The sequence below is a fragment of the Engystomops pustulosus genome, chromosome 1, assembly GCF_040894005.1.
Source record: "Engystomops pustulosus chromosome 1, aEngPut4.maternal, whole genome shotgun sequence".
Taxonomy (NCBI): domain Eukaryota; kingdom Metazoa; phylum Chordata; class Amphibia; order Anura; family Leptodactylidae; genus Engystomops; species Engystomops pustulosus.
This window is the reverse complement of record NC_092411.1, coordinates 30,503,019-30,647,197: the sequence shown is the minus strand read 5'-3', so window position 1 is coordinate 30,647,197 and position 144,179 is coordinate 30,503,019. Positions and strand designations below refer to the sequence as shown.

At 43.7% G+C, this 144,179-nt stretch overlaps 2 protein-coding genes and 1 long non-coding RNA gene across 5 annotated transcripts; 2 read left to right on the top strand and 1 right to left on the bottom strand.

Moving 5' to 3' along the window:
- Positions 1–36,475: 36,475 nt before the first annotated feature.
- SMIM15 (small integral membrane protein 15) lies at positions 36,476–47,231 on the top strand. Its single transcript, XM_072136939.1, has 2 exons — positions 36,476–36,630; positions 46,825–47,231. Exon 2 carries the CDS (start codon positions 46,843–46,845, stop codon positions 47,065–47,067), a length of 225 nt encoding a protein of 74 aa, XP_071993040.1. The 5' UTR covers positions 36,476–36,630; positions 46,825–46,842; the 3' UTR covers positions 47,068–47,231.
- A 14,977-nt stretch (positions 47,232–62,208) lies between these two features.
- NDUFAF2 (NADH:ubiquinone oxidoreductase complex assembly factor 2) lies at positions 62,209–118,817 on the bottom strand. Of its 2 annotated transcripts, XM_072136913.1 has the most exons (5): positions 118,648–118,817; positions 82,695–82,784; positions 75,324–75,364; positions 62,641–62,881; positions 62,209–62,487 (listed from the first exon to the last, which is right to left on the bottom strand). In XM_072136913.1, the coding sequence occupies exons 1-4, from the start codon at positions 118,760–118,762 to the stop codon at positions 62,657–62,659; spliced, it is 471 nt and encodes a 156-aa protein (XP_071993014.1). In that variant the 5' UTR covers positions 118,763–118,817; the 3' UTR covers positions 62,209–62,487; positions 62,641–62,656. The 2 variants fall into 2 exon arrangements, with proteins under 2 accessions (XP_071993014.1, XP_071993003.1); XM_072136902.1 differs by having other exon boundaries at positions 62,209–62,881.
- LOC140118700 (uncharacterized) lies at positions 84,695–87,033 on the top strand. 2 transcript variants are annotated; one of them, XR_011853243.1, is made up of 3 exons: positions 84,695–85,128; positions 85,905–86,064; positions 86,876–87,033. It is a non-coding gene; the product is annotated as an uncharacterized lncRNA (long non-coding RNA). The 2 variants fall into 2 exon arrangements; XR_011853242.1 differs by having other exon boundaries at positions 84,695–86,064.
- Positions 118,818–144,179: the final 25,362 nt, after the last annotated feature.

The window sequence follows — 144,179 nt, the reverse complement described above, 5'->3', positions numbered from 1 at the left end:
TTCATATTGGATTATTGTTTTATGCTGCAACCTTGTAAACATTTCACAAAGAGATTTAAGAAAAAAGAGGAGCCAAAGCAAGAATCAGCCAAAGGCAGGTCCATTCTATTCTTAGATTCTGACTGAAAAGTTTTGGTAGAGAGTATCAGAGGATGGGGGATGCACGAGAGAAGTCCAGGAGACAGTTGTGAGAAGAGCGGGCAGGTGAAGAGTAAAACTGAAGGTCTTGTTAAGATCGGAGATTACGTCTAGGATAGAATTTGTTGGAGAGGTCCAAGATATATAGTGGGGTGGAGGCAGCAGGATGTGATGAGTTCATGGATGTGGGGCTCAAAGGATAGGGCTAAGTCAAGATTACACCTAGCACCTGACTTCATCTAAAGTTCACACTCTTTGAGGGGTAAACTTCAACAGTTAGTTTTATACATAATGTCCAGAGCATAGAAGTGTGTGATCACAGGCAAATGGGGGGAGGCCCCTGCATGGAGAGGTTGGTTTGGGAGGAGTATGCTGGTTTTTTATTGAAAAATGAGGCTAACTTCAGCATGACTACCACAACATTCTACAATAACATGTCATCCTGTCTGGTTTGCTTTTTGATTCAGCTTCAACACATCTACGATTTACATAAGGGCTTCATACATCTACAATTTACATAAGGGCTTCATTTAAAAAAAAAAAAAAAAGATAACACTACCTCCACAATCACTTGATTTAACTCCAATTAATATTATTTGGGATGATTGTGGAAATAGAATGAAGATAACGTTGACAGGCCCTGCTCCGCACCTCTAGGAACTCCTTCCATGCTTCAAGACTTTTGGAAGGTCATTGACTACCACATGAAGCTTATTGAGACATTGTCAATTGCTGTCCAAAGCAAAAGCAGACTACTTTAATGAACCTCAAATATAAAACATATTCTGGACTGCCTAAAAATTATTTGTCTACTTCCTAAAAAAAGGATCTTTCTAGCAACACCATTCCCAACTCTTAGCGTCCTCTAACAGGTCTTGTTCCATTGATTCTGGTGTAACTGGAATTTTCTGTATTAAACCTCACAGTTCCCTAGTAAGCAATGTTAATTTTTTCAGCATAGGAACATCTATCTGCCAAAAGAAATAATTTATTGAAAGATGGGCGTTCCTGGGCTGGAACGGGCGACCTGACTCCACCCTTCAGATGGCCTAACTCCACCCATCAACAATGTAGGTCCGAAAATAATTACATCAATTACTTAGTATTGGTGGAGGCTAAAAGGAGAAGCTATACCACAATCCGCTAAATGGAACATATTAAGGGATGCAAAGAGTCAGAGTTGATGTAGGTGGGGAAAGGTCTTCTTTTGGACAATGGGATACAAACATGTGTCCAAATTTTTGACTACAACAAGAACGTGATATCCCAAATATCCCAAGTTTTGGATGATGTCTTTCACAATACATAGTCAGAGAATCGGGGTCCCTGTTCCTGATCAGGGGGGTCCCAGTGGTCAGATCCCGGGATAGGCAATACCTTTCAATCTTAGGACAATGCCGTCTATGTAATGAAGCTCTAAGTAGTAAAATGAAGAGGGTCCGAATGATGATTTTTTACACCCCCATAACGACCTATAACTATACCCTACCATATCATCCCAATAGTATCTCAATTTAAAACCAACCAAGAAAATTAACTTCAGGGGAAAAAAACATGGTTATTCATCTCATTTTGGCAGTGTGCACTATCCAAGTGCTGAATATTCTTCTTTCATTGAATTTAAAAGAAGAAAAGAAGCTAATTTCTCTCTTCTCTTCAAAGTCTTCTCTTGTTCATGAGATGCCCAGGAGATCAGAAAGTTTTCCCTTAATCTTTCCTGAGCAAGTCATTTTATTCCATGCTTATAATATGCCAATTTGCTGCATCAGTTATTTTTCTTAAATTATTAGATTTTATCTTTTGCCATGGAGATAAGGTAGCCCCTAATGGCTAACTCTCCGGCTTCTGACAGAGTATTTAATGAGACCACTGCATTATCATTTTTGTCACAAATTCCTGCAAATGCATAAGTGAGTTGGCTATAATTGTATTTTTTAATGAGTGTACAGAGAGAGGGAACATTGAACAAAGCAGCGAGGATGCATGTCACCGCTAATATAAAACAACAGCTCTTTACTTCTCAACTAATCATAAAGATAATGTAGTAAGCAAAATGTAGGATACAAAGGACGCAGCATGATCTGTATAACCAACACGCCTCTGCTCTGGAGGAACAACTGACTGTACTACTTGTCAGGGACATAGGTTTTTAATTTCTTTTTAATCCTATTATTTGGATGTTTTGGGCTTTGATGCCCAGAGTAGAATTTCTTTTCTTGAAATGCTGGTGTTCTGCAGATAATCTTTTCTTTTTTTTGTCATTTCATTTCCCTTTTTGTGGAATACAAATTGATTTCTTATTAAAATTCTGCTGTAAGGTAAGTAAGGTTTAAGGTTAATTAAATATTTGCCCCATAAATGACAAATTTTCTTTCTCAGAGAAATTCATTGGCCCATCAAAGATTTAGAGGTGGTTAGATGTATACCTTAAAACAATAACAGGGCCCCAGCAGAAGACAATCATCTACCAGGGTCTATTTCGAGATAGTTCATGGATAGTGGGCCCCTCTATTTATTCCAGGGTTTGGACTGGCCCACCGAAGAACCAGAAGATCCTCCAGTGGACTCAGGCTCAAGCCTGCCCCGGACTATCAGACTAATACCTAACCTCCAAAGTTTCAAACGTGCTCTTAAAACCCATTTCTTTAGGCAAGCCTATAACACTCATTAACTGCATGAAGTTTTAACTCTTCTACTAACCCATCCTGTGTCGTCCTCCCATCTGTTATCCAGCAACCAACAGGCACCAGACTTCTCTGCAGTCCCATTCACCCTGGACCTGGTATATATGATGACGGCTGATTGGTTCAAGCGACAGCAATTCCATTTATTATATTTTGTTCTATTCCCTAAGAAGAATGGCTTGACCATTAAATATTCTTTTACCTCGTGTTACCCCATCATCCTCATAAACCGTAAGCTCTGGCGAGCAGGGACCTCACTCCTGTTGTTCCATACAAATGTTGTGCTCTGTCATGTTATATTATATTTGTATTTGTTTCCTATGATTTGTAAAGCGCTACGTAATATGATGGCGCTATATAAATAAAGATTATTATTATTATTAAGCCTACAGGCTCAGTAGATAATAAACCAATTTAGAAACTACTAGGTGGGTTTTATCAGGCGTTGGCACTTGACTTTAACCTCACCCCGCGTCAGATAAACAAAGAAGCTCTGGCCTCTTAGTATATCTGGCGCATCACAAGAATTAGAGAGGGCTCCTCACTCACTCAGTGGCTTTACACTCCACAATTTACATCCTTCTTTACCCACTTGGCGTGGAGATGGTATAAAGGGGAAAAGTCATAATTCTTAGCCTTGCGCCAGGAAATGCAACTTTATCAAGGCTTGTCTTGGAGTACAAATCCCCCTTTTCCCCTAAAGGTTCCAAGAAATTAATGTAAGGTGGCTCTCAAAACCATTGCAATATATGAGAACATTAGGAGTAATTTATTATTTGATCTCAGACAGCTTTTTAGAGGGCCCAGGCTTTAACATAATGCTGGACAGAAGAAAACCTGTTTTAGAGACTAGTAGGGTTTATTTCCTGTGTGATGATGAAGAGGGTGTCCCCAGAATTGTATCTGGTGGTCTCAAGGAATCCCAGTGATACTATAATCATTGGACGCCCTGTCCAGTATCACTACAGTCCTTTAGGTCCCTTCACTCAGGAAAAACAAGTTGCAATCTCTGCCCCTTAAGTCGTATTGTATAGTTTTGTTTACCATATGAACCTCCATAAATAAAGCAACAGAAATTGTTAATGAGCCACTAGTTTGTGTGTTGACACCAGGACAGCATGGTGATATAAATCATCACTATAAGAAGCCCAATTCCATCCTACTACGGGCCACTTTCCTCTAGGTTCACCTGCTATGTGCTCCTATTACTATACCCGCAGGACAACATCAAAAAGTGGAGCTGAATTGCAATACCAGACACAACCTGTTGACCATAGTGGTGCTGTTACTGCACACACAAAAAAAGTTCCTTTAGTAACGTTATCTTTTATAGTTTTGAACCATTAGCTCTGACTATTGTAGCATCTAACATTATACTCCATATTGGAAGCTAAAAAATATTCTTCCCCACAGGTTTTCCTATTCCACTGCTGTGAGACCTGCCATATAGTTCAGCTGGAAAACTTGAGAAAAGCACATATATTCCTCCCAATGGTCCCAAATTTTCACACAGTTTGAAAAACCAAATTATACGCCATTCTGAAGTGTCATTAAAATGAAAGGCGGGTCCATTCCATAATATCTCGTGGACCGTAGTAACGAATGAGTTCATCCAATCTCATTGTCCCATGGTGTGACTGTTCCATTATTATAACAAATAAAGAAAACATGTGGCTTAAAGCGGGTCATAGTATCTGATACCTCTCATTGTTCTCTAGGTTAATTCTGAATAGTCGAGTGATAATTGATGTAATTATATGTTGTTTGTTTATTCCAACAATTCAATAAATTGCGTTGTGCATTCGATGAAATATTTCTGCCGCTGCGCTAATCATCTTTTTATGTTTGATCACTGTAACAAAGGTTAAAAAAACCTCTTTTAATGAGGATCGTTAATAGATGGTATCAAAATGAACAGATGGCGACGTTCACGACAAATCCAGTTTTATCATGTTTTGTACAGTAATTAATAGGTCTGTGTAAAAGTCTCAGGAGAGATGTTCAGCCAGGATGAAGATAGTGACACCCCTTCCGTGCCAGGATTTCATTTTATAGCTCTCTGTTGCACTGTAAGCATTTTTTATGATATCGATGTTGCTGTTTCTGTTAAGTGAAAATACCCAACATATACAGATGTCCCAACTTGCCCTAAAAATTCATGTGGTGACATCTATCTTGCACTGGTTGAAGGTGTTGTCTAATTAAAATGAAAAGGAGGGTAATGACAGGAAAGAAGTGTGAGTCCTGCACTTTCCACAGCCTCTTTCACAACCTACTTGTTGTACATCGGAGGAAACAACTGGGCAGCGATCCCTACCCTGGTTTCATGAGAAGAATAATAACACAAAATACAAGAGACAAAGATAGACAAAAGCGAGGTAAGAAAAAATAAGTAAAACCAAGATAGTGCCAAGGTACAAAATCATCAGGCAATAGAATAGTCAAATGGTAGAATCAAAGGTCAAGATCACAACAAAAGCACAGAAGAGTATAAAGATAACCAAGAGCCAGAAGGATAGGGCCTAACTTGCTGATTCGTGGGGGTCTCAGTGATGAGACCCCCACAGATCACGAAAACAAGGGGTTCAATGGGGTTCCATGTACCTCCGTTGGACCTCTTCGTCTGGTATCCCGAATATTTCCGTTTTGCGCCGAATTGCCCCGGGATTTTGGCGCACGGGATCAGATTGTGGCACATAGGCACCGGCTTTCACGTGACAAAAACTGGGGGGCGTGGCTGTGGGACAACCCGACGGATTCGGAAAAAAACGCATAATTTAAAAAAGGTTTTGTGTCACAAGATCAAGCACTTACATGCACCGAGACGAAGAAGGTGAACTCCGGCGGACCTCTGCGCAGCAGCGACACCTGCTGGATATGGGGCACACGGACCTTAGTGAATGCCGGCAGACCCAAATCGGCGTCAGACAACACAGCGCCATAAGCTGAAAAAAAATCATGAAAAAGTCATAAAACTTTTTTTAAAACTTATGCAAATTTAGTGTCCCCAGAGTTGATCTGAAGAATAAAGTTATGTTATTTATACCACATGGTAAATTCGTAAATTCATTATTAAATTCTATGTACCTGAAAATGGTGGCGATAAAAGTTCAGTTAAAAAAAAAAGTTCTCGCATTCAGAAGGTGAGGATGAACAAAATGAACAAAACATGCTGGTTCCAATGGGTTAAAATGATTTACTTTTAACAAGCCTATGCCTAGAGCTATGCATTACACAAGGTGGATGAGGATATGATGGCCTAACAATTTCATATGATACTAACATTTTGTGTTTTTTCATTTTTATACTTGAAATAGTTAGTGTTAGATTATTAGTCTGCAGCTCCCCAAATACAACAACAAAATTGGACACATATTCCCTTGTTGATGCCAAAAGATTATGATTACATTCCACCCATAATGAGAGGAACAGGTCAAATGAGGAGATGGGAAACTTCCATGCACTTGGTCTAGAGCAGTGGTTCTCAACCTTTCTAATGCTGTGACCCCGCAATTCCGTTCCCCATGTTGCAGTGACCCCAAACCATGTACAAGAATATTGTATTTGCACCCAAAACGCGATAAAATCGAGGCTCCGATGACCCGCAGGTTGAGAACCCCTGGTCTAGAGGGTCTTCCAGAGATCACTAGATAGTGTCCTGCAGCAGGGCCTGAAATTACACATCACACCAGAAGAAGAAAACTCCAGGAACTGATTTATAGAATACAGGCAGTCCCCGGGTTATGTACAAGATAGGTTCTGTAGGTTTGTTCTTAAGTTAAATTTGTATGTAAGTCGGAACTGTATAATTTATATATTTATTATTTGTAACCCCAGCCAAATTTTTTTTTGGTCTCTGTGACAACTGGATTTTAAAAATGTTGGGTTGTCATAAGAACCAGGATTAACAATAAAGCTTCATTACAGACACCTGTGATAACTGTTACAGCTGATTATTGTAGCCTAAGGCTAAAGTACAGAAAATTACCAGTTACCAGAGGTCTGTTTGTAACTAGGGGTCGTCTGTAAGTCTGGTGTTCTTAAGTAGGGGACCGCCTGTAATCAAATAGAAAGGTGACACATTGAAAACTTATAGGTACGTTTCATCCCAATTTTGACTTGGTAGCTCAACAATAATAGAAAAGTGTGGCACGTATCGATGAGACAAAGCTATTTTTTGCCCCTACTTTTTAACCATTGCCTTTATCTCCATTTACTTGGGCTCTTATGATCCTCCATCCTTATCTGGATTTAACTATGAAATTACTGCTGACTTCCTTCTTGCTAGCAGGACAGACAGAAGCTCACTGAGGTATCAGAAGGCTAAAAAAATTCTCAATCCCTTGATAAATGTGGCACAAGGACATTTTAGTAATAAGACAATGTTAACCGCTTCCCACTCCAGAGTCCGGGTAGTAGCCCTCCACGCCATAATAGTAAGTCTTGAAATCTGTACCGGAGCTGCTCCAGCATCTGAAATCTTGGGGGGATGTCAGCGGTAATCTACCAGTGACAACACCGTGTAACACCCACTCCAACCACAGGTGTTAACCCTTTAAATGCTGCAATCAGCGTGACTGAGGCATTTAAATGGCTGTAGGGAGATTCCCTGCTTGATCGGCACCCCCTGAAGTGTTTTCAGGGGGTGCCAATCATTGCTATGGCAACCCTGGGATCTGAGCTAAGATCCCAGGGCTGCTCATTGTAAATGCCTTTAAGGTCCTGTTACAAACGGGACCTTACAGGCTATGAGTCAGCCTATGCATCAGCTAATACCCTACAATACATCAGTATTTCAAGCAATCAAATGAAGTAAAAATGTGAAAAAAAGGTTTTAAATAAAAGTAAACTAATAAATTAATCAAAAAGCCCCCAAAACCGCATTACACATTACACTTACATATACAATGCAAAAAGTGAAAATCACCATTCAAAACCCACATTTTGTAGTATTGCCATGTTCGTAATGACTCTTAAAATTAAATAAAATCATTATTGTCATGGATGCTCTATTGACCTATATCCCGGGTCAGTGGCGCACTGAGGGACTCTGCCTCTATTGTGCTAGCCCAGAACACTTTCTTCAGACTTGTCCAGTCCGTCCTCAGCGTCTGGAAAACACATGCACCTAGGATTCTTGGGAGAAGTGTCCAAAGTGAGAGCAAAGCTGCTCTACGGCTAAATATACCTGTTTTAAGTTTCGGCCTTCCTGGATTCCAGTCTGTCAGTGGGCAGATCCTCTGTGATCCAGCTTCTATCTCTGCAAATTGGGGCATTGCACAAAGAGAAACGCATTTTATGTGCTTCCCCGGTCCACGTCTTCCATGCTTTTGGGCCTCTCTTGGTTTCAGCAACACCATCATGTGCTCGACTGGCAGCCTGGGGAAGTTCTGCGTTGGGGCCCGGAGTGACAATCTTGCTGTCTAATGGCTCTCCATCCAGTGTCCACCATGCTCTCCGCGGTGACCTCCAACTCTCTGGTGAACCTCCCCGCTTCTTATATGGACTATGCCGATGTCTTTTCAGAAGCAAGCGGAGATTCTGCTCCCAAACCATCCATATGACTGTCCCATTGAGCTGCTCCCGGGCACATCTCCTCCACAAGGTCTGGTGTATCCATTGTCTGTACCCAAAACAGTGGCAATGTTGGCCTACATCAAGAAGAAATTGCAGAAAGGGTTCATCTGCAAGTCTTCTTCTCCTGCCGGTGCTGGATTCTTTTTTGTGACCAAGAAAGACGGATCTCTCTACCCCAGCATTGACTATTGTTGACTTAATAGAGTTACTGTAAAGAACCGCTACCCACTACCCTTAATCACGGAACTCTTTGACCGCCTCTGTGGAGCCAAGGTCTTCACTAAATTGGACCGTCGAGGGGCATATAATCTCATCTGCGATGAATGGAAGACCGCCTTCAACACTCGGGATGGGCACTACGAGTATTCGGTCATGCCCTTTGGACTCTGCAATGTGCCTGCTGTGCTTTGTCTGGTGTTCACTACAGACATGAAGTCCCATCAGGTCAATGCATGACACATCCTCAGACGCCTAAGGGCCAATTGCAGATGGATCCCACTAAGTTGTTCTTCAGACTGCTTCAGCGTCTCAATCCACAAGAAGCCCACTGGTCCATATTCTTTTCTCAAATTCTTGATTCACTTTCGTCCAGCCGAGAAGAACATCAAAGCTGATGGCCTCTCTTGTTCCTCTGATTTTGTTGGGGAAGAATCGACCCCTCGACAAATAGTTCCTTCGGAATGTGGACTGCTCTCGTGTGGCTGGGCACCCTGAGGTCCAATGCTCTGTCGCTCAAATTTCTCGTTTCTACTGGTGGCTAGGTCTGGTCAAGGATGTATGAGACTGTGAGCTCCTGCACTTCCTGTGCCCAAAAAAAGTAATCACATCTCAAGCCTGCTGGTCTACTCATGCTGTTGTCAATACCCAGCTGCCCATGGTCTCACATGGTCATGGACTTTATTACAGATCTTCTGCCTTCTTCCAGTATTACCCTCATCTGGGTGGTTTTCCAAAATGTCCCACTTTTTTCCTCTGCCAGGTCTGCCGTCAGCTCCACGCCTTGCCAGCCTGTTTTTTCTCCACATCTTCCGACTTCATGGACTTCCTCAGCGCATTGTTTCTGATCATGTGGTCCAGTTTGTTTACAAGTTCTGGTGTTTGTTGTGTAACCAACAAGAGGAAAGCTAGATTTTTCTTCCGCATATCATCCACAATCTAATGGACAAGTGGAGAGAGTCAGACTCTGGGCTGCTAGTTACGGCACTTTGTCTCTGCTCGACATGACAACTGATCTACTCACCTATCCTGGGCAGCATTGTCATATAATTCCTTGGACCCTGAACCTGCTGGGTCTGCCTCCTTATTTATTGTCTAAGGACGAATTACACACCCACCTCTCCCTCTGTCTGTCCCTTCTGATGTTCCTTTGGTGGAAGATTTGATTCAAGATCTCAAACCTATCTGGGAGCAGACACATCAGTCTCTACTTCGTCTGTCCGCCCACACCGAGATCCAAGCTGATAAGAAATGCAGGCCTCCTCCGACCTTCTCTTCGGGTGATAAAGTGTGGCTGTCCTTCAAGTATGTCCAGCTGAAGATTCCCAGCTACAAATTTGGGCCATGTTTTTTGTGTCCTTTCGAGGTACTGAAGCACAACAATCCTGTGGCCTATAAACTTCGCCTTCCTCCCACCATGTCCATTCCGAACTCCTTCTATGTCTCCTTCTATGTAGCCAGGCATTCTGAACCGCTTCTTCTGACAGGTATGTCCTCCTGCTCCTGAGGCTGATTCTACCAACGTCTTTGAGGTCAAAGAGGTCCAGGATATGAAGATAGTAAGAGTAAAGCGGTTCTGCCTTGTCAACTGGAAGGGGTTCGGGCCTGAGGAGAGGTCTTTAAGAGCTCGAGGACAATATCTTGGACTGTGGTCTTCTGCAAAAGTTCCTCCAGACCAAGAAAAGGGGGAGGCCGAAGGGGGGGGGGGACTGTCACAGGTGTTCCTGCGCGCACCTGTGCCCCTCTCTTGGTTCACTGTGCTGGCTCACTTACTGGCTCCAGCAATGGCTCCGGCAGTCCGGCATGTGTGTCCCCACCTCCTAGGACACACCCGCTTTCGGAGATTTAACAGGCCAGCGTGCCACTAATTGGCACTGGCCACCTAGTACTTAATGAATAGCCAGCCTCTTCCCTCATGCCCCGCCGGGAATTGTGGCCTAGTTGAAGCCTAATTTGCTAAGCAGATTAAGAGGGATCTACACATGTAGGATGAAGCCAATTCTCCCAGAACATAATTGAGAAGAATTGGTTGGGCAACCCTCATTCTCCTTTGATGTCCCAGACGTAACTTTGCTTAAGGATCAATAAATACCAACCCTGACTAGACATTGGATATTGCCAACCACTCCTGATGATACAACTGAAGATTTGTCCTTCACAAGTATTGGAGGACATGTATTGAGGAGAATATTCTTTTAAGTAAAAATTGTAAAGAACCACCCACACCCTAGAAATCTCAAATATCTACTGGTAATGGCTCTGCCTCAGGGCTCGGCACCTTGGTATCAGGAAGAAAAATTTCACAGTCATTTGCCACCTTCTTTGACAATATTTGTAATCCATGATTAATGAGCTGATTCTTTGGACACAGTTGACGGTGAGGGTGTGGAAAGTAAGAGAATTTGGAATTGAGGTGATCATAGTAGCTTGTTTTGCCAATGACAATACCAGATACCATATCTTTCTTTGATTTTACCATGATATTACTTTTGGAATTTTACGATCAACCTCTAAGAATAGTTTTACATTGTATTTTCTATAGTTGAAAATTTTGTGCCTTTCAAATTAATCTCAGTGTATTTTTGTTATGTTGTTTGCCATTAAGGAGACTTAATTTTGTTATCTTTGTCTGTGTAAATGTATTACCTGCTCCCAGTTCATGTCCTCTTGATCCGTCTTGGCAGCACAAATAAAATGCGCTTTGAGAGGCCGTTACTGAGAATGGATGGAGTTCAATCTCTTTCCAGTGAACTATGTTTTTGTGGATAAATGACAGAAGCCACATGTAACTGTGAAGGTAATAATCTCAATGAACTTTCAGGTCAGAGTTTCAAATTACACGTTGACATTGTGGAATAGTTTTTCGGTTTCTGTTCGTTTGGTTATTTTTGGGCCAATTTATAGTGTCCAGGAGCAGTCGATACCATAATGGAGATTACATTGTATATGTGTATTATTTTAAGGTTGCCTGGGGCTACATGAGTCAATTTTCTATCAAGATGGATATGAATGTATATTATTGTACTTATTTATCACGTCTGTGAAAGCCATGATGTTATTTTACTGTCGATGTAAAAAAATCCCAAAAAGGAATTGTCCAGTATGTATAAAGAAATGGGGATATTCATATATGGCAGACTTGATGCAGAAATTTCTGCGTTTGAAAATCGGTTCTTTTCTTGTGAGAAGGTTTGTTTGTGGACAAAATTAGATTCATAAGGTGTACAATATTCTAGCACATGTCTGTAGGGGCCGACTGCTCGTTCTTCATTGATGGGCCATGTGATGATGCTCAAATATAAGAAAGGCTGTAGCTGATAGACCTAAGGAAAAGCTATGCCCCTGGGTAGAATCTGGGTCTGGTAAAGGAAATCTACCACCAGGATATAGAATTGTAAATCAAGTACACTTACATGCTGTTGTATGGCCCATATGCCACGATCCACTCTTCTCTTAGCTGCTTATGCTCTTGTTTTTGTGAATTTTGCAAATGAGCCTGAGAAGCTCCGGGCTCCATAGCTAGCTAAGAGAAGAGCAGATCATTTCAGATGGAGCACACACCAGCATGTAAGTGTGCTTGGTTTACAATCCCTGATCCTGGGGGTAGATGTCTTTTAAGGAATATTAGATAGATAGATGAGCGGATCCAATGGTCGCGTTCGGTGTTCGGGTACCTGACCCAGACATATTGTTGGCCAAACAGCCAATGCGGCAATATGTCCAGGTCAGCTGGCCAAATCTGAACACTGAATCCAACCATCGAGTCTGCTCATGTCTACTTATTAGAATGGTTTATTGAACTCTAAATTTAGAAATTGGTCCTAGGAGGGTGTTTTTAGCTTGGGCCCCTATTTTGAAGGCTATGCAGGGGGGGATTTCATGCTCATCCCAGATTAAAGGGGCTTTGATCCTGTACATGAGCAATTCCCAATAGAGACCTATAGGGGGGAAGCTTACAATTGCCATTGTACCAAAATACAGGTGGTCCCCGACTCAAGGACATCTGACTTACAGACTAACCTCTCAGACTACTGTGACCTCTGGTGAAGTTCTGTGGATCCTTTTCTAGTCCCAGGCTGTAATGATCAGCTGTAAGGTGTCTGTAATGAAGCTTTATTGATAATCCTTGTTCCCTTGACACAAAATTGTGAAAATCCAATTGCCACCGGACAAAAATGTGTCTGGAGCTACAATCATAAAGTATACAGTTCCGACTTACATACAATTTCGACTTAAGAACAAACCTAAAGAACCCGTCCTGTACGTAACCAGGGGACTGCTTGTACTAAATATAGGACTCCTCTAATTCCTATATGTATTATTGCAAGAAGCGAGTGTAATTTCAAGCTTTTTTTTTCATTGAAGCCGTCTCTGGCCTGGGACCAACACACCGACTCTAGTACATTGCAAACCCTAAGAAGCCCCAATGATATCCAAACAATGAAGGAACTTCTTACTGAGTCACTGGCACGCGCTACATATGAGCTCCTAGCTCCGTCCAGTGATATTATTTAATCAATGTGGGTAAAGAGACACCATGACACAGACAAGCCGAGGCCAATTCTCTATCCACAATGCTCCATGTATAATTAAGGAATAAACAAGGTGGATTGAATATAAATGTTATTACACTCAAAACCAGTTCACAGCAAGGAATGAATAGGGCATTCAAAGAGACAAAAAGTATTTATAAGCAAATAGGTTGAAATTCACTGGTGTGTTTTCCTGCACAGATGAATGCCGTTGTCCCGCTGTTTGCTGGAATAAACATTTGCCGGGATTAGCTACTCTAAATACCAGGAACACTAGCTCTTATGTTCAAAGATATGCTACATTAAAACAGAATCTTTGCAAATCAGGCTGTGCAAAATACATCCCGCACCTGTTCTTTTACAGGAAAAAAATCACACTGCTCGGTAAACAACATGACATATCACATTAAATGGAGAAATGTTACAGTGTAATGATTTCATAGAACTAAACAAATACTAATAAAAGTCATCCTGCTGGAGACCTTTCACACATTGAAACAAATAAATAAGGGCTTCTGGACTGAGCTGAAAGGAACACTGGACGACAATTAGTTCCAAAAACGTGGTTTTGGTTTTTGATGCTATGGAAATGCCAACAAGCTTTTGCTTGGAGAAGTCGAGCCGCTCCCATCTACTTTTCCCATGCCATATGCCTCCTCAACATTCAGCACTTCATGTTAGGTGACCAGGGTCCGTTTCCCAGTAGCATTTGCAACGTCTTCCCCATGTATGTATCTGATCACATGAAATCACTGCAGCCTCCATGGTCTTCTACTCCTCATCATGCCTCCATGCTGTGATTTCATGTGAACAGATACATACATGGAGTAGATTTTGCCAATTTTGAGTAAAGGACCTTAGATGAGATCACCCTGGCCTCATGACATGAAGTGCTCAATGATGTAACAGAACTCTCTCTAAACGTTCCAGCAAGGCACTGTGTAAGACATATGACACAGTATTTTCTACCCCTAATAATAAGTAAACAGAGCTGTATATGTCTGCAGTTGAATATTGGCAGATAATCCCTAAGTACTAGTCCCATACAGCAGCATGTCCTAGCAGTGAGACCTGTCAATCAGGAACAAGGAGGCGGGGCAGTGCAAGTAATATGCAGGACTCCATTAATATCATTGCACTCACCTCAGGTGAGTTGCATATTGGTTTACAAACCGATTTAACATTGCAGCCATATAAAGGAACCACTTAGGCATAAGAGCAATGCTTTTTATCATAGTTGTTTATGAAGTATTTATTTCGGGAGGGTTAATTTAAATGCTATGTTCACTTTAACTTTGTTGAATGAAGAGGTTTCATTCTTGTGTCAGAACCTGCTCCCTTCAAAGGAGACTATTTTTAAAGCAGCCCAAATATCTTGGAACAGTACAGAAAGTACAGTTGTGTTAGACCCCAAGAACCTTAAAATATTTAGCATTAGGGTCCAGCAGCTTTGGGTCAAGATACTTGAAAAAGCACTGAGGTCCTTAGGTTCTTATGATTGTAGGGTTGAGCTTATGATTACCGCTGAATATAAAGTTCTTAAGGTTCGAAAGTATACTTTAGAGAACAAGATCAAGTCCTTGTGTGGTCTAAGTGCCATTCCAGGTATATCTTTTTGGCTGACAGCACAAATGTATGGCTAGCCTGGGGAGAATTGTTAGGTAGAGACAGGCTGAAATAGTGGAAGAGGTCAGACGGAGGCTAAAGTAGCTAGCCAGAGGTCAGAGCAGGCAGCTATGGACCCAAATCAAATTAAATCGAAATACCTGAAAAATAAATACAGAGTCGCTGGTCAGAAACAGAGCCGAACAACTCAGGACTAGAATTACGCAGCAGAACAAAGACCTTTGCCAGGGACAATATTTGTAGAAAGTGGTCTAATCGAATGGCGCACTCTGGTGTGTTGGTTAAAAGGTTTTATTCATAATCAAATACAAGTTCTTCAAGTCACAATGCATTTCGGGGCATAGGAACCCGTTTCTCAAGTGAAAAAGACTGATGCCAAGGGTAACCGAGGACCTCTGACACCTGTTAAATACCTGTCCAAGATGTAATCCCCGAAAAAGGTGCAAAGTCCGATAAAAGTGCAGCACGCGGACCCTTAGTTAATGAGCCCCAATGAGTCCACTATGTGCACTGGGAAGAGACCATCCAATGGCACATCCAATGTCCATTATTAAAGTTGGTTTCTCCCAGTGAATCATGAAAGCTTTCATAGTCAAGATTTGGGCTACACTATGAAACTTGAAGCTACCGCCCCTGTAGCTCACCCATGTCTATTTCTATAAAGGTAGTTATATCAAATCATACATGACTGCAATGTGTTATTGGATGTTTATAATCCATTTAATAGTATAATATAATAGTAGCCCCTCATAGTTCTCAAGATGGGTGTAACATTTGTGTTGGCGTCATCCTCTGTCCGTGGAGTGCGGATGGGATGACGCTGATCGTGTCTTTGTGTTTTACTTGAACATTGAACTTGAACAATCACGGTTTGCCTGCCCTTGGTTTTTGAGCCAGCTTTATATCACCTTGTTATTGTCATCACTGTCTCCTGGTATCCTGACTTTTTGGGCCTGGAATTTTTTACTGTTTGTTCTTTTGATTCCAGCGCGGCTATGCTGACTCCTCCAATTTGTTTGTTTTGTCTTGTCTTTGTGTTTTGCACTTTGGTGCAAAAAGGGAATGTCCCCTAGTTGTCCCTTATCACAAGGTTCTATGAGCCAATCAGGTAGGGAAATGCTGGGGTGTGGGCCAAGCATTTGGGCCCACTGCCTTTGTTTTCCCATCTTGTCATTTCCCAATGACTTACAATGACTTATTGTGTACAGATTTACCGTATTCATTAAGGAGTCTGCATATAAAGTGTGTTTTCACTGTATAAATTGTTTTCAAATAGACAGGTGCTCAAATCCATATTTGTGCGACAGCTTGAGAGAAGTCTCATTGTTATGCTTTGTTGTTGGTAATGTCTACAAAAATAGTTTGGCTGTAGTTATACATAAGTCTGCGACTGTACTGTATCTAAAGGGAACTTTATTGTAACAATACATTTTTTCCATAGAACATGGCCCAATTTCATCTTCTCTGGTATCTTGCGGAATAGAGAAGAAATAAACTGCATGAAACCAACATCATCTAGACGAGCTACAATATGGACCAATAGGGGGAATTTATTACATTGTGATTTTCCCCTAACCTGTAGGTCCTGAAAGATATACTATGAGGTTCTACGCCAGGTTCTATCTGAAGAATTGTGCTATACATGTAGTCCCCGGGTTACGTACAAGATAGGGTCGGTAGGTTTGTTCTTAAGTTGAATTTGTATATAAGTCGGAACTGTATATTTTATAATTGTAGTCCCAGACAGAACTTTTTTGGTCTCTGTGACAATTGGATTTTAAAAATGTTGGGTTGTCATAAGAATCAGGATTAACAATAAAGCTTCATTACAGACGCCTGTGATAACTGGTATAACTGTTTATTGAAGCCTGGTGCTAAAGTACAATAAATTACCAATATCCAGAGGTCCGTTTGTAACTAGGGGTCGTCTGTAACTACGCTGTTGTTAAGTGGGGGACCGCCTGTAACTTGTGTCCTGTCGTTTCGAGATGGGACCACAATGGGAGTAATGCTAACAGTAGTAATGGCTCTGGTGGGGCAATCAGTGAGATGCATAATATATTTCAGGCATATATTTTTCTGCCCCTTTTGTTTCAAAATGTTAGCCTTCCAGAAAACCCATTTAAAGGGAACCAGCAATCCTCCCACAAATGCCACACACTGGGGCAGATTTACTTACCCGGTCCATTTGCGATCCAGCGGCGCGTTCTCTGCGCTGTATTCGGGTCCGGCCGGGATTCATTAAGGTAGTTCCTCCGCTGTCCACCAGGTGGCGCTGCTGCTCTGAAGTACACACTGGAGTACACCGAGCCGGGCTGAGTGAAGGTAAGTGCAAGCTCCACGACAGATTTTTTTTTTTAAATGCGGCTGTTTTTCCGAATCCGTCGGGTTTTCGTTTGCCAACACCCCCGATTTCCGTTGCGTGCATGCCAGCGCCGATGCACCACAATCCGATTGCGGGCGCCAAAATCCTGGGGCAATTCAGGGGAAATCGGCGCAAATCGGAAATATTCGGGTAAAACATCGGGAAAACACGAATCGGGCCCTTAGTAAATGACCTCCATTATCTTTTGGACGTCTTTATACATGTTTCACTGATGGCTCTCCTAGAGACACCATTCTTCTAAAAACGCTTTTATTTATACTCTCTGTTAGAGATAAAGATAGAGATATGGACACATTTTTTTTTAAGTCAAGCTACCCCACCTTCTAACTGACACAGACACTGCTAACCAGACCCCTATTATAAATGGGAATAAGGGAGTTGAGAGAGACGTTGGTTGTGTGTGACCCACTGAAGAGAATTCCTGATGGAGGGGAGAGTGAGTGAGTGATTTCTCTTTATCGTCACACACAGCAAGTGTCTCTATCAACCACTAAATGTCCCTAGCCCTAAAAATGGGGCAAGAGTGCAAATCGCCGCAATTCCTGACCTTGTGACTTTCTCAAGGCTTGTACACCAGTAGACACATGGGTCCCGATTAGCTATTGACAAAATGTATAGAGCTAGAAGCAGACAGCACCATACACTGAATGGTGGCTAACCCAGAGTACTGCAGATAACATCAGAGCCCACCTAATCTCCAATTAAGTTGTGGCATCCTTTGAGCCACCAGATGTACCAGACACCACAACACAATTACCTTTTACTTATATAGGGTTATAGCATGTGGGAAACTGCACATATGTGCATGAGAAAAAAAAGGGGTTGCCCATGAAAGAAAAGTCCTCAAATTATAACCCCCTAGTGATGTTTACACAATAAAGATTAGCTTCTGATCAGTCTACTAGTATCTGACACACATTAAAAGAGAGATGATGAGATCCATGGGATGGGTATAACACACAATGACACTCTGCAAACTCACCTATAATGCACACAATTAGCTCTGCTACATGCCTCCTTCCCCTGCTATAAACATCTTAGCTCATAAAGTATGTCTGTGCATGATGCTTGCCGACATGAAGTGTCTGTAAGTGTCTGTGTGTGAGCTCGCCTTCTAATGGAGGGGGAGGAGCAAAGCATACTACATCGAGCAGACAGGAGAAGCTATTCATGAGAAGAACCCATCCTGCCAGACCATAAAAATCAGAAGATTTATGGTCAGATCTCGGGGCAACCGAAATTGTATACACCAGGACTGATAGAGACAGGTTGGAATTATATCTGTGAAATGTTGTATTTTTGTTAATAATAGTGAATAAGAGAATGTGTTATTTTGTTATCCTGAGTACATATAAGAAACTTGTAAGTTAAGTTTAAATCAAGAGGTCGGAGTCCTACCAGTCATAATCATAGCTATTTGAATACCCTTGTAACAAAGGTATCACACATCTCCCGTGTAATATACCCTCCATTTTGCCACCAAATGATAGATATCATTTATTGTTACTGAAAAACAATGGCGGCTCTGGAGTGTTGATAATTTACAAATAGATTATCTGGTAATGGTTCTTTAACCTTTGCCTTTTGACACCCCCTACAGTCTCACCGTCTCCTCTCCCCCCTCCCACCTACTGCAGTAATACACTAATCTATACACTTGAGCGCTTGCTAATTGCCAGGCATTTTTTTTTTCTTTCTTGCAATGTAAACACACTGAGGTTAAATGTTATGTTTTTTACAAGCATATCCTGCTGTCAATATCAATTAGCGCTAAATACAATACATTCATTCCTGAAACGCAGCGTGAGGAATACACTTCACAAGGTTTTGTTAAGTCCTCAAAATAAGCCTTCACATTTGCAATTAACTTGAGGAAAGGCCTCGCTCTTTCCAGCATTGATTTTCTAGCCTAATAACACCAACTGCCTGAAAATAGCGTTAAATCAACAAGAAAGAGTAGACTGTTCTTTACTAAACTTGATTATCACCACAGGAACCATTACTGTAGCCCAAAACCCCACAAATGCAACATCATGTGTGCGCAGCTAAAATTACATTATTTCTACAGAAAAAGTAACACTGTAACGTCTATTAAATCACTTAGAATAGCTGGACTAATGAAAAAAACGCAGCCGGGCTGCTTAACAGGTCTCTGCACATTCACTAATGTGAGGAATTAGCTTAAAAACTTTCTTTTAGAAAATTTTAATTGTAACTTTGGAGTAAGAAAAGAAAATGAAGGTGTGGTCTAGATCAGACTACGACTACACCACCACCTTCTAACACTGAATATGGGTATTCTCAGCTTCTAGCAATTATAGAGATGCTTGTCCAAAATTGTTCATGCTTCGAAGCCCCTGGTGTAAAAATCAAAAGGCACTTTGAGGAATATTTAATAATACAATGGCGCAGATTTATAAAAAGTGTCCTAAGTTTAGACAGTGAAAAGTTAGACTGGACAGTCTTATTCTGCACCAGATTCATATAAGTGTCTGGTGCTGCATGATAATTCTGTCCTAGTATAAGACTGTCTGGTCGTACTCTGCACCTCATATTAGTTGGCCTACTTTATGCCAGAAAGTTAGGACAAAATTCTGTCTGATAGCAGTATTTTTGCCGCACAATACTTTTTTTGGAGCGAAGCCACGCCCCTTTTCACATGTCCCTTTGTCAAGCTAGTCGTAGGAGAGCCAGAAAACTGTCCAAAACCCTTTATAAATGTGGGCCAGAGAGTTTTTTAGAGCTCACAATGACAGAATTCTGTCGTAGACAGATTAATAAATCTCCCCCAATTAGTTTATATTTATTATTACATTTTTGTCAAAGTTAAGTAACTTCATGGATTCCCCAAGAAATGATTAGTTTTCTTAGAACTCTATGTTGTCCCATTCCTCATGTCAATGTATGATTTGTAAAGCACTACGGAATTTGATGGCACTACATATATATAAAAAAAGATTATTATTATTATTATGACTAAATTGACAACTGGGTGTTACTATTCCCCTTTGTCAAAGAAGTGTACCCTCCACCATCCAGGACTGTTTGCCATTACAAGATAGCGTCAGATTCCTTAAAGTTTCCTTAAAAACGAGTTGCCAATTGATTATTACTACATTTCTAGGATGAATAACTGATTAGCAGCACAATGTGGCTTGATAAGAAAAGATTCTCCAGCTATTTACAGAGGTGGTAAAAGGTCCTTATTAATCAGTCCTCCAAACTTTCAAGTATGGAAGTTTTTATATAATAAGACTTATAATTCAGGTAAAGAAATGGAAACTCAAAATGTGGGATGATGGAATCTACCATCATGTATGATAAACCAGGGACACTTCCTCATAGATCCAGACACCGGGACTTTCGCCTTCCTTCTAGAATAAACTGCATATTCACAGGCTGTTACATTGTCTCCCCCTCTGCATCATTAGCATAGGGGGAAGTTCTCATTGCACACTGTAACAGTCTGTGAAGCTGCAGCATAAAGGGGCTCTGACAACAACCCTCAGAGCTCTTCAGGCTCATTAGAATAATTTAAAAAGTTGATTTTGGAAAGAAGGAGGATAACAAATATAAGAAGATTACTACAGTTTCAGTGCCTGTATCTATGAGCATGTTCCCCCTGGTTTATCATGATGGATTTTGATGGTAGAGGTAATAGAGGTTACAAAAAAAAAAAAAAAAAAAAACAATTTCAGCATTCTGTGTAAAGAATACCTACATTGCGATCAGCAATTAATTCTAAAATGGTATTTTGGGGGTTGATCTGGGACCCATAGAGCCATGGCCAATGAAAGCATTGTATTGCAAAGATGGAAGGTCATGGTGAATTCCACACTGAAACTCATTGAGCAAAATAATATCCCATGTTATCACCCACATACACCCACAGTTGTCTGAGAGTGGATATAAGAATGGGCCTTTACAGCAGCAGGAGCCACACCAGAAGCAGAATGTTACAGGAGGAGGTTATATTGAGAAGAATGTCAGCTTTGCCACAAAGTGGCCACCTAGTGTTGTATTAGCCACGCCTGACTTTGTAGGCAATACCAGAGTGTGAGAATTGCCATGCCAGAGACGAGCTGGAGACTGAATGTGAGGGATTGTGTCAAGATACCCAACACTGCAAGAGAGAGTGCAGATTACAGGATTGTTGGTAATTGGCTTCTGGAAGCCAAATTTGATAGAGGCAGTGACTGTCTTAAAAAGAAGTAGAGAAAATACCATGTGCCTCAGGGCCGGATTAAGGGTGGTGGGGGCCCCTGGGCGCAAACTGGTGGGGGCCCTTCCAACAATGTTTTCGGAAGTATATAGCCTGCCAGCCCCCTGTAGTATATAGCCTTCCAGCCCCTTTAGTAGTATGTAGCCTGCAAGCCCCCTGTAGTATATAGGCTGCCAGACCCCTGTAGTATATAGCCTGCCAGACCCCTGTAATATATAGCCTGCCAGACCCCTGTAGTATATAGCCACCAGCCCCCTGTAGTATACAGCCACCAGCCCCCTGTAGTATACAGCCACCAGCCCCCTGTAGAATTTAGCCGCCAGTCCTCTGTAGAAAATGGCCACAAAATAATAAACTTCATACTTACCTCACTTTCCCTTCCAATGATCCCACGACACTGTAGGCTTTTTAGGCCAAAACAGTGCATCGGCGAACTCTCCCAGCAATGGCAGCTGTGTCTCACTGACACAGCTGACATCCTAGACCCCTATGTTTGATTCGGATGGTCACGGGCCGCTGCGCATCGCACACAGAGACAGTCAGTGACTCAGCTGAACTGAGTCACTGACTGCTGGAAGCTGGTGGGGTCCCTTAAAAAGTGAAAGTGGCGGGGGCCCCGGGGCTAGAGCCCCAGGAGCCCCTCCTTTAATCCGGCCCTGATGTGCCTTATCAGACTTGCATAGAGGTAGGGTTGGCGTTAGGGGGCGGAAAACTGGGCATTTGCCCAGGGCTTCCTTTCCTAAAGGGGGCTCCTGCATGTGGCCTTTTGTGGGCAGAGGATGTATTGCTCCTTTAATATCACTTGGTTGAATCCCTGGGTGAAGATGCTTCTCATCTATCTCCTGTCTATATATCTATCATCTTATTATCTATCTATAAATCTGTCTGTCTCACCATTTATCTATCCAGCTTTTTCTCTATTTATCTAGAAGTCTTCTATCTATTATATCTATCTGCAATGCATTTATGCATCTATAAATCTATTATCTATCTATAAATCTGCAGTATATGATCTTTCATATTTATCTTCTATTATCAATCTACCTATTATCTGTCTATCTCCTATAACATTCTCCTACAGTCCTCTATTATAGATTGTATTACCATCCTACTGCTTGTAAACTACAATGGGTGATAGGGTGGTTGTCGTTGCGGCGCACACTGGTAGTCGAAGGAATACGGAGAGATATTCACAACAAAACTATTTATTGGTGTCTCGGTTACACAACGCATTTCGGAATCTCAAAAGGGATTCCTTTTTCAAGTGAGGATAGACAGGCAGTGTCCTGGAAAACTCTAAGCGCACACCCAGGGGCGTAACTTTAGGGGGCGCAGAGGTTGCGGTCGCACCCGGGCCCAAGAGGTTTAGGGGGCCCTTATGGTGTCACTTTCTCATATGAGAAGACTATTACTGTAAACCATACATTATAGTCGGGGGCCTGGCACAGACTTTGCACTGGGGCCCATCAGCTTCTAGTTACGCTACTGCTTCCTGTGAGTGCCTCAGTCCACTGCACCAAATTGGTACTCCTTTCAAGCTTTCCACTAGTGTTGTGCCTGGCAATAGTACATCTCTCTCTTATTCTAACCATCCTACCTAAACCGGTTCCTTTTCGACAATATAGTACTCTATGAGCGCTCTCTGGTCTCTCCTTGTCCACCTTTTCTGTAAACTACAATGGGGGGGAGACCACTCCAACAGCCATGGGCCAAAGAGCCTATAAACGGTGGGAACATATGATACCCAATTTATTCGGGACCCTGTTTCTGACTCTAGCTCATATAAGTATACTGGCACAAAAAGACAATGGGGACGTTGTGTGGCAGTCATAACCATCAGGACACCTGGGGTGTGCCATGCCTACTAGGCAGAGATTTCAGCGATACACTGGCACAGGTAAACCTGACACCACCCCCACTTTTTTGTGGCACAATTTCAATGGCATGGGCCAGGACAAATGCCTTGTACACCAAAAAACTGTCCCATGGACACGATACCCTTATATAAGACTTCAGCCTAAAACTAGTTAGTATCATAGTATCATAGTATATAAGGCTGGAAAAAGACGCAAGTCCATCAAGTCCAACCTTTAAGAATTAAATAAATGTTTTATCCCCATAACCCGTGATATTTTTTCTCTCCAAAAAGTCATCCAGGCCTCTCTTGAACATGTACATAGAGTCCGCCATAACAACCTCCTGCGGCAGAGAGTTCGACAGTCTCACTGCTCGTACAGTAAAGAACCTTTGTCTATGGTGATGGTAGAATCACCTCTCCTGAAGGCGTAGAGGATGCCCCCTTGTCCTGGTCACAGGCCGAGGTATAAAAAGATCTTTGGAGAGATCCTTGTACTGTCCATTCAGGTATTTGTACATTGTAATGAGGTCTCCCCTCAGTCGTCTTTTTTCTAAACTGAATAATCCCAAATTTTTTAATCTGTCATTGTATTCTAATCCCTACCAGAGAAAACGGGGCAAATCATAAATACTAAAGGAAGTCAACACATCTATATAGGTCAATGAACAAATGAAAGAAAAAAGTAGATATACACATCTGCTTTTTTCTTTCATTTGTATTCTAATCCCCCCATTCCCCTAATAATCCTGGTTGCTCTCCTCTGCACCCGTTCCAGCTCTACTATATCCTTTTTATACACTGGTGCCCAAAACTGTACATGTGTGGTCTGACCAGGGATTTGTATAAGGGCAAAACTATGTCTTTATCATGAGAATCTATTCCTCCCATACATCCCATAATACATCCCATAATTTTATTTGCTTTGGCAGCATCCGCCTGGCTCTGGTCACTAAAATTAAGTTTACCATCCACCAATACCCCCAAGTCCTTTTCAGCTCCAGTTTTACCAAGTAATTGACCGTTTAGAACATAATTATACTTTTTGTTTCCATGGCCCAAGTGCATAACTTTACATTTATCTACATTAAACCTCATCAACCATTTCTCTGCCCACTCCTCAAGCTTCCACAAATCCCTCTGTAATGCTAAAGTATTTATTACTTTACACAGCTTAATATCATCTGCAAATATTGAAACTTGACTGTGTAAACCCACTACAAGGTCATTAATAAAAATATTAAAAAGAAGTGGCCCCAATACTGACCCCTGTGGCACTCCACTGGTAACATCAACCCAATCTGAGAATGTGCCATCAATGACCACCCTCTGTTTTCTATCACTAAGCCAATTACTTACCCAAATACACAGATTTTCTCCTATTCCCAGCAGTGTCATTTTATATACCAACCTTTTATGTGTCACGGTGTCAAATGCCTTTGAAAAGTCCAGATATACAACATCCACAGCGTCCCCCAGATCCAGTCTTGAACTTACCTCCTAGTAGAAACCAATCAGATTAGTCTGACAGGACCGATCTCTCATAGACCCATGCTGACGCTGGGTTATAAGGTTGTGCACAGTGAGATACTCGAGGATAGCATCTCTAACAAACCCCTCAAATATTTTCCCCACCACAGCAGTTAGACTCACGGGTCTGTAGTTTCCAGGATCGCTATTTGATCCTTTTTTGTATATTGGTACCACATTTGCTATGCGCCAGTCCTGTGGAACATAACCAGTCCTCAGTGAATCTTCAAATATTAAAAATAACGGTCTGTCTATCACGGTACATAGTTCATGCAGAACCCGGAGGTGTATGCCATCTGGCCCCGGTGATTTATCTATCTTAGTGGTAGCGAGGCGGCGCTGTACCTCTTCCTGGGTTAAACTGTTGACATTCCAAAAAGAATTTACATTATTCCTCATTGTGTCTTCCACCAGGGGATTTTCCTGGGTAAAGACAGTTGAGAAGGTGACATTCAGTAGATTGTCCCTTTCCTCTGTCACGGGTGCTCCCGCGATCCCTGTCACGGATCGCGGGCGCATCCGTGCTCCTTCATGTGCCCCCGCTGCTGCCCGGTGTCTCTTACCTCTCCCGGCTCCTGCACTTCCTCGGACTGCTGTGCACGCGTCCCCGCCTCCTAGGGCGCGCGCGCGGCTCCGGCCGAAAATTTAAAGTTCCCGTGTATTCCTGTGTATTCCTGTGTGTTCCCGCTCCTGAGTCCTGTGTTACCTGAGTTCCTCCGTGTTGCTGTGTTCCGTGTGCCTGTGTTCCCGATCCCACCTGCCTGGACCTCCTGTTGCTGACCCCGGACTTGGACCTGACATTGCATCTCTGCCGCCTGCCCTGACCCTGTGCCTGGACCTGACTACGAGATTGTCATCCGCTAAGGTACCTCGACCTCGGCTGCCACCGGGGAACGACCTAGTGGTATCCTGCCGCAGCAAGTCCAACCTGCTTTGCGGCGGGCTCTGGTGAATACCAGGTGCCGCTGGGCTCCGGTTCCGGGTGTTGGCTAGTTACATCTCCCGCGGTGGTCCAGAGGATCCACTGATCCTAACAGTAACATCCGGCCATGGATCCCGCCGAGGCTCCTTCTCCCAGTCAGCCTGATCTCGCCACCATCGTGATCCACCAGTCCCGGCAGATTGCAGCACAGCGGAATCAGCTAGAGCAAGTCACCGCCATGCTACAACAACTACTTGCTACCCAACATCAGCAACAGTCTCCTGAAGCGGCCGCTGCGACCCCTGCTACCCCGGCTTATCTTCCTGCTGCTGAACCCAGGCTACGCCTCTCTTTGCCCGGCAAGTATGATGGAGATCCCAAGATGTGCAGGGGCTTCATAACCCAGTGCTCCTTGCACATAGAACTCATGCCGTCGCAATTTGCCACAGAGCGGTCCAAGGTGGCATTTGTCCTCAACCTTCTTTCCAGGAAATCCCTGGCCTGGGCTACTCCGCTTTGGGACAGAGATGACCCGGTTGTGTCTAGCCTCACTGCGTTTCTGTCAGAGTTCCTGTCAGTCTTCGAGGAACCAGCACGAGCCTCCTCTGCGGAGTCTGCATTGTTGAACTTACGTCAGGGCAACTCATCGGTGGGAGAGTACGCAGTTCAATTCCGCACCCTGGCTTCTGAACTTGCTTGGAACGATGCAGCCCTCATCGCTACATTTAAGAAAGGGCTCTCTGCGCAGGTCAAGGACGCACTGGCAGCTCGGGATCTTCCATCTACTCTGAGTGACCTCATCACCTTGGCCACTCGAATTGATGTCCGGTTTAAGGAGCGAGCTGAGGAACTACGCTCCGAGTATCCCCAAGGCCATGTTAGACGCATTCCTCGCCTGGCGCCAGTCTTCCAAAGGCTGCTCCAGGTCCCGCCTGAATCTTCTGTTGAGGAACCCATGCAGGTTGACCGAACCCGGCTCACTCTACAAGAGCGTTCCAGACGACGTCAGGAGAACTTGTGCATGTATTGTGCCAGCCCACAGCACTTCGTCGGGACTTGCCCTGTACGTCCCCAACGCCCGGGAAACGCCAGCACCTAGGCTTCTCAGGAGAAGCGTCCCTAGGTGTGAATAAAGCTTCTCCACGCTTGATTCTCCCTGTACTCCTCAGCATTGGCACCGGTACTCCGGTCCAGGTTTCTGCTTTCCTGGATTCGGGCTCCACAGCGAACTTTGTAGATGCTGCACTGGTCGCCCTGCATCACTTCCTGGTGGTTCGTCTTGAGAAGCCCTTGTCCATTGCCTCAGTCAGTGGCCAGATTCTCTCCGTGCCTATCTGGTTTCGCACTGAACCCCTGCTCCTTCAAGTTGGTGCATTGCATAAAGAGAGGCTCTCCTTTTTTGTGCTGCCACAGTGCACTTCTACTCTCCTGCTGGGTCTCCCCTGGTTGCAGCATCATGCCCCAGTTCTGGACTGGTCTTCTGGGGAGATTCTCCGTTGGGGTCCGGATTGCCCCTCACGCTGCATGACGGTTCCACATCCGCTCCCTGTCAGGACTGCTATCTTGTCTCCCAAGCCTCTGGAGGGACTTCCAGCTCCGTACCGGGACTTTGCAGACGTGTTTTCTAAAAAACAAGCCGAGATCCTTCCACCACATCGTCCCTATGATTGCCCCATTGACCTGCTGCCTGGATCTTCTCCACCACGGGGTCGGGTGTATCCGCTTTCGGTTCCTGAGACTGCCGCTATGTCGGAATATGTTAAGGAAAATCTGCAAAGAGGTTTCATCCGCAAATCCTCCTCGCCAGCTGGCGCTGGTTTCTTTTTTGTCACAAAAAAGGATGGCTCTCTCCGCCCCTGTATAGACTATCGCGGTCTTAACAAGGTCACCGTTAAGAACCGCTATCCTCTGCCGCTTATCACGGAGCTATTTGATCGTCTGCGGGGTGCAAGAATTTTTTCCAAATTGGATCTTCGTGGGGCCTACAACCTCATCCGCATCAGGAAGGGTGACGAGTGGAAGACCGCCTTTAACACCCGTGATGGGCATTTTGAATATCTAGTTATGCCCTTCGGAGTTTGTAATGCGCCAGCCGTTTTCCAGGAATTTGTAAATGATATTTTCCCTGACTTATTGTACAGTTGTGTCGTGGTGTACCTGGACGACATCCTTGTGTATTCTGCCAATCTGGAGTCCCACCAGTCTCATGTACGGGAGGTTCTCAGCCGCCTCAGGACAAAGCACCTCTATGCCAAGCTGGAGAAGTTCCACTTTCATCAGAGGAGCCTTCCATTCCTCGGCTACATAATTTCTGATAGGGGTTTGCAGATGGATCCTGCCAAGTTATCTGCGGTTCTTCAGTGGCCACGCCCAGTGGGACTGCGAGCTATACAAAGATTTCTGGGCTTTGCTAATTATTATAGGCAATTTATCCCACACTTCTCATCTTTGGTCGCGCCGATGGTGGCGCTTACGAAAAAGGGTGCTAATCCCCGTGTCTGGCCACCAGCAGCAGAAGAAGCCTTCACGAAATTAAAAACTGCTTTTTCCTCCGCTTCAGTCCTTACCCGACCGGATACTGAAAAGCCGTTCCTGGTGGAGGTTGATGCCTCCTCCATGGGTGCTGGGGCAGTCCTTACCCAGAAGGGTCCCAGGGGGACGAACACTCACTTGTGGTTTCTTCTCCAAAACCTTCTCCTCCGCGAAGAGAAATTATTCCATTGGAGATCGGGAGCTTCTAGCCATCAAGCTGGCTTTGGAAGAGTGGCATCATCTGCTGGAGGGAGCCCGATTTCCAGTCAGCATTTTCACGGACCACAAAAACCTTCAGTACCTTCAGACGGCTCAGCGTTTGAATCCACGTCAAGCCCGGTGGTCCCTCTTCTTTTCTCGCTTTGACTTCCGAATCCATTTTCGCCCTGCAGAGAAAAACATCAAGGCTGACGCCTTGTCCCGTGCTTCTGATGTTATGGGGGAGGACTCTGCTCCAAGGCATATTGTTCCTCCAGAGAGACTTGTGCTTGCCGCGCCGGTGGACCTCCGGCAGCTGCCTCCCGGCAAGACTTATGTGCGACCTGGTCTCCGAAAGAGGATTTTGACCTGGGGACATTCTTCTCGTGTGGCTGGGCACCCTGGGGTGCAGCGCTCTGTGGCCTTAATTTCCCGATTCTACTGGTGGCCTGATTTGGTCAAAGACGTTCGGGATTTTGTGGGTTCCTGTGCCTCTTGTGCCCGCAACAAGCCTTCACGACTTAAACCTGCTAGTCTTCTGTTGCCGTTACCCGTGCCTACCAGCCCATGGTCTCATGTGGCTATGGACTTTGTTACGGATCTACCGCCATCTTCTGGCAACACCGTTATCTGGGTGGTGACTGACCGCTTTTCGAAGATGTCTCACTTTGTCCCTCTACCAGGTTTGCCTTCTGCTCCACGTCTCGCCAGCCTCTTCTTCCAGCATATTTTCCGGCTTCATGGTCTCCCTCAGCACATCGTCTCGGATCGAGGAGTTCAGTTTGTGTCCAAATTCTGGAGATCTTTGTGCAACCAGTTGCAGGTGAACTTGGACTTCTCTTCTGCCTATCACCCACAGACTAACGGCCAAGTGGAGAGGATGAATCAGACTTTAGGTTGCTATCTCCGCCACTTCGTCTCTGCCCGTCAGGACGACTGGGCATCTCTTCTACCATGGGCGGAGTTCTCTTACAATTCCCTGGACTCCACTTCTGCCGGTTCTGCTCCCTTTTTTATTAACTACGGACTGCATCCTCGGCCTCCTCTTCCGTTACCTACGTCTGCAGATGTTCCTGCTGTGGAGAACCTGGTACGTGATCTGAAAGCCATCTGGGAGCAAGTCCACACCTCATTGCTCCGAGCTACAGCCCAGACCAAGCGTCAAGCAAACAAAAGACGCCGACCATTCCCTGTTTTAGCTCCTGGTGACAAGGTCTGGCTGTCCGCCAAGTATGTTCGGCTGAAGATCCCGAGCTATAAATCGGGACCTCGGTACTTGGGTCCATTTGAAATTCTCGGCCGCATCAACCCGGTGGCTTACAAGTTGCGTCTGCCTCCCAGCATGCGCATTCCGAATTCTTTCCACGTTTCTCTCCTTAAGCCAGTCATCTTCAACCGCTTCAACCGACAAATTACTCCTCCTCCGGTACCACAAGCTGATTCCACCGATGTCTTCGAGGTGAAAGAGATCCTGGATACTAAGACTGTGAGAGGTAGGCGGTTGTTTCTGGTAGACTGGAAAGGATTTGGTCCTGAGGAGAGATCCTGGGAGCCAGAGGATAACATCCTAGACAAGAGCCTGCTCCAACGTTTTCTCAGGCCCAAGAAGAGAGGGAGGCCGAAGGGGGGGGGGGTACTGTCACAGGTGCTCCCGCAATCCCTGTCACGGATCGCGGGCGCATTCGTGCTCCTTCATGTGCCCCCGCTGCTGCCCGGTGTCTCTTACCTCTCCCGGCTCCTGCACTTCCTCGGACTGCTGTGCGCGCGTCCCCGCCTCCTAGGGCGCGCGCGCGGCTCCGGCCGAAAATTTAAAGGACCAGCGCACCGCTAATTGGTGCACTGGCTGAACACCTCACCTTTAAGAATCCTGCCTCTTCCTGCGTTCCTTGCCGGATCTTTGTACCTCATAGCCTTAGAGAAAGCTTCCAAGCGAGTATTCCTGCGTTCCCGTGTATTCCTGCGTTCCCGTGTATTCCTGTGTATTCCTGTGTGTTCCCGCTCCTGAGTCCTGTGTTACCTGAGTTCCTCCGTGTTGCTGTGTTCCGTGTGCCTGTGTTCCCGTTCCCACCTGCCTGGACCTCCTGTTGCTGACCCCGGACTTGGACCTGACGTTGCATCTCTGCCGCCTGCCCTGACCCTGTGCCTGGACCTGACTACGAGATTGTCATCCGCTAAGGTACCTCGACCTCGGCTGCCACCGTGGGCTAGTCACACCTGGGAACGACCTAGTGGTATCCTGCCGCAGCAAGTCCAACCCGCTTTGCGGCGGGCTCTGGTGAATACCAGGTGCCGCTGGGCTCCGGTTCCGGGTGTTGGCTAGTTACATCTCCCGCGGTGGTCCAGAGGATCCACTGATCCTAACATCCTCATCTCCTTCCACCATGACCCCCATGTTATTTCTAAGGGGGCCCACACTATCTGTTTTTAGTTTCTTATCATTTATATACTTGAAAAATAATTTGGGATTATTTTTGCTCTCCCTGGCAATTTTTCTCTCAGTCTCTATTTTTGCAGCCTTTATCTGCTTTTTAGTTGTGTAATGCAAGCGTCTGGTTACACAAATTGAGAAGTTGAATACATCATATTAAGGTACAGACATCCTCAAAAGAAATGAAAAGATTCTGGGAATATAAACAAATGGGAATATTGTTCCAATGGCCATTTTGTCTTTTTAACCATTAAGTAACTGAATTTATTAACAGCAGCCTGTGGGTCCTTTACAGTCAAACTTATTTGCTAATGGAGGGGACCCCAGTACAGACCTACATAACCTCCGGAGAGGCTACGCCAACCACTTATCTAAATTAAACTTTGGCTTCTACTGGTGAATGTAAGAAATGTATTAGTATTATTATCATAAAATATAATATCTATCCATCTAAATTTACCGCACCACCCACTACTTATCATTAATTGTTTGTTTCTGCCAAATATAAACACGCTCACCGTGACTAAGTAATAATGTCTGACCTTTAACTAATCCACGCTAAATATCCAAGAAAACGTGAACGTGGCGGGGGACGGCGATCATCCTATGTAAGATAGCGGTTAATTATTCTTTGTAGCTCACCTTTAGTAGGTCTTGTCATTTAGTAATTATACCCTGAGTGCATGTGTAAACGGGAAGAAGATATATTGGTATAATTAAGGATCCGGACAGAAGGAGAGGGTTGGTCTATAGGATGTGAGTGCATCGGGAAGGAATAGGGCCAGAGGCCAGGTCCTTCGAGGAAATGGATGCCATGAGTCACATTCTACATCTGTGTCTAAAATAGTAAGAATATTTCCAAACTGGAAGACATTATGCTAGGTATGTTCTCTTCCCTTCCACAGCAATGTGGGTATGAATAATTTAGTTACAAATAAGTGCCTTTAACTGGAGATATCTCCATGGTTTCTGAAACAAAGAAGCCTGCAAGGGGAGGAGAACTTGGCAATGCTAGGTTAAATTATTGTCTGACTACAAACTATGCAAATATCTAGATAGATGGACTCAATATAGAGGAGGACTAGCATGGCTTGCATAGATAATTCATAATAGGGCAGAGCAAGGCAGGCCAGGTAGAGAACATGGGTGGGTTAAAGAAATGCTACTAGGCCCTGCTTGTTCTACTTAAAGGGAACCTGTCATCAGGAGCCTTTTTTTCTGGATCCCCCAAATCCCCATGGAGAATAGTGTACACATTAACAAAGAGTTTTTATAGTAATACTGGCTTTTTCCCAAAAAAAAATGTGCTAGGTCAAAGGTAACCTTTCTACATGTAGAGCTGTGTGCCGAGTCCCATGGGAGTGGCCAATGAGGAGTGGGTGTCCTGAGGGGGAGGAGCTATCAAGGAGGAGGACCTGAGCAGAATGTACATAGTGTTCTTTCTGGATGTAGCATGCTATAAAGCAGCAGAAGCTGAATGGCAGCAGCATGTTATAGAGCAGGAGGAGCTCAGCAGAGTGGACATTGAGTCATGTCTGCTGGTAGCAAGTAATAAAGCAGTTGATGCTTGATGATTCTACATAGTGTCCACAAAGTGCATCTACAAAGAGCATGTTATAGTGTAGGACAGTGATGGGCAACCTTTTGAGCTTGGTGTGTCAAAATTCACCAAAAAAAACGAGCATAACTCGGGTGGTGTGTCACCTTGACAAAAATAACCCCATAATTTTTTGATATTTATAGTTTTAATTACAAATATGTATAATTATTTAACTTCTAGGGTACTTTAACCCTAGGTTGTCTGATTGATCCTACCATGTACTGCCATACTACAGTAAGGTAGTATATGGGGATTTTCCACATCTATTACGATGAGCAAATCGCACAATGTAATAGATCGGTTACAATCAGACACGTGTGGAAATGCTTAGTAACCTGCAAACTTTCAGTCATGAAAGTTCACAGGTTATAGCGAGGGTGCAGGAGCCGATGTCCGCATTTCCTTCACGAGGAGCAAAATAATCGTCATGTTTGGCGATTTGCAAGGCGTTGCGATTATTTCAGGGCTTGTAAATCACAAAACTGACACACAAGCCCTGATGACTGTCTTTCATCATACAGTGCACTGACCTTACTCACTGTATTATGAGAGTATTTGTCCTCCCTCGTCCCTGCTCCACCTCTACACTGACCATCACACAAGGCAGCAGCGATGTAGCCTCTGTCTGTGCTGCCAACCTCTCCCCCACCACAACTATCAGGAGCTGCAGAGGAGTCTCCCGGGTGCATGGCCGGGTCACCTCTCCTGGTGCTGAGCCCCGGGATGATACCTGTGCTGACTGGAGACACAGCTCATACAGGGGGAGGGCCCGGAGTGTCATAGGTTCGCCATCACTGGTGTAGGATGAGCAGAGTAAATTGTACATATTTCCCTTTCTGCTGGCAGCATGTTAAAGAGCAGGAGAAGCTGAGCAGATTGTACATAGTGTCATATAATAACAATAATATTTATACAGCGCCATCAAATTGCACAGAACTTATACAAATAAAATAAGACATTACACAGTAACAACAGCAATTTGAAACAATAGGGGGTGACACAAGAGCTTACAATCTATGAGGATGAGGGGGTGACACAAGAGCTTACAATCTATGATGATGAGGAGGTGACACAAGAGCTTACAGTCTATGAGGATGAGGAGGTGACACAAGAGCTTACAGTCTATGAGGATGAGGGGGTGACACAAGAGCTTACAGTCTATGAGGATGAGGGGGTGACACAAGAGCTTACAGTCTATGAGGATGAGGGGGTGACACGAGAGCTTACAGTCTATGAGGATGAAGGGATGACACGAGCTTACAGTCTATGAGGATGAGAGGGTGACACAAGAGCTTACAATCTATGAGGATGAGGGGGTGACACAAGAGCTTGCAGTCTATGAGGATGAGGAGGTGACACAAGAGCTTACAGTCTATGAGGATGAGGGGGTGACACAAGAGCTTACAGTCTATGAGGATGAGGGGGTGACACAAGAGCTTACAGTCTATGAGGATGAGGGGGTGACACGAGAGCTTACAGTCTATGAGGATGAAGGGATGACACGAGCTTACAGTCTATGAGGATGAGAGGGTGACACAAGAGCTTACAGTCTATAAGGATGAGGGGGTGACACAAAAGCTTACAGTCTAGGAGGATGAGGGGGTGACACAAGAGCTTACAGTCTATGAGGATGAGGGGGGACACAAGAGCTTACAGTCTATGAGGATGAGGGGGTGACAAAAGAGCTTACAGTCTATGAGGATGAGGGGTGACACAAAAGCTTACAGTCTATGAGGATGAGTGGGTGACACAAGAGCTTACAGTCTATGAGGACGAGGTGGTGACACAAGAGCTTACAGTCTATGAGGACGAGGTGGTGACACAAGAGCTTACAGTCAATGAGGATGAGGGGGTGACACGAGAGCTTACAGTCTATGAGGATGAAGGGATGACACGAGCTTACAGTCTATGAGGACGAGGTGGTGACACAAGAGCTTACAGTCTATGAGGATGAGGGTGTGACACAAGAGCTTACAGTCTATGAAGATGAGGGGGTGACACAAGAGCTTACAGTCTAGGAGGATGAGGGGGAGACACAAGAGCTTACAGTCTATGAGGATGAGGGGGTGACACAAGAGCTTACAGTCTATGAAGATGAGGGGGTGACACAAGAGCTTACAGTCTATTAGGATGAGGGGGTGACACGAGATCTTACAGTCTATGAGGATGAATGGATGACACGAGCTTACAGTCTATGAGGATGAGGGGGTGACACAAGAGCTTACAGTCTATGAGGAGGAGGGGGTGACACAAGAGCTTATAGTCTATAAGGATGAAGGGGTGACACAAAAGCTCACAGTCTAGGAGGATGAGATGGTGACAAAAAAGCTTACAGTCTATGAGGATGAGGGGGTGACACAAGAGCTTACAGTCTATGAAGATGAGGGGGTGACACAAGAGCTTACAGTCTATTAGGATGAGGGGGTGACACGAGATCTTACAGTCTATGAGGATGAATGGATGACACGAGCTTACAGTCTATGAGGATGAGGGGGTGACACAAGAGCTTACAGTCTATGAGGAGGAGGGGGTGACACAAGAGCTTACAGTCTATAAGGATGAAGAGGTGACACAAAAGCTCACAGTCTAGGAGGATGAGATGGTGACAAAAAAAGCTTACAGTCTATGAGGATGAAAGGGTGACACAAGAGCTTACAGTCTATGAGGATGAGGGGGTGACACAAGAGCTTACAGTCTATGAGGATGAAGGGGGTGACACAAGAGTTTACAGTCTATGAGGATGAGGGGGTGACACAAGAGCTTACAGTCTATGAGGATGAAGGGGGTGACACAAGAGCTTACAGTCTATGAGGATGAGGGGGTGACACAAGAGATTAGTCTATGAGGATGAGGGGGGTGACACAAGAGGTATAAGAGCTTGTATAATGGTCCAGCCATTCTTTAAAAGGGAATGGAATAAAAATAATTTATCTTATATACAAAGTCCAAAGTCAGTGGGACTGCAGAGAAGCATTTTCCGGATAAGAGACAGGGGGAGTACCCAGAAGTGGTTAATAGGTTAATAAAGAGTTAAAGTTGCATGCAGTTAGCAAGCGTGATAGGCCTGCCTAAATAAATGGGGTTTCAGGGCACATTTAAATCTTTGGGGGTCAGGTATTAGTCTGATATACCGGGGTAGGGCCTTCCAAAGAATTGGTGTAGCTCTGGAGAAGTCCTGGCCAGCAATATGACGGGGAGGTGAGAGGTCCCAATAGAAAAAGGAGAAGTTGGGCCACATTGTGAGGGGGAGGTTACAGTATAATGGGGGAGATGAGAGAAGGCCACAATATGAGGGGGAGATGAGAGGGGCTACAATATGAGGGGGGAAATGAGGGGCCACTATATGAGGGGGAGATGAAATATCACTATATGAGGGGGAGATGAGAGGGGCCACAATATGGGGGGGCACAATAAGGGGGGTGGGGCCACAATATAAGGGGAGATGAGAGGGGCCAAACATGAGAGGGGAGGTGAGAGGTAACAAAATAAGAAGGGGAAATAAGAGAAGGCCTTAGAATAGGCAGGGAATATTTCATGTAGCAGTAGGTGGGCTCCCAAAATCAATTTCACTGATGGGCTTTAGGCGTTCCAGTTCAACCCTGGGAACGCCCATTTGCCATTGTGGTCTGTCGGGTCTGTTGGTATGTGTTGTGTCAGGTGTGAACAGGGCGTTAAAGGTGAAAATTAGTAGCACAACAAAAAAAACCAACCCCTAATCATATTTATTATTTTTTTTACAATAAACTTTATACAATACATGCACAATAAAACAATCAGCCTAAAGAAATAGAGAAAATAAAGTCCCTTTCTGGTTGTCAAAGGGTTAACATCTCGCCCTGACGCCGCTCTCTCAGGCCGGCGCCCCCGCTCTACGCTTGGGTAGTGTCCAGGTCTTTATAGACGGTCCCTTAGCTCAAGGGACCTCGTGACGTCACGAGCCCACAGTGGAAGAGAATTTTATTCAATGAAACCAACCCCCGCCGTGACCATCACTGACCAATCACAGCGCAGCTTGTATTCCAACCAACTATAGGCCGCGCGCTGCGTCCAACCAGGACTCCCGTTACATGGTGACACCAGGAAGTGCTTGTGGTAGCGGTGGTGCTGGCGGGGCGGGGCTCGGGTGTGTGTGAGGTGTCGCTGCTTCCTCGGGCTCCGGCTGTGCGCTCCCTATGTGCGGCCTGGTACGTACACTCCCGCGGCTTCCCCTGTGCGGTGACTAGTGATATAAGATGACGTGGAGCAGGCGGCTCAAACGTGTGTACAGCGCCGCCCTTGTCACAGGTACTGGCAGGTACTGCCGCTCAGCTTCATTAAAGTGAATGGGGCGTCCCTGCAGTACCTCTCATTACCTGTGCACAGCTGCGGCGCTGTTCTTGGAGGGAAGCGGGGAGAGGATTTTGTATAATTCCCTAAATGCCCCATAAACCGAACAATAACAAGGGCAGCAATACACCCCTGTCCCTGACTGATTGTGACATCACTAGTGGCTCCTGCTTCTATCTAATGGCCCTCTCACTCATGATGACATCATCATGCACATGTGACTATGGTGGCCATCATAATATGTCATGCCCAGTTCACCCTCCCCTCTCCATAGGGAAGAGAGCGGCTGGCGCCGTAGTAGGGAGAGATACAGGGCATGTCCTATATTTATCTGTGTACGGTGATACAATGTGTGATCACCACTCTGTTACCCTGGCTGTATTCACAGTGCCGCAAGGGGGATGTATATACGGCCGATATACGTCCCCCATAGACGGCAATGGGTGAACGTACTGCTCCGTACCCGGGAAAAAGATAGGACATGTCCTGTATTATAGCACCGTGCGCCATACATCCATATGGAGAGGGGCGGGGGTGAGCAGCACTTACCTCCTCCTCTCCCCGTGCTGCCGTGTGCTACAGTACGGCGGGCAACGGCAGTGTGAATATAGACTACGGGGAAAGATCTCCATCCGCAAACGGTGCGGACAGATATCTGGCCACATTACGCTTGTGTGCACGAGGCCTTAGTGTTCCTGTACGCTCGTTACATGCTCTTCAAATGAGCTCCATCTCATTAGTGTTTCCAGTGAAAAGCATGCTATTGTTTACTAAGGCCTGAGGCTCGTCCCCATTGCAAAACTGCACTTCAAACCACCTCAAAAGTGATTGCGATGATTACGCTGCATAGGTGTGTGTGTGTGTATATATATATATATATATATATATATATATTATGCACAATGATTGCCTATGGCCAGACTCTGCAGCTCTTATAGTAGAGGTAACATGCGGGCAGACATATTAGTGTAAAATGGTACTGATACTATACAGTGACCTCCATCCCTGTAATGGCCTCAGCTTGAAGGGAACCTGTCACCAGAAGGTTATATTTCATTGGGGACAGGTTCCCATAGACCCTCTGACGTGGATAGCAGACATGGTCTTCTCATATCTTAGTGGTCTATAGATGTAATATTAACCTGTGAAGCTCCCTGTGCCTCGCCGCTCACTGCGCATGCGTCCCTACATAGTGTAACTAGGCAGAACGGAGGCAACAAACTTCCTAGTTACACTACGTAGGGACGGGACGCATGCGCAGTGAGCCGCCGTGCCTATCCCTGTCATGCGCAGTGAGCGAAGGGATAGATTGTGCAATGAGCTAATGAGGGTCCTGATGGGGAGGGATACAGAGGGTGGATGTGGGAAGTGCACTCTAGAATACAGAGGAGCAGGGGAAATATGCGAACTCGGAAACACATGTTACCTTTCTAAATGCAGCCGCCTCCAGGACTTCAGTAGGACCTGCTGGCAGGGAGCCAGGTAAGCTTCACAAGTAAATATGAGAAAACCATGTCTGCTATCCACGTTAGAGGGTCTATGGGAACCTGTCCCCAGGTTATATATAGCCTTCTGGTGACAGGTTCCCTTTAAAGTATACTTTTTTTTCCCAGCAGGTATAGAATACTACGCTTTTTTTATTCTGTGTTTCCTTTTGGATGCAACATATATACAGAGCAGAGAGAAGCTGTGTCCAAAAACTATGAGAACATGGCCTAGACTGCATTAAAGGATCCCTACCATCAGGAATCCACTTATGAAGGTTCCCTTTTCTGTCCTCAACCCTAACGTGTCCTTCTCTTATCCTTTTATTTATCTATTTCATAACATCTTCAATTTATGCAAATTATCATCCAAGGCTACTGGTGCGTTGGTAGGTTTCCTTTAAATTGTCTCTATTGTGTCCACCCATAAGTTTCGTGTTGGGGATGGATACAGCTGATGACAATTTTGTGCAGAGGATGCCAAAAATAATCCAAAAGTAAATAGTTGGTTCCTTTCAGCCACCATTTTTATATATCTAAATGAACATGGTTTTACCACTTTTAGGGCATTTCATAAATGTTGTAGGGGTATAGCTGCTGCATTTGGATCACAGTCTGGGAGATGTTGGTTTTAGCAAGTTAAAGGACTTTTCCAGGAACCTGTCAGGTGTTTTTTGCACCCTATATAGACCCTTTTCTAGGGTGCTGAGAAGTTAGAAGCTTTTAAACCCTTATAGATCAGCGTGTGGTTTCTCTCCACGTAATTCAAAGGCAGCGTGTGAACATTACATGTATCTGCAGGGGTGCAGGATACTTAGTAGTATACTCCATGGTCTGTTCATCAAATAGTCTGATCCTGGAAAGTCCCTTTAAAAAAACTCCTCTGGGTAGCAATGCTGTGTGACTATATAGCGAGCCTAGCGCTGGATACAAGGCATTTCCTGTATGTAAATGTTGGGGCTGATTAGTCTATAGTCGCTGTTGCTTCCTTCTTGGGTCGGCCAACGTCTGTCTTCACTTCAAAGACGTCTTTACTTATTCTTTTCATCTGTGAAATCTGGTTTATCGTTAGGATGTGTTAATGGGGGGGAGAGCGTCCTGATCAGGTATGAAGGATGTTAATATTAACAATGATACAGAAGATTAATTGATTGGGACTGCCTTATGTGAATTGATGATAAAAGGGATTATACGATTAAAGGGATCAGTATGTTACAATATATTAGTGTTTATATAGAGTATACAGCGACTTTATAAGGTTTATACAATTGTCTACATTATATATAGCCATCGCTTTTAGCGTTATTTTGTTCTTTGTGCCATCAAGACAGCTGATCTTTCGATGCATAGACCTAGACCGAAGGTGTCCTATGGTACCAAGACATCATTGCCAGATCTTTTAAACCCAATAAGGGAAGCACATCCCATATGTGCTCAATTTGGATTATTTGGGGAAGAATCCATCAGCTTTAACTCTGTTATATTTCTGTAACCTTTCCCAAGATGTACTTTTTTTTTTTTTTTTTTTTATCAATTTGTTCTACAGCAAGGACCAGAATGGTATAGCCATCATTCCCCAAGCACATTGGTGACCCTCAGGGGCCCTTGTGACCATATCACTGTCTTCCTCCTTCCTGAATTTGACCCAATCATCAAACCACCGCTGTATGGAGCTGCACAAAGTTGGTTACGTCCTTTCATAACTTCTAGATCTGACTGCTCACCTTTATTCCACACATTGACTAGTGATCTAGGAATGACTATTAATGGTTGATCAGTAGGTGGTGGGCACCCAGCCCCTGCATAACCAGAGCCCTTTGGGTGCCATCACTGCAGCTGCCACTGTAGTTGCAGCAGGTCCTACACAGAGACAACTACCGTACTTCACATTATGCAATACCAAATATTTTTCCCCATGTATAAACTATTGGTTGCCTATACTTGAAAGGATAAATTTACATGCAAAACTTGTCATAGACCATGTGCCACTTACCATTGGAGTGTCCTCCCACTGCCTGTGGCACCATGGCCTGGGAATGAGGACTTGTGTGCCTATAAATTCTGATATAATGGAGGATATTTACTATGGGATTTTCACCTTTTTTGTGGCGCTCCCACCGCCTGTTCTCCTTTCAGATCCATATACTAGTGGTCTGCGCCATAAAAATAAATTACCTTATATACTCGAGTATAAGCCTAGTTTTTCAGCACAAAAAATGTGCTGAAAACCCCAAACTCGGCTTATACTCGAGTCAAAAAAATAAATGAATCAAAACTCGCCTTTCTGGCGGCACCCGTAGATCTTCTGTGCGATCCATCCGGTATTGTTGTGCTGCACGGAGGGGGGAGGGGGGGGGCTTTATACACTGGGGCAGGGGCTGGCAGGCTATATACACTGGGGCAGGGGCTGGCAGGCTACATACTGGAGAGGCTGTGACCAATGCATTTCCCACCCTCGGCTTATACTCGAGTCAATAGGTTTTCCCAGTTTTTGTGGTAAAATTAGGGGTCTCGGCTTATACTCGGGTCGGCTTATACTCGAGTATATACGGTGGATTTTTCGGCATCCTTGGACTGCTCCCTCGAAAAGGCCTGTGGTTTTCATGGTGTGGAAACCACTTTTCCATTTTTTGGGGTCTAAAAAGTGGCAGAGAGTAGACTAAAGAGAAAGAACTAGTAGAATGGAAACTTGTCCCCGGGACAGAAATATTTGGGGCCGCTTGTATAAAGTGTCCTTACCTCTGCTGGCTTGGTTTCTGACTAGCTGTCGGTAACGAGGTACATGTTTAATATTTCTGTCCAGAGCCATTTTTGTTTTGGTCTATTCTCCGCTGCTGGAAAGGACAGATATTAATAGTGTAGAGTCTCCACACCATGATAATCGTGCAACTTTTCGGAATCAGAGGATGCAGATAATCAATTTCATTTGGCGCCGACCACTAATAAATGGGTCAGAAAGGAGGAAAGGCAGTGGGAGCGCCAAACAAAAGGTGGAAAGCCCATAGTTAATGTCCCCCAGCTAGTCTGAAAACATAGCCGGCACAGTTAAGGACACTTTATATAATTGTCCCCCAACATATCTATAAACAACTACGGTATTTGTGTTTGACTTTGTCAACATTTTTTCCTCCACTATTACGGACGGCAAACACATTGGTTAATGGGACCATTACAAAACTACAACCGAAAACGTCTAGGGCAGAAGATATTCATCCTGGATGTGTATAAAATATACATCATAAACATTACTGTGTAACATCCCCATTGTATTTATCCTTCTCACTACACAACATAAACCACAACAAAAAAAAAACTTTGTCTCTGTGTAATGAGAAAGCTGTACAAATGTTTTCTTCTATGACAAAAATGTCCCGCTCTTGCATTCTGTGGAGATGGGAGGATAATTGCTGGATTATTTCTGCTCGCACAATAAGCAATGTGAGGTTGTCTTTGGCAGCGGCCGCTCATCCTCATTGGCTTCTTTTCTTGAATAACAAACAAAATGTATTAGTTCTTGTCAGAGTCCAGGTTTTAAGTTCGGAGGGCAACAACCTTTGTGACGAGGACGGTAATTTAAGACCTATCCATTTTCTGCTATTCATAGTTGTCCTGGGGATGATAAGGATTCGCCTAGTGTAAGCTTGTGTAGAGGATGTCAGTAATGCAGTAGAGAAGTAGTGCTGTGCCAATAAATAACCCTTAAATTTTTTTTTTTTTTTTTTTTTGACACCACAGATTTTGCGGCAAATCCACATGTATTGGAAGTAGATTTTGTCTTGATGGGGCACTGTACAATCTGCTCAGCTCTTTCTGCTCTATAACATGCTGCCTGCTAATAGGACACTATGTAAGATCTGTTCAGCTCCTTCTGCTCTATAATATCCGATTTGGCAAAACTCTTTGTAGCGCTGTGTAATCAGTGTGCGCTATATAAATAATAATTATTAATATGCTGATAGGATACTATGTACAATCTGCTCAGCTCCTCCTGTTCTATAACATGCTGCCTGCAGATAGGACACTATGTACATTCTGCTCAGCTCCTCCTGCTCTATAACATGCTGCCTGCAGATAGGACACTATGTACATTCTGCTCAGCTCCTCCTGCTCTATAACATGCTGCCTGCAGATAGGACACTATGTACATTCTGCTCAGCTCCTCCTGCTCTATAACATGCTGCCTGCAGGTAGGACACTATGTAAGATCTGCGCAGCTCCTCCTGCTCTATAACATGCTGCCTGCAGATTCTCTGCTCTGCTGTATAAGCCATGTCCAGTATAATAAGCTGCTGTGTCCTTCCTGAGCCGTGCTGCTGCAGTTGCCTCTGTGTGGGATCGCATTGTCCCCTATGAGCACAGGATGGTATTTGTGTTGGAGAAAGTCTCTGTTTACAGTAATATAAATCCAGTGAGTGCAAATATTCTTCATTTATTGTGGCGGCGGCTCATGGCTCTTCTCTCGCATAGATTGCTCTGGTAATGGCTTTATTTGTTTCTCAATCCAGAAGACTAAATAACTCCAGTCTTTTTCTGCTATTTTAGGAGTGAGCAGAATTCATAGAGCACTAAAATGCCAATTCTTCTTAGAATTGCCTGAATAATACATATCAGCTGATATATACACTGGTTACCAGGTATATATCTGTAAGACCTCATGTACACTACTGTGTGTGCGCAAAATGGGGCCGCAAACCGGCGCCATGTGCATAGGAAGTGACCGGCCCTGATGCAAACCGGCTAGGAATTGGGACCTGCTCTATAGTTTGTAGCACCTCACCCCTCTGTGACCGTGCACAATACAAGTCTATGGGGCCTGCTGTGTGTGCGGGCAGCTCTACTTGGGATCTGGTCTGGATAGTTGTCAGATGGTACAATGTACAGGCAGTCCTCTGGTTACATTACTGTAGGTTTGTTCTTAAGTTGAATTTGGAACTGTATATTTTATAGTTATAACCGCAGTCAAATATTTTTTAGTCTCTGTGACAATTGGATTTTAAAAATGTTGGATTGTCATAAGAACCAGGATTAACACCAAAGCTTCATTACAGACACCTGTGATAACTGTTATAGCTGATTATTATAGTCTAGGGCTAGATTACAGTAAATTATCAACATCCAGAGGTCCGTTTATAACTAGGGGTTTGTCTGTAAGTCGGGTGTTCTTCAGTAGGGGACCTCTTGTATATAGACTAAGGGTTGTCGACTCGCTGCTTTCCATAAGTCTGCAATAAGAAAAATGTATTAAATAATTTAATAAGTAGTGTTCAACGCTGGGACAATGCATTTTAGGGCCAGATTGCCCCCTTTTTCAGGTCCAGTTAAAATATATGTAAGGGAAGAGGGGTACACTGGGTGATGGAGAGTGCAAAATATAAAAAATATATATAATTATATTTAATGATGTAGTAACAAAATATAATAGAGGGCTGCAACTGATATAATTCAAGACTGGTTGGAATAAAAGTATGGGTAAAAAACATATTGATAGAGGTTGAACATACTTATAAATGATGCATGCATGAGTAAATAGTTATAAAATGCCTCCATTAAAAATATATATAAACAATGAATTCATTACATTAATAGGAGATGTATAGGTGACTATCATACTTACAAATGAGGAAGGAAGGAGTTGGTAGTAATTGTATGGACCCCCCCAGGATCCTCAGGACTCTACAGGCAGCCAATGGGTCTGCTGAATTCTGGGATAAAAGTGGAGGAACGTGACTATTTAGTATGAGAAAGTCAGTAGAATTATTACCAACTCCTTCCTACGTTTATCTGTAGTCGGATAGTCACCTATACATCCCCCATTAATGCAATAACCTTTTCTCATTAATATAATTATTTACATATATTATTACTGATGTTTGTGTGATTTTTAAATATGTTCATCCTTCATCTCCATCTATCCATATGTTTTTTTGCACATACTTGAATTATATCCGTTGCAGCCCTCTATTATGTTTTGTCACCGTATCATTATAAAGATATAGAAATTCATACATTTTTGCACTCTCCATCACCCACAGGGTACCCCTCCTCCCTTATATATTTATACTGGACCTGACGAAAGGGGCAGTCTGGCCCCAAAACGTGTTGTCCCACCATTGAACACTGCAATAAAGACCATTTTTCTGAAGTAGACTGATTGGAGGCTGATGTACCTTCTCTATATACAAGGTAACCCAATAATTCCTGTGTTTCCAGCTGTCACGGTGCAAGCGCGCAGTAAATTTAGTGCAGGTGGGAGCTCTGGGTTTAGTGCCTTCACTAGTGAGGTAAGATGGCTGTCACCCGCTTCACACTCCAGGTACTGACGCTATCAGGTAGTGACGTCGGAGCAGCACGTAGCGTCAGCATCCGGAGGTGGGGCAGCTCTCGGTAAGTGACGGCATTGGGTTTGGCTCTCAGGAGAGTTGCCCCACGAAAACGTCTTGATGTGTCACCTCTGACCTAGGTAAGTCATCACTGATGTAGAAGGTCTCCTTTCTAAGTCTCTAGTAGATTGTACCATGATGATGCCCATAGGAATGTGCCAGGCACGGTGCCACTACACGGGTCCTAATGGGTCCATTTTCTTACATTGTTCTTTTCTAAGAAGATCTAAACATTTTATTGTGAAGCACTTGGTTTTGTCCACGTCCCCCCCCTACAGTCAGATCCTCCTGGTAGTTATAGCTCAGTCGTCTTTGGGCCGATGTGTTCCTTTATAGGACAGTACTGGGATTCGTGGACCGGCTTACAGTTCACTAATGTCAGAGTTGGGATGCAGACAAGGAGCTGGTGAGGCCCGTGTGACCCGTTCAGACCCTTGTATACCTGCTGCCGGTCCAGTGTCTATAGTATGAAGCTTCAGTCTGTGCACTTCCATGTGTGCGGTGGTCCAGTCATTATCTCATGGCAGTGCACTGCCGGGTATCATGGCTGCCAATAATAGCTGACAAGTAATAAGCCCCCGCTGATACGGGACCATGGCCCAGCGCTGCGCTCTCCTTTATGTGCCGGTGCAGTCTGCTATTCTCCCTTCCCATTGTCAGGTGTCGCACTATTACTCCATTGTGTGAGCGCTGCTTCTATTACTATCTGTCTCTTCTTTATTCATCTTTTTGTCCTGCGTAGACCCGCGGGCCTCCTGTTTCATACTGTGCCATTTCTATGGTAACAATGCACCCAAAGAGAGAACCTGATTGCTTCCCCGCGGGCGCAATGAATAGCCGCTAAATTACGTTACCTGATGATGCGGCGTATCATTTCTACTAGTGGGGGAAGACTGCACAGGTTATGGAGCCCCCGACTTATCTCCTGTTCTGGATATGTTGAACCAGAATACAGTCAAGCAGCTGATCTGTAAGGACCAGACCCTCCCATGGATCTGACAATGATGTCCTACCTTAAAAAAAACCAGGGACACTTACTCATAAATCCAGGCACCGTGACTGTGGTAATCTTCTTATATTTGTTATCCGTTACCTTTTTAAGTTAAGGTAATGAACCAGAAGGGATCTGGGTGTGTTAACAGAGTCCCTCCGTGCTGCAGATTCAGTTTGTTAAACCACCCTTTGCTCCTTCAAAGTGTAACAGCCTGTGAAGGGTCAGAGAGGCACTGGTAACAGATATAAGAAGCTTACCACAGTCAGTTCCTGGATCTATAAGTGGCCCCGGTTTATTGTGGTAGATTTCCTTTAAAAGGGACCTGTCACCAGGGGGCTAATTTTCACTAGACAGGTTGCAGAAGCCCATTACAGCTCCATTACAAATCAGCTTTCTCTAAGCATTTGCAGTACAATATAGGTGTGTTATAACTTGCCTTGCACTCTGACAGAATCATCGGTGTAGTCCCAGGGGTTGGGCTTTTGGTTTGGATGCATTGCAAAAATAACTAACTTGTCTGTGCTGCAGACTCCTCAGCTCTCAGCCCCCACCTTTGTGCTTCTGTACAGCTCCTCCCTCCTGCACCTTCACAGAGCTCACAGCCTGGTGAGCTGACATCGGTGGGAGAGGGAGGAGCTGTACAGGAGCACATAGCTGGGGGCTGAGAGCTGAGCAGTCTGCAGCACAGACAAGTCATGTGCTTTTTTTTTAAAAATGCATCCAAACCAAAGCCCAACCCCTGGGACTACAAATGATTCTGTCAGGGTGCAAGATAAGTTATAACACACAATTCTATGGTAATGTAAATGCTTAGAGAAAGCCATATGTGTAATGCAGGTGTGATGGGTTTCTGTAACCTGTCTGTAGTGAAAATGAGGACAGGTTCCCTTTACATCTATGGAAGAAGCAGCTGGTGGTCTATCCTCAATCACTGTGAATATTCTTAGTTGGTGAATTCGGTCCCTGACTTTTACAGGATCTTGGAGCATTCATCTATATGAGATTGCTGGGGGTTTGACACGTGGCACCGCAGTAGCCTGCCTGATCAGTTATAGCTGATATGTGGGATCCTGGGTGTAGGACCAGGCACTGATGGTGATCTCTCTGGGATCCATTACTGACCTACTAACTCCTGTGAGCTCTGATCTTATAGTGTGTCATCATATTGTGACTCTCGACCATCTGTTTTCCTAGTGACACGTCATTGAAGACATGATTGACATAAAGGCCTGGGCCGAGTACATAGTGGAATGGGCGGCCAAAGACCCGTACGGCTTCCTGACGACGGTCATCCTGGCCCTCACCCCGCTGTTCATAGCGAGCGCTGTGCTCTCCTGGAAACTGGCCAAGATGATCGAGGTCAAAGAACGGGAGCAGAAAAAGAAGCAGAAACGTCAGGAAAACATTGCAAAAGCCAAGAGGACTAAGAAGGACTGAGGGACCAGCAGCGTCACAGACTAACCAGTCACCGTGTCTAATGCACAGCTCCTCCTCCTCCTGTACATCATTGACATTCCCAGCCATGTGTCCCGAGATTTTATGTCCGGCCGTGTGAGGCTTCTGTGTGTTTCATATATAAAATAGGGACTTATTCTTTTTAAGTGTTGGGTTTTCTTATTTGTTTTATTTTCAATTTTTATAAACCGTGTCGGGTTTTCTTTACACCCAATTTTATAATTTTTAAATTGAAACTAAGGGGCTTATGACCCCGGCCGTATTGGGGGATGTGACGTCGATATACAAGAGAGTCCACTCTAGATGATGTTATGGATGCAATGCTGTGGGGAGTGTCATCCCTGAGGCTGGGAAGCAGGGGCTGACATACCTAACCCCTAATGATTTACAGTGTCTTCCGCTTGCTGAATAAAAATAACCTGCAATGCAAAATAATTTCAGATGCAAACAAATCACAGCCGACCCTTCCCATGTGTCCCGAGTCTTCTAGGAAAGAATACAGGGCTTTATAGGGACAACATAACCCGGACCTGCAGCACAATTTTTGCAAAACATATTAGTGGCTTTGTAGCAGATTAACTTTCCAGCTCAAATTGTGCACAACTTTTATTAGATTCCAGTACTGACACTGTAATAGAAGGGATAGACTAGCAAAAGATGCACAAAAGCTGTGCCATTGCCTTAATAAAAGATATAAATGGCAATATGATGGCAAGAGATTGTAAACCTGTTATATTTCTATGCCGGTTCTGTTTTGTACATAAAGCATTCAACATCTTAATGCAAGAACATATGGATCCAGCAATGAGCATTTATACAAGGTGTATATATATATATACACACACACACACACACACACACACACACACACACAGACGGTGGGGCTTGTATTTATACAGAAACCAATTGTGCCAGTTCTCCCACAAGATGAGGCCTGTAACTGACATCGTAGGTAGATCCTCAGCTATGAGAAGATCCAGAAAATCACATTCTTACAGAATACATTTACAAATTATGGTGGAAAATAAGTATTTGGTCAATAACAAAAGTTCATCTCAATACATTGCCAACAAAGAGATATAATAACGACAGAGGCCAAACATTTTCTGTAGGTCTTCACAAGGTAGGTACACACTGCTGCTGGCATATTGGCCAATTCCTCCTTGCCGATCTCCTTTACAGTTTCGGGGCTGTCGCTGGGCAACTTCCTCCAAAGGGTTTTTTTTAATGGGATTGAGATCTGGAGAGCATCAGGCCACGAATCAGCCGTCCTGGTGCGTTTTGCAGAGAAGCAGACTCTCGTCATGTTGCCCCCCTCCCCCCAAAGGGTGAGATCTTGCGAGGAGCCCCTGATGGAGGGAGATTATTAGTTGGGTTGTTGATTTCTTCACACTAAGTTGCTCGTCTATTGCAGATTCAGTCTTCTCAGCCTGGTGCAGGTATACTATTTTGTTTCTGGTGACCTTTGCCAGCTCTTTAGTCTTCACCACAATGGAGTGTGACTGTTTGAGATTGTGGACAGAGGAGCCATCACTACAGGTAATGAGAGGAGGACAGAGGAGCCATCACTACAGGTAATGAGAGGAGGACAGAGGAGCCATCACTACAGGTAATGAGAGGAGGACAGAGGAGCCATCACTACAGGTAATGAGAGGAGGACAGAGGAGCCATCACTACAGGTAATGAGAGGAGGACAGAGGAGCCATCACTACAGGTAATGAGAGGAGGACAGAGGAGCCATCACTACAGGTAATGAGAGGAGTACAGAGGAGCCATCACTACAGGTAATGAGAGGAGGACAGAGGAGCCATCACTACAGGTAATGAGAGGAGGACAGAGGAGCCATCACTACAGGTAATGAGAGGAGGACAGAGGAGCCATTACTACAGGTAATGAGAGGAGGACAGAGGAGCCATCACTACAGGTAATGAGAGGAGGACAGAGGAGCCATCACTACAGGTAATGAGAGGAGGACAGAGGAGCCATCACTACAGGTAATGAGAGGAGGACAGAGGAGCCATCACTACAGGTAATGAGAGGAGGACAGAGGAGCCATCACTACAGGTAATGAGAGGAGGACAGAGGAGCCATCACTACAGGTAATGAGAGGAGGACAGAGGAGCCATCACTACAGGTAATGAGAGGAGGACAGAGGAGCCATCACTACAGGTAATGAGAGGAGGACAGAGGAGCCATCACTACAGGTAATGAGAGGAGGACAGAGGAGCCATCACTACAGGTAATGAGAGGAGGACAGAGGAGCCATCACTACAGGTAGTGAGAGGAGGACAGAGGAGCCATTACTACAGGTAGTGAGAGGAGGACAGGAGCCATTACTACAGGTAGTAATACAGGTAATGAGGGGAGGACAGAGGAGCCATTACTACAGGTAATGAGAGGAGTACAGAGGAGCCATCACTACAGGTAATGAGAGGAGGACAGAGGAGCCATTACTACAGGTAATGAGAGGAGGACACAGGAGCCATTACTACAGGTAATGAGAGGAGGACACAGGAGCCATTACTACAGGTAATGAGAGGAGGACACAGGAGCCATTACTACAGGTAATGAGAGGAGGACACAGGAGCCATTACTACAGGTAATGAGAGGAGGACAGAGGAGCCATTACTACAGGTAGTGAGAGGAGGACAGAGGAGCCATTACTACAGGTAGTAATACAGGTAATGAGGGGAGGACAGAGGAGCCATTACTACAGGTAATGAGAGGAGTACAGAGGAGCCATCACTACAGGTAATGAGAGGAGGACAGAGGAGCCATTACTACAGGTAATGAGAGGAGGACAGAGGAGCCATTACTACAGGTAATGAGAGGAGGACAGAGGAGCCATTACTACAGGTAATGAGAGGAGGACAGAGGAGCCATTACTACAGGTAATGAGAGGAGGACAGAGGAGCCATCACTACAGGTAATGAGAGGAGTACAGAGGAGCCATCACTACAGGTAATGAGAGGAGGACAGAGGAGCCATTACTACAGGTAATGAGAGGAGGACACAGGAGCCATTACTACAGGTAATGAGAGGAGGACAGAGGAGCCATTACTACAGGTAGTGAGAGGAGGACAGAGGAGCCATTACTACAGGTAGTAATACAGGTAATGAGGGGAGGACAGAGGAGCCATCACTACAGGTAATGAGAGGAGTACAGAGGAGCCATCACTACAGGTAATGAGAGGAGGACAGAGGAGCCATTACTACAGGTAATGAGAGGAGGACAGAGGAGCCATTACTACAGGTAATGAGAGGAGGACAGAGGAGCCATTACTACAGGTAATGAGAGGAGGACAGAGGAGCCATTACTACAGGTAATGAGAGGAGGACACGGGAGCCATTACTACAGGTAATGAGAGGAGGACACAGGAGCCATTACTACAGGTAATGAGAGGAGGACAGAGGAGCCATTACTACAGGTAATGAGAGGAGGACAGAGGAGCCATTACTACAGGTAATGAGAGGAGTACAGAGGAGCCATTACTAGAGGTAATGAGAGGAGGACAGAGGAGCCATTACTACAGGTAGTGAGAGGAGGACAGAGGAGCCATTACTACAGGTAGTAATACAGGTAATGAGGGGAGGACAGAGGAGCCATTACTACAGGTAATGAGAGGAGTACAGAGGAGCCATCACTACAGGTAATGAGAGGAGGACAGAGGAGCCATTACTACAGGTAATGAGAGGAGGACACAGGAGCCATTACTACAGGTAATGAGAGGAGGACAGAGGAGCCATTACTACAGGTAGTGAGAGGAGGACAGAGGAGCCATTACTACAGGTAGTAATACAGGTAATGAGGGGAGGACAGAGGAGCCATTACTACAGGTAATGAGAGGAGTACAGAGGAGCCATCACTACAGGTAATGAGAGGAGGACAGAGGAGCCATTACTACAGGTAATGAGAGGAGGACAGAGGAGCCATTACTACAGGTAATGAGAGGAGGACAGAGGAGCCATTACTACAGGTAATGAGAGGAGGACAGAGGAGCCATTACTACAGGTAATGAGAGGAGGACACGGGAGCCATTACTACAGGTAATGAGAGGAGGACAGAGGAGCCATTACTACAGGTAATGAGAGGAGTACAGAGGAGCCATCACTACAGGTAATGAGAGGAGGACAGAGGAGCCATTACTACAGGTAATGAGAGGAGGACACAGGAGCCATTACTACAGGTAATGAGAGGAGGACAGAGGAGCCATTACTACAGGTAGTGAGAGGAGGACAGAGGAGCCATTACTACAGGTAGTAATACAGGTAATGAGGGGAGGACAGAGGAGCCATTACTACAGGTAATGAGAGGAGTACAGAGGAGCCATCACTACAGGTAATGAGAGGAGGACAGAGGAGCCATTACTACAGGTAATGAGAGGAGGACAGAGGAGCCATTACTACAGGTAATGAGAGGAGGACAGAGGAGCCATTACTACAGGTAATGAGAGGAGGACAGAGGAGCCATTACTACAGGTAATGAGAGGAGGACACGGGAGCCATTACTACAGGTAATGAGAGGAGGACAGAGGAGCCATTACTACAGGTAATGAGAGGAGGACAGAGGAGCCATTACTACAGGTAATGAGAGGAGGACACAGGAGCCATTACTACAGGTAATGAGAGGAGGACAGAGGAGCCATTACTACAGGTAATGAGAGGAGGACACGGGAGCCATTACTACAGGTAATGAGAGGAGGACAGAGGAGCCATTACTACAGGTAATGAGAGGAGGACAGAGGAGCCATTACTACAGGTAATGAGAGGAGGACAGAGGAGCCATTACTACAGGTAATGAGAGGAGGACAGAGGAGCCATTACTACAGGTAATGAGAGGAGGACAGAGGAGCCATTACTACAGGTAATGACTGGAGGACAAAGGAGCCATTACTACAGGTAATGAGAGGAGGACACGGGAGCCATTACTACAGGTAATGAGAGGAGGACAGAGGAGCCATTACTACAGGTAATGAGAGGAGGACAGAGGAGCCATTACTACAGGTAATGAGAGGAGGACAGAGGAGCCATTACTACAGGTAATGAGAGGAGGACAGAGGAGCCATTACTACAGGTAATGAGGGGAGGACAGAGGAGCCATTACTACAGGTAATGGGAGGAGGAGAGAGGAGCCATTACTACAGGTAATGAGTGGAGGAGAGAGGAGCCATTACTACAGGTAATGAGAGGAGGACAGAGGAGCCATTACTACAGGTAATGAGAGGAGGACAGAGGAGCCATTACTACAGGTAATGAGAGGAGGACAGAGGAGCCATTACTACATGTAATGAGGGGAGGACAGAGGAGCCATTACTACAGGTAATGAGAGGAGGACAGAGGAGCCATTACTACAGGTAATGAGGGGAGGACAGAGGAGCCATTACTACAGGTAATGAGAGGAGGACAGAGGAGCCATTACTACAGGTAATGAGAGGAGGACAGAGGAGCCGTTACTACAGGTAATGAGAGGAGGACAGAGGAGCCATTACTACAGGTAATGAGAGGAGGACAGAGGAGCCATTACTACATGTAATGAGGGGAGGACAGAGGAGCCATTACTACAGGTAATGAGAGGAGGACAGAGGAGCCATTACTACAGGTAATGAGGGGAGGACAGAGGAGCCATTACTACAGGTAATGAGAGGAGGACAGAGGAGCCATTACTACAGGTAATGAGAGGAGGACACGGGAGCCATTACTACAGGTAATGAGAGGAGGACAGAGGAGCCATTACTACAGGTAATGAGAGGAGGACAGAGGAGCCATTACAACATGTAATGAGGGGAGGACAGAGGAGCCATTACTACAGGTAATGAGAGGAGGACAGAGGAGCCATTACTACAGGTAATGAGGGGAGGACAGAGGAGCCATTACTACAGGTAATGAGAGGAGGACAGAGGAGCCATTACTACATGTAATGAGGGGAGGACAGAGGAGCCATTACTACAGGTAATGAGGGGAGGACAGAGGAGCCATTACTACAGGTAATGAGAGGAGGACAGAGGAGCCATTACTACAGGTATGGAGAGGAGGACAGAGGAGCCATTACTACAGGTAATGAGAGGAGGAAAGAGAAGCCATTACTACAGGTAATGAGAGGAGGACAGAGGAGCCATTACTACAGGTAATGAGAGGAGGACAGAGGAGCCATTACTACAGGTAATGAGAGGAGGACAGAGGAGCCATTACTACAGGTAATGAGAGGAGGACAGAGGAGCCATTACTACAGGTAATGAGAGGAGGACAGAGGAGCCATTACTACAGGTAATGAGAGGAGGACAGAGGAGCCATTACTACAGGTAATGAGAGGAGGACACAGGAGCCATTACTACAGGTAATGAGAGGAGGACAGAGGAGCCATTACTACAGGTAATGAGAGGAGGACACAGGAGCCATTACTACAGGTAATGAGAGGAGGACAGAGGAGCCATTACTACAGGTAATGAGAGGAGGACAGAGGAGCCATTACTACAGGTAATGAGAGGAGGACAGAGGAGCCATTACTACAGGTAATGAGAGGAGGACAGAGGAGCCATTACTACAGGTAATGAGAGGAGGACAGAGGAGCCATTACTACAGGTAATGAGGGGAGGACAGAGGAGCCATTACTACAGGTAATGAGAGGAGGACAGAGGAGCCATTACTACAGGTAATGAGAGGAGGACAGAGGAGCCATTACTACAGGTAATGAGGGGAGGGCACAGGAGCCTCTTAAAGAAGAAGTAACAGGTATTAGAGAGCCAGAAATCTTAACTATTTGTAGGTGACCAAATACTTATATTTCATAATTTTCCCATAATTTGCAAATAAATCCTTTAAAAATAGGACAATGTGATTTTGTGGATTTATTTAGACACTTTGTCTCTCATAGCTGAGCTTCTACCTATGAAGTCAGTTACAGGCCTCCCTTGTCATAAGTGGGAGAATTCTTTCTTCTGCAGAATCTACACGTTACAGGATTCTCAGACTTTTGTTTCAGTTTCTCATATTTTCAAGGTTTTTACAACATGTAAGTAAATAAACCTACAATCAGTTGTATGCAGTACAGGAAACACACAGAGAATTCCTAGACTCAAGTCTGATACATTGTAGCTACTACTGATAAGTTTGGCTCACAGACCATTGTCTATTGTGGGTACAATTAAATCCATGTAAACGAGATCAGGACAAGTTTCCTTTTATCAAAAGGATTTATCCATTTATAAATCTCTTAAAAATTATGCTAATGAGCCAGAAAGGCTCTGGGGGACGTTACCAGAGCCCCTCCTTGCTGTAGCTTCTCAAGCTGTTAGACTGTGCAGAAACACTTCATTCCTCCCACTTTGCGAAATTACATCAGGAAGAGGCAGCGGGAAGTGCCAACAACAACAGGCTGTGAATTTGCAGCAAGGAGGGGGCTCTGGTAATGGTCGCCCAGAGCCTTTCTGGCTCATTCGCATAATTTAAAGGTGATTTATAAATACATAAATCTATAAAACCTTTTGATAAAAGGAAATTTGTCCTGTTCTCAGAGACGTGGATTTAATTGTAGCATAATTTTAAAAGATGATTTTATGGTTCAATAAACTTTATTGCAAGTGAGCGAGAAGCCTACAAGTCAGGCACATGTTCGGGTCGCAGCCCCATATTTATCTATGACAAGGAATCATAATCAAGTAGGACTCAAGCTCGACCAAGCAAGTATAAACGTATCTAACATTAACTAAACATCTAGAGGTGGAAAAATAAGGGGGGTAGGGAAAGAAGGGGGGGGGGGGAAAGGGGAAGGGGGAGACAAGGAATCAATCACTACACATCAAGGTTAGGGGGTACCCCCAGTTGCTGAAACAGCGGTGCCCATGATTACGACGTCTATATCCAAGAGGTTAGATCAGGTGAGTTCCTGAACGTGTCCCACCTGTACCAGGTTTTATGGAAAACATCATATTGATTGTTATCTAATGCTCTCAGTTCCTCCATTCGTCTCAGTCTGTCCATCTCCTCCACCCACAGTAGTCTGGTAGGTGGAGAAGTGGACTTCCACAATCTAGGAATTACCAGTCTCATTGCCACTATGCAGTGACGCAGGAGGCCTTTTTTGATGTCTCTAAGGCGCCCTGGGAGCATTGATAACAGAGCAATATCAGGAGAAATGCTCCCTGTGGAGCCGTATAGCTGCTTGTAGAGATCCCAAATGGTTCCACACTGCCGCCACCACTCCACAGTCCCACCACACGTGAAGCATGGTGCCCCTGTCCTTGTGACAGCGCCAGCAAATAGGAGAAACTGAAGGGAACATGCTATGTAGGCGAGTGGGGGTTCTATACCACCTAGTAAGGATTTTAAAATTAGTCTCCTGGATTTTGTTGGACACCGACATCTTATGGGTTAGAAGGAGGGACTTTTCCCATTGTTCTTTGGTGAAGGTTTTACCCAACTCCGTTTCCCATGCCTTCATATATGGCAGTGGCAGGTCCTCCCCCCCGCAACCCGACAACATCCCATAGACTAGAGACACTCCATGAGGAGTCAGTTTGGCCGAACTGCAGATGGACTCAAAAGCCGTAAGTGTGGAGGTTAAGGTTCCCCCGGGAGTCAGAGCTTGAATAGCACTACGTAGTTGAAGATAATGTAGCCATACCCCAGGATAAGGTCTCCTATCCCCCAAGATGTCGTTTAGAGAGCGTATCCCTGTTGTGGATATTATCTCCCCCAGAGTCTTATGACGACCGTTGTCATTTAGTAATATAGGGCATCTATTTAAGGTTTCCGGCATTCCGGGAAGACCCATGACCGGGGACAGAGGACCGGGGACATTAATAAGTTTGACCCTGATGGCGAATTTGCCCCAGACTTTCAAGATGTGCGACATTAGTGGTGAGATGTTGTAGGAATCCCAATCACTCTTAGGGGGGAGCCAGAACAGATCTGGGAGATGGCCATTATTCAGTAGGGAACATTCCAGGTCTACCCATAGCTTCCCGCTGTTTCGACTTGTCAGGTCTAGTACCACCTTACTTATGACCGCTCTATGGTAGCGTGAGAAATCTGGAAGACCTGCCCCCCCCCAATTCTTTGTGTCTTGTTAAGATGCTATGTTTTATCCGTGGGGGGGAGTTCTTCCAAACAAATTTAGTAGCTAGTTTCCTGAGTCGATCTAGGAAAGCGGCGCTTAGATCTAAGGGAACCGTCTGAAAAATGTAGAGGATCTTAGGCAGGGAGTCCATCTTAAGCGTATTCATCCTACCAAACCAAGAAAGGGAGAGGGAACTCCACGATTTGAGATCGGTTTCTATGTTCCTAAGCAGGGGCGCATAGTTCAAAGCGTAAATTTGGTTAGGATCTGATGGAATGTGCACTCCAAGATATTTAATATGCCCATTTGCCCATTTAAAGGGAAGGGAGGTGGTCAGGGAGGAGACCAAATGATTTGGGATATTAATGTTCAAGATCTCAGATTTTTGGACATTAACCTTAAAATTGCTTACTCTACTGTATGCCTCAAACTCCCTCATAATATTAGGTAGACTTACTACCGGATCCGAGACATAAATGAGTAGGTCATCAGCAAACAGTGAGAGTTTATAAGGTTTTCCTTTGACCTCTAGACCTCTAATGGATGGGTTATCACGAAGTGCACAAGCCAAAGACTCCATCACCAGGATATAAAGAAGTGGGGACAATGGACACCCCTGTCTCGTGCCATTACGAATGGGAAAGGGGGAGGATACCGACCCGTTAACCCTGACACACGCGGACGGATTTGTATAGAGGGCCATAATTCTGTTCCTTGTCTTTGCTCCCAAACCCAACCTCGTGAGAGTGGCCCCCAGGAACCCCCAATGTACCCTATCAAAAGCTTTTTTCGGCATCCACCGTAAGCAGACATAAAGGGGTCCCCGAGCGCCGAGCCCACGAGATCAGGGTAAGCGTTTTTAGGGTATTGTCCCTTGCCTCACGACCCGGAACAAAGCCCACCTGTTCAGGGTGAATTAAGTTTGGAATAAATGGGGAAATGCGTAAAGCTAAAATCTTGGAGTATATTTTGAGATTGATATTAATCAAGGAGATGGGCCTATAATTTCCGCAGTGGTTGGGGTCCTTACCCGGTTTAGGGATAACCGAGATGTGGGCTCTAAGGGATTGTGGGTCAAAGGGACTGTCTATGTCTATAGAGTTGAAGAAGTCCGTCAGAGGTGTAGCTAGGACTTCCCCAAAGACTCTATAAAATCTGGGTGTGAAGCCATCTGGCCCAGGGCTCTTGCCCATTTTCAGTTCCTTTATTACCTGCAGAATTTCTTCTGAGGTGAAGTCATTATCAATTGTAGAGGCTTCCTCTGGGGAAATAGAGCTTGGGAAATGAGATTCCAGATAACCTGAGATCTCCTCCATGAAGCGGACAGGATCAGTAGCAGGAACATCCAGATTATATAGAGCGGTGTAGAAGTTACTAAATTCCCGAAGAATCTCATTCGGTGAGTTAACTAAGGTGCCCTGAGGTGAGTATATGGACATAACTGGTGCCTGAGGGGTCCTAGGATGTAGGGTTTTGGCTAGCAATTTCCCGCATTTATCTCCATATTCGAAGTAATCTTTTCTCACTTTATCTCTAAAACATAGGCTCTTTTGATCTAATATTTGGAGGATCTTGTGTCTAATAGTTGAGATTTCCGTCTTCAAAAGATCAGTTGGGGAAGATTTATTAGCGGTTTCTTTAGAACCCAATTCTGAGAATAAGGAGCTCAGTTTTGCAGAATTTTCCTTTTTAAGTCGCGCCCCATGTGCCATAAACACCCCTCGGATGGATCCCTTTAAAATCTCCCATCTAACTGGCATTGTAAGATGTTGAGCCTGACTTGAGGATATAAAGTCCGTGATTACACCCCGAACCTCAGCTTCGCATAGGGCATCATTTAGTAGGTTGTCATTTAATCTCCAGGAGAATTCCTTTGTGCGTTTGCCCAGGTGGCCTAACCACCCGTACACAGGGGCATGATCTGACCAAAGGGTGGAATCGATAGAACTCTTACGGCCCCGATCTAACAGTTGGTGTGATACGAAGAGGTAATCTAGGCGGCCATAGCTGTTATGTGCTTGAGAGTGATGGCTATAATCTCTGACTCCCGGGTGAAGCACCCTCCACATATCTACTCATTTAAGGTTTAATAATGAGCGTCTCAGCCTACGTAGTGCCAGGTGGGAAAGTGAGGACCTACCTGTGGAAGAGTCCAGCGCAGGGTCAAGAGGGACGTTGAAATCGCCTCCTAGAATCAATGCAGATCCTTCAGCAAAGACAGCCAATTTTTTCAGAACACCCAAGCCAAAAGACACCTGGCCCTGGTTTGGAAAATAAACATTAGCAAGTGTGAAAACATTTCCCAGTAAGTCAATTTTAAGAAATATGTAACGGCCTTCCGTGTCTATCTCCGTGGCCAATATAGTCGGATGGAACGACTCGTGGAAAGCTATGGAAACTCCACAAGCCTTCCTAGAGGGGTGGGGGCAGTGGTGCCATACAGGGTAATACTTATTATGCAATATGGGGATGCTGTCCACTTTAACCGGTTCGCGACCGCCCGCCGTGTATTCACGGCGGCGGTCGCGTTCCGATGCATGGAGAGGGCTCGCGGGTCGAGCCCTCTCCATAGCCGGTAAGTCTCTGCTGCATATTGCAGCAAAGGCTTACCGGTAACACCCGCGATCGGTGCCGGCACCGATCGCGGGTGTTTTCTTGCAGAACGCCGCCGGCAAAGCTGCCGGCGGCTTCAAACAGATGGCGGCGCATGGGCGCCGCCATCTTTCCGAGGATCGCCGCTCCCTGTGACGTCATCGGGGAGCGGCGATCCGTTGCCATGGTAGCTTCGGGTCTCACGAAGACCCGAAGCTACTTCGAGTTAACCCATTCATTACAATGTGCTATCAGCACATTGTAATGTATGAGGAGTAAAATCCCCATATACTGCCATACTGTAGTATGGCAGTATATGGTAGGATCGATCAGACAACCTAGGGTTAAAGTACCCTAGGGAGTCTGAAAAATAGTAAAAATAAAAATTAAAAAAAAGTTTAAAAAAAAAAATTATAATAAAAAAACCTAAAAATTCAAATCACCCCCCTTTCCCTAGAACTGATATAAATATAAATAAACAGTAAAAATCATAAACACATTAGGTATCGCCGCGTCCGAAAATGCCCGATCTATCAAAATATAGTAACGGTTTTTCACTGCGTTTAACCCCGTAACGGAAAATCGCGTCCAAAGTCAAAACTGGCACTTTTTTGCCATTTAAAAAAAAATTTAAAATTCTATAAAAAGTGATCAAAAGGTCGTACAGTCCTAAAAATAATATCATTGAAAACATCATCAAAAGTCGCAAAAGATGACACCACCCTCAACTCCATACGCCAAAGTATGAAAAAGTTATAAGCACAAGAAGACGGCAAAATAAAAAAAAAATTTTTGTTCATGAGGTTTTAATTTTTGTAAATGTATGAAAACATTATAAAACCTATACAAATTTGGTATCCCTGTAATCGTACTGACCCAAAGAATAAATTAGATGTGTCATTTGTGGCGTGAAGTGAAAGCCGTAATATCCAAGCCCACAAGAATACGACACAAATGTGTTTTTTCACCATTTTCACTGCATTTGGAATTTTTTTCCCGCTTCCCAGTACATGGCATGGAATATTTAATACCATCACTATGAAGTGCAATTTGTTACGCAAAAAACGAGCCATCACATAGCTTTTTACGTGTAAAAATAAAAAACTTATAGATTTTTGAAGGTGGGGAGTGAAAAATGGAAATGAAAAAACGGGAAAGGGCTCGGTCCTTAACCGGTTAAAGTGAGTCTCTTGAAACATTGCTACCAGAACTCGTCTCTTATGGAGACGATATAATATTTGGCTTCGTTTCTCCGGTTTATTTAGGCCCCTGGCATTATATGTACAGAAAGTTAATACCGCCATAGTTTAGGTAAAGGAGAGCTTAGATCATGTATAAACGATGTAGTGAGGGGAGGGAGGAGGTTAGACCAGGAAAGAACGGGGAGGGAAGAAAGGGGTAAACAAACATGACAAACATAACATACATGAGAAAATGTACAACCCAGGCCCCTAGTGGGCCTGGTAGATCTAAGAAAAGGCATAACAAGCCAAGGCGATGTCCAGCACCGCAACCCTAAGGGGGAGACGAGGAGACCAATGGGGGGCGAGTCTCCCGGCACATCTCCGCCAAAAAACAGTGTATTCATAATACAAGAAAAAATATACTAAGCGCTTCTGAGTTAGAATTTCAAATAATTAAAGACTATAAAAGCCCCTGCTAAACTCCCAAAGGTATCGTAACCTGTGATAAATCGAGGAGTACAGGTATTATTATACAACCACGTGAAAAAAGATTATAACAGCATGGTAAGGAAAGTATAACAGGTAACACCTATCAAATAGAAAAGTATACAAAAAAACCGTTCAGGTTCCGGTAGAGTGATTCGTAGCTCGGTCTGAGCCTCTTCTGCGTGCTTCCTGCCACTTCTCTCTCGGCGGTTGAACCGGGGCCGAGTTGATTATAGGCCACTCAGGTAGGGCTATCTGTGGCAGCTCGAACGTCCCCAGAAATTTCGGAAGGTCTCCGAGGGATCTGAAGACAGCCGACTTCCCATTTTTCTTAGCGATCAGTTGAAATGGGTAGCCCCATCTATACGGGATGTCCCTGGATTGCAATTCCGTCAATAGAGGACGCAAGGCCCTCCGCAGTTGAAGGGTTCTCTTCGCTAGGTCTGGGTTAATTTTGGATCCACGGAACGTGATGTCCTTGAGCTCCCTTGCACGGCGAAGTATCTCCTCTTTTTCCTTGAAAAAATGGACTCGGCATAGGATGTCTCTAGGACGCTCAGAAGCCGCCGGCTTAGGGCCCAGTGTGCGATGGATACGATCCAGTTCAATTGGAGAGGCAGAAGGTTGGTTCAAGATCTCTGCAAAAAACGCTTGGGCCCACTCCTCAAGTTTAGATGGTTCCACGTCTTCATTCACGCCTCTAATCCTTAGATTGTTACGGCGGTGTCTGTTCTCAATATCTTCCAGATGTGTCAAAATACTAGAGATATGGGATGCATGCTCCTGTAGAACTTGTGAGTGAGTGTCCAATTGATCTAGAATTTTCTCCTGGGCAGACTCCGCTTCTGCCACCCTGTGGCCAATGTGATGTATTTCTTTTTGCAAACCAGCAATGTCCCTTTTGTGAGATTCCTCCAGCCTTGAAAAAAGGTTATTGATTTCATGCCTGGTAGGCATGGCACGTATATGAGCCTTCCAGTCCCATTCTTGTTGGGAGGCACTTGCCCCCTGGGATGGGGAAACATTGCCCCCCTGGCTTGCAGTGGGGGTGGGAGGTAGGGCCCTGTGAGGAGTGGAAGGCCATGTTAATGAAGGGGAGGCCTGGGATGGAGGCACTTCTCCTCTGCTCCCCGACAGTGGGGGGTAATCTTCATGATGCCCCTCTCAAGGGGCACTCACCGTGGTGCCCGGGGACTGCGGGGCTGACTCCTCCACTTCACTCAGCTCCTGCTGAGAGGATGGCGCTGCGGTGTGGGGATGACGGGCGGTCGCGGTCGCCATCTTGGAAGCCTCGTGCGCCGCGTCCTTTAGGCAGCTCCGCTGTCCTGAGGAATTTAGTTATGGCTCCTGGGTCAGCTGCTGGGGGTGCCGTGGTCCTCCTCGGTCCTCTCCTGTGGACCATGATGTGATCGGGGCTCTCTGCGCTCTGTGCTACGGGTGTCTGGCGGGAATGGCCGGGAGCTCGCAGTCAGTGCGACTCACTCCGCCATCGCCAAGCCACGCCCCCCTAAAAGATGATTTTAGAAGGAAGGAGGCCATGGATAATAAATATAAGAAGATCACCACAGTCCCTGTGCCTGGATCTATGAGTAATGTCCCTGGTTTATCATGATGGATTTTAATGGTAGATTTCCTTTCAGGATTTATAAAATCTCTCCCCAGCTACAGGACAGGGTTAAGTTGAAACTATCCACACCAAGCCAAAACAGCGGAGCAAAGTTATGAAATTGCCTAAAAGAGTATAAAAAAAGCTGGAAATAAGTTCTCTCAATATCTAATACTGAATAAGGAATGGGACACATGATATTACAAGGTTCGAGTTTTTATTATTTATACATCAATTAACCTCTTCAGTTTTATACATTTATGTTTTTATAAAACTCCTTTATGGGGTTGTACAAGGTTTACAGCTTCTCTCCAGCCACAGGTTACAGTGGAAGTCGGTGATCCGAATCCACATATGGTCTCCATGGCAACATTACACATGGACGCTCGCGTAGACTTGGAGCCTGTACAACAACACACAGAATCTCAGGAGGGGTCGGCGTCCCTTGTGCCGCCATATCATCCATCCATATGGTGCTGCTGTATCAAATAATAATTGGATTGTAAGGCCTTCAGGCAATTCTAGGTCAGCACAGAACGGTTTATCATATATTTAATGTATATTGTGTATATCTGCAGTTCTAGGTCTCAAACATAAGAGTGGACTCTAACTAAGAGCTGACGTAGACTTACAAGCCGTATTTGTCTTCTACTTTTTCTTCGGGTTCCATGTTCCGGGCTCGAATGTGTTACCGGTGCTGGATGGCTCTTCACTCGTCGTTGGCTTTTCGTAAAGTCTGGCAGATGCGTGTCCTTTGACCTGCACTTTCACTGGTTGATCCTCTTCCCCAGCTGTAGCCGTAGCATCCATCTTCAGAGACTCCTCCCCCTTGGCACTTATTTCCTGTCTTATCTGTTCATTTTTAAGGATCTCCTGAAATAGATAAAAAGCAGAAAGTTTATGTTTAGGATTCTGGTTCCAACAAGAAACTTCACCTTTAATAACATTCGGCTCCATGAAATCTGCAAGCTGCACCTCGAGCCTAATTAGACACATATCATGGACTATTGTTAATCCGTGGGTTCATTACAAACGTCCCTCTGATGCTTCTGACCCTTTTTACTGCTCTGAGAGTATAACATCTGAATACATACTGCAGTTCCTAAGCCCCCAACTATACAGTAGATTTTTTTTTTCATGGGTGGGGGGGTTGGCCAACCTGATGGCAAATATTGGGTGAGAGAAGGATTGGACAACTTGGATTGCAACTACCTCATCAATTTCTTCTCTGGAGATCAGCACCACATGTCGCCCCCCCCCCCCCCCCAAAAAAAAAAAAAAAAAAAAAAAATCAAGCAAGGGAACTACATGAACACAAATGAAATGCTGTATTCTCGGCTTCATGTACACCATAGTGGATTAGTGTTGAAAGTGGCACACAGGCCATCGCCCCAGCACAGAGTCTGCCAGGACTCAAGGCCTCCTCCAGCAGCGCCAGGATTGCGCTAGAATGGATTGCTGCAGCCAATATCAGACATAAGGTGGAGAAAAGAGAAAGGATGTAGGAGGGGACATTATGATTTAAGATGCACCCAAATACAGTATCCTCAGACTAGAGCAGAGCAGACCAGACCCTTGGGTTCGGCTGCACAACCCGGACTTTTGCTGGATTGGAGCTGGAACAGCCAATCCGCAAATTGACGTCCCATGCATCCAGCCATGGATATGGCCAGGGGAGTCTAGCTGCTATGGTGGTTAGGGGCATAAATTGGCTGTTCCGGTTTTGCCAATTTAGCAATATGTTTGGGTGGTGCAGCCGAACGTGAACATCAGGTCTGCTCGTCTCTACTGTGGATGCCAATACCATTGAAACCTGTGTCGCAGCAGGGAGCAGTAAGTCATTGGGGCACCTTTGTGGTTATTCTCTTATTAATATGTTTGAGTTGAAGAGGTGGGTATGGAGACTTTCCATTGGTAGAGGTTTACGAATTAGACATTATTACAAAAGCTTGTTTGGGTTTGTGTGGGTTTGCCAGTGACTTGCAATGGGGAGTTCCCTTCACTTATACAGACAAAGCCAAAAGGCTGAGTGTAGAAGTTGCCATTATGATTTTGAGATCATGCTGGGACTTCCTGCTGTGGAAGAGGAAGAGATAGCTACGTTATTAAGCGTCTCCACTCAAAGTGTTCACATAGTCGGCTATAAAAAATGGCTAACATGAAACCATTCTGACACTACAAACAGAGAAAGCGCCACTTATAACTTGTAGAATTCACATTTAACATTTAATATCTAATATCTGCAGCTAAGTCGGGCCGGAAAGGAAGGCCAGCTAAATACAGCCATAAACTACAAGCCCTCGGCTATTTAAAGGCAATGAGTAGCACTTAGGCCTCTGTGGGGAATCTTCTCAGGACAACAAAGGCCATCCAAGTATTTCTCTCCCATGAGCTGCGCTTCCTTTGTGCTCCTGCCAGCGGAGATGTAAACAGTTGCCAAATCAACGTCAGAACTAATTCATTCAAATTCAATTTCGGAGCAAACATTCTTTGATCAATTATAATAATTAAAATGTTACTGCATTCGGTTCCTTTGAAAACACATTTTAGACTCTGCTCCCTTCTGTATTCTTCACCATCGTCATATGGATCAAATCGGGTCGAAAAGTCCTTGGGGTTTGGAAACAAGTAGGCAACTCGTTTTATTTAAAAGAGCGTATAAATCCAACTGTATGTATTTTGCTTAGTTATATGGGGTTAGGGGGCGCTGTAGAACAACAAAATGTTGCACATTCCTTTACAACACAGGACAAGTATGTGCTCACTGGTCCACCTACATGTGTTAGGAAGCCCTGATGTGGCATCAGCTTCAACCTGGGAAACCATCTGATACACAGGTGATTTTGCATGTTTTTCACCTGCCAAGAATAAAAGTCTAAAAATTTGTCACAATTATTAAAAAATGTAAAAAAAAAAACCCCCACCACACCAGGTGTCGTCAATCTTTCTCAGTCTGGGATGCTATGCAAGATCTCACTTTGTGAGGCAAGGATAATTCTAAGAAAGTTCAGGATGCGGCACAGAACTACTGACATGAACTGGGAAGAAAGTATCAAAGATTATCATTAGTAACAGCCATGCTGTCATGGAGTAAAATCATGCGGGGCATGCATGGTACCCCCTGCTCATGCCAGCACATAGCCAAGCCCGTTTGGCCATCTGAATGATCCAGTGGAGGCTAGGAGAAGGTCATGTGGTCTGATGAGACCAAAATCGAATTTTTTTGTCTTCAAATCCGCTCACTCCACCACTGCAATAGTAGGAGGAAGAAGGATGGGTTCAGCCCTAGGAACACCGTCCCAACCGTGAAGCATGGAGATGGAAGAAGAAGGATGAGTTCAACCCCAAGAACACTGTCCCAACCATGAAGCATGGAGATGGAACCATCATACTTTAGGGAAGCTTTTCTGTGAAGGAGACAGGACAACTGCTCCGTATTGAAGAGAGGATGGATGGCGCCCAAGTATCGCAAGATTTTGTCCAAAAACCTCCTCCTCAGTAAGAGAATTAAAGATGGATCATGGCTGTTTATGACAAGGACCCAAAACACACAGCCAGGGAACTAAGGGGTGGCTCTGTAAGAAGCATTTCAAGGTCATGGAGTGGTCTAGCAGGTCTCCAAACCTAAACCCAATAGAAAATCTTTGGAGGGAGCTAAATCTCAATGTTTCCCAGCAACAGCCCTAAAACCTGAAAGACCTGGAAATGATCTGTTTGGAGCACTGGGCCAAACTCTCTGCTACAGTGCAAACTAGAAGAACTTCAAGAAACGTCTAACCTCTATTATTTGTTTCAGTACCAAATATTACGTTCTCTTTTTCCATGGTATCAAATAAGGATTTCATACAATAAATTACTAGTCATTTTAAAATCATACTATCTGATTTTCTGGATGTTTCTTTAGATTGCGTCTCTCACAGTTGATGTGTACAAATAATAAACATTACAGATCTCTCCATTCTCTGTAGGTAGGAAAACTTGCAAAGTTGCCAATGTATCATAACTCAATATGTGACACTATTGACTTTTGACTATTTCTAGTTATGGGTTTTAATTATTTTCGAACATTTTTACATGAACTACTCTCATTTGCACTCATTATACAGACTGTCAGTCATGTGTATGGGAGTATCTCACACACGCAACATCCCCCACCGGGTCCTAGCCTTTTCTTGGGGCCTGGATGCAGCCAGGGCCCAGAATACCGGAGTGGCTGGCGGTTGCGGCCTAGGCACGCTAGTGTCACCGTGCTTGGTATGAGGATCGGAGGGCTGTCCCACAGCCTGGCAGGTCTCCAGCAGGTGGTGTGTGCAAGCAAATGTAGATGAGAGGCTGATGTACTGAATCTCCCTGGGGCAACCGCTTAGTGTCCGTATTATATGTCCCTGGGTAGTGGATGGGGAAGCCCTTGATGGTACAGCCATATACAGGGACCAGACGGAGCCAACATTGTGCAAAAGTAACTCACGGTTCTTGCAGGCAAGTCCGGATTACTGGAAGTGGTCATGGAGAGTGATCCTCAGGAGTAGATTCACCAGCCTGGTAGTAGGTGGAGGCTGGGAGGTAGCTGTGTCCAGGTATGGAAGCTGCAGCTTTGTCCTGGGTGTTCTGTGTGTCTGTGCTAGCTGTGCACTGACACACTGTCTCCTTCTCTCAATGTGTGTTCCATGTTGAGAGCTGAGGCCTACAAGGCCTGTAGCAGGAGCTTGTGCTCTAAGGTGATGCTCTTCAGTCAGGAGCTAGGTTCCAAGAGCTGCTCCTCAGTCAGGAGCTGGGCCTCAAGAGGACTTGTCACTTCCTGTCCAGGGGTTTTGTTACTTCCTGGTCAGGTGGTGTTCACTCTCCAATCACACTCCAGCTTACAGATTGGAACATCATTGGATAACATGAATTACATAGATTTTAACCCTTGCCTGTCCAGGCAGAATCTACCACTGCTAATTGACTCTAATAGACTGTATTACCCTAAACGTGAGCTGGTCAGACTCCTCTAGAGGGATCCTACAGATGGAGGGCCTCATTCGCAAGCCTACACGTTGGCAGGGGCGTTTCACATCATTATACAGGGTGTCAGTCATGTGTATAGGAGTATCTCATACACATCAGCTTCCTTACGGTTCCAATGATAATATTTTTGGTCCCAGTATCTTTCGGATGCCAAGCCTGGAATCACAATCGGACCCCATCTGGTCTATAACACATTATAGCTACGGTAGGTAATAGCACTTATAGTGGAGCCACTCATCCTCTCACCATGTATAATACCAAGAGAATAATCCAATCGGCTACAGAGGAAGAGCACTCTGGATGGAGGAGAACATGGATGGCTGGGGTATAGAGGATGTCCCCGGAAGCACATGGAGGGTTTGTGACCATCACTGGTGTTTAGCCCATAAGTGCAGTTATAAACTTCTAATCCACCAACCATGGCTTCAGCTTACAGATGTAGTTCAGGATCCTGTGGTGATCGTCCTTAAAACTAGTTTGACCAGAGTTATAAATCTGATATACAAAATACACCAAAGAAGTTCCAAAAACTGGAGTAAATGCCTGCTGAATGTATCTGCCCCTCTACTATTGCAATCAGTGGGATTCTGCTAGACATATGGGGTGCGTCAAAAAATGGCAGACATTCAAATTCCTCCATATGAGCTCCTTATGAGGTGTTTGCTCATGAAAGAAAGTACTCAAAATTTTAATCCCCAAGTGATGTTTACAAAATATTTTTAACCCCTTACTTTACAATTGCACTCTGTTTTATTGGTGCTCCTATCGCTCAGTGATGATAAATTGTAACATTCCAGAGTGAGGAGGGGACTCTCTGAGCAGACACATTATAATCCATCTAGTGCTGTGAGATGCTGTGTGCTGACAGTGTACTTAGATTATCAGGGAACAAGGTTAATATAAACTTTTATTTAACTTCTGAACATTCTACTAGTATCTGATACACAGAAAAATAGATGAGACAGGTCAGAGATGAGATGGATAGAACATAGAAAGATACACTTCAGCTGTACTACATCTCACTGTCAGCTCTGCTATGCCTCCCTCCCTTGGATAAAGACCTTATCATATCTGTAGCTTGTAGAGCAAGTTTCTGCACACTGCTCCTTGCCAGCAGGGAGTGCCTGTATCTGAGCTAGTCTTGTAATGCACGTGGGAGGGTAGAAGGCAGGGAGCACTGCAGTGTGCAGACAGTAGAAGCTATTCAGAAGAATCTGCCCAGCCTGACCATAATCAAAAGATTTATGGTTGGATCCCGTGGCAACAGAAATTGTACACACCAGGACTGATAGAGACAGGTTGGAATTATATCTGTGACACGCTGTATTTATGTTAATAACAGTCAATTGGAGAATGTTGAATCTTGACTCAGTGGAAATACTCCTTTAGTGTAGAACAATATGGTCACCCTAAAAGTTATTTATGGCCAATTACATTTTGGGGTAGACAAATTCGTAGGTTACAACCAAATTGGTTATTCTCCATGGATATATTATATGTAAATAACATGGCATCGGAGCAGGTCATGTGTCATGTAGAAGTATGGGATTGATCTATTTCTATAGTATTCCGCTGCTCTATAATTCAGATTCCTCATTTATTCGTCATCCAAAGTGCCAGATCTATAGAGATAAAGTTCCATTTTTAGAAGGAGGGGGGTGGGTTTCATTGTTTCCCAAAATATATTGAATTTTAGAAATGTAACATAGCGCCACCTTGTAGAGCATAAAAGGAAAAGAGATACAGTGCAAATGTTCACGTGCATGTAATTATCGGGGATCGCTGACCGCTCTTGGAAGCAATACCGCATCGCTAGTTCCGGACAAAATCACATCTGACACACGGTACATTTCTGCGAGCCCTCTACTGTGCCAGCCAATATCCAGCTACATTGCTGTCTAATTTTTGGCAGTGTCATCAAAGTATTCTGGCATATGCCGGCTGAACAGTTGGCTCCTGTTATCTCTTTCACTTTGTTAGATCCAAGTTACTAGATTTGGTCTAATTCCTAATCATTCTTTTCAACTTTTTTTTTTCCAGATAAGATCATGGCCGAAGTGAGCCATAAAAAGAATGGTAAAATTTTGGAGCGCTGCATACAAAAATGTAAATGCATTTATCAATATTTTTGTAGTCCAAAAATGTTGGTCTTGGATTCATATTACAATGAATGGCATGGGCAAGGCCCTACAGGTGTTGTCCGGGATAAAACTTTTATACATACAGGCAGTCCCCGGGTTACGTACAAGGTAGGTTTTTTTGGGTTTGTACTTAAGTTGAATTTGTATGCGAGTCGGAACTGGTATATTTTATTATTGTAAACTCCAGAAAAATATTATTTTGTCCCTCTGACAATTAGATTTAAAAATAATTTTGTGCCGTCAAGGATTTTGTGGGAAAAAGGATCATTGTGGCCTGGGAGTAAAGTAAAGCATCCAGAGAGCTTCACCAGAGTTCACAGTGGGCAGGGAGGTCCGTCTGTAACTAGGGGTCATCTCTAAGTTGGATGTCCTTAAGTTGGTGACTGCCTGTATAGCTCTGGGGAACATTGGTTGTGGCGCTCCTGTTCAGCCGACAGTCGTGGTCCTGCTATATCAACAACTACTGGATGTAGCAAATGCGTGACTCTTCATGTGATGCCACCAGAGACCCACACAAAGATGACTCCATCCTCTCAGTTCAGAGAATAAGATTTTCAGAGAGTACATTTTTTCCTGGGATATACCAAGACAAAATAGGAACCCATACTTTTATGGTGGTCATAGAAATTATTCAATCCACTGATTTTAACTATTTGATTGGTCTATGCAGGGCCGCCATTGGGGCAGTAATGCCATCATACGCCCGAGCCCCACTTTCCTGAGCTACTACTGCCTGAAAAACCAATTGTATCAGCGTCTTTAAGAGAAAAAAATGATTCTATAAAAAAGTGAATTTCCTTGCAAGTTCCGAGGCATTTTTTTCAAGCTGCAAATGTAAAGCTCTAGACAGAATAATAACTATATTTGGTTCCTGTCATATGTGCACCACAGAAATATTAGTAAGACAATGGCTGCAGGTGCAAAGCCGAATGTGTTCATTCCATAAAGAATGGCAATATCCTCGCTATTTATGTAAACACCGGGGACCCCCTAATTGCACATCATTTACAATCTTTAATGTTCTCACAATCGCTGGAAAGTGTTTCCAAATGCTATTTTACAGAATCACAAGCTCTATTCCCCGTGCACATCCCCATTACTGCGCTAGAAGACTTTTCCATTTGTTGTACGCCATTTGCTTTATAGATTGCGGTATAAATCTACCATCGGCTTTACATCAGAATGTGTAACCTTCCATAAGAAAATGTCTTTGTGAACATGTACCTACCTTTCTGTGCTCTCCCTATACAGGATGAAGACATCGAAAGACAATGTCAAATATGGCTAAAAATCTGTAGTAGCCTCATAGAGAGGAGAAATTCATTGTGGATCTCAGCGCTGTCTTTTATCCTTTTTATATGTCTATATGCGTATTGATATGTCACATATAAGGTCTCCTTGCAAACCCAGCTGTTTTACTTAATATTCCATCTTACTCAGGACAAACCCTAGGTCCGGATAATGCACTTGCCACTTTTCATGCCAAAGCCTTCTTCCCTTTACATGTTAATCTGAGCATCGATGCTAGCCCTACTCGCTGAGCCGCGATCGCAGCACAACTCTCGCGAGATCTGTGTGGCCCGCGCGTGCGCAGTTCCCCCGCAATGGAGGTGGAGGTGCAGGGGTAGCTGCGCATGCGCGGGACCGCGCGGACGACGTGGGAGGTTCGTGGCAGCGGCAACAGTGATTACAGGTGCATACTAATCAAACACTGCCATAGGCTGATCAGCTGAACGACTTTTGCATATATACCTTCATACTAGCAACACCTCATTACCCCTGAGGAAGCCACGGACGTGGCGATACGCGTGGGGCTCTAGCCCACTCTACCCCCTGTTGCAGGCCAGCAATTAGGTAATAGAAGCACATACCAGTGCTATTATGACTCTGTGGATATCGGGCTTATTTCAGCCTTTATGTATTACCTGCATGTATCTATTTCAATAGCACTGCTGCTTATACATGATCCATGAGCACTTTTTTGCTGTTGCAACTTTATTGTTATGGGGATATTGTGGAGGGGTATATTTTTGGTTTTATCATAACCAAACCCTGATGTAGCATGTTATGTGTACATGCCCTTTTTTAAGTGTTTTTATGGTGTTTTGTTTAATAAAAATTGTATATTTTTGAGCTATATTTTGGCTTATATGTGGACATTTGTTACACACCACTCTGTTTTTGTGCAAATAATTTAGTACTCATGGTGTGGGTCCCATTTCATATGGACTTGATGGCAGTTCTTGCCACATTTTTGTATATTCTGAGATAAATGTGGACATTCCTTCCCAGTGTCTTGTTCTCATCTGTAGCAGAGGAGCTTCACTACTGAGCATGTACATAAAGTGCAGCCACATTAATCTCAACTAAAAGCCTAGAAGAGGGGTGCACAACTCACAGCCAACCGACCGCATGGCGCCTGTCATGCGAAGGGTTGTGGTACGCTCATACCGAGTCCAAAAAGCTCTTCCATAACTGATGGCAGACCATTGGTGCAGAAGGCCAGGTAGCGGTAAATGCAGCAGAGAAATGTTTACTGTTCCTCAACTCCTGACACTAGTTGTATACATCAGGGTAAGGACACAGAGCAGAGCGACACAAGGGGCAGAAGTCGTCCTCAACTGCTCCTGGTGCAGCCCTGCTCCGGGACCTGATGCCACTGCATACAACCAGCCCGGGACACAGAGGGGCACATCAAGTGAATGAGCTGCAGCGTGGTGCAGGGAGCAGAAGAGGAGCCGGAAAAAGTTTCTGGGGTGGTATTTTGTGCTGTACTGTGGTTGAATTTTGTGCTGTACTGTGGTTGTTGGTGCATTTAGGATGCTGCCCTTAAAGTTGAGCAGTATGACAGTAGGACAATGAAGCCCTTGGACCAATTTTGTTCACCCATGGTCTGTCATGACCAGACAACCCATTAAATCTTCATCCACCCTACTCGAAACGTGACATTGCCAACGCTGCCATCAGGATTTTCTCGCCAACTCTGGATATAAAGGAAGCCGCTGCATAAGTAAATAGATTATGAATTATTATTAGCGACATAAGAGACCAAATACGAATAAGAGACAGGGGACGATGAAAGTTAAGTAGAACTTTCCTGAATAACTTTCATCAAGAGTAAAAAGTAATTATGGAAATGTCCTCTATGATTTATTATACCTCTGCTAGGGAAGGCAAAGGAAGCTGCCATGATTAAAATATGAGCATAATTAATGCAGACTTTCACAGAGCTTTCTACAGACCCCAATTAGAAAAAAAAAAAAACCGCCAAAAGTTTTAAAACCTGGTAAACTGTTGGGGCATCACAAACAATGAAGAGACTTGTAACACTTCCCCTACTGGGGATAAACTAATTGCACAAACTACATGAGAACATTGCAAGTTTTTCGTTAAAAAGCATTTGTTAATCTTACTAGAAGGATGATCGGTGTTTAAACTTACACCTGCACCGACAGAAGAGTACCCCAAGCCATCTGTAAAGACCCTCTTCTGCAAGATGGTGTTGGTTGGTTAGGACCTATACTAACTAACATGAATGTCCCTCAGAACAGGTCCCAAAAAATAACCAAATTCTAATATTCTTACTGTCCCGATAAAGCTGGGGAACTGATATCCAATGTGTATTATGATGTCTATAGAGCGGAGGAGCCCCAGGTGGTGGCTTGACTTCAAGACCTGTCAGAAGTGACGTAATGAAGGCTACAAAAAGCTGCACAATACACAGCAATGTAGAACACGTAGCAAAAGCCTCGGTTTTCTGACCCACCAACACCATATTACAGAAATGGGCCTTTTTCGATAGTTTGAGGTACTCTCTAAAGTTGCATGTGTAATTTTAAGCACAAATCATAGCTTGTTTCGGATGCACTTTAGACTGGATGTGCATCAAACCAGCTGTTACACTGGGTCTTTTAAAAGCAGCACAATTGGTTGGATTATCCCTTTTTATCTTACTAGAAACATTTGTAGAATCTATAAAACGATGTAAGCACAGATCATACCACCTCCTGGTCTCTATGGGGCACATTTACTTACCCGATTCTGTCGCGATCCCGCGGTGTGTTGTCCATCGAGGATTCGGGTCTGCCGCGATTCACTAACATCGTGCGCCCGAGTTCCTGCATCTTGCGACACATTTTGTCCGACGGCCACGCCCCTCGATTTCTGTTGCGTGAAAAGCCAGCACCGATGCAGCAAAATCCGATCGCATGCACCAAAATCCTGGGGCAATTCGGCGCAAAACGGAAATATTCGGGAAACCCGACGAAAGTGCAGCGTTCGGACCCTTAGTAAATGAGCCCCTATATCTCCCGTTTCGCATTTCTCCTGACTAATGATGTTGGCAAAGCACGGTCTCTCGGTCAATATAGACAGAGATAACACTGCTCTCATATCTCCCTATAAATACACTGGCACAGATAGTACTACTTTGTGTCTCTACTTGTATTGGTCCATAAATATCATTGCCTCCTACCTTATCTTGTGAATAGAAGCATTTAAATACAGAGTCCTGCTATTATCCGTAAATGATTTAGGTGCCGATAATACCAAACCTTCTCAATTATTAAATGTTGGCACAGATAGTGTTATCTATCTTTCCCCAGGAGGTAATTTTTGCACATGTGAACAAAGCAAGTTATGCTTAGATTAGTATAATACAGCAGATGGTATTCTTTATCATTACAAATATTAGATGTGTAATGGAAGACCTTGCGCCACTACCCCAAAATGGATTGTGTAACTGAAAACCCCAGTGCAGGTGTGAACTGGGCCTTACTCAAACATGTATGAGACACAGTTTAATTGTAGCTGTAGTCCGTATGTAATTTTTTTCTAAACTATCTACCGGTATGTTACTCGGCTGGGGAAGGTCTGACAAAAGTTATCATTGATTTCGGTTTTACATCCCACAGACAATCGCAGCGGGAGAGTACGGATCCTTCGTTTTCCATGTGCTGTATACTCTTACACAAGAATGGCTTTCTATTCTTCCACTTACACATCTCAGTAAAAACTTTCCTAATTACCATAAGTGCTTTCTTTTTTTACACCTCTGAAACAAAATCTGTCACAACAGTAGTTGTAGCAATAATGGAATCAGACTACGACAAAAAGGATATTCCTCTGTACCACAGCAAGCCATGAAGCGGGCACTGCTCAAATGAGGATACGTTAGCAAAGCTAGTCAATGTGATAAAAGGTGTTGTACAGATAAAGCAGTGGGTTTTGAGGTCTAAATTTAAAGGGGTTGGCCACTAATACCAAAATTTAACAAGTGTTAGACCCTAAAAGGTTCACTCGGATAATACTTTCCCTGCTAAAGTTTAAACAGCAGCGGGTCATGTGACGCCCCAGGAAGCAGGACTCTGGACCTCTTGCGGTGTGTCCTGCTGAATTGCAGGAGGTTATGATGGAGGCGGCCTCCTCCATCCGCCAAAACCCAGCAGGACATGGGAAGTCACAGGAAGTTGTGAGTCCTGCTGCCTGGGGCTCAAATGACCCGTGGCTCCCAATGCCAATCTGCAAACCTTATTAGGGTAAGTACTATATGCATGACCCCATTATATGTTAAAGTTTAAGATTAGTGGCCAACTGCTTTTAGGGAAAATATTTCTAATAATCTCGCACTCCTATGACCCAACCTTAACTTATTGCCTGTGTAATTCATCTCTGTCTATTCCTTTACCAACTACCCACTGCAAAGGAGGTTCACAATTTAGATCATATGTCATACAAGGTTGTCCCCTCCATACTTGTCCAAGCTCACACAAATGCATTTCAGGGCCAAGATTGTGGATGGGCCATTCAGTAGCTGACATCACGTTCCTCCTCCTTTACTTTTCACATTACATTCATTATGTTTCCTTCAAAACTTGTGACCCCAACACAGACTGTTCCCCTGTATCAAAATATCCAAAAAGCTATTTGATACCCACCACTTCAGAAAAGCCTACCTTGACCATACAGCTGTTCTATGCTCACCTATGGTTTTCCTCACCCTACTATAGATTTTAGGGGTAGCCCCTCCCACTGTACCAGTCACTCATTTACTAAATAAAACAAAACACATACAAACAATACAAAAGAAAAGTTACACACAAAAAGTTTTGGAGAAGTTTTTCTACGAGTCTTGGACAAGGACAAGTAATCCTCATCAGGAAACTCACCTCAATTGTCGGAGGGTCTTTCCTTTTGCCTCTGATCCATGCTACAACAAAGAACAAGAGATGGGACTTTAGGCAAAAACAGAACATAAAGGTTTGTGTGGCTCTGACCTGAATCTTCAAGAACAAATAGTATTGTTATCAAAGTATGGTGGATGCTCTGACTCCTACAGATGGGATGCTTATGAATATTTTAGTATAGTTAAAAATACGTTTATGCCGGAGATATTCCCTGATGCACCGTGGATTGTCTAAAAGCTCCTATCTGTTGCTTAGTTGTATGCTTTCAGACTACGGTATGAATCACACTCTGGGAATAGGCCAATCTACACTGTATGCCCTGGATACAACTCAATGGATTTCAAGTCTAAAAAACAAGAGAATAATTATGTAGTTCTATAGACCAATCCCGTGTGTATACAACTGTGTACTGGTCAGAAGAACCAAATTCACGAAGAAGTAAACCTTAATGGTACACCACCAAGACTGGCTTTTGCACTTATTTTTCTAATCTTGGACATCTACCATCAGATGGTCAATAGCTTTTCAGGCTATTCAGCCCGAGCCCATGCATGCGCGGTAACTTTTTGTACTTTTGGGCTGTGAGCTGCGCATGGGCATAGGCCAAAAACCTCTTCAGAAGGGGCTGTGCACGAAGGTGACACTTCAGAGGCTACCTATTGTCATGCTATACTTTGAAAATAAAATACAAACGATTGTTTAATAAAAAAAATTAAAATAGGGAAATTGGCCTGAGGCTTACGTCACCTGAGCGCCTCTTGGCTTCACCGGCTTAGATTTTATTCACTTTCTACACGTTCAGAGTCCGTCCAGTTCTGCCTGAGCTAGGCGCAGGCGAGTCGGAGCTGAGAGGTGCTCAGGTGAGGTAAGCCTCATGCTAATTTGCATAATTTAAACTTTTTTTTCATCAAAATCCCCGTGTTCTAGATTAATGTAAAATCTGATCATGGCGGATGAAGATGGAAAGTGAGTAGGACTAGTCCACCATCAGTAAATCTGATAGTAGATGTCCATTAAGGGGTTGTGCAAGATTAGAAGAATCTGTGCCAAGACAGACAAAAATAAAGTGCAGTTGGGGCTCAGAAAGCAGTGTTGTTCTAGTTCTGTACAACCCCTTTAAAAAGGGATTTATCAAGTTTGCATGTAGACTCTTATGCACAGGGGAGGGGATAACAAGCTGATCGATGGGGGTCCAACTGCTTGGATCATCAAAAACCTGTAAATGGCGGTCCCATACTCACCAATAGATAGAGGCAGGTCAAGCATGTGTTGTGCGTCTCTAGGTTACCAAAGGACTGTGGGGACCATATGACTTGTAAAATAGATCTATCACACAGCAGTTCTGAAGGTGGACAATTTCATATGGTAATTTATTGTGAGATTTGAATAAAACTCAATTGTGGAACGTGTGAAGATGTGGCCGTCCAAGGTCTACAGGCCACCACGTGTTTCTTCTCGTCCACCATGAAGTAATTGATCAGTTACACGACTCTGGCAGGAGGATCAAGAGCAGCAAAATGTCAGACAATAAAATTAACTCTCTGTTTAATAGGAAGCAGCATCGGAGTAGCTTCTTCGCAGCGCAAGGTATGAGGGAAAGTTCAGAATATGTTCTCGATAGCATAACCTTTCCGACAAAGAGCAACTGTGCCATAAATTGGCATTAGAAAGGCCACTTCTTAGGAGTCAAAATGAATCTTGTAGTTTGTCAACCTGATTAATGGCAGATTCCCATCCCTTTCATCTATGGTTAGTAAAAACTGTTTAAATGGTTAAGTAGCTCAAAAAGGTCAAGGTTGAATTGATTTGTGTAATGTATTTTTAATGCCATTTAACCCTTTTTATTTCAGGCAGCGCAGGAAATGTAAGGTTTGATGTGAAATGTACATAAAGGGGTTTCCAGGGAGTTCTGCCTTAATAAGAGTCTAATAACAAGTACAAGTTTTTTTGGGGAAAAAAAATTAATTAAAATTCAAGCCAAATAAAAAATCCTTAATGCTCCACAAAAACACAATATTACACATTTTAGATAAAAGTTGGGTTAAAAATTGCTGAATTTGTTTAATTTGGCTAACAAGGGTTTAACAATTTTGCATTGATAATGGACAAGTAACGTCTACTGGGAAGGTGAAGGGTTCACGTTAAGTTGGTATTAGCAGTTCATAAAATAGGTGTTTGTCGTGGCCAGTCAACTATGGACAACCATTTAGTACTATACACAAAAGAATTTTGTTTTGTTTTCATATTGTCAAGTCAGTAGGGTCCTAGACCTAGAGTCCTGCGAGGCGGTTTTGACACAGCTGAATGTGGGCAAGAAAGACAGATTTACAAGCCCAACACAGAACAGACATGCCAAGCCACACTGGGCCCTAACACGTTCCCCACGTTCAATTTATGGACACAACAGTAGGAGAGAATAAGAACTGCTCATAAAAGTACAGTTTTGTACAAAACTAGGAGATATGAATTGCAGGCTCACCAAAAAATGGTTCTGCAAATTAGGCAAAACTCTCTTTAAAGTGTGTGTGATTATATGGGTGCTGCCACCATCTGGTATTGTCAAGTTGCCACACCGGTTGCAATCTCAGAAAATGTTGAGGAGAGAAAGAGAGAGAGAGAGAGAGAGAGAGGCGGGTAACAGTGTGCACCACACTTCAAGAAAGTAGATTCCGATGTTTTTAACAAGGACCTGCCAGTTTGATTTGGGACACCCACCCCTTATGGACTGGCGATTTAGTGTCCCAAATTGGCTAGTTTGAGGACTCTCCATGGGTGTCATTAAAAAAAAAAAAACCTTTAGAGTTAACTGGAGATGGGTACGATGAGGTGCAATGGACCCTTCTCTGGTGCTCCCCATGCCTGCGCAATAATTCGACTTCACACCACTTGCACAGTGAAGCTGAGGTGCGTGACTGCGCATGCATTGGGAGCTTTTTTTTTGTGGGCACAGAGGGTAGAACTAAGGTCATGTGGGTGGTTTAGGGTCTTAAATAGCCCTCATGGGTCCTCTTTAAGATAGTCTGTGGTTCACAGCACATTTTAGGAAGATGTATGGTGTATGAGACTTATACATTTCAGTAAGGGACCCCAGCATAAAAAAGACCATCTTAACGAAAGACATCTAAATCTACTTTCTTGAAGTGTTGTGTGCACTGTACCCCACCCAAGCCATTTATGACACAAGCATCTTTTGTGGACCAAGGCCCGATCTACATCCATGATGTACAGTCTACATTATTCTCACCCCAAACGTTTACCTGCTATTCCTATGGACAAGTTGTATAAAACAATATAGGTTTTGGTACATTTAGAATTTTCTCTCTAGTTCCCACTGTTGGAGTACAATTAATATCAAAATTTTTGGATTTCTACAGTCACAAGGCGGATCTGTCCCAGTCCCATTTAGCATAGCTTCAGTACTCAATATTCTAACTACACTATGGGGGAGATTTATTTTTAGAAGAGTCTGAGGCAAAACTGTCCTAGTTGTCCATAAAAACCAATAAAAGCTCAACTTTAATTTTATAAACGGCTGTGGGAAAATGAAAGCCGAGCTCTGATCGGTTGCAATGGGCAACTAGGACAGTTCTGCTCTTAGACACTTCTGATGAATTTCCCTATATGTATTGTCAGATGGGTGGTCCAGGGGTAGAACAGCCTGCCCCCACCCTTTTGACACTATAGAACAGAAACTAATGATACGGATTCTTCGGAATTATGGGAACTGTAGAGAAAATTCCAGAAAAACACCAGAATGAGTTAAGGGACACCTATTAAAAGTATACAAAGAATTGATGGGAGGTGTTGAGAAGTCCATACACAAGGTTGTGTTCACACAATCGCTGTCACTTCCGCCCCTAACCATGGATACCACGAGAACCTTGTGGATGCCATTAATTTATATTGGGATATATCATCTGTTGTTTTGACATAAAAACCTGTGCTGCTCGCAGTGATATCTTTTCCTGTGAACTCGAGTCTCCAACCGGAGACAGAAGTGTGAACAAAGCCCTAGCGTGTATATTAGACTGTCTGTAAATACATCTCACATGGATATGTATACTGCCTGCCTTTATCATGTTACAATAGAAGGTACACTAAGAAAATCATCAATTTGGAGAATTCATAGCTTACATTCCCTTCTCCATTGCCTGGTAAAAAGACGAGATCATACACAGTGACTAAATGTAGACAATTCTGGTAGCATCGAGAATGTAAACAATGAAAACGTTAGCGTGCACGAGGCGTTCATTAGCGTTTGCTAAAAATGAAGATGTGGCGACCCCTCTGGTATATGGCAGGTTTCTGGCTTCACTAAAACCCCCAGACTCATTAACTAATCTGGGGCAGAAGGAACGCAAGCCGCACCAACTAATCTTCCTTATTCTCTGGAAGCTTGAATGCGAATTAAAGAAGATAAATTGTCTTCGTTCTGAGCCGTGGTAATGGAGGTTATGAAATTCCAAGCAGATTAACGGGTCTTTAATTCCTTCTCGCTTCAGTGGACACACACTTCAACCAGACTGAGAATTCGCCTTCTAGGAATGGCTCCGATAAAAACCAGGAGATGAATAAAGGACAGAAACCAAGACGGCTGTGGCAGGTACCAGAATCTTGTGCCACCCCCAGTCTCCATAGATTGCAAGCTTTATGGTGTGGCAGCATCTCCATGCATCAGGCAATGCACCAAGATCATTGCCATTATGATCTTGCTTACTTCTTAAAGGGGTTTTCCCTACAAAGATAAGTTAGGCCCTATCCACGGGATAGGGCCCAATTTGGTGATGAATGAGGGTCTCAGTGCTGAGAACCCCACAGATCACGAAAACGAGTTGGACCCCTCGTCACTCCGTCAGACTAAAGAGCAGACGGCTGCACAAGACCATTCTGCTCCATCAAATCTCTATGGAGCTGACGGAAATTGCAGAGCGCAGTGCTCCCCGAACTCCGTCAGCTCCATAGAGATGAATGGAGCAGAACGGTCATGCGTAGCCGCGGACCCCTAGTTTTCGTGATCTGAGGTCTGGGGGTCTTCTCGTTTTCTGAGGTCTGGGGGTCTCAGCACAGATCAGCTGTTCTTCGTGGGAAAACCCCTTTAATCCTGTATACTTGTATTGGTATTGATAGTATTAGTCGGTATAGGGATTGTTCACAGTAGAATAGGATTATCATATTGGCATTTAATCCTCATAGATTGTAAGTGCTCATTCAATCTAAGTCATGATTTTATAGTAGAAAGCTGTGATTAATTATAATTTTACAGAAATTGAAGGACTATCATTAGGAGCCAATACTTGGCCTGGCAACGTATGGTGGAGAGCACGTGGAGTCGGGAGTCAACGAGAGCCGGGAATGTAGTGACAGCATCCGGATACTGCAGGGACAATAGTTTCCGACCACATCTGTAAACTGATGATTACCCCTACACCAATCAACTTTACTTGGCTTTTCCTAAGGATCGAATACCGGAAGTTCTTCATGGAAAAACTCCATAATCAATGTAGAGTCAAAGATTAAAATTGCAATTTCAGATGCAACAGTATTGGGGACAGATCTAAAGAGCAGCAGATAACAGAATCAAGTAGGGCTAATCATATTCTCTGCTTCTTTACTGAAAGGATGGGGGGGGGGGGGGGACATGGAATAAATAAATATCAAGTATTACATATTTAGGGGAAATGGACGTTCCCGGCGCTTACTAAAAAGATTCAGACACAAGTTGTCACCTCTTCCCCGTTTCCAGAAGCTTAATTATAGCCTCCTCTGCCAGTGATGGTCGTGCATTGCACTCGCGGCGTTGCCAGTATTAAATAGTCCTGTCTATGTACGAGTGCGGCGTCGAGAGATAACCGGACATTTCATACCTAGCGAGACCCCGGCATTCTTTCATCTGTGCTTATTTGCATTTTGATTAGTATGCATGAGATTTCCATTGAACCTTTACACTCCTACTGGCACATAATACACTTTAATGAGCAGAAAAGTGAGCATGCAAATTAAAACCGCCATTAATCACTAAATGCTACAGGAAACCGGGAGGATGAAACAAGCAGGCAGTAAAGTGCACTCTGCAAATCTCCCTAGGCCCTGGCAATGACGGATAAGCTTTCTGACACAGGGAGGAGGTAAATAAAATATTCTATCTGCATAGACAATGGGTGACCATTCAGCTGGAGGACCGGGGAATTTTGCAGAGTGCATCTTCTCGCGGGGGAATCTATGATGATGGTGCTTAGTTCTTTAGCGTTGGCAGCAGAGCAGGCTCTTCAGAGTTGGTGTACCCACTCGATCATCGGATATCATTTGTGCACTATTAGAATAGAGCATGTAAGCAAGTGCCACACGCTTATCAGGTAATCATTTAAAGGGGTTGTCAATGAGAATTATTATTAACTTCATAATAAACGGACCCCCTTTACATTTATCACATAAAAGTTGCTCTTGCTCAGGAAGCAGGTTTTCGATTCATCTGAATTAGCTGCATTAGGCTATAAAACCACAATTGTGACTGGTAAATAAATCAGTGCTGGATGTATTTTCATACCTGTGCACAGTTTAAAGGAGGAGACTTCAAGCTATTTCCCCGCAAAACTGTGGTGCCGCAGGGAGGAAGGGACGCCTTATATCATATATCACTATGATGCTCGGAGCCCTGTCCCAAAGACTGTTCACTCAGATCCGGCCACTGCATGGTCCAAGATGCTCAGGCCAAGCACGGACAGGTTTTTTTTAGCCCTACATCTGTAGAGGCCACCGCTGAGGAAATATTCACAGGCCATTTCTTTTGGCTGCCGTCAGCCACCAAATTTGAAAACCAATCAAATCAAACTTTCCAACCATTAAGATTGATTCCATCTTTGATGGGAATTCAGCTTCTAAGTCTTTTCCCATGTTTTGTGTCAGTCCATTGTCCACTATGCCATCACCGGACCATGGGCTCATATAAGGGATCATAAATAGTTTTTTTCTTCTTTGGATTAAAATCTAGTTGTAAATGTAGTTTTTGTGTTTTTTTAGTGTTGCTTCATGGTGGGCTTTAAAAAGGTTAAAAGTGAAGACCACCAGAGCCCCAACCCTGACCAGCTGGTTTAAGGAAATTCTTCACCTTCAAAAAATGGAAGACTGCAGAATCCAAAAAAAACACACGATAAATACTTAAATTGTTCAGCAATTTCCAACACTACTGTACAATTGAATGGAGCAGCAGGACCCATGAACGATCTGTGGCTCCATCAATTCGTTAGAACAGGGTCACATTTTTGTGATTGGTGGGATCCTAACAGTCGGAACCCTCATCGATCAACTTGCAGTAGATATAGTAGTTGCAATTGCTTAAAAGAAAAAAATTATTACCTTCCCATTCTGTAGGAATATGCCCAGTCTCATATTTATACACGTCTTTCTGCACAGGTTCCATCATTCTTTTGGCTCTTATTGCTTGGCCTAAAAGAAAAACACATCTTAAGCTTTAGATATTTATCATGCCAAAAAATGAGCTACCGTACTGTAGTATATGACATACATGCTGTTATATGTATATAAAATTGCATACAGAACATTCAATTAGCTTGGTAAAAAGTATAGAGACCCTGTTAAACCGGACGATTAAATCCTTGAAAGACACGCTGGCGCCGTTCTATAAACTGTTTATTTTTACTTAAGCCGAAGATTCTTGAGAAGTCCAGAAAATGGTTTAAACAAGGGACCATTATGACAACATGGAAAATTTAGGATTGAGGTCTTCAAGTACAGGTAAGGACCCGGGTGTAATGGAGGACTGTTAGGAATCCTTTTTCATTGCTTATTTAATAGAAAAAGGTGAAAAATTTATTTTCTACCAACCCAAAAAGTTTGCAAGACTCATAAAAGACAGTAATGACTGTTCATCGATTTCTCTGTTTTGTGATTAATAATTCTAGAAGAATAAAAGTGACTCGCTATCTAAGGAACTGATGAGGTTCTGGAATATACAAAACGTGTCTAACTAATATAATCTTTGTTCAGACCTTCATGTGCTAGTATGCGACCCATTATTCTATAGCGGACAACTCAACATGCTTCCGTTACAAAAAAAAAAAAAATTAATAATAAACCTCATGTATGAAAGTTTTATGTATTAAAAGAAGACCTCCAGTGTAAACAAGACTTTCAAGTCATTCAAGAAATACTTGCCCATTGCACTCCCTTGATGATTTAAGTGGAACCGGTCGTCAGGTATTGAGCCATCAACCTTATGACAGGTTCCTATAGCTACTATCTAATATTCCATGTATGCCATTTTAAAGATAAAGAAGGGAGTTTTAAAGAAGTGGTGAGTGCCAACTTTTTCTTTTTTCCCCATTTTCCTAAATGATTGAAGATAACTGTGTATGGACTTTCCTAATAAGTTTGAGCGCCACCACAAAGGCTAATAAGATATATCTTGTCACTATTCCGAGAAGTGAACTTACTTTTTGAATTGTATTCCTTGCATGAGGACCTTCAATATGGCCCCTTCACGTCTCTGTGTGTTCCTACAGCTTACAAAGAGCTAGAAACCAAAACAGGGTTTCCCCCAAAATGTCCTCTACGATGATGAGTACAAAATATAGTTTGAAAATGGTCATTGCCAACGAAGTACCAATGTCATGGAGGTGGTTCCATTGGGCATCCGAGTCATTCTCTGGATTCTTCCAGTTGTCCCTCTCTTCTTCTCCTCCCTTCTCTTGACATAGTTGGCCTCACTATTCATATCCGGCTCTGGCCATGCGCCGCAAGCAGTGGATTCTATACTAGGGGACATTCATTTATTGTGCGCCAGCGTACGATGCTCCTGCCTCATGATGTATGTAATATGGCGGCTGTGGGCATGGTCCTGCCTGGGGTATGATTCCGCCACAGCCTGCAATCTCTTGGCTTAGAAAGATTGTAGGCTGTAGCGTTCCAGCTCGTGCTGCCCACTATGCTGCCAGCCATGCCCGCGTTCATGCCCACTTGGGGTTGTGGCGGCTTATAGGGGGAAATAATTGCAATTACTGTTGGTTCACCCTTGTAAATGTCCCCCACTGTCTCCATTGCTAAGTGTGCATGACCAGAGCAGGATTTTAACAACAGAGCCAACTGTTTGGTTTATAACTGTTGTAAGATATGATGACAGGTTCCCTTTAAGTGGATCCTTAATAAAATTGTAATGGTCTCAGCTGAAAATTAACTTATCAATACTCCATTCCAGCACGGACGTCCCAACTAAAGAGATTGATCATGGTAACTAATCACCGACTATCTGGTCACCACAGTCAGTGGTGGTAACAGGTCATTACTTGAACAGGAATCACCACACATCAGGACCAGGAATGCACATGTGGAATTCTTATTCCTTTAAAATAACTAAAGAAATTGTAAAAATACCGGTAACCCTTTCATTGTAGCTCAAAAACTCAAGATATTTGTTCTCCCCAAAAAAGGATTAGATGTTAAGAAGACAAGATGGCTTGGCTGTATAATATTTACAATGAAAATTGCATTGCAAATTAGCATGGCTTTGAACAAGAAAGAAGAACGTGCACCCTTAAGGATTTAATATTCTCAAATGGATTAGAAAGAAATAAATTATCTGTCAGCAAAGGTCACATGAAGGAAAACGGAAGATCAAAGCCAAGAAGGCTCCTCATTGTCAGACGGCGCTGAAGTCAAGCCCAGAGGCACAGAGCCGCTGCCATTACATAGGCACAAGTATACCGACTGCCCGAGCACATGCTACATCCCCCTCATCGTGTACACATTATAGAAAGGTCATTCCTGTTATTAGGTATGACAACCTCCCGCTGGAGCCCAAGTCCTAGACTATACCTAATCACCAACCATACAAATACAATAGAAGAAAAAAAATTACAGTAATAAATCCCCTATTACTTATATTACTTAATATTTACATATTCATAATGTACCAGGAAGCGGAAAATTTTTTCCAAATGCAGTATGGGGTAGTAGAGGCTTATTCTTATGGGCTTTGTATTTCATTGTGCGGTTCAAATGACCCCTCCCCCTTTATTCTTTAGGTCAGAACAATTACAAGAGATACATTTAAATAATGTAAACCTTTTGTACGAAAAACATTTCTTGGTTTCACAGCAATAATGGTCACACTTCAATGTACAGAGCTGTGTAAGGGTTTGGGTTTTGTGGGACGAGCTGACGTTTTTATTGGTACCATTTTGCGGACATTACGCAAAATGGAGATCTGGGTGTTATTTTCTGTTACAGGGTTCACCGGAATGGAAAAATTGTTCATATATTTTGATTTGGTGGAGATTTTTAGGTTCCCTAGGATACTTAAAACTTAAGGGGTCTGATGACTAAAAACATATACTTCAAAACTACGGTCATTCAGATAGACTGTTACAGATCTATCTAAATGACAGACCAGGGAGTCTCACAGAGACTAGGTCCACTATCTGTACTTGGCACTTATTTCACCTCATTTCTAGGTTATAATTATTTTATATTTTAATTACTGTACTTTTGCATGGTCACCACTTTTCTTTTAAATCCCACAAGAGGTCACACTTTATTTGCACTTTTCAGCTGTAACTAATGCAGTTTCCAGTGAGAATGTCGCTCGGTTTTTTACAACAATATGAACAGGGCGAATGAGAAGTCCCAGGACGCCATTTTATTCGGAAACGAAAACAACATATCAGGTACCCTAACAAATAATGGTTGTCGAGGGGGGCCTATCATTTAGGCCAGTGATTTTCAACCTTTTTTGAGCCACGGCACACTTTTTATACTTAGAAAATCCTGGGGCACACCACCAACCAAAATAGCATAAAATGACACTAAAACAGTCATATTATACATATAGTTAATAATATAGATTCTAAATGTGTTTTACTCACTCAGTGTGAAACCTGGGCCTGTTTCGATAAACACAAAAGGGATATCCTGGCAGGAATGGTGGAAGGACACACACGAAGCTCTTCCTCAACAGTTCTCAGTTTCTCCCTGGTTTTAGTATATGGTGCTGATTATTATGTGGCTCATATACTGCAAAATAAAGGGGTACAATGAGAAGTACTACGGCCATGAGGCCAGAGTACAAGTGCCAGCTCATATACTCAGCATATGAGCTGGTACTTGTAGTGCTCCAGCCTCATGACTATAGTATTTCTCATTTTACATTTCTCATTGTTATATGCAGTATACTGCTGGAGTACTACAAGTACCAGCTCATATGCTGAGTATTCTGCCAACAGTTCATATACTCAGGCAAAAGCTCATATAGTGAGCATTATTGGTGGGCATTACCTTGGCTCTCAGGATGATGCGCCGGCCTCGGTGACGTCATTTTGTCGCGCAAGGTTCAAAGCTTGTGCATGTGTTATTGTACACGTCTCCTACATTGTAAGAAGCCATGACTGCGCATCGTTGCGCATTGCCGGGAAACAAAACACAGGGGGCACCATAGTTTGGGGAACTTTCCCCGCGGCACACCTGACTATGTGTCGCGGCACACTAGTGTGCCACGGCACACTGGTTGAAAATCACTGATTTAGGCTATGTCTGGAACATGGACGACATCTTGAAAGCAACAATACTGGATCAGAGGGAGATCAAGATAGCAAATCAAAATAGACCAGAATTGCATTAGAAATCAAATTTGCAATATTTCTTGTGGTTCAGAATTTATCAACATGAAAACTTGCAACAACAACTGGGAACGTTCCCTGTGATGCACAACTATATAATGTGTTGCCCTTTAAACTGAACAGAGAGCCGAAGGTGCTCAATAGAAAATTGATAGTGGTAAATGCAATAGTAAATTTCACTGTATGGCGCTTTGCCTTTTTTTGCGTGTTGAAATGTTTAAATATTTCTCTATAAATTTTTTTGTTTAAAATATAGTTTCACTACCATATGAAAAAATGAACCAAAAAAATTGGGTTTATTTCAAAAATTTTGACATGGATTTCTGACAACATCTTTTAAGGTATTAAACCTGTGCTGTAAATGTATAAATGTGTTTCGTACCCAATTAAAAGAAGATAATGAAGATCTAACAAGATTTTGACTTCTATTTAAGCACACAATGCTGACCCTTTGTGAGATCCTAGCCTTCCGCTACACTTGGACCCTTTAAAAGCCAACGTGAGGCCCCATCACAGAGGGTTAGTGCACATGAGGTGTGAGCTATGAGAAGTGGCAGATGTAACAGTTTCCTGGAGCCAATTATAATACATTAAGTTCTTCATCCTCGGCGCAGACAGGACTTCTGACAATTGAAATAATGAAGTAACAATCGTCATTGCTGTATATGCAGGACGCTCATTTACTGAGATTAGTCAACAACAAACCTCGGCTTCCAAGGTTCTCTTCAAATAAGATGAGAAAGTTGTGATTGGAGATGCTTGTGCGTCTGCTCCCTCCCTTGTGAGTAATTAAAGGAATCTTTATTTCATTAAATAAAGGAAGTTACTAGAAAATGACTTCAGAGGAGGCGATGGGCTGTGCTCCTGGGTCCCTGGAACGGCTGCGGTTACATCTACAAAACAGCGTATCCATTTATTATGTTTTGCCCTTTGGATCATTCCAGATTCCGGTATCAAATGTGTCGGTGAAGTTACAAAGCCTCGAGTAGGGCAACATGGGAAGATCCGGCTGCAGAGACTACAGCACCCAGCATGCTCATATTGAAACTCCTAATACTGGATGCTGTAGTCTCTGTAGCTGGATCTCCCCTCATACAAGATGGAAACAACTCTGCTGCAATTGGTCTTGAAGTCAGAAATGAGTCTCAGGTGCCAATGGGCTACCATGCCACCCATGGGCATTACCCCACCACAACGACAGTTTCCAAAATTCATGGCTCAATTGATTGCCTATAGATATTTCAAAGCATTACACACATTAATCAATTGATCGTAATTTAGTAGTCGCCTTAGTACCGACGTCCTATTCCGTTTTGAGCGCATTTTTTTTTACTAGGCCTCTTTCAAAAGCCATAACTTTATGCATCACTTCGGATGTCCCCATCTTAGGTTTTATAGCACATAGAAACAAAGTATCATATTATAGAGGAAAACTCCCCCAGCCATTCAAGGCCACAGCTAGTTGTCAGAACCGGGTGGTGGAACCTGAACCGTGCCGGAACATCAGGTCCACTCATCTCTAATGAGAATCTCATGTGTTGAAAGGCATCATGATAGTGGTTCTGTAAAATGCAAAACCATAGATACAGGAAGTTAAACACATTGTTAGAAATTTGATCTTTATCAGATCTGTTCTGCTTCAGTGACGACCCTGGTTAAACCTGTGCCCTAACCTACAGTCAGACTCCACCTGCCCCGACCTCTGCTTACCTCTAACTACTTCCTGCCTTACTCCTGGAGCTCAAACCAGCATCTCGCTTTACCCCATACTCTCAGTTTAGCCATCACCTACAACTACTCCAAGAGGTAGTGACCTGGTAACATTGTGGATGAGTCCTTCATATCAATGTGCAAGGGTTAAAGGGTTGAAACAGACAGCATCACTAAGGGTTACTCCCAACGGCTTTGCAGAATAAAGCCGTTTAGGTGGGCCACAGGTCAACAACCATCCGTCCATTATGCCTTTTTAAAAACAGAATGCTGCATTGTACGAATTTGATGTATGGATAAAGGAGTATACACATATAGTCTTGTATGGATCATATTTTCAGCAATGCCCCATGGATACCGATTGCTGCCATAACTTCTCTAGGACAGAGAAGAAACAGCTTGTAGCTGCAGACTATATTAGCATCATTATATCACTAGATAAACTGCTGCATAACTTACAATTTATTTGCACACATTAATATTAATAATTTCAAAATTTTCCTCTTGTCGGAGAAACTTTACTTTTGTGAAAAAGCAATGGAAGAAACTAAATCTTCTGGATTTGAAAGCTCAGTCCTTGTACTGAAGTACAGGCGGTCCCCTACTTAAGAACACTCGACTTACATACGACCCCTAGTTACAAACCATACGACTACTGGATATTGGTAATTTATTGTACTTTAGTCCTAGGCTACAATGATCAGCTGTAACAGTTATCACAGGTGTCTATAATGAAGCTTTATTGATAATCCTGGTTCTTATGACAACCCAACATTTTTAAAATCCAATTGTCATAGAGACCAAAAAAGTTCTGTCTGGGATTACAATGATAAAATATACAGTTCCGACTTACATACAAATTCAACTTAAGAACAAACCTACAGACCCTATCTTGTATAGGGGACTGCCTGTATAATAAAAATATAATAAAGGGACTGGTCACTAACATTTTGAACAATAAACTAAAAGCACCCGAAATATCTATTTTAGTATTCCCTAGTTTAGGCTAAAATTACCTATTGTATTTGTATGCAAACAAGCATAAGCGAGTCACCTTTTGCCCAATAAGAGTCATTTTTAGAGGCTGGAGGGGGAACCGCTACCTTCAGCTCTATAGCACATATAACCATGCTTCTGGGGTCATGTTAAAGATAAGAATTGAAGTTCTTCGTGTTGTAGAACTAGAAATACACCATTTAAAAACATAGGTCAGGAACATAGGTAAGGATCTTAAGAAGCAGCTAATATACCGTAACATGTCTTTAACTGCGCCCCCCCCCCCTTCCCCCCCCCCGGAGCTCTAGTCCTGCAATGCAGAGAACTTATTACTCTGCTGAAACTCTCAAAATTCTAAAAATATGCAAATCTAATACTCTGACCTAAGCTCAGATGCCTGGCTTCTTGTATAAACAGCTATAGAATTCTTTGGACCAGAACTATTCCCCTTCTTGCATTTTAAGTGGTTATAACCTCATTGCTTAATGCAACCTACAAGAAGAACAGCTAGATGAGTATTAATGACGAATACAAGCAAATTTATTAAGTGTGCAAAAAAAAAAAAAAAAAACACATCACATAAACAGGACAAGAGATAAAAACACTTAAAAAATACACTGAAATGTGTATGAGGCAACCCATGGCTAAAGAGGAAAAAGCCCAAAATACCCCTAATAAGTTCTGCTACAGAAAATAGAGTGGTTATATCAAAATCCCCTATAAAAAGGCATCAGTATGCAATATCCAAAAGTACACATAAAAAGTTAACTGCAACATGCCTGCATGGTAGAACAAAATCATACAATACCCCAAATTCATCCAAACAAAGGAAAAGTGAAGGCATGGGCAGGAGGGGGGATGCAGACCCCACTCGTATCGTCACCCAATGTAGTCTTCTCATTGCTTAATGTTGGATGTAGCTGTATAATATATATATATATATATTTATTTTTTTTATTATTTTTTTTTAATTTAAAGTTGTACCTGGGGGTCATAAAAAAGGTTTTCATTTTATTTCAAAATGTTTTTATATCTTAAAAAGACATCTTCCACCAGGATGAAAGACTGTATGCTAATGAGCCTGAGGGGCTCCAGGCTCCATAGGTGTTCATAAAGCCTGGAGCCCCTCAGGCTCATTTGTGTACAGTCTTTTATCCTGGTGGTAGATGCCCTTAGAATATATGTATCACTTTTCCATAGGAAAGTCCCCCATAGCTGCAATGTATGACATGAGCTTTCCATGATCAACAGTCCTTGAAGTTTAGATTTCTATTGTCATGTTATCTGGTTTGTCGGTGAGTTGTCCGCAAACAGAGTCAAAAATCGTGTGCTATAGTACTTTTTATTAGTAAATTAATAAAGTGACATGAGAAACTGCTTTTGTAAATTCCCCCAAAATAACGTTTAACAGTTAAGTCATATTCTGATGATTTCTCCTTCTAAAAGGGGTCACCTTTAGTAATGTTTGACAAGTGGGTGACCTTTATTGGGACACCTATATTATACTGACCCTGGTTAAGTTTCTGGAAGACATTGGGAACAAAAGAGGAACTTCCTGTGCCGTTCCCTCTGACTTCCTGCAGAAAGAGGAGAACGTCCATTGGTTACTCCTTCATAACCGCTTCCCTATGAGTGGTTGGCGGGTCGTGCTGTGAGAACAGAATCCATTTGGTTCTTGTATTTTCCATCCTTTCTCCACATCTGTATATAATAACGTCCTGCAAGCTATCTGTGTAGACCCTTCCCCTGCTCATTCCAGTTGTCTCGGAGTCTTTGTATATTCAACATCCCGTCCTATGAAATGTGAGGAGTTGTAATTGGAGAAACCACTACGCATGCACTGTGAAGTTCTTTGTCTACTGAAGGTATAAGAGCCCTCCATTCTGTAAATAAAGCTGAATCATCATGAGACACAAGTGTGTGAGCGCTTTATGTACCGAATGATGTTTTCATAGATACCCTTTTGAGCACGGTGCAGCCTTTTGATTGGGCACTATTTTCCGTTAAACATTGGGAATAACCGTTATTATATTTGATAGATCAGACATTCTGGGATGCGACAATACCTGACATGTTTAGGATTTTTACTGTTTATTTTTCTATCAGTTCTAGGGAAAGGGGGTGATTATTATTTTTCAGTTTTTTTATTTTTACTTTATTTTTTTCATTTCTCTTTGCTATTTTTCAGACCCCCCCCCCCCCTGGGTACCCTAGGTTATCTGATTAGTATGGCAGTATATGGTAGAATCAAAGTATTGCAGTATATGTGGAGTTTCCTGATCATTTATTACAATGTGTCAATGGCACATTGTAACAAATGTGCAGAAAACATACAGCCTCTGGTCTTAAAAAGACCCGAGTGGCTGTCATGGAGACAGATTGTTGCTCCCTGATGACGTCACGTGGGTGATCCAAGGCAAGAAGGCAATGCCCATGCGCAGTCGGATTTCTACCTCCACCTGCAGAGTCACCGGCGGCAATAAAAGGGTTAACACCCATGAAAGGTGCTAGCACTGATCCGGTGTTTTAAGGGTTTGTGTTTGCTGCAGGGGTGCCCCGCATATAAGACGACCCCCAAATTCAGAAAAATCATCGTATACGCCGAAAAATACGGCACATTTACAAGTGATTCTGCACTTCCATTTTTTTAATTTATAGAACGTTTCCTAGAACGATAGCTCTAACGATCAGGGACCTCGTTCATAATCTTTCAACTGACCGTGTTATCACTCTGTAATGTCTTATTCTACTTGTACCCAGTGATCTATAAAGTGTAGCAGAATATGTTGGCGCTATGTAAGATTTACTTTCAGAAAAGTACAGATCGCTATAGTACATCTTTCTCCGACACAGGAGCGCGTCGACAGGTAGCGAATAAAATTGAAATGTAAAGAAATGGGGGGGGGGGGGGGGGAGAAATTCTGCCTCTGCCTTCATGTCAACAGCGCTGCATCAAATTACGGACTAGAGTACCAAAGGCGACAAAATCTACATGCTGTACACAGCGCCGGCGCTATTTCGGCAATTATTCCCTCTTACACAAAGGAATACATGAGGAAAAAAAAAAAAAGTCAACGCCGTTTGTTAGGGTGAATAGCAGGATTTGTCAATGTAAATAATGTACAATTTTCTTCTTTGAAATTACAATCCTGGAGCTGCAGAATTTGTAGCTTGAGCACCGGAAGAAAAGAAAATAATGTACTTTGTACTTTTATTAGGGGAACATATTGTGCGGGTAAGGGAAGAACCAGTCTTGCTGAAATTGGCAAAGGAAAAATGACAGCTAATGCATGAACTGCGAATTCAGAATGAGAAGAAAGATCCAGCTGCAGAGAGCATCAATTAATTAACATAACCCAATGCGACAGCAACGCCGACATGTACCAGGCTCATTTAAATAGGTGACTTCTCAATGTCTCCTTCTCCCACCCAAGTTATAGGGAAAAGAAGTAAATTACAAAGTATCTGATCCAACACGGGAAGCAAAATCACGTTAGAAGTGTTGAAAAGTGTTTTCCCCTAACGAAGGATCGAGATTCAGACTCAAGCTGATCCAGACTATTAGTGTCAACAAAATTACATTAATTAGCTGGAAAAATATACATACGATCCGTTCTGGCGCTACCCATGACATGCTGACTAATTTAACTGGTTGCCTGGAACATTGTGATGTATGGTTGTATGAAGTGCTGAGAATAGTATCGACTAAGCAGTATAAACCGACCATGAAGCCTGTGAATATGAGGTCGTAGGTGATGTTTTCAAGGTAAAGACAACTCATTTTCATTAAAAAGCACCACAAAAAGCTAAACAAAAAAAGGGTTATCAAATTTATGGTTCTACGGTTACAATATTTGTAAAACATTTGTCCACAATCTTCTGAGAAACTGCAAAATAAAGTTACATCTCTGGACTCTTAAGTACTCAGTTAGCATGGCAAATGCTCAAGTTCAGGACAATGAAATTAGAAAAATACTGATCATGTAGGCCTTGTTTGTAAGGGTTGCCAGGAGAAAATCTCTTCTTTCTTAATAAAGAGATTTGAAGAAACTACAATGCTTTTGGACATACCAGACTAGTACCAGACGAAGTAAAAGATGTTTAGTAATAATCCTCAGTTCCACATTACCAAAAAAAACATCCACATCAACACCTAGATGTGATAAAACATTGATGATTTTGGTTATTAGGGTTAACGATCTGGTCTATCTGCGGATGTGAGAATTTATATAGCCCCATGCCCAACATTTTCCTGGCTTTTCCACCCCACGTGTCACTTTTGGTGTGATGGAGCAGGGTGGTACGCCAAAAAACTGGCAGTGACAATAGCCGAAATGTCCGCCAGGGCAGACCTGATCTAAAACAGGTTTGACTTTGCTGAAATCTGATCCGGATCTACTAAGAGGCCAGAGCCCCCCGATAAGTCTTGGGTGATGTGTGGCGGTACAGAGGGGGACATTAGTCTTAATAAATTCAGTCAACCATGAACTCCTTTGCATATCAAAGTATTCTGGAGTCAAAGGTGAGATCTGAGTTACACAAAAGAATAATGGACCCAAACATAGCAACGAATCCACAAAATAATTTTTACTGAACTTTTACAGTCTGTGCATAGGCGCTCTGACAGCGGCCTGAATTTCAGTCTGATCTCAACTCCGCCAGTGCTTAGTCTGGAACAGTGATGGGCAACCTTTTGAGCTTGGTGTGTCAAAATTCGCCAAAAAACCGAGCGTAACTCGGGTGGTGTGTCACCTTGAGAAAAAAAAAACCTAATTTTGTGATATTTAGAGTTTAAATAACAAATACGTATAGTTATTTAACTTACCTGCTTAGTGACTTCTTTGTTAATCTGTCAGTTGGTTTCTTTTGTTGGTCTTGCTGTTATTTAACTTGTGTGGGGTGCCATGAACTAAGATAAGTGAGGGGGAGGGGGAATTCTTCCAGTGATGGCGAACCTGTGGCAGTCCAGCAACAGCTAGTTTTAAGGACATTTGTGTCCTGAGAAGTGCCCCCCAAAGAGTGTACATCACAGCCCAGCCCGGCAGAGCTCAACTCAATAAATTAACTTACCTAACTGGCACAGGCTCCAATGACACCACGAGCCTCCGTTACTCCTCTTCAGCTCCTGTGTAGATGTTCCCGCGCAGGCACAGCATAGGTTGCGTCTTTGCGAGCTGGGGCTGCTCTGTCTCCACGCTCCACTCTGGCGTCATTGGGCGGCCTCCGCAGAGCAGGACAGGAGCAGCAGCTACGATCTCTCTGACTGAGATGCAGCCGCCCGCTGCAGACCACATCGCCAACCGACCGCCCGACCGGCCCCAGACAACAGACAACTGCACTACAGCAATTTTTCTCCAGCAGCCGTGTGTCACTGAAAATGGCTACGAGTGTCAGTGCTGACACGCGTGTCATTGGTTGGCCATCACTGGTCTAGAACATCGTTCAAATAAAAAAGCCCTACAAATTTCAGTTGCAGTAATGCCTCTTTAGTGTGTGAATTCTGACTGCCCAACCAGGACAATGGCAGATATGACACCACTAAGTGTTTTTTGATGGGATTGTGCTACTGAGCATGTGTGACCACCGGCACTGGACATGTTAATTGTTTGATTTAACGTCTTAATCAAAGTTTGATTTTCCTTTAGAGGATACCATGAAGACAACGGAAAAATATTACAAAGACACATAAAGAAGTGTTTTTGTATTTAATAAATGCAACTGAAATTTTTTTGAATGCTCCAACAAAGAAATCATGAGAGAACCACATAATTATGAACTAATCAGTATCCAAACCAGACGCCTAGTATGTTTTTACAAAGAGAACAAATCAAATTAAATATCACATTAAATATCAAGTAGATAATTCTGCCAAACTCAATTTGATTCAGTGACATGTATATAGGGACCTAAGGGGAAATGTGGATCGGCAATGCAAGATTTCAACTCCTTAGGTCTGAAGGGAGGTAAACCACTGCCAGAAGCATGTGCCAAAGTCTTGTCTCCTTCTCCCAACCGGGATGCATTTGCATGCTTAAGGGGAGAATAGGGGATGGAAACTGTCAGCCTATGGTATGGCCAGCTTTGTAATATTAATATTCAGATGTGTTTTAAATCTATTAAAAAATAGTAGTAAAAAAAAAAAATCTAAAAATTTCGTTTTCCTCTTTATAGTTTCTAAAAAAATTAGGTGTAAAAATGTGGCAATGAGATGACAAGTTTTCCAATACAGGCAATCCCCAAGTTACGTACAAGATAGGGTCCACAGGTTTGTTCTTAAGTTGAATTTGTATGCAAGTCGAAACTGTATATTTTATAATTGTAGCTACAGACAAATTTTTTTTTTGTCCCAGTGACAATTGGAGTTTCAAAATTTTTTGCTGTAATTGGACCAAGGATTATCAATAAAGCTTCATTACAGACACTTTACAGCTGATCATTGCAGTCTGGGACTATAGTAACATCCAGAGAGCTTCACCAGAGGTCACAGTGGGCAGAGGGTTCCGTCTTTAACTAGGGGTCGTCTGTAAGTCGGGTGTCCTTAAGTAGTGAAGACTTTCATAGAGACATTGCATAATTAACCAACACATTTGTTGACAACTTTATTCTAATTTCTTGATGTTTTGTTGCTCCGTGTAGATAATATTTATTTGAAAAAACTTCAGATCTGCGTTTTTATTTCTTAAATATACTGCACAAAAATGAGCACCGAAAATTTTTTAAAAAAATTATGGCTTGTAGAAGGCATCAATGAGAAGAAAAAAAAAGTTAATAGAGAAGATAAGGGGCTAACATACATCTGAATGTTTTAGACCAGCAAACTGCCACAACATCTGCTATTATAAAATGGTCACAGATACTGATGATCAATTAGTCAGGGAAATTTAGTTAGCAGGACCAGGCTACTTACCCCCTTATTCATATGGAGCTGGTCAGGATGAACTTCATTTTTTACACAATCTGCTTCAGTTTATTGTGATGTTGCATTAAAACAAATTCTAAGACCTTCTCAGGACAAAAATTTTAAGTCTGAAATCGAAAATAGAATTTAAGAAGGGTGGAAATTATTTCTCTCATAACTGTTAATTGTGACCATAACAAAAAATTTTCTACTTTTCTTCCACATTCCTGGAGTAGAATAATGGATCAACTTGGAATATACATTATTGGCCCTAATGGGGACAGATGCTAAAGATTATAATGAAGAGCAATGAGCTATGGAATATATTGGTCCTATCATAATTTGTGGTCCCTGGACAACAGTGAACATGGATGCCTTCCGCGCTTAACAGACACCCAATTATGTTCTGGAGAACAGAACCCAATGAGTGCGACCCACGTTCAGTTTTTCAGATGCAGTTTTCAAACCCAAAAGCAGATTTGGATCATAATGGACGAGAACATATCATTGAGAGGTGCTGCCGCTTCCCTTTTTTCAGTCCACTCCTGGTATGGACTTCGAAAACTGCATCTGAAAAACTGAAGGTGTGAATACATCCAAATACTATGCCTACTATCTGTGCAAATTGGGGACTCATGGCAGGGAAAACCTCATCATAATCTATTTCTTGGGAAAAAAGACGGCATCTTAAAATAACTGGAAGAATCCATCACTGAAAAATCACTGAAGCCAGGAAAAGAAAACAAATCTGTATATGTCCACAAGCCGACATGGCATCTGTGAAAAATAACTGATGTGAAAATAAAAAACCCCTTTCTTCCAGCTTTTTGTATAAATGTTGATCCAGATCACCTACGTTCCAGTGTCTTTCTGGTTAATAGGGTCCTTACAAATAGACCAAGAGCTCTGGGGAAGATTTATCAGAAGTGTAAGAGGGCAACTCTGTTTTAGGTGCTCAAGGCAACCAATCAGAGCTCAGCTTTATATTCCCACATCAGTTTTTAAAATAAAAGCAGAGCTCCGATTGGTTGTCATAAGCAACTACAACAGTTTTATTCTTAGACACCTCTGTTAAATCTCCATAGACTATAAGCTCCTGCAGGCAGGGTACAATTGTTCCATGTGACTGTCTTTACAAATCATGAGGTACATAAACTAATAAGACATTACAAAGTAAAGCGCTACAGAATATTATGGCTCTACATGAATAAAAGACATTATATTATAATAAATCAAGCACATATCAATCTGAGGAAAATAAGCCACCAACAAGTGTACAAGGAAAAGACACTCCAGAATGATTTCATGAGGAACACCATTATTTTCAGTCAAAGGAGCAGACAATTTCTCTCAAAATTCCAAAATCTGATACCGTTTATCGATCCTTGCGATTGGTTACAAATATCACTTTTCTATAGAAGTTCCTAGGGTGCCGCTAGCATTGCATTTACAATCACAACATTAGCGTGTGGTGGGTCCTCGGCCCAATCTCATACGCGTCTCCAGTGAAACACATGAGTTGTTAACAAGCACTATGGAAACACACATGCGTTTGGGCCGAGGTTAGGTCCCATACACTAGCGTTGGGTTTGTAAACCCTGAAGGAGTTTTCAAATTAGGTAAACATTACCCTGCCAATGAAGCAGCTCCATAGTCCCTGCTACACTGCACTTCCCGAGCGGCTCCCAACTCCATAGGAAACACGATTATTTGTCTACGAGAGCACGTGCTCAGCTGTTTGTTATTTCCAAAAAAATGAGGGAGCGACAAGGCACTCTGGGTGCGTTCACAAGTTGCAGTTAAAACTGCATCGCAATCGGCTTTGAGGTGGTTTTAGGTGCAGTTTTGTCAATTGAACAGGTGAAAGACATGAACTGAATGAGTGAATTTGATTTTGAAGGGGAAACCTGCTCCTCAAATGTCATTCACCTGTTCGGTTCATGTATTTCACCTGTTCAATTGACAAAACTGCACCTAAAACCACCTCAAAGCTGATTGCGATGCAGTTTTAACTGCAACGTGTGAACGCACCCTTACACAGCCTGCAACTGTACCCATCAGCGAGAGCAGGATAGCCATCCTCTGGTAAACTTGGGGTCCCGTTCTCGTGATCCGTTCAGCTAGTTATCCCTAACCACAGGACTTAAATACTTGGGACAGTCCAGTCACCAGAGACTTTTTAGCTATAATTTGACTTGTTTGGAAAATCCCTTAAGGGAGCCGGATACATGGCTTATTTTTAATAGACAAAGACAGTCCCCATTTTGGTCTGTGCTGAGTAATAATGCTTCACGTACAGTCCTGGTTATGTACTTTCCTGTGCCAAGCACATAACGAAAGCACATTACCGACATTAAATGCAAATATCACTTGTGGATTGCTCTAGATTACAGTATTTATCATTTTTTTTTTAGATGTAATATTGTTTACTATTAAATTATGTGATATGACAGAAGGGCTGGCCAATATCTTAAAGGGATCGACTGAGAAAATCCATTTCAACTTCCCTTTCAAAGCCTTATTCTATATTGTAAAATCTATATTTAATATAGGATCAAACCGTATGTTATAGATTCGAAGCACAGCAGTACGAATGGTCATTACTAAAGCTCTTCCATCTAAGGTGGACAACCTTAAACCCCAAACTCAACCCACAGAGAGAAAACTATGACTATATGGTAAATGCTGCCAATGTAAATAACACTATTCCAGAAACCATAAAGCAGAGTCTAAAAGTGCTGCAAAAGACAACACATGGAATGTGGAAGCGTCAGCAGTGACTTGCTTCCTCCTTTTTCGCCATGTCACTTGAGTACACAAGGAGACTACAGCCCTGACTATTATTAGTCAGCTAAAACAGACGGATGACATGTTCCTGTGCAGACACCTACTGGACGCAATGGGATCCGCAATCAAAGAGAGAACCGAAAACATTTCACCACGTAAAAGAAAAATCTCACTGAAACAAATACAATAAAGGATCCTTTACACGGCGTTTGTTTTCGGGATCTTGACCGCTACTACATTGCCCTAATAAATCAGTTATCCTAGAAGCTTTCAGAACATGATATACTCCCAAAGTATCGGCCCCAATGCAAATTTAGTACCAGGTCCCTGACTATAATATATTACCTATAGCACCGCCTCCCTCATATGTGGAAGATAAAACTTAAGACTCCACCAAAGATTCTGGGCATTGATACCCCCCTGCCCTTTATAAAGTCTATGGGGGTCATTTACTAAGGGCCCGATTCGCGTTTTCCCGACGTGTTACCTGAATATTTCCGATTTGCGCCGATTTCCCCTGTATTGCCCCGGGATTTTGGCGCATGCGATCGGATTGTGGCGCATCGGCGCCGGCATGCACGCGACGGAAATCGGCATGCACGCGACTTGAAATTATCACCACAAGTCACTGTATCACCGTGCATTTCTTTCTGCCTTATAAAGTTTGAGATTGTCCATAAAAAATTTAACTAGAACTCAAGCACTCAAGGCCTGGCCTGAAAATACAGAGCAGGACGTCCACAGGAATATATTGACACCTCTCTATAGCCAAACTAGGTGCTAAATATTAAACTATACATTATATTATATATTTAAGAAAAAATATGTTTTACTAAACTAAAACTTATAAGGCTAGATTCAGATTAGGGGGCGGTAAATTGGGAATTTGCCCAGGGCCCCCTATCCCAAAGGGGCCCCCTGCAGTGCTAAAGGAGCCTCTTACTGACTGTAACTGTTCATAAAATGGTTTTATTTTGGGGCCCCACTTTTAGCTTTGCCCAGGGCCCCACTTTATCTAAAACCGGCCCTGCCACCAATTAAAGTTTTATCCTGAATGTCATGCCGGGCATCCTGTTCAGACACTAAACAGTGGAATTGCAAGGGAACATGTCCAAAATAGACTTCATTTTGTTAGCAGAAGTCAGAATTTTAACTGAGGTTAAGGCATAAAAAGACTATATTGTTTTTCAGATGACCAAAGTCTATTTTTCAAGAGCGCTCGAAAACTTGTCCTGCTTTAGCTCCAGATTCCAACATCATGGCCATCTCCTATTGTGCAGCATGGCCAGAAAATACATTGAACAAGCGATGTTTTGAAGTGGATCCTTCCTCAAATGGACCTTGGTTCTCATGAAATAGATCAGAATCTAAGTCTAAATGTTCTGAGTTCTCATCCAATGTTAAAATAGCAAAGAGTAACTGGAGTAAATTGCACCCGAAATGCATGTGCCACATTTATTGAAGGTTTTAGACCATTTTTAGCCAGTTTTCCCGACTCATCCAAAAAAGGAGCATGTCCTCGGTAACTAGGGGGCGTGGGCAGCTAGAAAATAGCCAATGCACCAAAAAAATTCAATATTGTGATGGAGTAAAATCACCAAAAAAAAAAAAATATTTATTAATCAGATTAATCATCCAGCATCAGATACAGGGATTAATTTGGCGCAGCAGAGAATTGTCTAGTTTTCACTGGTCTAAAGAGTGAAACATTAATACATCTCCCCAATGAGCAGTTTCGTACTTGCAATTGAAGAGTTTCTTTATAGAGAAGTCAGATATATTGGACCGCCCACAATGCACTTGCAGGCCGATTTGAATATTTAAAAAAAATAAATTTCTCTGCGATGGATTTAGCATATTGTGGTGATGAAATAGTTTTGCGCTCCTGCTAAAGACCACTGTAAAAAATGACTATTGGTTTGGGAAACATTTTTCGGACCTGCAAGACACCCTATAACACCTTAATGGCTGCCATTGTGCTATACATATTTGAACATGCCCTGTGCTTATTCCTAGTATTTACATGTCATGACAGTGACATGATATAATATTATATATTATATCAAAGTTGAGATTCTGCCCTTTAATATGACACCAGAATTGTGTTTCTAGGTGAAACAGAACTGGAGATATCCATTGTTAAAGTCATTTTAACAGGTGACATCTCTGGTTCCGTTTCACCTAGAAACACAAAATAACATATTATATTAAAAGGGAAATCCTCCGCTTATTTCTACATCAGAATTGTGCGTAGGTGCCACAGTTCCAGAGATCTGACCGTTTGAAGAAAGTCACCCTCAGGCCTGTTAGCTTAAGGCAAGAAGCACAACATTTTGCAAAAGTACATGCACCCTCTACCTTTGTTAAAAAAAAAAAAAAATCATATTTTTTGCACATTTTTTTGCTATTTTATAATTCTATTAAAAAAAATTATATATATCTATCTCACATGTCATGGGAAAAATAATTCTTAAAAATAGTTTTGATATGCAAAGCAGTTCCAAAGATACCATTATTTATAGTTGAGCAGAACAGAACTGCAAAAATTGACCTGGACATTCAGAAACCAATGACCCTCGGTCATGAAAGGGGTCAAAAGAAAGTCAAAATGGCTGGAAAAAATGGATATAATCGACTAAAAAAAAAAAAACAGTAGTGATATAAAGATAATATAATTCATTTCAGAGCCAATTTGTGTAGATTGTAGCAGATACTAAACAGATGGCGCTTTACAATAATTAAACATTTCCCCCCATGGAAATAAAACATGTTCTGAACTAATATAGACTAAATGAAAAAAAATGATATAAAAAAAAACTTGATCGACTTAAGTACAAGACGTCTCGTCTGATTTCTAGACAAGCTTACCGGGGCTTATATCAAGTGGAATCCATCCTTGTTTTAGAGGCCAAAACTTAATATATTTAGATGTCAAGCGTGGACGTTTTTTAGTTATAATCAATTAAGGTGAAACTGATTTGCCTTTGACTGACTCCATTGCAGGAACTCCTGGCTAGTCTGATTCCTTATTAAAAATAATTTGCATCTATGAGACCGGGGAAAAAAAAAAAAATATGCTAGCCTCACGATTTTTGTCATATTTTCGTTGTGCCCTAAGGCTGCCATTGTTGATGGCCTTTATGGAAATCTAAATTCAATCAGCAGCTGCAAATTTCATGAGACGTCCATCTTCATGCTGTATTTCTAACTGTGTGTCAAAACAATCTGTGGATTTCTACCCGACGAAACACACATTGAATTGTAAATTTCGGCAATTTCCTCATGTTTGAATTTCAGCTGCGCGGAAAATAGTGCAAACCTCGACATCCTGTCTATCAATTTGAGGCTAGTAATTTTTCCTCGTTATCTCGGGGACACTATCCAAAAGAGCTACGGTGTGACAGTCCCCTCCAAATTAGAATCAAGCCCGTACTCGCCACCCCTTTAATTAGGGCAATATTTGAGGTCCTTGTTATCAAAGATGGGGTAATGGGTCTACGTTAATCTTCTCTAATTGGTGACAATTGGATGATCGGGAAGGGACAAAGGCCTGAAAGAATAGAGGTCTAGAAATTACCATCCATACAGACCGCAAGTAAAAAAAAAAATCTTTTTTTTTATTTTTTTATAAAGAGTAGAGTTTATTTTATGAGGCGTAAGATAAACCACCTTCTGGATGTTTAGCAAAACCTACACTTGTACACATGAGCTCACACCAATGTATAGGACGCACTCTTCTCTCTGACACACAGGCTATATCTTGGATGTCAACAATCACTCTTATTTGACAGCGCCTGGGGGCGGGATCATGTTGTATTTTTTTTCTATTTACATTTTGGAAAAAATTTAAAAAAATAATAAGCAGCAAATAATTTTAGGTACCGTATTATGATTTTAGAAATAAAATTAATTTTAAAAAATCCAAAAACTTAATTCATCAGTTTCCATAATATAGATTATCTGTATAGATGGAGGGATAATCATTTGAACACATTTTATTTCCTAGAGGTAGCATTTAATATTTCACCCAATGTTCTGGGAAGCTGGAAAGTGCGGTGAAACTGCTGAAAATGTAGTTGCACCATTTTCTTACAGGCTTTGTTTTTACGGCTTTTACTGTGAGGTCCAAAAAACACCTCTACTCCACTAACACCTATGGAGCCTGGAGCCCCTCAGGCTTATTTGCATACAGCGCTTTATGCTGGTGGTAGATGCCATTTAAGTGTTATGGCACTTGTGGTTAAAGGGGTTTTCCCATGAAGAAAAGTTAGGCCTTATCCACAGGATAGGGCCTAACTTGCTGATCAGTGAGGGTCTCTGCACAGATTGCAAAAACGAGGGGTACATCGCACCCCTCATCGCACCAGATTAGTCTGCTCCGTCAGATTAATGGAGCAGACGGCTGCGCATGATGGTTCTGCTCCATTAATCTCTATGGAGCCGACTGAGATTGGGGATTAATGGACCATAACGGTCATGCGCGGAAGTCTGCTCCATTAGTCTGACGGAGCAGACTAATCTGGTCCGATGGTCCCTTCGTTTTCACGATCTGCGGGGGTCTCAGCACTGAGACCCCCACTAATCAGCAAGTTAGACCCTATCCTCTTAAAGGGAACCTGTCAGCTGAGTGAAACTCTGAAAAGCTCTTGTGAAAGGGGCTTCTGTGCCTTAACTAAATTAGGTTACATACATGCAGACATTCCCATCATCTACAGAAGAGAATTCTGGGAACAGAGTATGCGAGGAATGAGCTTAGTGCTCATATACATAAAATATGACGAGGCTTGTCAGTCGCTGTACGGGGGACGTGCAGTAACCAAGTGTTCATAATGGGATCCATTGGTCAAAGTAACCACAGGCATCTCAGCAATCACTCAGGAGAAAGCCTGCACTTGAATAATTTAGAGAGGAAACCACTTCACAGAACATTATTTGGGGTGGCAGCCAACATACTCAAACCTATCACTTCCATGACACGACTAAGAACATCTGAACACTGCTGTGCAAACACGGCTACAGGGGGAAAGAAAACTTTTTAACCACAGTTAATTTTTCAGCCTCATGGCACAGTGAAAGCCCATGTGGAAGAAATACTAAGAAGATTGCAAAAATCTTTACTAGGCCTCCAAAAAGAGGCGCATTTGGTGGCAAAAATTGAAAACAGGTTCTTGCATCTGTGTGGAAACCAGTGGCCTGAAAGGTGACTACTTGGCGCAAATTCCACATGCGAAATGCGCTTGATGTTATCACCGTTGGCCTGTCAGGACCAGATTCAGAGGGGATCCTGTCAGGACCAGATTCAGAGGGGATCCTGTCAGGACCAGATTCAGAGGGGATCCTGTCAGGACCAGATTCAGAGGGGATCCTGTCAGGACCAGATTCAGAGGGGATTGGGCAAGTATAAAATGTATTTCTATTCCCCCGATGCCATCATTTCATGGGGTTTCCGCAAAAGAAGAAAGCCCCATTATTACTACTAGTTCATCATAAGTGAAAAAGCAATCTTATTGGCCCACAAAGTTTGACCGCACTCTCTAGTCATATGGAGTTAAGATTATGAGGAGAAATTTCCCATGACTAGTCACTACGTGTGTCAGCCATGATACTCCCCCATGATACTGACGCATCCAATATACTAAGAGTCTTTATCATGGCTTGTATGTCAGGTTTCTTGTTTCCCCCCACGCCATTCTATTGCTGAGCGTGTATTAACTGTAGCCTGTTCTTGGCTCAGGTTATGGCACAATGCTACACCAGGGTGAAAGTCCCTCCATTGACTTTAGAAAGACCACCATCAGAAAGCTCTGTGAGCATGCACTGGTCAGGGTTAGGCCGCCTGCAGCCAAAGTTTTTTTTGCTTGACCATATTTGAAGGTCCTTCGTCAGTATGGCCACAAACTAGGCCCGTGTGTTACCAGTGTGTTCTTCAGGTTTGTGCCTCGCAATAAAAAAAATAAATGAATAAAAAAGTTTGGCTAATGTGATGCTTACTAGGAACCTACTGCCAATGCAGGCTGCAAATATAATGCAACCGTGTGCCGACTGTGTAGGACAGAGGAGAAAACACGACCAGGAATAGGACCTGATCTGACTTTCATCAGAGGCTCAGACACGAGGCTGAGTCACAGAGAAATTCTCATCCGTGTCTATAAACCTATAGAAATACATGAGGATGTGATCAAGCCACAAAAATCATGCTTCCTGAGGGGAAAAAAAAAGAAAAATCAGTTATGTGCATGAGGAAAGTTCCATCACGCTTGTCAGTATGGCCCGTTTTAAAGGAAACCTACCACTTAGAATGGCATGGGTAAGCTGTATGTACCGAGCACCAGCTCAGGGTGAGCTGGTGCCGGCACTTACTTTCGTTAGTGTTATAAACCGCGGTATCGCGGTTTTAACACTTTTTAAACTTTAGAGCAGAAGAGGCTTCGGCGCTGCGTGCGCCTCCATAGGAAATAGCGGAGATGTTGCGCGCCCACGGCCGCGTGCAGCGCCGAAGCCCGTTCTGCTCTAAATTTTAAAAAGTGTTAAAACCGCGATACCGCGGTTTATAACACTAACGAAAGTAAGTACCGGCACCAGCTCACCCTGAGCTGGTGCTCGGTACATACAGCTTACACCGACCATTCTAAATGGTAGGTTTCCTTTAAAGCATGCGTTTTCAGTCCGTTTAAAACCACATGTGTTTTTGAATGTTTATCATGTGTTTAGCTGGTTTTAACCCCTTAAGGACGCAGCCATTTTACAGCTTAAGGCTCAGCCCGATTTTTTGGATTCTGACTTGCTTCGCTTTATATGGTTATAACTTTTGAACACTGTTACTTATCAAAACGATTCTGAGATTGTTTTTTCCCCACATGTTGTACTTCATTTTAGTGGTAAATTTTGGCAGATAAGTTTTGCGTTTATTTACAAAAAAAAGAAAATGTGATGAATTTTTTGAAAAATTTGCCATTTTCGAAATTCTAAATCATCACGTTTTCAGGCAGATAGATTTACCAGCTAAATAAGTTGCTGAATAACATTTCCCATTTGTCTACTTTACATTTTCATAATTTCTGAAATATCTGGATAATTTATTTTGACGTCACGCGGCTTGCAAATAGAATATCGCTTTTCCGGATTTTCAGAATTGACTATTTTGGGGATAAATACAGTTTTGAATGAAATTTTACATATTTAGCATCAAAACCCCCTATATAACCAACCCATTTTCAAATCTGCACCCCTCAAGCTATCAGAAACCGCTTTTACGAAGATTGTTAACCCCTTGAGATCTTCATAGTAATTGAATCAAAATGGAGGTGAAATTTAGAATGGTCATATTGTTCCCTTATACGTTCATTTAGCACCAAAATTTACACATTTCCAAAATATAAAAAGAGAAAATCCACCATACAATTTGTTCTGCAATTTCTCCTGAGTACAAAGACCCCCCACATGTGGCCGTTACTTGTTTTATGGGGGCACAGCGAGGCGCAGAAGGGAAGGAGGGCGCTGCAGCTGCCAGGAATTTAGTTTCCTCATTGGCCCCTTTTGAAGGCTATAAAATTTTCGCTTTTTCGTTATTGGGGCCATGTGACGGCATTTTTTTTGCGGGATGAGATGCTTTTTCCATTGTTACCATTTTGGGGTTGGTATCACCTATTGTTGAAAATTTAGGAACTTTTTTTGAGGGCAGGAGTAGAAAAGCATCAATTCTGTACTGGATTTTTTACTTTTTTTTTTTTGGTGTTCACCGTATAGCCTAATAGTCATGTTATCTTTATTCTATGGGTTGATACGATTACGGGGATACCAGACATGAATATATTTTCTTACGTTTTACTAAATTTGTCAAACAAAACCCTAATGTGGGGAAAAATCTATAATTTTTGTATTGCCATCTTCCAAGTGGCATAACTTTGTTACGTTTTTGGCTACGGAGCTGGTTGATGGCTTGTTTTTTGCGGGACATGTTGTACTTTGCACCAGTATCATGTCTGAGTACATATGGTTTTTTGGTCGCATTTTATATCATTTTTTGTGGGATTGAAAAGGTAAAAATCATAATTTTTGGAGGGTTTATAACAGTTTTTTTTTACGGCGTTTATCGTGGGGGTTCAATAATGATTTACTTTTATTCTACGGGTTGTTACGGACGCGGTGATACTATATATGTGGGGTTTGTGTTATGATTTAGACTTTTTTTTTGAGTTATATGTCTCTTTATATGTTTTGGGGGTTTGGGGCATTTTTAGTGATTTATGACTTTATTTTTTTATTGAATAACTTTTTTTTTTACTTTTTCACTTTTATACCATGGGACATGAAGAAGCAATCTTCTGATTGCTTCTTCATGATAATATTCTGCAATACTCATGTATTGCAGAGTATTATCAGTGTCAGCCTATGCACTTGCATAGGCTGGCACTTTGCCAGTAAGATGACGTCACAGACGCCATCTTACTGGCAATTCTTGCTAGTAACTCTGGGGTCCAGATCGGACCCCAGAGTTACTATAGCAACGATCGGCGCCCCCCGAAAACGGTTCGGGGGGGCCGATCGTGGGGGAAAGACCCCCCAGATACTTGTTAGATGCCGCGGTCGCGCTGACCGCGGCATCTAACGGGTTAAGCACCCGCGATCGGAGACAACTCCGATCGCGGGTGTTACACTGGGGTGCCGGCTATTAGTTACAGCCGGCACCCCGTGTTTCCCGATGCCGGTTCGGCTCTGATCCAGAGCCGAGCCGGCATAGGAGCCGTGGCGGATATATCCGCCACTGAGCGCTAAGTCACTGCGCTCCGTGGCGGATATATCCGCCGCGGAGCGCGAAGGGGTTAATCTGTTTCACAGCTGCCTACACTTCTAGCAATAAAGATAAACAGGTTCAAAGCAGCCAAACGCATGGTAAACATTTTTAAACGGACTGAAAACGCATGCTTTAAAACGGTCGTAAAACTTGACTTGACTTGGCCTAAAACCCACAGGCGAGTCTGAGGAGACTAATTGGAATCAAACTTGCATTGGGTGCTTGCTTGAATCTCTGGCCCAAAAGCTCAGAGACTCGACTTCGACCTCGAGCGTTTGGGCCGAACATTCCAGCAAGGAATCATCCGTCTGTAATATTCCCTGTGAAGAGAATGATATCATTTGAAAAGTTATCTCTACAGAACAGGATGAGCCAGACTAAGTCTTAGTGGGACATTTATCATACACCGACGCTCTTGAGCAGCTGCGCTGGTGTACATTTCTACTTATCAAAAGTTCACTGATTGTAGCGAGTGCACAGACCCAGCGCAGGAAAGCCTCTGCCGATCCACTCCGCTATTGGCCACACCCCATACACGCCCCTTGTGAAATAACCGCGATTACTAGCCGGGCATCAGTAACTGCGATTATTTCAGCACTTGTAGGCCACAAAACTGTTCAAGGCCTGATAAAAACTGGAAGATTTCAGGACTTAAATAATAAGTACAATGAAAACTAGTAAAATAAAAATAACCTTTTAGCCAATAAATAATTTCATGATGTTACATTCCCTACACTATGTGAATTGAGAACAGAAAGACTTTCCAATCCAATATTTTTTTGTTTTTAAACTGCTGACCCCGAGCTTTGATGCACACGTTGTGGGAAGGTCACCCTGCAGCATTATCCCTATCACAGCACTGTCCTCGTGCATCCAAAAATATGCCAATATTTACTGGCATTACATTCCTGGCTGCGGGAGATTATATGCTTGGAGCTAGCACGCAGAACTGTGATGTGGAAGGTCAAAGAAAAATGCTTTGGCTGACCTATAATCTATGAAAGAAACACCTTTGCTTGCAAGCTATAAAAAGTAATTGAAAGTGACAATGATTGAGTACAGCGAGGGGAGAAAAAAAAAAAGTATAGAAGGTATTCTGCCATTTTGTTTGTCCATTAAGTTCTATCAATCACAATGCGAAGTAGATGCAAGCAAAGGACGGGCACCATCACCCCAGCCCCTTCTGATCCGATGTTTGGTAGGGGAGATCTTAAATGCTATTTATCTGAAAAAATACACTGGCCACAGGGCCATGCATCAAAAGTCACCACCAGGCCGAGAGAGTCATTTATCTGTCTAACAGCTCTCAATACATCAGCGAGCGGGCGAGAAGGGATTTTCTGTCTTATTGGTTGTACATTCAGTTTGCTTTGTGAATTGATGAATGGACACCAGATGAGGAGGGGGGTGCTAAAAAACAAAAAGATTTCACAATCAATCATAATAATAGTAATAACTGTTCGCTCGATAGAACCCACATGGCAATTTAGCATTCAACCCGGTGGACAGAGAAAGATCACTCTCATTTTTGATGGTTCTAGGTTTCATCCAAACAGGTTTTTTTCCAGACCATTTTTAGGTTTTAATGGATCACCAACTCCCCCTGATCATCAGTAGCGTGGCTGTTCCTTGTACCTTCTTAGAACGTAGACTTTCCAAAACCGACATCAGTTTTCTCCTACCTGGGATGGCTGATGTCTCCAGTTTGCCACAAGAAGTTCTTTTCTTAAGTAAATTTAATCTAAAATTAGCCTTCACCACAATAACATGCAAAAGCTGATCAAAATTGTTTGACGTTTCGGTAATCTTGACCTTAGTCAAGCTAGAACACAGTGATGCCTCCCCGCCATACATTTCCTGCATCGACGAGTTACAGGTCTTGCTTGGAGAAGATCGAGAGGACGGTAAGAATTTTGCATATAATTACCTTAAAGGGAACCTACCACCACGGATCTATAAAGGTAGTTTGGGTGGTAGGTGCTTCTCCCTTTTAAGGGCTAATCCTCACATCCCTGCAATATTTTACTAACTTTTAATTCCATAACATGTAAATTTTGTAAACAGGCTACTGGATTGTGAAGTAGCCGGAACTGAGGCTCCACGGCGTGGCTACTCCATGCCCCAGTAGCCTCTTTGACCCTCCTACCAGATGTCTCCTCGTAGGTGCGCGCCCTTGTCCGCGAAAAAGGCAGTCTGCGCACGCACAGAACAGCAGGCCCACGGCTGCGCAGTTCCGGCTTTGGAGCAGTGACCATGCAGCTGCGAGCCTGTTGTTCTGCACATGAGCAGACGGCAGGTTTCTCGGACGGGGGCATCAAAGACATCTGGTAGTTCACCATTACCGACTGTGGATAGGTCCTGTTCTGTGGCACCTACAGTCATAATCCTGGTGTGCTGTTAAAGGGGAGATTCTCCTCTTCTAGGTGTCAAAAAGTCATAACCATATGAAGTGTACCCCCTCCTCCAGACTGTCAGCTAAAGGCAGAATGGAGAAGGAGCTGCATGGAGAAAGAGCTGACAGTTAGCAGATGTACATGCACCCTCTGCATCTGTAGCTGAACCAGGGGATAGTTCATTATCCACAGGCACGGGTAAGCGGCATCTTGGGTGCGGACCCATTGATATTGCATGAACCGGTGGAAGGGTGGCATATCAACGCTGTACATATTTTAGAATATTTCGGTAAAAGGTTATTGACTTTTATATATAGCTATATAGTTATAGCTTACACTATAAATGGGAAAATTGACAAAAAAAACCCATATTTTATTCCCATTTTCAACCTTATCAGAAAAGGGTTGAAATACCTTCCCTCTTGATCCCCGAGCTGGACATTATTTATTCCATATTCTTGATCCTGTACTCAGATCCCTACTTGTTGTTCAGAGAGCTGGGTCATTGTCCCTGGGACAACTTGATACCCACTCGTTTAAAGTGAATTTTTGAATTAAAAAAAAATAAATAAAAAAAAAAAAAAAGCTTTATTCCCCCAAACAGGGCTTCTTTTATTTCTATATTGTAAGCAAATCAGTCTGAGCTACAATACCAGACAGTCCATAGAAAAAAAACACATTAAAAAAAAAAAAAAAAAAAATCTATAAAAACTACATAAGCCAAGCCTCATTGTATAGTAGATCTCACTGTCAGTAACAAGTAACAGAAAAAATGCAACTTCCCGAAAAACAAGGAAACAAAACAATGCAAGAGCCCTAGCCATTATCCCTCCCAATTAGACCAGGACCATAAATATGTGCCAGTCGTCAGTACCCGCTGCTGTTAACACAAGCGGAAATGCTAAAAATATCATATTATAAAACCTACAGACAAACAACGCAGCACAGGAGTCCTGTATCTGTCCTCTTACCATACGAGAAAATTAGGATTCAATGATGGTGTGGGGGAGGAAGAGCAGAACACAACACAGCTCAATATTTCATAATATCTGGCCCATGCCATGCTGGGTATTGGCACTCATTAGACAAGGTGACAGGATTGTGACTGACAAGATAGAAAGCGCTGCTAATGTGCAGTATACTCGCTCCGCTAAGCAGGCGGCAGCGGGCATGCGCCAACACCTGGCACACAGCATTGGCCTGCAAAACCCACCGCAGCGGGCAAGCTGCTCACTTACTGCATCCTATATACTGAGCAGCCATTTACATCATGGCCGACGTAGACTTTACAGGACAGAAAACCAATTGTCATTCTGGACAACTACTAACAAATACTGCTAATATACATAAAAGGTAAAAAGCCAAAGTATTAGAAAGATTCCATCAGCAGTTGTGACTATACAAAGCTGCAGACACTGTTAGGTATTTGCCCTGGAGATATGTGTAACCATACCTTTATGTATGTTAGTAATAGCAGGATTGTGAAAAATGCATTTACATTCCAGGATTGAGCACCAGGGATAGTCCTTCACATTACTGTATCTCTGCATTCAATCTACTGCATTACATAAACTCCAGGATTGTAGCTGGTCTTTGGGCTCTGGGAGTGTCCACACACAGCTGTGTTATTTGATCTCTGCAATTACTTCCCTACATCTTATATATTACAGGATTGTAGCTTGACTTGGTGCACCGCAGAGTGAGATCTCTTCACTCAACACAACCTCTGCCCTCTGAGTTAGAGCTGTAACAGGCTTCCAGTTAGATATTACCCCAGAATGGGAGCAGTTTGAATATAAAGATCACAGAAGTGTGAAGAGATTCTCCAAGTCTAGATACAATCCTGTAATATAAATGAATTTTTTAAAGGGTTTCTTCAATGACAAACAAGTTAGCCCCTTTCCGTAAGATAGGGGCTAACTTGCCGTTAGATCGGGGTATCGGTGAGGGGACCTTCATCTTTGTTCCCAAAGATGAAAGCAGCAGTTTGCGCATTGGCTGGCCGCTCCAGTCATCTCTATGGCACTGATGGAGATTGGCTATCTCCGTCCGTGCCATAGAGATGAATGGAGCAGCCAGCTAATGCGCAAACGGCTGCTTTCTTCATCTTTAGGTACAACAGACTCTTGATCCGTGGAGGTCCCATCACCGATACCAGATACCGTTAACCATTCTGTCAGCACCATTAACAGATGGTCCTCATTGTCATGATCCGTGGAGGTCCAATCACTGAGCCCCACTAATCAGCAAATTATCCCCTGTCCTGTGGATACCGGCTAACTTGTTTGTCACTTTAGAACCCCCTTTAACAAAGTAACTGGCTATGGATGGATGAATAAACGGGTCATGATCTGGTGTGGGGTCTACAGATCTAGAAATGCAAGTTGAAAAGATCAGCAACTTTTAAAACTTTGCAAAGATCAATAGTATAAGGGAACATAAGAAACTTACTATATTCTATCAGAGGAAAGTGCTTCCTGCTCCACTTACCGGTACTTTGGCTCTTATCATCCTCCCTTCATATGTCATAAACATCTCAGCTGAATTCCATCTTGCAAGCAAGAAGACAAAAGCTCAATGAGATGCCAGATTCAAAAGTAGTCTATGCAGAGGGGAGAGGGATACGTGAGGTTTGCATAAAGCAGCACAAACTAGATACACAGACACCAAAGAAGAGCTGCTGGAAATTACCAGAAGATTATAAGTCACATGATGACCAGAAAAAGTGATAAACACTGGACAACTGACCTGTGTGAAGTTTGTTGAAAGGCAAGATAAACATTTTAATAAACTGAAAGCCCCATGATATGACCAATCTGGAGCATCTGTATGTTATGATGTTCCTCCGTTATTCCTACCATAAATATATGTATACAGCCACTTCAGGATGTTTCCAGTTTGGATACTGTGCATAGACAATCACCTCTTAGAGATTACAGTGTCAAATAACACAAAGAGAACGGTAAGAGCAAGTTGTCAATTTATAAAATTATCTGGAGGAATAACACATCGATGAGTTCTAAGAAGACGCGCTGCAGAATTGTTATTTCAAGGCAAGTACAAGCCATTATTGAAACAAACATAAAATGAATTTGAAGATTAATATCTGCTCAGCTCCTCCTGATCTATAAAATGCTGCCTGCAGATAGGACACTATATACAATCTGCTCAGCTTCTCCTTCTCTATAACATGCTGAATGTATATAGGACTACATCTACAATCTGCTCAGCTCCTCCTGCTCTATAACATGCTACCTGCACATAGGACACTATGTGCAATCTGCTCAGCTCCTCCTGCTCTATAACATGCTGAATGTATATAGGACTACATCTACAATCTGCTCAGCTCCTCCTGCTCTATAACATGCTGCCTGCACATAGGACACTATATACAATCTGCTTGGCTCCTCCTGCTCTATAACATGCTGCCTGCAGATAGGACTACAACTACAATCTGATTGGCTCATCCTGCTCTATAACATTCTGTCTGCACATAGGGCACTATATACAATCTGCTCAGCTTCTCCTTCTCTATAACATGCTGAATGTATATAGGACTACATCTACAATCTGCCCAGCTCCTCCTGCTCTATAACATTCTGCCTGCACATAGGACACTATATACAATCTGCTCGGCTCCTCCTGCTCTAGAACATTCTGTCTGCATATCAAAAAACATCTACAATCTGCTCAGCTCTATAGCATGCTGCTAGCAGATAATACTCTATACACAGTGTGACAGGTTCCCTATACCACCCTTGAATTGTTTCGGTAAAGGTATTTATAAATATATTATTTTAACCCTTACTGGTAAACACAATTGTTAAGATCCTGAGATGTGACTTCCTCATGTATATAATATTCATAGAGAGAAATAATTCCCTATAAATGAAGCTTCCACACTGAGCACAAAGAGAACTTGTAATCCACTAATGACTGCAGTCACTCAGAGCCGATCTCGTACTGACAGCCGTCCAATGTCACTGTCAGCTTGGCAGCCGCAGGACGGTTCTGTGCTTCAGGCTGCTAGTTAAAGACCGCACCAAAATGTGTCTGACACCTGCGAGGATTTTCATATTAGATATTTTCTGTTTGAAGGCAAGAAGTCCGTTCCAGCATTTACAGATGGCGGAAAACTCATGAATAAAACCATTAACGAGACGATCACTTGTGTCACTTCATGGAGGGACAATGAAAAGATGAGCCGAAACTGACCAGGACCCACACGGGACCCCAGGAACATGAACAGAGAAATATATAAGGGGAGGGGGATACAATACATTTCTCAACCCATCCAAATGACCTGATACAATGTATAAGTAAATTGTTACATAATGGATTATTTGGAAATTATTTACAATATATATTTACCCTTTAAAATCAGAACTGTATATTTTATGATTGTAGCTCCAGAAAAATTTTTTTGTCCCAGTGATGATTAAATTTTCTAAATTATTTTCCATTTTGGGAACAAGGATTATCCATAAAGCTTCATTACAGACACCTTACAGCTGATCATTGCAGCCTGGGACTAAAGGAAAGCATCCAGAGAGCTTCACCAGAGGTCACAGTGGGCATAGGGGTCCGTCTGTAACTAGGGGTCGTCTGTAAGTCAGGTTTCCTTAACCCTTTAAGGACGCAGGGTTTTTTTCTAGCTCATTTCTCGCTCTCCACCTTCAAAAATCCATAACTTTTTCATTTTTCCGTGTACAGAGCTGTGTGAGAGCTTATTTTGTGCTTAACAAATTTTACTTGAAGTTATTTATTATTCCATGCCGTGTACTGGGAAGCAGAAAAAAAATTCCAAATGTTGAAAAAAAAACCCTGTGCGTCACCTCCTTGTGGGCTCAGTTTTTACGACTTACGACTCACTCTGCGCTCCAAATAACACATCTACTTTATTCTTTGGTTCGGTGCGATCGCGGTGATACCAAATTTATACCGGTTTTATTGCGTTTTAATACATTTTCAAAAATTAAATGAATGTGTACGAAAAAGGGAAAAAAAAATCCCTTTTCATTCGTTGGGGTACGGAGCTGTGTGATTTGTCGCTTTTTGCGAAATGAGCCGACGTTTTCATTGCTATGAATTTGAGGACTGTGCGACATTGTGATCACTTTTTATTACTTTTTTTATGTCATGTGAAAAGGTGTAAAAGTCGCATTTTGGACATTTCGGCGCCATTTCCCGTTTCGGAGGTCTCCGCCGGTTATAACTCCTTTTATATTTTGATAGATTGGGGATTTTGGGATGCGGCAATACCTAATGTGTTTGTGATTTTTACTGTTTATTATGTTTTATATCAGTTCTAGGGAAAGGGGGTGATTTGAATTTTTAATATTTTAATAATTTTTTACTTTTTTTAACTTTTTCTTTTCTTTTATTTTCTCACAATTTCTTAGACCATCTAGGGTATATTAACCCTTGATGGTCAGATCGTTCCTACCATATACTGCAATACAACTGTATCGCAGTATGTGACATTTCTTCACAGTATACATTACAATGAGCCACTGGTTCATTGTAACGAATACGCAGAAACCATGCAGCCTCGGCTCTGGCGAAGACCCAAGGCTGTCATGGCAACCGATCACCGCCCCCCCAATGACGTTCAGGGGAGCGACGATTGGAGGAAACATGGCAGCGCCCATGCGCTGGCGTCAAAGAAAAGGTTAACACCCACGATCGGTGCAAGTACCGACCGTGGGTGGAAGCGATGGGTCTTTGATGCAATATGCAGCAAAGCCCATCTCTGTATGAAGAGGGCTCAGCCTGTGAGCCCTCTTCATAAACCCTTCGTAGCTCTGCGGCGGATTTATCCGTCGAAGAGTGTGAAAGGGTTAATAAAAAATCTACCATTTGTTTTTATGCGTTGAGAACCAAACATACCTTGAGAATGCTGTAGCTACACTGATGCAGAAACATATCTTGTTTAATCGCGGATCTGAGTGGTTTTGCTCAAAAAACAATTATAAAATTCAGGGCCTTGGAAAAGCTGAGTGCAGGCTGGATGCTGTACATAAACACATTACATGAAGCTTCCTGAACTGTCCAGACAGGACTAATCAACCAGAGCTCTATCACTCATACACAGCAGCTGGGGGTGGTGCAGTGATTGATTACTTCTGCACCACCCATGCTACCACCCCCTAGTAGCCAGTAACATTCTCTTCTGCCAATGCCAACGATTCCTGATAATCTCTACTTACAAAACAATGTGCTAATATGATATCCGATCTGCGTAACGTACAGATGCTACAGGCTGTGTCTTAAATTAGCGGATGCATGCTGTTGATGCAATGCCACTACGGATCCTCTGTATACCAACATAGACTGCCCATGATGGTACCCCTTCAACATGATGCCAATCACCTGTCTTATGACCCACCTACACAGATTAAAGGGTCAGGACTTGGTCTGAGGCCCTAGAGAATAGGTTTATAACCGGTACAGCTTTTTCCTATCTTCACTGCATAACACTAACGTAGCGCTATACATTTGCCGCCACTACTGCTGGCTCTATAGACCGGCTGGTCACGTGATCATCAGGTTTGCAGGGGTTAATCAGAGTTACTGAACCTGATCAAGAGCCATTACAGCTCTACTCAAAACACCTGTCCCCATATAACTGGGGATCCTACAGATGAACTAAAAAGTAAAAAACCTGTAAGCAAAAATGAAAAAAAACAAACAAAAAACACTATTTAAGGGGGGGGGGGGACAAAATTACACAAAAAACAACATTGCAGCGTGACTTTCACATCAAAGACCAGTGATATCACAAATTGTATTCATGTGGGCTGTGTGCAGCTCAGTCCTGCAATACCAAGCACGTCCACTATACTATGTAGTGCGCTGTACTCTATACCACCAGTGCTCTTCTCATGCCACAAACAGATCTGTGTCTCATCAGTGTACAATGCGTAAGCCATAAGACCCCAATAACTGTCCATGTCTCATCTGTCCCACCCCCAGCTTGATGCAACCCCTTGACTGGACACGGCACGTGGATGACACTCAAATGCTGAGATATCAACAAATCCAAAATGTGGAGAACCAGAAGTGACTCATCAGATAGTACAGATATATAGCAAGTAATACAACCACAGCTGTGCTGCCAGTGATAAGACAACAGCGCCATCCTGTGGACATATGCATGTACTGTACCTACAAATAAAAGACAATTGCTCTCTATAGCATCTCCCATTGTGAACCAATTAAAATACAATTCAGAATAAAAACTGCTATAAAATACCAAAAACTACAAAGGGTCTAGTATTAATTTCATACAACAAATACTTCTACAACAACTCAACAGCGACTTTGTGCTCCCCTATATGACTGCTGGGCTGCAACACAAGGAATATGATAAGATACATTGTTATCCTTTACCGACAGAATAGAGGATAACAAACAGATCCGGCTCCTGGAACCCCCACTAACTGTGACAGGACCCCCAGCAATCCAGAATCCAGGGACTGCTTCACCATATGAGGAGTCATGTCGCTCCATTCAATAGCATGAGAGTGTTGGAAATTACAGAGCACAGCGCTCCGCTTTTCCAGCACTTCCATTCACTGTCTATGTGAAAGACGGATATACCCGAGCGCTGTGCTCTGCAATTTTGGACACCTTTATACGATTGCATAGAGAGGCGGGTAGCATACAGGACCCATTCACACGATTTTGGAAGCGAGAAGTCATACCCCACTGATGCAATCCTCTAAAAATAGGATAGGGGCGATAACAATCAAAGTTGGTTCAAAGTTTTTTTTATGCAAAAGAGCGCCTTGGGGCGCACTGGGGGCGGGGCTGTGACTGCCTGTGCACCCGCTTTCTTATTTCTATACTGCCCCTTGTGATGGACGTCTCTCTTATAAATAGTGTATAGACAGGACATAAACAGATGCACTAGCAGACACAGCTCCGCCCCTAGAGCACCAAGAAGCTCATTTGCATAAAGAGGCCTACACCACCATTTACTTGGGGGCTTATTTGGGAGTCATGACGGCCGAAGCCTATAGCAGTCACAGATGATACACTAGGCACAGGCGGGCTGCTGCGTGTAACCCATAGCACAGTGCACACAGTGCGGTATTACCTGTCCATGTTTTCTGCTCAGGGATATAATAATACTTATTCCCATACTGGTCAGTGCCCATGTGCTGCCGCACTGTCCCCAGTGTCCTCTGCAGGAGGGAGCGCAGCCGCTCCATGCTGGGTGCGCGGAGTAAACACGGAACATAGAGGGAAGTACACACACTGACGCAGCGCCGACTTATGTCCGCATGATGTGATTGGGTCTCTTCGTTACTTAGCTCCGCCTTGTTGTAGTCATGCCGAATCACAGCTCTGCATCCAAATAAACTAGGCAACTTATCTGCCCTCCTCCACTGAGTGACCTATAGCTCCGCCTCCTCCTATGCTAAATCTGTACCGTCCACTCCCACCGTCCACTCCGCCCCTCTCAGTAATACCCAGACGCCCCCTCCTTCTGTCACAAGGAACCAATTACCATAAAGCATCTTCTGGACGCTAGAGGAGAAACAGCGCTTCTAATCAACCAGCCTCTAACCACCAGCCGCGGCCATTTTCTAGAAGATCATGTACTTTGCCCAGATGTATTGCATGTGATACTGTGATTTTTATAGACTCACTGCGGACTATTAAGTTAGTAATTTTCCTGTATAATAAAGTGGTTGTGGCATTAGACTCATCAGAGATAAAACACAGTGTCCATATTGTAACCCCTTTTCTTGAGGAAAAAGAGGGACAAAAAACCTCTGGTCCTATATTTAACCCCCACACTTTATCATTTCCACCTTAGTATCCCTACCCCTCCCCCCCATCCATATTCTGCTCTCAGCAGCTCTCTTTCAATTTGTGCCTCCCCCAGCTCTTCTTGTTGCTGCTCTTTAAAAATAAATAACAAATACAGTTACTATATCTCTTTTGGACTAGAGAAAGATGTACATAAAAAGCCCATCCCTTATGTTCTAAACCATACCCACCCCCAAACAGAGTATAATATCGACCTTCATGGCCCCCATATAATATAAATGCCCCTTAACTGTGGCCAACCACCCTATAGACCCATATAATGCCCCATAATGCATCTCAGCAACAAATAATGCCCCCTCTTTAATTCTATCCCCCTTTACGTTTGTTACCCCACTTTAATTTATCTCCCCTTCATTTATATATAATACTTCCTGTACTCCAACCCCCCTCCTCTCCATATATTGTGCCCCCCCACTCACCCCCCCCCCCATCCCATTGTGGCCTCCTGTCCTCCATCTCCCTCATACTGTGACCTCCTGTCCTCCATCTCCCTCATATTGTGGTCTCCTGCCCTCCATCCTCCCTGATATTATGGCATCCTGTCCTCCATCCTCCCTGATATTGTGGCCTCCTGTCCTCCATCCTCCCTGAGATTATGGTGTCCTGTCCTCCATCCTCCCTCATACTGTGGTCTCCTGTCCTCCATCCTCCCTGATATTATGGCGTCCTGTACTCCATCCTCCCTCATACTGTGGTCTCCTGCCCTCCATCCTCCCTGATATTGTGGCCTCCTGTCCTCCATCCTCCCTGATATTATGGCGTCCTGTCCTCCATCCTCCCTGATATTGTGGTCTCCTGCCCTCCATCCTCCCTGATATTGTGGCTCCCTGTCCTCCATCCTCCCTGATATTGTGCCCCCCTGTCCTCCATCCTCCCTCATACTCTGGTCTCCTGCCCTCCCTCCACCCTGATATTGTGGCCCCCTGTCCTCCCCCCCCCCCCATTGCATTATTCACTTACAAATATCAGATTAAAGGGCTTGTCTAGGTCACACAAATCCTGTGTTTCATGGACGTCATTTGGACTATCAGCCAAGCTCAAAAGGACAATGCCAGCAATGAGACATGTTTCACTTATCCTGTGGGTCTGTCTCATCCACAAAACACATAATACAGCCTAAAATTAATTTGCATGTATCCATATTGCTGATGGATGCTCTTGAGCCTGCACGCTCAGTGTATTCCTAATGTATGCCATGGTAATGTCTACCTGATGCACCAGAAGTACAAAAGGAGACTTCCCGTGTTTATCTTTACCCTATAACAAATTAGAATTAATGGCAAGTAAACCATATAAGTCTCCAGTATGAGTGTTTGCTCTGGGGTCTCCAGTATTATATATCTGCTCTTGGTTCTCCAGTATTATACATAGGTCTATTCTGGGGGTCTCCAGTATGAGAGGTCTGCTCTGGCGTCTCCAGTATTATACATAGGTCTACTCTGGGGGTCTGCAGTATTATATGTTTGCTCTGGGTTTTCTAGTATTATAGGTCTATTCTGGGGGCCTCCAATATTTTAGGTCTGCTCTGAGGTTCTGCTGTATTATACATCTGTTCTAGGGGGGGGGGGTCTCCATAATTTTTATCATCTGGTTTGTGCACTGCATTTGTAGTCTGCTCTGTATTTGGTTTCTGGGGTGGCGTTTGTGCTGTACTGTGGTTTTTGGAGCATCGTGGTTACTAGTGCAGTTCCTTGAAGTTGTGCATTATGACAATGCAGTCCTTGGACCAATAAAGGTTGTGCACCCCTGCTCTAGAGGGACACAAGAGGTGCTTGAGTGCATGCAAGAGCATAGCCACCACTATGGCAGCCATAGCCCCACACTCCCTGATGGCTGCTGTCAGCCGCTGATATCTTTTGGGGTGCAATTGATGTAATCTTTAATATGCAGCTACTCTTTGTGATGTGAAATATACAATTTTAATATGGAGCACACAATTTTATTTTTATGCTGCCGACTGCAAGCCATCCCGTTTTGTATTGGTGGTAAAGTAGATAGGCCCTATGCAAGTTGGCATTCGCTGGTGTATGTGTGTGTTTTGGGCTTTTTTTATACATACACGTCCTATCTGATTCTACATAGGACAGCACTTGGACTGAATTTTGACTCATTGATAGTCCATTGTCATGTTCACACGTTAGATTTTATTCACGGTCGTTGATCCGATGCTATCAGAGAAGAATGTAGCAGCTGTGTAGTGGCCTTGCTGGGGATGCCAAGCTCTTTTCCTATTGCAGCTGACATCATCATCAGGAGAAAAGTCCAGGAAAATCTCAATGAAAGAATCTCACAGTCCCACTCCACGTGAAGCGGTGGCCCCTAAAATTCCTGTTTTTATGTAAACAAGAAGGTAACACTACACTTTACTTATTAACTTTACATTAAGAACGGGGGTGCACTAGCCATGAGGTGAGTTGAGCCTCTTGCCTTAGGCAGCACCACCTGCAGCAAAATGGGGGGCAGCATGAGGGGAGCAGGCAACTACTACAAAGCAGGATCTGACTCTTAAAAATAGTGTCTCTTCACATCAGATGTCACCATAAGTGTGAGCCCCTGTATGGTGAACCCACTTAATAAAAAATAACCTGATATATGGCTACCAGATGTGGTGTCGGGGCCACCATTCAATAGCTCGCCTCAGGCAGGTGAGAGTTTAGATTCCACCTTCATTCAGAGTAGTAAGTTGGTTTATAAGACTAGTAGTGAGAAATGTAGAAAATTGACTCCTTTATAAAACAAGTGGAGATCCTATGATTATTAATCAAATCTATTTTATAAAGGGAAGATAAATATCATAGTTGAGCTTTGTCATTATACAGACGTTGGAATGTAAAGTGTCCACTAGAGGGCGCTCTTCCACAGGAAACATATTTAAAGGAAATCTACCATCAAAATCTATCATGATAAATCGGGGGCACTTACTCATAAATACCAGCACCAATGGTAGTGCTCACAATTACCATAGCACCGTGAAGTATTGTAGGAATCTTCAGGTTGTTCTCACCTGCACTAGAACAGGGGGGCCATGGAACTCAACAGAGCAAAGTTTAGTAAAGTAATGAAAACTTTTAAAGGAAACCTACCACTTGAAGTGGCAGGTTTCCGATGGGAATACCGAGCACCAGCTCAGGGTGAGCTGGTGCCGGAGCTTATTTTAGTTAGTGTTTTAAACCGCGGTATCGCGGTTTAAAACACTTTTTAAACTTTATAGCCGGCGCAGGGAGGTACGCGCTCGGCGCTTACCGTGCACGCGGCTCTCATTCACTTCCTATGTAGCCGCGTGCACGTAAGCGCCGAGCGCGTACCTGCCTGCGCCGGCTATAAAGTTTAAAAAGTGTTTTAAACCGCGATACCGCGGTTTAAAACACTAACTAAAATAATCTCCGGAACCAGCTCACCCTGAGCTGGTGCCCGGTATTGCCATCGGAAACCTGCCACTTCAAGTGGTAGGTTTCCTTTAAAGGAAATCTACATTTAAAATCCATCATGATAACATAATAACATGATAACTTAGGCCCCATGCACACGACTGTTGGGGGATCTATATACGTACCCCATAGGCTGGCAATGGGCGCACGGAGCGGTACGGTGCAGCACACTTGCAGCACCATATCGTTCCGTAGCCAGGGAAAAGATAGCACATGTCCTATCTTTCCCCGTATTACGGTGCCGTGTGCCATGTTTCTCTATGTAGAGGAGTGGGGCAAGCAGTGCTCACCCCCTCCTCCTCTCTCATGCACCGCCGTGTGCACGCTGTGCTGCGGCATAGCAGGGGCGGCGTTTGTGTGCATGGGGGCTAACTCAAAGATCCAGGCACAGTGACTCTGGTAATCTTCTTATATATTTTGGGACTGCATTACAAACTTTCTACTTTGGGAGTCTGCATGATTAATAATCTGATCTGGGGACCACCCTGACCCTGCATCAGCTTTTCCGTGCAGCTTCTAGTGCCTCTATTCTAAACCACAGATCATAGATCGGTAAGGCTCAATTCGCACCTTGTTTTTTGACTTGATGTTGGGAGAGCTCCTGACGAATACTGTATATGTACAACTGCAAAGTATCTCATTGTATATTGTATTCAGTAGCCCTTCCTCTGTGCTGAAAGCTCCATAGAAGCCATAGTTGCCCGAAATCCTGTGATCTATGGAGCACAGGAACAACTTATATTAATAACAAAGTGGGACCTGCAATCAAATGGTTACTCCCATGAGCCGGGCACATTGTATACTAGAGCGACCCTGAGGCCCACTGCACAGGGGCAGCAGTCAGGAGCCAGTCATGCGGTCGATGTTGCAGGCAGCATAATGGGGCACATTTACTTACCTGGACCCTGCGCATTCGCCGAGGTGCGTTGTCCGCCGTAATGACCATCTGCCGTGATTTATGAAGATCGTGTGCCCGATTTCCTGCATATGTCGCTTCAGGTTCGCCGGAGTTCACCATCTTACTCCCGATGTATGTAAGTGCATTGGAAGCGACACAAATTGATCTGTTAAATCCCGAGCGTTGTCCGAATCCGTCGGATTGTCTGTCGACCCGCCCCCCAATTTGTGTTGCATGAAAGTCCCAATCTGTACTGTTTTATCTCTGTCATGTGAGCTCAGTGTGAAGAAAATGGGGCGACAATAGTGGACCTGATAATTCTGGTGCCCTGTAATGAATGCCATTTGAGCTGTATTGCTGGGAGAAAACATCTCATTACATGTCACCTTCATGCTCCCTTCAGTTTGGTTATAAATAGAGATGAGCGAGCACTAAAATGCTCGGGTACTCGTTATTCGAGACGAACTTTTCCCGATGCTCGAGTGCTCGTCTCGAATAACGAGCCCCATTGAAGTCAATGGGAGACTCGAGCATTTTTCAAGGGGACCAAGGCTCTGCACAGGGAAGCTTGGCCAAACACCTGGGAACCTCAGAAAAGGATGGAAACACCACGGAAATGGACAGGAAACAGCAGGGGCAGCATGCATGGATGCCTCTGAGGCTGCTTAATCGCACCATTATGCCAAAATTATGGGCAACAGCATGGCCATGACAGAGTGACCGAATGAGGCTAGATAGCATCTAAAACATCCAATAATTGACCCTGACACTATAGGGGACGGCATGCAGAGGCAGCGGCAGCAGCGGCAGGCTAGAGAGTCTCATGGCGACATACCCTAAATGGACTCAGGTTTCACCAAAGGAGGTGAAATGATTTCCTATGTGAACAAAAGGTTGACGGTATATTTAGTCGATAACACAGCATGGTGGCGACATAGTGACCAAGTTCCATAACGTATCTGGTGAAACACCCGAAAAATGAGCCTGACACAGCTCTTTTGATAAGGGGACAACATGTGGAGGCAGCCATGGAGACGACTTCCATGATTAAGAGCGACAGTATGGGGCATTCATATTGCGCTGCTATGATTGCAACTTCAGGTCTCCAGCATGGCGGCGACAGATGGGCCGAGTTCCACTATGTATCTGGTGAAACACCTGAAAATTCTGCCTGACACAGCTCGTTTGATAAGGGGACCATGTATGGAGGCAGTGAACTAGTAGTAGATTAAAGGTGCTGCAGTTAAAACTATGTTAGTTGGATCTTGAGATGGAGCTGGCGCTCCGCTGCCAGGCGAGCTTTCGCCAATCCAAGCCCCTGTCTCTAGGCTACTCCCCAAACAGCACTTCTAAGAACCTTTTGTATAAGATCAAGTGTAGTAGCGTTCTTATAAGTTTAGGATATGGCGGGTGAGGGGAATGTAAACAGATGCGCAAGAAGCGCTGAAATAATATTGGTAAATGATAAAAGTTTGCCAGTATATTTTGTGGATTACACAGCAGGGTGGCGACAAAGTTAACAAGTTTGATGTGGAAGCCATGAAAACAACCCAAAATTCTGCCTGACACAGCTCGTTTGATAAGGGGACCATGTATGCCTACAGTTCATGCCAGTCGCTGCACTGGCTGCCAGTCTCCTTTCGAATACAGTTTAAAATAATAACCCTCATCCATAAAGCTCTGTATAATGCTGCACCCCCCAACCTCTCCTCTCTTATCTCAGTCTATCGCCCAACCCGTGGTCTTAGATCCGCCAGTGATCTTAGATTAACCTCTACCCTAGTGCGGACCTCCCACTCGCGTCTCCAAGACTTCTCTAGAGCTGCACCAATTCTATGGGATGCTCTGCCCCGGACTATCAGACTAATACCTAACCTCCAAAGTTTCAAACGTGCTCTTAAAACCCATTTCTTTAGGCAAGCCTATAACACTCATTAACTGCATGAAGTTTTAACTCTTCTACTAACCCGTCCTGTGTCGTCCTCCCATCTGTTATCCAGCAACCAACAGGCACCAGACTTCTCTGCAGTCCCATTCACCCTGGACCTGGTATATAAGATGACGGCTGAGTGGTTCAAGCGACAGCAATTCCATTTATTATATTTTGTTCTATTCCCTAAGAAGAATGGCTTGACCATTAAATATTCTTTTACCTCGTGTTACCCCATCATCTTCATAAACCGTAAGCTCTGGCGAGCAGGGACCTCACTCCTGTTGTTCCATACAAATGTTGTGCTCTGTTACATTACATTTGTATTTGTTTCCTATGATTTGTAAAGCGCTACAGAATATGATGGCGCTATATAAATAAAGATTATTATTATTATTATTATGGAGGCAGTGAACTAGTAGTAGATTAAAGGTGCTGCAGTTAAAACTATGTTAGTTGGATCTTGGGATGGAGCTGCCAGGCGAGCTTTCGCCAATCCAAGCCCCTGTCTCTAGGCTACTCCCCAAACAGCACTTCTAAGAACCTTTTGTATAAGATCAAGTGTAGTAGCGTTCTTATAAGTTTGGGATATGGTGGGTGATGGGAATGTAAACAGATGCGCAAGAAGCGCTGAAATAATATCCGTAAATGGTAAAAGTTTGCCAGTATATTTTGTGGATTACACAGCAGGGTGGCGACAAAGTTAACAACTTTGATGTGGAATCCATGAAAACAACCCAAAATTCTGCCTGTCACACCTTGTTTGATAAGGGGACGATGTATGGAGGCAGCTATATGGACAACTTTTGGAGGTAGCAATGGAGACAACGTGTGGAGGCTGCTATGGAGACAATTTAATTTGGATACTGCCTGTATGTGGCAGTCCAAAAAAGTTTTCAAACCAGAGGAGCAGGTAGGTGGCCCTCCAGAAAAATGAAATAGATTGAGTGCCTGTATGTGGCAGTCCAAAAAAGTTTTCAAACCAGAGGAGCAGGTAGGTGGCCCTCCAGAAAAATGAAATAGATTGAGTGCCTGTATGTGGCAGTCCAAAAAAGTTTTCAAACCAGAGGAGCAGGTAGGTGGCCCTCCAGAAAAATGAAATAGATTGAGTGCCTGTATGTGGCAGTCCAAAAAAGTTTTCAAACCAGAGGAGCAGGTAGGTGGCCCTCCATAAAAATGGAATAGATTGAGTGCCTGTATGTGGCAGTCCAAAAAAGTTTTCAAACCAGAGGAGCAGGTAGGCGGCCCTCCAGAAAAATGAAATAGAAAGGTGGCCCTCCATAAAATAGGTAGGTGGCCCTCCATGAGCAAGTAGGTGGCCCTCCATGAAATAGGTAGGTGGCCCTTTCATAAAAATTGAATAGATTGAGTGCCTGTATGTGAAAACTCAAGTTTTCAAACCAGAGGAGCAGGTAGGTGGCCCTCCAGAAAAATGAAATAGATAAAGTACTATAGCTAGAGCCAGTGGGCCCTGTCAAAAAATAGCCAGTTTCCTCTGCTTTAGTGTACAAAGAGGAGGAGAAGGAGGAAAATGAGGAGGAGGAGGAGTGGATAAATTATTCAGGTTGAGCTTCCTTCACCTGGTGGAGATTGGAAATTATGAGAAATCCAGGCTTTATTCATCTTAATAAGCGTCAGCCTGTCAGCGCTGTCAGTCGACAGGCGTGTACGCTTATCGGTGATGATGCCACCAGCTGCACTGAAAACCCGCTCGGACAACACGCTAGCGGCAGGGCAGGCAAGAACCTCCAAGGCGTACAGCGCCAGTTCGTGCCACAAGTCCAGCTTTGAAACCCAGTAGTTGTAGGGAGCTGTGTGATCATTTAGGACGATGGTATGGTCAGCTACGTACTCCCTCACCATCTTTCTGTAAAGATCAGCCCTACTCTGCCGAGACTGGGGACAGGTGACAGTGTCTTGCTGAGGTGACATAAAGCTGGCAAAAGCCTTGTAAAGCGTACCCTTGCCAGTGCTGGACAAGCTGCCTGCTCGCCTACTCTCCCTCGCTACTTGTCCCGCAGAACTACGCACTCTGCCGCTAGCGCTGTCAGAAGGGAAATACTGTTTCAGCTTGTGCACCAGGGCCTGCTGGTATTCATGCATTCTCACACTCCTTTCGTCTCCAGGGATGAGAGTGGAAAGATTTTGCTTGTACCGTGGGTCCAGGAGAGTGAATACCCAGTAATCGGTGCTGAAATAAATTTTTTGAACGCGAGGGTCACGGGATAGGCAGCCTAGCATGAAATCTGCCATATGCGCCAGAGTACCAACGCGTAAGAATTCACTCCCCTCACTGGCCTGACTGTCCATTTCCTCCTCCTCCAACTCCTCCAACTCCTCTTCTTCTGCCCATACACGCTGAACAGTGAAGGACTGAACAATGGTCCCCTCTTGTGTCTCGCCAACATTCTCCTCCTCTTCCTCCTCATCCTCCTCCACCTCCTCCGATATGCGCTGAGAAACAGACCTAAGGGTGCTTTGGCTATCAACAAGGGAATCTTCTTCCCCCGTCTCTTGTGACGAGCGCAAAGCTTCCGACTTCATGCTGATCAGAGAGTTTTTCAACAGGCCAAGCAGCGGGATGGTGAGGCTGATGATGGCGGCATCGCCACTGACCATCTGTGTTGACTCCTCGAAGTTACTCAGCACCTGACAGATATCAGACATCCACGTCCACTCCTCATTGTAGACTTGAGGAAGCTGACTGACCTGACTACCAGTTCTGGTGGAAGTTGACATCTGGCAGTCTACAATCGCTCTGCGCTGCTGGTAAACTCTGGATAACATGGTTAATGTTGAATTCCACCTCGTGGGCACGTCGCACAACAGTCGGTGAGCGGGCAGTTGGAGGCGGCGCTGCGCTGCCCTGAGAGTGGCAGCATCTGTGCTGGACTTCCTGAAATGCGCACAGATGCGGCGCACCTTCGTGAGCAAATCAGACAGATTGGGGTATGTCTTGAGGAAACGCTGAACTATCAGATTTAACACATGGGCCAGGCATGGCACATGTGTCAGTCTGCCGAGTTGCAGAGCCGCCACCAGGTTACGGCCGTTGTCACACACAACCATGCCTGGCTTCAGGTTCAGCGGTGCCAGCCACAGATCAGTCTGCGCCGTGATGCCCTGTAATAGTTCTTGGGCGGTGTGCCTTTTATCGCCTAGGCTCAGCAGTTTGAGCACCGCCTGCTGTCGCTTAGCGACGGCACTGCTGCTGTGCCTAGAGCTAGCGACTGATGGCGCCATGCCCACGGATGGTAGTTCGGAGGAGGAGGTGGAGGAGGGGTGGGAGGAGTAGGAGGCATAGTAGGCCTGAAAGCCCTGGACCGAGGTAGGCCCCGCAATCCTCGGCGTCGGCAGTATATGACCAGCCGCCGGGTCAGACTCGGTCCCAGCCTCCACCAAGTTAAACCAATGTGCCGTCAGCGATATATAGTGGCCCTGCCCGGCAGCACTCGTCCACGTGTCCGTGGTCAGGTGGACCTTGTCAGAAACGGCGTTGGTCAGGGCACGGATGATGTTGTCTGACACGTGCTGGTGCAGGGCTGGGACGGCACATCGGGAATAGTAGTGGCGGCTGGGGACCGAATACCGAGGGGCGGCCGCCGCCATGAGGTTGCGAAAGGCCTCGGTCTCTACTAGCCTATAGGGCAGCATCTCCAGGCTAAGCAATCTGGAGATGTGGACATTAAGGGCTTGGGTGTGCGGGTGGGTTGCACTATATTTCCGTTTCCGCTCCAGCGTCTGGGGTATGGAGAGCTGAACGCTGGTGGATGCTGTGGAGGATCGTGGAGGCGACGATGGGGTTTTTGTGCCAGGGTCCTGGGCAGGGGGCTGACTATCAGCTGACACAGGGGAAGGAGCAGTGGTGTGCACGGCCGGAGGTGAACGGGCTTGGTGCCACTGAGTGGGGTGTTTAGCATTCATATGCCTGCGCATACTGGTGGTAGTTAAGCTAGTAGTGGTGGAACCCCTGCTGATCCTGGTTTGGCAAAGGTTGCACACCACAGTCCGTCGGTCATCCGGTGTTTCCTTAAAGAACCTCCAGACTTCTGAAAATCTAGCCCTCGCCGCGGGAGCCCTTGCCACGGGAGCTTCACTACGTGACACATTTGGCGCTGATGCACCTGCTCTGGCCCTGCCTCTCCGTCTGGCCCCACCACTGCCTATTCCAACCTGTTCTGGTCGAGGACTCTCCTCCGTCTCAGAAGCACTGTGTTCACCCGGCCTCTCAACCCAGCTTGGGTCTGTCACCTCATCATCCTCCGATCCCTCAGTCTGCTCCCCCCTCGGACTTCCTGCCCTGACAACAACTTCACCACTGTCTGACAACCGTGTCTCCTCATCGTCGGACACCTCTTTACACACTTCTTCCACTACGTCAAGAAGGTCATCATCACCCACAGACTGCGACTGGTGGAAAACCTGGGCATCGGAAAATTGCTCAGCAGCAACCGGACAAGTGGTTTGTGACTGTGGGAAGGGTCCAGAAAACAGTTCCTCAGAGTATGCCGGTTCAAATGCCAAATTTTCCTGGGAGGGGGCAGACTGGGGGGGAGGAGGCTGAGGTGCAGGAGCTGGAGGAGTGCCGATTTCGGGGACATGGGTGGACTGCGTGGAAGACTGACTGGTGGACAAATTGCTCGAAGCATTGTCGGCAATCCACGACATCACCTGTTCGCACTGTTCTGGCCTCAACAGTGCTCTACCACGAGTCCCAGTAACTTCAGACATGAACCTAGGGAGTGTAGCTCTGCGGCGTTCCCCTGCTCCCTCATCAGCAGGTTGTGTCTCACCCCGCCCAGGACCACGGCCTCTGACCCCTGCAGTAGTTGGATGCCCACGTCCCCGCCCTCGTCCTCTACCCCTAGCCCTCGGGTTAAACATTTTGAAAATGAAAGTTATAACTTTAATTTTTTTTAAACTTTTTTTTGTGTTTTTTTGTGTTTTTTTTTTTTTTTTTTTGTGTTTTTTAGTTTTTAAAACCAAACGATGCTATCCTATTGCTATGGCTATTTTCTAGCCAAGTATGAAAGCACACTGCTATGCCAGATGAGATGACGCTGAGTTATGAAAAAATAAACGTAAAATAAAAAGTAAATGGCAGACTGTGCCTAATTGAAATCCAACCCCTAATAAATTTTCCCACTTTGGTGTTTGAGGTAGCAAGTCCCCCTGCAAATTCCTCACAATATGGTACTAGCTGCAAATAAAAAAAAAAAAGTATAACGTTATTGTAGCCCTAAGAAGGGCTGTTGGGTTCTTGTAGAATCACTCCTGCCTAACACTATTCTAATAGAACACCCTAACGCTTTCCCTGACCAGCAGCAGCTCTCTCCCTAGCGGCATCCAGACAGAGAATGATCCGAGCAGCGCGGGCAGGGGCTAGTCTATTCCAGGGTCACCTGATCTGGCTAGCCAACCACTGCTATCGACGTGTAAGGGTACCACGTCATGCTGGGTGGAGTGCAGAGTCTCCTGGCTTGTGATTGGCTCTGTTTCTGGCCGCCAAAAAGCAAAACGGTGGGAGATGCCATTTTCTCGAGCGGGCGAAGTATTCGTCCGAGCAACAAGCAGTTTCGAGTACGCTAATGCTCGAACGAGCATCAAGCTCGGACGAGTATGTTCGCTCATCTCTAGTTATAAACATACACACCAGAAGAGCACTTGAGGTCATTTTGTAGTGTCCTGGTAGTGCTCGTCCTGGTCCTTCTCCCACAAAGGAGTTGTGGTTCCGCCATTGGTAGGATACCCTTTTATGGCCCTGTCTGGCACAGTCTTTGTCCAAATAAGCCAAAAAGTCACTTGTTTTGCTCTTTCTCAGTTTTTGAGCTGCCAATGTACCACTTGGCTTATACTCGAGTATATAACAAAAAATAAATGTACAGTAATTACCTCAGGTGCTCCCCGCAGCTCCTCTACTCTCTCTGGATTATAGTGCAGCCTAGCCCCAGAATTATGTCACAGGTGACTTAGTCCAGGATAACAGGCATCATCCACACCTGTGAGGCGTGAAGAAAAGGGGGAGACCTCAGTATATGGAATGAATCCCCCTGGGGCACTCCGGGTGTGTATGTTAATAGATCCCCGGGCAGACGGTGAAGGGGATGCAAAGGAGAGATTCGTGGAGTTAGCAGTAGCCACCAGGGATCACGGTGGCCCAGTGGTTAGCACTACAGCCTTGCAGCACTGTGGTCCTGAATTCAAGTCCCACCCAGGTCAACATCTGCAAAGAGATTGTATGTTCTCTCTGTGTTTAAGTGGGTTTCCTCCCACACTCCAAAACATACATATAGGTTGATTAGATTGTGAGCCCCATTGGGGACAGGGACCGATTTGGCAAACTCCATGCAGCGCTGCGTAATCTGTGTGCACTATAAAAATAAAGGAATTATTATTATTATCATCACACTTGGAGAAAGAAATCTTTACATTAGCTCACACTCCCACATGTATCAAAACTAGCGTGGTCTGTACTATGTGCAGTTTGCCTGTGGAGTGTGCAGAGTGCGCTAGATTCATCAAAACTGGCGCACAATCTTCATGAATCTAACGCCCCCTGCACTGATCGGGAAGTGGGAACCATTTTTTTGGTGCACTTTGTTTATGTTGCAGAATTATGACGCACGTTAGCAATCAAATAGTTTCAAACTCCAACTAAGCGCAAACTCACCCCTTATTCGTGAAAGAAGGGAGCCGGCTCCCCTTAACCCTGCCCCTAACCGGCTCGCCACACCCCATTTTACCTGATACAATTGGGTTAAAAGTGGAGTCGTGTGGGGTGACTGATTGAATTGCGGCTCCCTATTATATATTTAATAGGGACCGTTCAGGAGCCTATTGAGTAGTGGAGTGGAGCCTAATGAGCCAGCTCACTAAGAAGAGCCATAATTCCCATCACTAAGACCCAGAGCCCTGCCATGAGCTTATATTTATTAACCATCAAAATCAACCAATGGGCACTGCATAAAGAGTTATAAAAATAGCAACAATTAATATCAACATTACAGATATTAACCCTCTAGTACACAGGCATGGAATATTGCAAGTGTAGTACCACATTGTGACATTAGGACATTGTAGCAAAGGATAACAAAGCAAGGGCAGTCCAGTAATATAAAGGTAGATTCCCTAAAAGAGTTGAACACAATTCATTTAAACAACCAGGAGGATTACTGGAGTTAACTTTTTAGTAATGATACATCCACCGAGCCATTACATGTGCGAGTATAGAGCGCATGGACCCGTCTATAAAGAGAAGAGGAGCTGTGGAGAGCCCCCGAGGTTTTTTAATGGAACAAGGGGCTGCTGGGCATTTCATTAGTGTGGGCATGCAACTAGGTATTTCATTACTGGGGGAGGCTTCTGGGAATTTCATTAGTGGAGAAGACTGTGACCAATGCATTTCCCACCCTAGGCTTATACTCGAGTCTATAAGTTTTCCCAGTTTATTGTGGTAAAATTAGGTGCCTCGGTTTATATTCGGGTTGGCTTTTAATCAAGTATATATGGAAATCTGCCTGGCATCCTCTTGCCCTAAAATGTACTTACCTCAGTCAATGTATATAGGTAGAATCCTTCATGAAATGTGGGTTAGGGATGGACCCACAAAAAAAACACTTAAAGGGGTATTCCCACCTCAGATTCTAAAGTTAATTTAATCCCTTACCCCCCAAAAAACATTTCTTCAATGCATTGTTATTTTAAAAAAAATACATTTATTCCCATAACAGTGTAAATGGGGCTTACCTGCCCCCTAGTAACAGCCCTCTGTTATCACTAGATGCGCCCACCACCACTCTTCAGCAGGGGTAGCATTAGAATGAGGCTTCTCTAAACCTGCCTCGAGTGTTTGAATGCGCATAGCTAGCACATGCGCAGTTTGCATGTACCTCGCTCGATCACGGTGGCTGCCGGGCATGCGCAGTAGCTTCACAGCAGTCCTGGTCAATCAAGCCTTATTGTGGGACAGCTGTGTACCGCAGCGAGCCGGCACTAGTAAGTTCTCTTCATCTAGTAATGCTGGCTTGCTGCAGTACACAGCTGTCCCACGGTAAGGCTTGATTGACCAGGACTGCTGTGAAGCTACTGCGCATGCCCGGCAGCCACCCTGATCGAGTGAGGTACATGTAAAATACGATAACAGAGGGCTATACTAGGGGGCAGGTAAGCCCCATTTACACTGTTATGGGAATAAAGGTAATTTTTTAAAAATAACAATGCATTGAAGAAATGTTTTTTAGGGGTAAGGGATTAAATTAACTTTAGTAGCCGAGGTGGGAATACCCCTTTAATCTCTTTTCCATGTGAATGATGGGACAGTGGATGTTGCATACATGTACCTACCCCTCCATTTACTAGCACCAAACAGAAATCCCCGTTTTGGCTGAATAGATATTGAAGTCTGGTGCGCAGCCTCCACACATCATTACTAGAGATCAAAAGACCAACATGTCTACACAATGACTAGTATCCTCATGTGCTGATAAAGCCTGATAAGATAAGGTAAGATTTGTCAGGACTGTTGCTGCAGAGCACTGACGTCCATTCTGTGCAGATATCTAGTCGGGATGTTGTTATGGACCATCCATTGATAAGACAAGGCAGATATTCCTGGTGTTTCTGACACCTTCCTATTCCTAATCTCAAGCATATCCTCATCACGAATGCCACATGACTACTCATTTGTGACAGTCATGTATACTGACTTCATGATGCATGTGACTATTCCTTGTGAGGTGACATATAGACCTCTGGTATTATCAGATATTTTCAATATACATTTGCCTTAGGCCGGCGCCACACAGGGCACTTTTGTCTGCGTTTGCAAACGCAAACGCAGACAAAGTCGCGCCCACCGGGGCGGGCCTCGGCCCGATCGCATCGGCGTTTCTATGGAAACGCCTGCGATCGGGAACGAGCCGACGGTGTTTCGTGTTAATTTAACGCGAAACACCGGCGTCTCGTTCCCGATCGCAGGCGTTTCCATAGAAACGCCGATGCGATCGGGCCGAGGCCCGCCCCGGTGGGCGCGACTTTGTCTGCGTTTGCGTTTGCAAACGCAGACAAAAGCGCCCTGTGTGGCGCCGGCCTTAGGGTGAAGACACACGTAGCGTTTTTGGGCCGTTTTCAGATCGTAAAAAACGCATGCGTTTTTGACCAGTTTGAATTCAGATAATTGGTCAAACCTGTCAAAAACGCTTGCGGTTTTGTAACGCATGTGGTTTTTACGATCTGAAAACGCACTAACTAAAACGGCCCAAAAACGGCCTAAAAACGCCACATGTGTCTTCACCCTAAGGCAAATGTATATTGAAAATATCTGATAATGCCACCCTTAGGGTGAAGATACACATGGCGTTTTTAGGCCGTTTTTGGGCCGTTTTTAGTTCGTAATAAACGCATGCGTTTTTGACAGGTTTGACCAACTATCTTAATTCAAACTGGTCAAAAACGCATGCGTTTTTTACAATCTGAAAACACACTTAGTAAAAACGGACCAAAAACGCCACGTGTGTCTTCACCCTTAGGCCGCGGTCACATGTACCGCTAGACGTCCGTTCATAACGCGACGCTAGCGCACAGGGGGAGGTCCTCGGCCCGAACGCACATGCGTTTCCAGAGAAACGCATGCGATCGGCTTAACAATCGCATGCGTTTCCCTGGAAACGCATGTGCGTTCGGGCCGAGGACCTCCCCCTGTGCGCTAGCGGCGCATTATGACGGACGCTTAGCGGTACGTGTGACCGCGGCCTTAGATGTCAGTCTTTTGTTTATAGTGAGTACATGTAGTCCCCGTGTTACATACAAGATGGGTTCCATGGGTTTGTTCTTAAGTTGAATTTGTATGTAAGTCGAAACTGTATATTTTATCATTGTAGATCCAGACAAAAAAAAAATTGTAATGGGACCAAGGATTATCCATAAATCTTCATTACAGATACCTTACAGCTGATCACTGTAGCCTGGGACTATGGAAACATCCAGAGACTTCATCAGAGGTCACAGTGGGCAGAGGGGTCTGTCTTTAGCTACGGGTTGTCTGTAAGTCAGGTGTCCTTGAATAGGGGACCGTCTGTAGCTTATATAATATATAATACCCCTTCCTGACCAGGTCTTAAAAGGCTTTAATGAGCGTAGGATTTTGAACAAATTTTCATACTTATTGGTTTAAGGGCTATAACTTCCTTTTTTGTGTAATACCATCCATTTTTAGTTTTTTGGGGGTCAGGCCGCGGTCACACATATTGCTAGGCGTCCGTTCATAACACGACGCTAGCGCACAGGGGGAGGTCCCCGAACGCACATGCACATGCAAACACAAAAACTGGAAAAAAATTGTTTTTGTTTTTTTTTTTAGCAATGTATGCTTTACATTTTTTCAGTTTTCGAAGTAACTCAAAACAACCATTGTAAATAGATTCATTAGTTTGTGACGGTTGTTTTAAAACATAATGGGGCTTATTTACTAAGGGTCCGTGAATCGCATTTCCATTGGACTTCCCCACTTTTTCGGGGATTGCGCGGCTGGGACAGGTATTTAGAAGGGGATTGTGTTGCATGTGATTATGGCGCAGCTGCGCTGGCTTTCATGCGGCAGAAATTAGGGGACAGGCCGTTGGACGATCCGACTGATTCGGACTGAGTGCGGGATTTTACTTTAAAATTGTGTCGCAAGACATGCACCAGGAAGAAGGAGAACTCTGGTGGACCTGAGCGGGGAAGCGACACATGCTGGATATCCCGCGCACCATCTCAGTCAGTCGCTCCAGGGTGCATTATCGTCGGAACAATGCACTTTAGGTGAACTCCTCGAACAGGTAAGTAAATGTGCCCCAATATTTATAGTTTGGGGAAAACGGGGTGACTATGGCGATGTTTTTTAAAGTGGGGGATTTTTTTTATTTTATTAGGGAATGTCAATGTTTATTTTTAAATATTTATTTTTATTGTTTATTTTTAATGTTTATTACTATGTATGTGAGTGTGTGTTTTAATTTTATATGTCCCCCATGAGGTCATAAAAGACTCCTGGGGGACATTTTCACATTTTTTCAATTTTTTTTCTTTTCCTGGTTTCCACCTGTAACTGTAACCTTCTATAAGAGCCCAGTTACGGGGGAAAACGACCCCCTGTGGAGGCAGATGTTTGATCAGAGCTGGATCAGAACTAGCAACTCTGATTAACCCCCAGTGATCACGTGCCTGCTCTCCTCCTCTCTGCATTGCAATGCTTTAGCAGTGGAGAAGGAAGAAGCGGTAATAAAACATTTCTCCCTAGGGCCTCCGATTGTCTCTGACAACCAGAGACTACAGCGTCATCAACAGATGTCGACGTACTGTAGACTCAGTACCCGTGCCCGCTAACGTCTTTCGTCAGTGGGTGATCAGCATTCAGTTGTATCAAGTTTGAATGTTATGTCAAAACTACAAAACCAAGAATGGGGGATAAAAAGGCGATTGGTGAGGGTCTAACTCCCATGACCCATACAATCTCAAGAACAGGATCCATAGGAATCCAGATAATGGGGGTCTTTACTTATGGGTGGAGCGGCAGGTTGGTATGGAGTATGGGGAACCTATCTATCACCCATCTTCTGCACTCCGATTCACTGACTATATGAGTGCTGGAGATACCCAAGCACTGTGCTCAGCAATTTCAGACACTCCAATAGTATCAAATGAAGAGGTAGGATGCAAGCTCATCCTGACACTCCAACTGAAAATGAGAACAGAATCCCCATTCTCCGGATTGCTGGGGATTTCTTCTTGTGATCGGAGCAGCTCCCAGCTGTTGTACCCCCACCAGTCTGAATTTGGATGGCTATTCTTAGGATAAACTTGCAAATTTATAATCCTGGAAAATCCCATAACCAGTTTAAAAAGATTTAGGTTTTCCATATATGAGCACATCCTGTGCTGCTATGATTATAATTTCTTAAAAAAGTCCTTTACTAATCCCCCCCCCCCCTGCAGCTTTCCTCCTCTCCTATGTTACTTATTGTAGTAGGTTGACTATTATTATACCTGCAGGTAGCGGGTGACATCACCTCAGCCCATGGTGTGATCACTGTGGACACACCCTAATTAGTCCTTACAGATTGTTACTAATTTGCACAGCCGCTGATACTTAACCTTTAAGGCAAACATATAAAGAACACTGTAGAAGTCATAAACTCAGATACATAGCACTATATAAACACAGTGACATGTGATAAGTGCACGCTGAGAGTCTGCCAGAAAGTGTATGGGAACAACAATGGTAGAGGGCAATGTGTCAGCAATTTCATAGATTTAATTACTTTGTTTAGTTTTAATTAACAAATTGACGCATACATAACAGTGTTTTGGTAATTTATTTTACTTTAGTCCTAGGCTACAATGATCAGCTGTAACAGTTATCACAGGTGTCTGTAGTGAAGCTTTAGTGTTAATCCTGATTCTTATGACAACCCAACATTTTTAAAATCCAATTGTCACAGAGACCAAAAAAGTTCTGGCTGGGATTACAATGATAAAATATACAGTTCCGACTTACATACAAATTCAACTTAAGAACAAACCTACAGACCCTATCTTGTATGTAGCCCGGGGACTGCCTGTAATGTGCATTATGCCTGTTCTTAGATGTGAATTATCCTTGTGACACCACTGTGTGGATTTACCATGTACTGTGACATAACTGTGTATATTATTTCTGGACTGTGACATCACTGTGTGTATTATCCCTGTACTGTGACATCACTGTGTGTATTATCTCTGTACTGTGACATTACTGTGTGTATTATCCCTGTACTGTGACATCACTGTGTGTATTATCTCTGTACTGTGACATTACTGTGTGTATTATCCCTGTACTGTGACATCACTCTGTGTATTATCCCTGTACTGTGACATAACTGTGTGTATTATCCCTGTACTGTGACATGACTGTGTGTATTATCCCTGTACTGTGACATAACTGTGTGTATTATCCCTGTACTGTGACATCACTGTGTGCATTATCCCTGTACTGTGACATCACTGTGTGCATTATCCCTGTACTGTGACGTCACTGTGTGTATTATCCCTGTACTGTGACATCACTGTGTGTATTATCTCTGTACTGTGACATCACTGTGTATTATCTCTGTACTGTGACATTACTGTGTGTATTATCCCTATACTGTGACATCACTATGTGTATTACCCCTGAACTGTGATATCAGTGTGTGTATTACCCTTGTGCTGTGACATCACTTTGTATTATCTCTGTACTGTGACATCACTGTGTGTATTATCTCTGTACTGTGACATCACTGTGTGTATTATCACTGTACTGTGACATCACTGTGTGTATTATCCCTGTACTGTGACATCACTGTGTGTATTATCTCTGTACCGTGACATCACTGAGTGTATTATCCCTGTACTGTGACATTACTGTGTGTATTATCTCTGTACTGTGACATCACTGAGTGTATTATCCCTGTACTGTGACATTACTGTGTGTATTATCTCTGTACTGTGATGTCACTGTGTGTATTATCCCTGTACTGTGACATCACTGTGTGTATTATCCCTGTACTGTGACATCACTGTGTGTATTATCCCTGTACTGTTACATCATAGTATCTATTATCTCTGTACTGTGACATCACTGTGTGTATTATCCCTGTACTGTGACATCACTGTGTGTATTGTCCCTGTACTGTTACATCATAGTATCTATTATCTCTGTACTGTGACATCACTGTGTGTATTATCCCTGTACTGTTACATCATAGTATCTATTATCTCTGTACTGTGACATCACTGTGTGTATTATCCCTGTACTGTTACATCATAGTATCTATTATCTCTGTACTGTGACATCACTGTGTGTATTATCCCTGTACTGTGACATCACTGTGTGTATTGTCCCTGTACTGTTACATCATAGTATCTATTATCTCTGTACTGTGACATCACTGTGTGTATATTATTTTTTTTGGTATTCATTAGATCGAATTGGGTCACTGCTTTTGAACGTTAATATTCCGTGATCCAATTTGTCTCTGATCAATGAGCTCTCAGCTGTAGCAGCAGGCTGAAAATAGAGACTGATGGAAATAGATATGGATAAATTCACTGAATCTAGAGTTTAAGAGTATTTTTGTTTTGCCATTTCATGTAATTTCTTTGGCGCTATAGGGTTTTCCTATCTTTATGCCTATTCTGGGACTAGTTAGTTGATTATTAAATGCATCTCCCTACCTCAATTGCCATGATACAATTAATTACATTTTGTGATTACTTTCCTCCAGTTACAATTAGAGACTCATTGGTCCCACAGCAAATTAGTAATGTCCCCCACATAACACATAGCCAGCAATTATATGCAACAGTAACTTAAGTGGTTTCCATGTATTTATCTAGACCCCTGGACTGTGCCTGTGCATAGATGATGGACCGATATACTGAACTTTTCTCTCCACTTGTGATAGACAACTGATGAGATTCTTTTCCACTGCAATGTATAGATAAACATCTACAAATTGGTCATAGGCCTATTTTTGGAATACAGTTTCCATAGAGAGTAAGTTATATCCATGGAGAGGAAGATAAATCCATGGAGAGTAAAGTATATCTATTATGCAAAAATCCCATAGGATTTTGATACTACAACCATGAACACAAGAATAATTTGTCATAGCAATACTATCTATAATGTAAAATTCGCTATGGAAATGCTGTAAGTTTTAATATTTGCATAATTTATTCTGCATTATAGCTCAGGGTTAACTATACTGCAATAATCCTAGGTTGGTCAAATTCATAGAAGATCTATCAGGATCTCATCTGATAATAATAATAATCTTTATTTATATAGCGCCATCAAATTCCGTAGCAATGTACACATCTTTTATGGACATTGTGGAGACATGATGGAACGGCTGTGTGAGGCCACTTGCAGGTGTAAATGGGGTCGATTCTTTTTGCAGCTACCAAACTTCCCCAAGTCTTTCTATGGGTTCATGCCCACAGCAGTGTTTTCCACAGTGCCCATTGCCTGTGCCTCAAATTATAGGGCTGGTCCTATTCCTGCTTCAGTTTTTTGCTTGGACAGTCAATTTCTGTGAAGAAAACCAGCACATAGTCCGCTAACAACAGGCAGAAAGCACATGTTTCTGTGCATGAGGCCTTTGGCACCATTCACATGACAGTATTGTGGGCCGTGGCCCCCCATAGAAGTTTATTACACCCGATCATGGGAGGGCACTGTGACCAAACGGGGCATCCCAGTTTCCTATGGAGGAGGAAGGGTTCTCCAGTTGGCCCTGGGGTGAACACAGGGTCGTGTGCATAAGGTTTTAGACTGAGATTGTTTCAGAGAGCACAGTGGCTTCTTCTCCGAGCTTTGTGATTCTGTATAAGGCCGGTAGCATTATATTTTCACTGCGACACCTGCGTCATTCACTGGGGACTTCAGTAAGAAGCCACAGAGGAGGATGAGGGAGCACGACGTGGGAGTGTAGGAGAGGTAAGTGATAACAACTATAATCTGATGACACTCATGTTCAGGCACTGGGTCCAATAGGTAGGGATCTATTCTGTGCCGTCCTGATGAATACATCAATAGGTATGTGATAAATGTCCCCCGATAAGTCATAGACAGGGCCACCACTAGGAAGTTTTGGCCCCATGACTGGCAGATTTTGTCGGCAACCCACAGATTGATAGTCTGGCCCTGTGTGCACAGTAAGTTCCCTGCACCTGGAAAGGGAGGAACATTTCTGTGACTTGAGACCCCTTCTACTACCTGGGCCCCCCTGAACACAGTCACACTAAACCCCCCCCTGATGGTGGCCCTGATCATAGATGACCATCACATTGCTGCCTTGTATTAAACATTACTGGAATAATAAAAGCTGCAATCTGATTGGCCATTGTAGTCAAAATGGCACTTCCTATCTCCACTAGTTTTATGCTGTAGGCATGCTGCCAGGACTGAGGGCTGCCACTGTAATGAGGAGAAAGGGATAGTGGAAAGCAGCAGTATTACATCTTACTATATGGTAGATCATGCCACTCCAGCATGGATGAGGAAGTATTGTTCCATCTCTTCCACCATATACACCTTGAAGTGACATTATTCCCATATCAAGGGACTGAAGGAGTGCAGAGCACCAAAATTTTGAGGTTCCAATGGACTCCATGGGGGAGATGCATCATACGCAGGAGATCCGTATGTCAGCATGTGATGAAACCCGCCCATTCGAGGGGCTCCGTCCTCCCGATATATTCGCGGGGCAGCTGTGCAGGCATACAAATCTACAGCAGGTCCTGCCTGGCAAAAATTTGTGCTATTAGTCAGTAACCATTCAGCTTGAATGTGGTAACGCCCCAGGGCAGCCCACTCTGCCATGACGCCCCTCCATGCCTACATTAAAAGTGCAAGTAATTGCAAAGCCTGGCGGTTTTTAAGGTATTCTGATTATCTCAGCGCCAAAAAACTGGCATACAAGTACTGATAAATTATCCCCTCATATCTACACTCACCAGCCACTTTATTAGGTACACCATGCTAGTAACGGGTTGGACCCCCTTTTGCCTTCAGAACTGCCTCAATTCTTTGTGGCATAGATACAACAAGGTGCTGGAAGCATTCCTCAGAGATTTTGGTCCATATTGACATGATGGCATCACACAGTTGCCGCAGATTTGTCGGCTGCACATCCATGATGCGAATCTCCCGTTCCACCACATCCCAAAGATGCTCTATTGGATTGAGATCTGGTGATTGTGGAGGCCATTTGAGTCCAGTGAACTCATTGTCATGTTCAAGAAACCAGTCTGAGATGATTCCAGCTTTATGACACGGCGCATTATCCTGCTGAAAGTAGCCATCAGATGTTACAGGGTACATTGTGGTCATAAAGGGATGGACATGGTCAGCAACAATACTCAGGTAGGCTGTGGCGTTGCAACGATGCTCAATTGGTATCAAGGGGCCCAAAGAGTGCCAAGAAAATATTCCCCACCCCATGACACCACCACCACCAGCCTGAACCGTTGATACAAGGCAGGATGGATCCATGCTTTCATGTTGCATTCTGACCCTACCATCCGAATGTCGCAGCAGAAATCGAGACTCATCAGACCAGGCAACGTTTTTCCAATCTTCTACTGTCCAATTTCGATGAGCTTGTGCAAATTGTAGCCTCAGTTTCCTGTTCTTAGCTGAAAGGAGTGGCACCCGGTGTGGTCTTCTGCTGCTGTAGCCCATCTGCCTCAAAGTTCGACGTACTGTGCGTTCAGAGATGCTCTTCTGCCTACCTTGGTTGTAACGGGTGGCGATTTGAGTCACTGTTGCCTTTCTATCAGCTCGAACCAGTCTGCCCATGTTTTTTCTTTTTCGGACCATTCTCTGTTAACCCTAGAGATGGTTGTGCGTGAAAATCCCAGTAGATCAGCAGTTTCTGAAATACTCAGACCAGCCCTTCTGGCACCAACAACCATGACACGTTCAAAGGCACTCAAATCACCTTTCTTCCCCATACTGATGCTCGGTTTGAACTGCAGGAGATTGTCTTGACCATGTCTACATGCCTAAATGTACTGAGTTGCCGCCATGTGATTGGCTGATTAGAAATTAAGCGTTAACGAGCAGTTGGACAGGTGTACCTAATAAAGTGGCCGGTGAGTGTATTTAGCCATCAAAAGCTCACCATGTGACATGTTATATCAATTTTACCCAATCATTCAATGCAATTATATTATACAGGAAACAGAGTTCTTTAAGACTTAAAATGGCCTAATATTAGAATAGATGATTATTTGGAGGTCATAGGGGGTCATAAAACAATAATAAAGACAATTATATTGTGAGTGGTATCATATCAATTCATGTCTATGGCTAGGGTGGAATTACCAGCACATTGGGTGTGAAGACTCTCATGCTAATGAGTAGTTCCCATAATGCTACCACCCATAGATAACGATGACTGGCCATTGCTTGTTGTCCAAATGACAATTGTAACTACAGCTGTTGTCATTGACCACCGTTTGGACACCTCTCGTGATAGATGGCTGCTAGGTGATATGACAGGTCAGTGGGGAGATGGACTGGATGGACTGGAAGGACTGGTTTATACTGGTGACATCACAGCTCCCATAGCTTTCCAACAAGATTGTATGAATTCTATACGTCTCTGGCTAGAAGGAATGCAGACATTTTCTAAACAGAGAAAAAAACCAGAAAGATGCTCTTTGTGTTTTTATCAGAGGACCTTTTGCCGTTTTTCTGGTTTGCTGGTGACATACCTGAGCGCTAGATTCAAAAACTGAAACTGATATTGTAGATCCAAGTGATTGTCCTATGTTTATATCCTGTAAGCATATAAACAGAGAACATGGAGCTTTTGTGCAGTACCTCCTGAACTGTCCTACTGTTTCCCTGGAAATAAAACATCCCCCGAAAATAAGACCTAGTGCAATTTATTTCAAGCTTAGGAATATAAGGCCTCCCCTGAAAATAAGACCTAGCTTCAAGTAGTGGCTATAAAAGTGCTATACAA

Coding starts and splice junctions, on each gene's coding strand:
- NDUFAF2 (XM_072136902.1), bottom strand. CDS start 118,762: ATGGAGCGGCTGCGCTCCCTCCTGCAGAGGACACTGGGGACAGTGCGG. Junction 82,785..118,647: donor TGAGCAGAAAACATGGACAG/GTAATACCGCAC, acceptor TTTTTCTTTTAG/GCCAAGCAATAAGAGCCAAA. Junction 62,882..75,323: donor AAGACCCTCCGACAATTGAG/GTGAGTTTCCTG, acceptor TATCTATTTCAG/GAGATCCTTAAAAATGAACA.
- SMIM15 (XM_072136939.1), top strand. CDS start 46,843: ATGATTGACATAAAGGCCTGGGCCGAGTACATAGTGGAATGGGCGGCC.